The sequence below is a fragment of the Coregonus lavaretus genome, assembly GCF_964263955.1.
Source record: "Coregonus lavaretus genome assembly, chromosome: 30".
NCBI classification, from domain to species: domain Eukaryota; kingdom Metazoa; phylum Chordata; class Actinopteri; order Salmoniformes; family Salmonidae; genus Coregonus; species Coregonus lavaretus.
This window is the reverse complement of record NC_140017.1, coordinates 4,772,991-4,917,169: the sequence shown is the minus strand read 5'-3', so window position 1 is coordinate 4,917,169 and position 144,179 is coordinate 4,772,991. Positions and strand designations below refer to the sequence as shown.

At 43.2% G+C, this 144,179-nt stretch overlaps 3 protein-coding genes and 2 pseudogenes across 5 annotated transcripts in view; 4 read left to right on the top strand and 1 right to left on the bottom strand.

The window, feature by feature from the left end:
* LOC311105907 (dedicator of cytokinesis protein 10-like) overlaps positions 1-16,163 on the top strand; it is a 98,688-nt gene extending 82,525 nt beyond the window's left edge. The window contains 6 exon segments of the mRNA XM_084148136.1: positions 4,226-4,372; positions 8,295-8,505; positions 10,593-10,783; positions 13,836-13,936; positions 14,246-14,384; positions 15,109-16,163. Of these exon segments, the coding sequence (XP_084004262.1) occupies positions 4,226-4,372; positions 8,295-8,505; positions 10,593-10,783; positions 13,836-13,936; positions 14,246-14,384; positions 15,109-15,156 (837 nt within the window). The 3' untranslated portion in view covers positions 15,157-16,163.
* Positions 16,164-68,016: 51,853 nt separating this feature from the next.
* On the top strand, positions 68,017-69,000 carry LOC311105722 (uncharacterized protein; the record flags this gene model as incomplete). Its single annotated transcript, XM_084147932.1, has 3 exons — positions 68,017-68,344; positions 68,512-68,770; positions 68,886-69,000. 3 exons carry the CDS (start codon positions 68,017-68,019, stop codon positions 68,998-69,000), a joined length of 702 nt encoding a protein of 233 aa, XP_084004058.1.
* Positions 69,001-71,519: 2,519 nt separating this feature from the next.
* LOC311105721 (guanylate cyclase soluble subunit beta-2-like) lies at positions 71,520-82,023 on the bottom strand (annotated as a pseudogene). The gene is made up of 16 exons: positions 81,907-82,023; positions 81,554-81,627; positions 79,498-79,592; positions 78,899-79,059; positions 78,534-78,633; positions 78,152-78,381; positions 77,739-77,838; positions 77,476-77,579; positions 75,255-75,471; positions 74,716-75,036; positions 73,813-73,961; positions 73,484-73,630; positions 72,969-73,123; positions 72,451-72,659; positions 71,973-72,104; positions 71,520-71,713 (listed from the first exon to the last, which is right to left on the bottom strand). The product of its transcript is annotated as a guanylate cyclase soluble subunit beta-2-like (transcript).
* A 5,970-nt stretch (positions 82,024-87,993) lies between these two features.
* Positions 87,994-113,068, top strand: LOC311106099 (cullin-3-like). Its single transcript, XM_084148409.1, has 16 exons — positions 87,994-88,257; positions 92,270-92,467; positions 103,762-103,875; positions 104,556-104,716; positions 106,219-106,333; positions 106,616-106,844; positions 107,220-107,365; positions 107,675-107,851; positions 108,847-109,017; positions 109,563-109,670; positions 110,087-110,211; positions 110,364-110,460; positions 110,769-110,903; positions 111,206-111,392; positions 111,758-111,903; positions 112,037-113,068. The coding sequence occupies exons 1-16, from the start codon at positions 88,195-88,197 to the stop codon at positions 112,166-112,168; spliced, it is 2,304 nt and encodes a 767-aa protein (XP_084004535.1). The 5' UTR covers positions 87,994-88,194; the 3' UTR covers positions 112,169-113,068.
* Positions 113,069-114,018: 950 nt separating this feature from the next.
* Positions 114,019-127,770, top strand: LOC311105720 (annotated as a pseudogene). The gene is made up of 5 exons: positions 114,019-114,050; positions 114,152-114,256; positions 124,209-124,240; positions 124,451-125,244; positions 126,925-127,770. The product of its transcript is annotated as an uncharacterized misc_RNA (transcript).
* Positions 127,771-144,179: the final 16,409 nt, after the last annotated feature.

The window sequence follows — 144,179 nt, the reverse complement described above, 5'->3', positions numbered from 1 at the left end:
CATCCCCTCTGCTCGCAGCCTCCTTCTCCAAACCGAGGGTCCGAGTGGAGGGACCTTGGACTTGGGTTGAATATACAGTACCAGTAAAATGTTTGGACACACCTACTCATTCCAGGGTTTTTCTTTATTTTTACTATTTTCTACATTGTAGAATAATAGTGAAGACATCAAAACTATGAAATAACACATATGGAATCATGTAGTAACCAAAAAAGTAGCCACCTTTTGCCTTGATGACAGCTTTGCACACTCTTGGCATTCTCTTAACCAGCTTCATGAGTTAGTCCCCTGGAATGCATTTCAATTAACAGGTGTGCCAGTGTTAAAATTTAATTTGTGGAATTTCTTTCCTTCTTAATGCGTTTGAGCCAATCAGTTGTGTTGTGACAAGGTAGGGGTGGTATACAGAAGATAGCCCTATTTCGTAAAAGACCAAGTCCATATTATGGCAAGACCAGCTCAAATAAGCAAAGAGAAACGACAGTCCATCATTACTTTAAGTCATGAAGGTCAGTCAATCCGGAAAATGTCAAGAACTTTGAAAGTTTCTTCAAGTGCAGTCGCCAAAACCATCAAGCGCTATGAGGAAACTGGCTCTCATGAGGGCCGCCACAGGAAAGGAAGACCCAGAGTTACCTCTGCTGCAGAGGATAAGTTCATTAGAGTTAACTGCACCTCAGATTGCAGCACAAATAAATGCTTCACAGAGTTCAAGTAACAGACACATCTCAACATCAGCTGTTCATTGGAGACTGTGTGAAACCACCATGGCTACCACAGCATTCTGCAGCGATACGCCATCCCATCTGGTTTGGGCTTAGTGGGACTATCAATTGTTTTTCAACAGGACAATGACCCAACACACCTCCAGGCTGTGTAAGGGCTATTTGACCAAAGAGAGTGATGGAGTGCTACATCAGATGACCTGGCCTCCACAATCACCCGACCTCAACCCAATTGAGATGGTTTGGGATGAGTTGAACTGCAGAGTGAAGGAAAAGCAGCCAACAAGTGCTCAGCATATGTGGGAACTCCTTCAAGACTGTTGGAAAAGCATTCCAGGTGAAGCTGGTTGAGAGAATGCCAAGAATGTGCAAAGTTGTCATCAAGGCAAAGGGTAGCTACTTTGAAGAATCTCAAATCTCAAATATATTTAGATTTGTTTAACACTTTTTTGGTTACTACATGATTCCATATGTGTTATTTCATAGTTTTGATGTCTTCACTATTATTCTACAATGTAGAATATAGTACAAAATAAAGAACAACCCTTTGAATTAGTAGGTGTGTCCAAACTTTTAGTTTTTTAAGGAGAGAGGCCAGCAAAGCACAGGTGCGTGCACATTGCACAAGAGACAGTGGCTAGTTAGAAGCTTATTATGCATAAACCATCATTCATTACCTGAAAGAGGTAGGCTAGGACATATACAGCTCTGGAAAAAAGTAAGAGACCACTGCAAAATTATCAGTTTCTCTGGTTTTACTATTTATAGGTATGTGTTTGGGTAAAAATAACATTTTTGTTTTATTCTATAAACTACTGACAACATTTCTCCCAAATTCCCCCCCAAATATTGTCATTTAGAGCATTTATTTGCAGAAAATGACAACTGGTCAAAATAACGAAAAAGATGCAGTGTTGTCAGACCTCGAATAATGCAAAGAAAATAAGTTCATGTTCATTTTTAAACAACACAATACTAATGTTTTAATTTAGGAAGAGTTCAGAAATCAATATTTGGTGGAATAACCCTGATTTTCAATCACAGCTTTCATGCGTCTTGGCATGCTCTCCACCAGTCTTTCACATTGATGTTGGGTGACTTTATGCCACTACTGGCGCAAAAATTCAAGCAGCTCGGCTTTGTTTGATGGCTTGTGACCATCCATCTTCCTCTTGATCAAATTCCAGAAGTTTTCAATGGGGTTCAGGTCTGGAGATTGGGCTGACCATGACAGGGTCTTGATCTGGTGGTCCTCCATCCACACCTTGATTGACCTGGCTGTGTGGCATGGCGCATTGTCTTGCTGGAAAAACCAATCCTCAGAGTTGGGGAACAATGTCAGAGCAAAAGGAAGCAAGTTTTCTTCCAGGACAACCTTGTACGTGGCTTGATTCATGCGTCCTTCACACAGACAAATCTGCCCGATTCCAGCCTTGCTGAAGCACCCCCAGATCATCACCGATCCTCCACCAAATTTCATAGTGGGTGCGAGACACTGTGGCTTGTAGCCTCTCCAGGTCTCCGTCTAACCATTAGACGACCAAGTGTTGGGCAAAGCTGAAAATTGGACTCATCAGAGAAGATGACCTTACTCCAGTCCTCTACGGTCCAATCCGTATGGTCTTTTGCAAACCTCAGCCTGGCTCTTCTTTGCTTCTCATTGATAAAGGGCTTTTTTCTAGCTTTGCACGACTTCAGCCCTGCCCCTAGGAGCCTGTTTCGAACCGTCCTCGCCGTGCACTTCACCCCAGCTGCCGTTTGCCATTATTTTTGTAGGTCACTTGATGTCATCCTACGGTTGTTGAGTGACATTCGAATGAGTTGGCAGTCATCCCGGTCAGTAGAGAGTCGTTTTCGCCCTCTGCCGGTCTGTAGCTTTGTTGTCCCCAATGTCTGCTGCTTGACCTTGTTCTTATGAACTGCCGTCTTTGAAATTTTAAGGATGGAAGCAACCTGACGCTCACTGTATCCCTCTGCCAGTAAAGCCAGAATTGAACCCTTCTTTTCCTCACTCAAAACTTTATTTTTCAACTCTTTTTGCATGGTCAATAGTTATTTTTTTATTAATATTACTTTTGAAGTACTATTAGCACTGTTTTTGCCATCCAGCTGGTCCTATTGCAAGAGGATAGTGATGACCATGAATAAGATTTGGTTCAGGTGATCACCTAATCAGTACCTAATTCAGTAGAATGAGGTGTGCCTGTGTTGGAATTCAACAGACACTGGAATGGAATGGCTGTCATACATGTAGAGATGCGGTTTGACATTTGCGGTGGTCTCTTAATTTTTTCCACAGCTGTATATATATATATCTTGAACAGGATTATCTATTTTGCATGTAATTTGAATTGAATTGATGAGAGAGAGAGGAAGACTGCTCGCACATGCTCTGATTTAAAGCAACGATATTCGAGTGATAGGCTGTTTAAAAACTCTGCTGCTGCAATAAAGAAATATATATATTTACAAAATAAATGTAAGGTGAGTCCTGCAGCCAGATGGAGATGGGTAAATTAGACGTGCATTCGGTCCTCATGTTACTGTACCATAGGCTACGCTGCAGCAAATGCAGGCCTACCTGTCACAAGAAAAAAAAGTTACCATGATGAGATGGTAGTTCTACATGCATTGTGAACTGCGCTCCATACTGAGATGGGCTGTCTGTCCCCACCCTGAGCGTTGATGATTGATCATGCAGACAGCAGAGAGAAGGCCGTAGAGAAGCCATATTTAGACATTGCATATCATTGAACAGTTCCATTTCACGTCATGCTGTTGATATAAATAATTTATTGTCATTTATCGTTTTTTCGCTGTTATTTATCTTGGGAGAAGGGAGTGGTTTTGGGCGGTAAATCTCAGTAACCGGGTTCCCACCATTCAACCCTACCTTGGACCTTTTCCTCTTATACGGTTAAGAAAGAGACAAGGACATAAGTTGCAAGGAATCGAAGAAAGACGAATTGACAGAGCCTAGGAGTTGATTCCAAAGGAAAGAGCACACTGTCTGAAAATAACCCTCATTGCCCTTTGACCCCACAGTGCTTTGAGAAAGACCTCTGACATCTGAATGGCCTCTGTTTCATCCAGAACATAACATTGCAATTTTGTCAGTGCCTTTTATGATTACGAATGTGTTCTAACAAGCTGACGTAACACTAAGAAACACATGGTTAGACTGATAGGGAAGCGCAGTAAACCACTAGGGGGTGATGTGAGCCTAGATATTCCAGTTAAGGATTATTAATATTCAGCTAAGGGATGGAACAGAAATCAAAGGGCCACAGTTGTAAACTATACAGGCACATATACATACTCTTCAAAGTATTGAAGCAGGGATTGCATATTACATTTTGGTCATATAACAGAAGCTCTTAATCAGAGTGACTTACAGTCAGAAACACAGACAAACACGGACGCACACACACACACACACACACACACACACACACACATACACACACAGGTGGTTGGGTAACATGGTGTTTCTGTAACAGGGTTTCTTTGAGGAGGAGGAGAGTAAAGAGTTCATCTATAAGGAGCCCAAGCTGACAGGATTGTCCGAGATCTCCCAGAGGCTCCTCAAACTCTACTCGGACAAGTTTGGGGCCGACAACGTCAAGATGATCCAGGACTCCAACAAGGTCAGTCTACTACCTCACCCCAGATTCCAAACAGTGTCACATTTATATTTTTCATATACAGTATTATTCAAAGTGTATCAGCCTCTTTAGTACTTGTCTCTGTGTCTTTCATAGAAAGATTGCTGTCAAAATGTTGTAAATGAATTAATGTAGTACTACGTTTGGACAGCAGTCTCTCTCCATGGAAAGGCAGCCAGTGCAGAAGTGATTCATTTAGACCATGGGTCTCTATGAGTAGCTCGCAGCCCACATATGAGTAGCTCGCCAAACAATTCTGAAAGTACATGCAATTTTCACGTGTTCCATCGCAAACTGTCATCAACAGATCTCACAAGTATCAGACACCGCAAGCTCCCAGCTACTACGTAATCAACGCAACTTGACATTATCCCACCCCTGGTTAGCCACTATTGGCTTAAAAAGCCAAACCTAACACAATATCTGCCAATGAATTTCCAGCAATATTGCCCCAGTCTGTGTGGTGCACGTGTTTGTCTATCACTCCGTGTGTAGCCAGTTGATGTGATAACTGTCTCAATTAAATGTTAACTGCAAAGTAGGTTTACCTGGCAGTAGTATATCATTTGTATCTATTATTTATATTATTTTATTTGTTTTTTGCTAACTTTGCTATGAAATTAGCATCAGCAGCATAGCTAGACTGGCACATTAGACTGCTCATTCCTCATTCACTAGATGCACAATTAAAGGGCCAGATGCGCAATTAATGGAGCGTTACGCTCCGAAATCTACATTTGTTCGTTTTCTTCCAGACATATACACATCAGCAACCACAGCTAGTAAAGTCACTGCAACCCTAAACAAAGAGTTGCACTCAGTTTTAGAAAAGGTGGCCAGTAATAAACTGGTCCTGAACATCTCTAAAACTAATAGCATTGTATTTGGTACAAAGTTCTAGACCTCAGCTGAATCTGGTAATGAATGGTGTGGCTGTTGAGCAAGTTGAGGAGACTAAATTACTTGGTGTTACCTTAGATTGTAAACTGTCATGGCCAAAACATATAATGTAGATTCAATGGTTGTAAAGATGGGGAGATGTCTGTCCGTAATAAAGAGATGCTCTGCATTTCTGACACCACACTCCACAAAGCAAGTCCTGCAGGCTCTAGTTTAGTCTTATCTTGATTATTGTCCAGTCATATGATTAAGAGATTCCGAGTGTTTAAAGGTCACATGTACAGGGGTTGCAGGTGTGATTGCAAGTGAACAGCAAACCTGTTTTCAAAAAACGAATAAAGCAACACCTCACGGCACAACGCCTCTCCCTCATGTGACCTACTTTTTGTGTGTACAGATGTAGGATCTTAATTTGAGCCAGTTTGCTACAGCAGGAAAATAATCCTGCAGCAACAGAAAATGTCAATTATTATGTATTTTATAATTAATACAAATAATGTGTAGGGGTTGATCAATTTTTTGTTAGGGCAAATCAAGTCTGAAATGTTAAAGTGGAAATTACAAACTTTAGAAGCATTTTAAACCTCACATACACTATAAATTAGCATTTCTAGCGGCGCAGGAAAATTCCTGCAACAACAGGATGATCAAATTAAGATATTGCATTTGTACGTACTGACATGTATGTGTAACAGATAGATGCATACTGTACATACACACACGCACACTACATGTTAATGTTTTAAATGTATGTAAATTCTAAAGTATTTTGTCTGTAATGTATTTTTCGTTATGTGTCGGACCCCAGTAAGACTAGCTGTCTCCATTGGCGTCGGCTAATGGAGATCCTAATCAAATCTAAATATACACTCCATTGTTCACCATATTTCAGTGCATTCGGAAAGTATTCAGACCCCTCCACATTTTGTTACATTACAGCCTTATTCTAAAATTGATTCAATCGTTTTTTTCCCCCTCATCAATCTACACACAATACCCCATAATGACAAAGCAAAAACAGGTTTTTAGAATAAAAATTTACAGTGGGGAGAACAAGTATTTGATACACTGCCGATTTTGCAGGTTTTCCTACTTACAAAGCATGTAGAGGTCTGTAATTTTTATCATAGGTACACTTCAACTGTGAGAGACGGAATCTAAAACAAAAATCCAGAAAATCACATTGTATGATTTTTAAGTAATTAAATTTCATTTTATTGCATGACATAAGGATTTGATCACCTACCAACCAGTAAGAATTCCGGCTCTCACAGACCTGTTAGTTTTTCTTTAAGAAGCCCTCCTGTTCTCCACTCATTACCTGTATTAACTGCACCTGTTTGAACTCGTTACCTGTATAAAAGACACCTGTCAACACACTCAATCAAACAGACTCCAACCTCTCCACAATGGCCAAGACCAGAGAGCTGTGTAAGGACATCAGGGATAAAATTGTAGACCTGCACAAGGCTGGGATGGCTACAGGACAATAGGCAAGCAGCTTGGTGAGAAGGCAACAACTGTTGGCGCAATTATTAGAAAATGGAAGAAGTTCAAGATGACGGTCAATCACCCTCGGTCTGGGGCTCCATGCAAGATCTCACCTCGTGGGGCATCAATGATCATGAGGAAGGTGAGGGATCAGCCCAGAACTACACGGCAGGACCTGGTCAATGACCTGAAGAGAGCTGGGACCACAGTCTCAAAGAAAACCATTAGTAACACACTACGCCGTCATGGATTAAAATCCTGCAGCGCACGCAAGGTCCCCCTGCTCAAGCCAGCGCATGTCCAGGCCCGTCTGAAGTTTGCCAATGACCATCTGGATGATCCAGAGGAGGAATGGGAGAAGGTCATGTGGTCTGATGAGACAAAAACTGAGCTTTTTGGTCTAAACTCCACTCGCCGTGTTTGGAGGAAGAAGAAGGATAAGTACAACCCCAAGAACACCATCTCAACCGTGAAGCATGGAGGTGGAAACATCATTCTTTGGGGATGCTTTTCTGCAAAGGGGATAGGACGACTGCACCGTATTGAGGGGAGGATGGATGGGGCCATGTATCGTGAGATCTTGGCCAACAACCTCCTTCCCTCAGTAAGAGCATTGAAGATGGGTCGTGGCTGGTTCTTCCAGCATGACAACGACCCGAAACACACAGCCAGGGCAACTAAGGAGTGGCTGCGTAAGAAGCATCTCAAGGTCCTGGAGTGGCCTAGCCAGTCTCCAGACCTGAAGCCAATAGAAAATCTTTGGAGGGAGCTGAAAGTCCGTATTGCCCAGCGACAGCCCCGAAACCTGAAGGATCTGGAGAAGGTCTGTATGGAGGAGTTGGCCAAAATCCCTGCTGCAGTGTGTGCAAACCTGATCAAGACCTACAGGAAACGTACGATCTCTGTAATTGCAAACAAAGGTTTCTGTACCAAATATTAAGTTCTGTTTTTCTGATGTATCAAATACTTATGTCATGCAATAAAATGCAAATTAATTACTTAAAAATCATACAATGTGATTTTCTGGATTTTTGTTTTAGATTCCGTCTCTCACAGTTGAAGTGTACCTATGATAAAAATCATACAGACCTCTACATGCTTTGTAAGTAGGAAAACCTGCAAAATCGGCAGTGTATCAAATACTTGTTCTCTCCACTGTACATAAGTATTCAAACCCTTTACTCAGTACTTTATTGCGATTACAGCCAGTAGCCAGTAGCCTTGCATGCCAGGCTTCAAGGTTGAGCAAGAATACAACTGACTGACTACACAAGACTGACTATGAGACTGACTCAGCGAGACTGAAGAGACCAGCACAAACCTCAGTAGACCAGGGTCTTAGACACCAAATGGTGGAAAACGGACCAAAACGGGGAGAGGCTACCTGAATTTGTCCAATAAGTATCTCTCGTTTTTGTTTGCGAAACATTTTCCATTCCGGTTTTCTACAGTGTGTACTAATGAATACGACCCAGACTGTGAACTGATTGTGCTGTTTGATATAACCTACCAGGTAAATCCTAAAGACCTGGACCCCAAGTACGCCTACATCCAGGTGACCTACGTAGTGCCCTACTTCGACGACAAGGAGCAGCAGGAGAAGAAGACGGACTTCGAGCGACATCACAACATCAATCGCTTCGTGTTCGAGACGCCTTTCACTCTGTCGGGGAAGAAACATGGCGACGTGGAGGAGCAGTGCAAGAGACGCACCATACTAACCAGTGAGTTATTTAAAATATCATTTTTGCTAATATTTTTATCCAAAGAACTGTCAAAATGTACTGTTACATACATTGCATGGCCAAAAGTATGTGAACATCTCATTCCAAAAGCATGGGCGTTAATATGGAGTTGGTCCCCCTTTGCTGCTATAACAGCCTCCACTCTTCTGGGAAGGCTTTCCACTAGATGTTGGAACATTGCTGCGGGGACTTGCTTCCATTCAGCCACAAGAGCATTAGTGAGGTCGGGCACTGATGTTGGGCGATTAGGCCTGGCTCGCAGTCGGCGTTCCAATTCATCCCAAAGGTGTTCGATGGGGTTGAGGTCAGGGCTCTGTGCAGGCCAGTCAAGTTCTTCCACACAGATCTCAACAAACCATTTCTGTATGGACCTCGCTTTGTGGATTGGGGCATTGTCGTGCTGAAACAGGAAAGGGCCTTCCCCAAACTGTTGCCAAAACGAAAGGAAGCACAGAATCGTCTAGAATATTGTTGTATGCTGTAGCGTTAAGATTTCCCTTCACTGGAACTAAGGGGCCTAGCCCGAACCATGAAAAACAGCCCCAGACCATTATTCCTCCTCCACCAAACTTTACAGTTGGCACTATGCATTGGGGCAGGTGGTGTTCTCCTGTCATCCGCCAAACCCAGATTAGTCCGTCGGACTGCCACATGGTGAAGCATGATTCATTAGAGAACGCGTTTCCACTGCTCCAATGGCGGCGATCTTTACACCACTCCAGCCGACGCATGGCATTGTGCTTGGTGATCTTAGGCTTGTGTGCGGCTGCTCGACCATGGAAACCCATTTCATGAAGCTCCCGACGAACAGTTATTGTGCTGACATTGCTTCCAGAGGCAGTTTGGAACTCAGTAGTGAGTGTTGCAACCGAGGACAGGCGATTTTTACATGCTAAGCGCTTCAGCACTCGGGGGTCCCGTTCTGTGAGCATGTGTGGCCTACCACTTTGCGGCTGAGCCGTTGTTGCTCCTAGACGTTTTCCACTTCACAATAACAGCACTTACAGTTGACCGGGGCAGCTCTAGCAGGGCAGAAATTTGACGAACTGTAAGGTGGCATCCTATGACGGTGCCACGTTGAAAGTCACTGAGCTCTTCAGTACGGGCCATTCTACTGCCAATGTTTGTCTGTGGAGATTGCATGGCTGTGTGCTCGATTTTATACACCTGTCAGCAACGGGTGTGGCTGAAATAGCCACTGAGCCACCGATAGATTTTGTATGTTTATGGTAATGACTAAAATTGTTCCACCCCGATACTGTATGACTGTGTAAACTATGTTAGAGCTATAAGGTAGTAATAAACCCACTAACAGAGGAGGGGGTTAGAAACTGCTGAGACAAACATTCCAGGAGGAAGGAGACCTAGAAACTGGTTAATCATTCTATACTGTGGAAATGTACAGGCCGCCTAAAGGTGGGCGGAGCAAAGTTCCTTTGTGTGAAGGCATATATAAAGACTGTGTGTGTTTTTGGCGGCAGAGCTCTCTCTGAAATAAAAATGGCTGATCCCTTGCAGACTGGAGAATTTGTTTAATTCATTATTAAACCAGAGCCTTACACCCTCTGGGAATTATTCAAAGCTTTAGTAACTATTAGAGATATAAATTCTCGTGACAGCCACTAGCTTGTATGTTAGTATACTATACTAACTAGGAAGTGCCTGAATAACCAGTAAATACTGAGCCGTAACTGTCTGAATCACTAGTATACTGACCAGTGCTGTAATCAGTGACCTATTCTGACCAGTAAAGTTATGGTGTAGGTTCAATGGTTTTCCCTTCAAAATGAAAGAAAGATCGGACAGCAATTCCCAAACAAACCCAACAGTTCTGGTTTAATACAATAAAATATATCCCATCTAGCAAACACTATCCAAAGCGAGTTATTACAGTAGTGCGTGCATACATGTTTTCATATGGGTAGCCCCAGCGGGCATCAAACCCACAGTCCTGACTTTATGCTCCCTACTCATGCTCTACCAACTGAGCCACCCAGGACCACACGTTTTAACCAATTGGTTCCTCATACCCTGTGCCTACTCCCCCTTTCTGTCCCCCCACCCAGCCAACTCCACCTTCCCCTACCTGAAAAAGCGTATCCAGGTGGTGGAGCAACAGAGCACGGAGATGAACCCCATCGAGGTGGCCATCGACGAGATGTCCTGCAAGGTGTCCGAGCTCAACCAGCTGTGTGCCATGGCAGAGGTGGACATGATCCGGCTGCAGCTCAAACTGCAGGGTAGCGTCAGCGTCAAGGTAAGGGGTAGGGTTGGAGGAGGAGAAAGATGGAGAGAGACACACAGAAGGGAGTTGAGTTGAGAAGACAAAGCTGAGCTGACACACACACAGTCACACACCCTGGCGTAGGATGCACCCCCCCAGCCCCCCTGAGGGGCCCCTAATCAAAAAAGATTGGCAGCTATGAAACTGCTATGGCAAAATGTGTAGAAGTGTAGGATGTTATCTGTTTTCCTAAATACAAATGTTTGCTCGGGGGGGGGGGGCCTAGCGAACAGTGCTTAATTTGTTAATCGGGAGGTGCCAAACTAAAAGTGTGTGTGAGAGGGTGGTGTCCTGGGGGGCTCTGAGGTACCAGAACGCACCTTTATAATAAAGCATTGCATGCATATCATCGCATTTGCTTAGTGGCATAGAGCAGTAGAGTAGAGGTGCTTGCAGAAGTTGCACACATGGGGAAATATTTTTGTAGCCTAGGGTCTGGGAAAATCTTTGCCTTTTATAAAAGCATTTCATGCAAGTCTACGTCATTTTACATGACATAATATTGTTTAATACCGCACATATGATTGAAATGGCAGGCTACTTTGACACTGACAAACTAAGAATCTAAGATCAATAAAAACGACCTTGTCTTGAATCCATCAACAGCCTAGGCCTACAGTAGGTGTGTGGAGACACACATATTGTACAATATGAGGAAGAAATTATAGCCCTAAAAATGGTTTCCAGTTGGCCGATGCGCTCATGCCAAAAGCCTATCTCTCTCTTCTTTTAGGCCTACTTTGTAAAACAATGCTGTTCGCTCAAAATGCCTGTTTGGAAGTTGATAGAATATTTTGGTAGCCTCTACAGACAGATTAGAGTCTTCTCTTTTCAACAGGAGCCATTTGCTTTCCAACCTGTGTTTTCCCACAATTGTATTTGAAATATTGCGAAAGGCCTGTTCACTGACAGATTTGCCGCACATTCCGGACTGTAGGCTATGCGTTGTAATTGGGCTACACACAATCCAGAGTTAGGCAATACAAATGTGGGTGTGGCTAGATTATAGGCCTACTCCTGGTGTAGTATTCTGAATTATTTAATTTATTTCAAAACAGACAGCAGTAATTATAGAACTTTGGCAAATGTATTTCAATTTATCAGGGGTGCTGCAGTACCCTTTCCACGGCTATGATTCTATAAGGATGATGATGATGAATTGCAACGCTGGAGAGATGAGAGTTGCAGGCTCATGTCTATCAGAGCAGAGAGAGGGAGAGAGATCATAGAAAGTTAATCTTATTCTAGTTCTGTGATAGATAGACAGACAGACAGGCAGGCAGGCAGGCAGGCAGGCAGGCAGGCAGGCAGGCAGGCAGACAGACAGACAGACAGACAGACAGGCAGACGGACAGACAGACAGACAGACAGACAGACAGACGGATAGATAGGCTACAGGCATGCTTCTCTCTCTCACCACAGCAAGAGCCACACGTTGGTCTCTAGGCTACAATGTTGCGCAAACCATAAACCCGGCTCCCCGACCCAAATCAATTATTACAATATCAGGCATGGGCTGAAAATCTAAGTTTTCATGTTTTTTTAGGGGGCATTAGAATTACAGAGGCAACTCGAATGAACTCTGATCGCTTTTATTCTGGAAAATAGGTTCTGAAATGAAACAGTCAAAAACGGAGAGATTCCGGATCCAGTTCCAGCAGGATCTGGCTCAAATTAAGCACTGCTCGCAAAACTGCACTATGCCACTGGTCACACACTGACATGAACGCACACACACGTGGTATATTATTACCAAACAGTCTATGCCGAGACCCATGCTCTCCAGAATCCCGCCTCTTCTCAGGATTTTCCCAGCCCTAATCCCCTGTAAACACAATGTGTGAATACAGCTCGGCTCAGAGTGACAGCATGAAGCAGGCTAATCTTAATACGCTGTTGCAGTAACAGAGAGATATGGGATTATCTGTCATGGTGAAGCAGCACAAGCTACTTACTGTCTGTCATCGAATGTTTCCTCTATGTAGCCCTCTATCATTAGCATTATCCTCTTGTAGCTTTAGCATTAGCCTCTAATAATATTAATAATTTATTCAACTTTTATAGCACTATTCATTACATAAAGAATCTCAAAGCGCTTTAAAGCAACACAAAAAAGACAAGCAATTTAGAAAACAACAACAACATCATTCATGAGAGGGAAGGTCATGAGAGGGTCGGAAAATTCATGGCTTGAGTGGTCATCGGAGGGAGGTGGTCAAAGGGGGAGAGCAAGCAAAGATGGTCTCTGGAGCATGTCCAGGGGCAGGCAGGCAGCACGGTGTCATCAAGGTGTCTTGCCATCCTTGCCGTCTGTGTGGCTTCTCCATAGTAGGACTCGGATTAAGTTTGAGCTCAGCCACTGCAGTTCATGGACTCGGTAGGACTCCGTAGTTGGTGTAGCTAGCTATCTAGTCCTTCACTACTACCAAAATGAAGCACCCACTTGGGTGTAGCTAATATGTCAGTTACGTGGCGCCTGAAAGCACACCACATTTCAATAATAATTCAAGAGTAGCCTTGTAACTTAGTCCTCCTTAGGATCCTCATCAATGCATACCTCAGCCGTCTTGCTTTCGGTCTTCTCTCCATCCTCAACCTCCGGACACATGGCTGGCCTTCGAATCAAAACAATTGCCAGCTAGCTAGCTGACATTAGCTAGCTAAGAAAACAAACAAATTACTTGCCAGCTTCAGTTTTAAAAGTCTGTGGTGGATTCTGATTATGTTAATTGGGTATATTAATTGTTCATTTTTTTGCAGGTAAATGTATTAATTATATACAAATATTTACTAAATGTACTGGAGCTCTCTGCCTAAGTGACCTCATGGCGCCATGGCAACCACGGAATTAGCCTTAGCCTCTAGCAACACTATTAGCATCAGCGTCTTGCATCTTTAGCATTAGCCTCTTGCATCACTAGCATTAGCCTCTTGCATTATTAGCATTACCCTCAGTACTCATTTCTTCATACTGCGTTGTCTGTTGAAAATGGTACAGGTGAATAACCATGAACTTACCTTACAGGTGAATGCTGGGCCCATGGCCTATGCCCGGGCCTTCCTGGAAGAGAAAAATGCCAAGAAGTACCCTGACAACCAAGTCAAATTGCTCAAGGAGATTTTCAGGTATTCTTCACAACACTTCTCATGACTTGGATCAAAGAAAATACCTTTATGCACCACTTAGCAGATACATTTATCCAAAAAGTATGTGTTTAGTATGTGTATGTGACCCCTGTGGGAATTGGATCCACAACCTTGGCGTTGCTAGAACCACACTCTTACCAACTGCGCCACACATAGAGCAAAAGGATTGGGGTAAATTCAGATCAAGATAACTAGAACCCAGAGTTTTTCCAGATCAGATCACATGGTCAGGACAGGGAAAACTCTTGGCCCTTATAGTGCCCTAACACTCTCTGTCTGGCCCTGCAGGAAGTTTGCGGAGGCGTGCGGCCAGGCGCTGGACGTCAACGAGCGGCTGATCAAGGAGGACCAGCTGGAGTACCAGGAGGAGATGAGGGCCCACTACAGGGACATGCTCACCGAGCTCTCCACCGTCATGAACGAGCAGGTCTGAACACCGCCCCGAAACATAGAAACTGCTGTTTCTTTAGAGAACTGAGGCTGTATGCATCAAATGTCTCAGAACAGGAGTGCTGATCTAGGATCAGCTCCCCCCACCCCGTCCATGTCATCTTATTAATTGTGATGTTAAAGGAAAAACTGTCCCTATATCAGCACCCCTATTGTGAGAAGCTTGATACATATGGCCAATGGGCTGTTCAACCATAAGGCTAGCTACTTACAGTACTAACCTTCACACTCTTCTTAACAATGTTTTTGTTCACTTTCGTGTGGTACATTTCTTTTTCACATCATCACTCTTAATCCGTCATTACTTGCTCTGATATCATTGTTTCATTATTTATTTTTACGGATGAGATTTTGCTGGACTAACCAGAGTTTTGTCTCTTGGTCTCATCTCTTTGTGTTGTTCTCTTTCATTGGATCTCAGCTGCATAGACACATCCCCTCATTCAGTTTCTGTTCCTCTCTCTCGAACATCTCCCTCACTATCGTTTCTAAGACTGGTATGTCACAGAACCCCCCACACTTTACCATGTATCCGGCCCTGTCATTATGGAGCAAGTGGCACTGTGCTGTGCATTATACTAACCTCTCAGCATATATATTTGTGTGTGTGTGCGTTCGTGCGTGTGTGATCGCGTAATACATTCATCAAATGTATGATTTGAAACATCAATTTACTATCTATGTCTCTCCTCTATGCCAAGATCCCTCACGCAAGACCACCAGGAACAGAACGACACAGCGCCTTCTGAGCAGCCAATAGGCATGCTGGAATCTGTCAGTGCCCAGGAAGACATGTTTCCCCAAAATGGCTCCTGGTGACAGACGTCGTTCTTCCTCCTGCCAGGAATTATACAGGAAGGAGCGGGGGACTGGAACTGTGACTTTATGGGAACTAGAAAAAAGGGAAGTGGATGTGGAAGTCCAGAAGTCTGTAGACTTGTTCTTGGTAGTCTGGAGTTGTGGTAGTCTGGCGTCCCAGTAACCTGCAGTCCTGGTGATGATGATGATGTCCAGTAGACCAGGCTGCTGTACCATTACTTTGTTTTGTTTTTAAGGCTCAATCCATGTTTTCACTCCCCTGCCAACCGTCTCATCTCCTTACTCTGTACACACACACACACACACACACAGACAACACACACCTTCTCTCCCCAGCCCTGTCCCTTTAGAAAATGGTGACCTTAATGAGCTCGAGGTGCGTTCAACAGAGCAAACGTTTGGTTGTAATTCTGGTCACAACAATGTTGATCATAATTTGTCCATATTCCTTTGGTTATCTTTATGCTGCAAATGTTTGCCACCTGTGTGGTTAGCAATTCCAAAAGGTATTGTAAAATGACAGTTCAAGGAATTCTATAAAGGAAATTAGGGTCACGTTCAGTAGCCAAACATTGTTGAATGTTGCAGATAGAAATACCATGAATACAGCCAACATGATTCCTTCTTCTATAAGGCAGAGAGACATGTTTGTTCCACATCATTTCTTTCTGTCAGAATGTTCCACAACGTTGTGTCCTGCTGAACAGATTGACATGTAGCCTAATTATTGTTTGATTGAACACACCTCTAGTTCCTGTTTGAATGTAGAGCAACTCCGCATAGCTACTTTGTATCCTAACATTCTGGAATTCCCAGCTCACAGATTTTCAAATGGAAAGTTTGTTTTATAACATTTTTATGATTGATAATGTTGTTATTATTATTTGCTGTACTGTTTTAAATTGTAAATAAGAATTAATATTTAAAAAATATATGATTTTTTGTTTGGCTAAATAAAAAAAAGAATGAACAAACTAAAGTTTTATGTATAACATTTAAATAAAATGTGTTAACGTCCATAAACCACAGGGTAAGTGCACATTTCTCTCTAGAAGTATTTTTCTTTACATACCGGTACATACATTTACAGTTACATTTTAGTCATTTAGCAGACGCTCTTATCCAGAGCGACTTACAGTTAGTGAATACATATTTTTTTATACTGCCCCCCCGTGGGAATCGAACCCACAACCCTGGCGTTGCAAACGCCATGCTCTATCAACTGAGCTACATCCCTACCGGCCATTCCCTCCCCTACCCTGGACGACGCTGGGCCAATTGTGCGCCGCCCATGAGTCTCCCGGTCGCGGCCGGCTGCGACAGAGCCTGGATTCGAACCAGGATCTCTAGTGGCACAGCTAGCACTGCGATGCAGTGCCTTAGACCACTGCGCCACTCAGGAGACTATACATACATACATACATAGGGACTACATACTGTACATACATAGGGACTGTTCCTTATTCCCCTTGTGTAATAACAGTTGAACTCCAATACAATGCAATTACTGAAGTTACTATGTAAATGTGAGAATACAATGTTACTAGAGTAATTACAGTGTTAATTCACGGGTATAAGACCAATTTAATGTAATAAGTCTGGCTACACACCGATTGCCAAACCTCCTGTAAATTTAGAAATCATGTCACTAAACTGAACAAAAAGAAGAATAAACTGTAATATGAAACAAAGATAAATGATATAAAGAATTATAGTAAAAAGCTTAAATGACATTTTGGCCAAAAAGGCAAACTTGGCTCCATCATTCATTGAATAAGATGGCTAATTCATCACAAAACCAAACTGATATTGCCAACTACTTTAATGATTTTTTCATTGGCAAGATTAGCAAATTTAGGCATGACATACGAACAACAAATTCTGAACCTACACATCCATACATAACTGACCAAATTATGAAATACACGCATTATAATTTAGAATTCCGGAAAGTGAGTGTGAAAGAGGAGAAAAAATGATTGTTGTCTGTCAACAATGACAAGCCACCTGGGTCTGACAACTTGGATGGAAAATTACTGAGGAATATAGCGGACGATATTGCCACTCCTATTTGCCATCTCTTCAATCTAAGCCTACAGGAAAGTGTGTGACTTTAGGTCTGGAGGGAAGCAAAAGTAATTCCGCTACCCAAGAATAGCAAAGCACCCTTTACTGGCTCAAACAGCCAACCAATCAGCCTGTTACCAACCCTTTAGTAAACTTTTTTGACCAGATACAATGCTATTTCACAGTAAACTAATTAACAACAGATTTTCAGCACGCTTATAGGGAAGGGCATTTAACATGTATGGCACTTACACAAATGACTGATGATTGGCTGAGAGAAATTGACAATAAAAAGATTGTGGGAGCTGATTTGTTAGACTTCAGTGCGGCTTTTGACATTATCGATCATAATCTGCTGCTGGAAAAACGTATGTGTTATGGCTTTACATCCCCTGCTGTATTGTGGATCGAGAGTTACATGTCTAACAGAAAACAGAGGGTGTTCTTTAATGGAAGCCTCTCCAACATAATCCAGGTAGACAGGCATTCCCCAGGGAAGCTGTCGAGGCCCCTTACTTTTTTCAATCTTTACTAATGACCTGCCACTGACTCAGAGTAAAGCCTGTGTGTCTATGTACATCAGCTACCACAGCAAGTGAAATCACTGCAACACTTAACAAAAAGCTGCAGTCGGTTTCAGAATGGGTGGCAAGAAATAAGTTAGTCCTACATATTTTTTACAAACTAAAAGCATTGTATTTGGGACAAATCATTCACTAAACCCTAAACCTCAACTAAATATTGTAATGAATAATGTGGAAATTTAGCAAGTTGAGGAGACTAATCTACTTGGAGTAACCTTGATGCAACAGTAGCTAAGATGGGGAGAGGTCTGTCCATAATATAGCGCAGCTCTGTCTTCTTAACAACGCTATCAACAAGGCAGGTCCTACAGGACCTAGTTTTGTCGCACCTGGACTTCTGTCCAGTCGTGTGGTCAGGTGCCACAAAGAGGCACGGGAAAATTACAATTGGCCCAGAACAGGGCAGGACGGCTGGTCCTTAAATGTACACGGAGAGCTAACATTAATAATATGCATGTCAATCTCTCCTGGCTCAAAGTAGAGGAGAGATTGACTTCATCACTACTTGTTTTTGTGAGAAGTATTGACATGTTGAATGCACCGAGCTGTCTTTTTAAACTCATAGCACACAGCTCAGACACCCATGCATACCCCACAAGACATGCTACCAGAAATCTGTTCAAAGTCCCCAAGTCCAGAACAGACTATGGGAGGCACACAGTACTACATAGAACTATATTCGACATCAAGTAACTCATGCAAGCAGTAAAATCTTATAAAAAAAAACAGATAAAAATACACCTTATGGAACAGCAGGGACCGTGAAGAGACACACACACACAGGCACAGACACATTCATACACGCACAAATGATAACATACAGTGAGGGAAAAAAGTATTTGATCTCCTGCTGATTTTGTACGTTTGCCCACTGACAAAGAAATTATCAGTCTATAATTTTAATGGTAGGTTTATTTGAACAGTGAGAGACAGAATAACAACAAAAAAATCCAGAAAAACGCATGTCAAAAATGTTATAAATTGATTTGCATTTTAATGAGGGAAATAAGTATTTGACCCCCTCTCAATCAGAAAGATTTCTGGCTCCCAGGTGTCTTTTATACAAGTAACGAACTGAGATTAGGAGCACACTCTTAAAGGGAGTGCTCCTAATCTCAGTTTGTTACCTGTATAAAAGACACCTGTCCACAGAAGCAATCAATCAATCAGATTCCAAACTCTCCACCATGGCCAAGACCAAAGAGCTCTCCAAGGATGTCAGGGACAAGATTGTAGACCTACACAAGGCTGGAATGGGCAAGACCATCGCCAAGCAGCTTGGTGAGAAGGTGACAACAGTTGGTGCGATTATTCGCAAATGGAAGAAACACAAAAGAACTGTCAATCTCCCTCGGCCTGGGGCTCCATGCAAGATCTCACCTTTGTTGTTATTCTGTCTCTCACTGTTCAAATAAACCTACCATTAAAATTATAGACTGATCATGTCTTTGTCAGTGGGCAAACTTACAAAATCAGCAGGGGATCAAATACTTTTTTCCCTCACTGTACGCACTATATACACACGTACACATTGATTTTGTGTTGTAGATATGTGGTAGTAGAATAGTGACCTAAGGGCACACACTTAATGTGTTGTGAAATCTGTTGTGAAAAGTATTGTAATGTTTTTAAAATTGTATATAACTGCCTTAATTTTGCTGGACCTCAGGATAAGTAGCTGCTGCCTTAGCAAAAGTATTAAAGTACCACAATTACAGTAAAGCTAAACCTAAACAAAGCCAAGCAAGAAGAAACAGAAAGTCGTGATGTACCCAATGAATTTACAAGCCCACCTCCCCTCCCTCCCTCACACCCTCCCTCCTTCTCTCATTCGTTCTCTCCTTCACCACCTCCTCCTTTCTGATCTCTACTCAGAATGGGGTTCTTCAGTCGTCCAACTGTCATTTGCATTCACCTCATCATCGAAGGCAACACATTCTGTCCTGTTGTTCTGTGAGAATGAGAGGAGGACTTAGCCAGCGGCGCTCTCCCAGCTGTGCCGCTGCCTGCTCCGCTCCTCGGTTGCATCCAGTATGGCAGCCTATTCCATATAAAGTGCACTAATTTTGACCAAGGCTCTGGTCAAAAGTAGTGCACTATAATAGGGTGCCATTTGAGACACTGCCCTCATTTCCTTTTCGTTGAGTGTGTGAGGAGACAGGGCCGCGCCGTCATTATACAGTAGATAATTGCAGAGGCCTTCACCTGTATCAATGGAGGGATGCGTGTGAAGTGGGGAGCGTGTGATCAGAAAACCTCCTTTTATGCTAGAGCCTTGGAGAAATGAGACAACAATGAGGTTTCTCTCTCTCTGCTCTCTCTTTCTCTAGCTCCCTCTCCCTCTCTCTCTTATCCGCACGGCTGCTGCAGAAACAACACTACAAATCTATTCTGCTCTCTGAACAGAACTGGTCAGGAATAAGTGGGTCGGGATTTGACTGAACAATTCACACATGTAGCTGAACTTTGATGACACTTAGCAGTGTTGAAAATTGCCTCCAGAAAACATTAGCTATCCATGGCCTTTCTCCAATACCCCCTTCTTCACAGGTCTGAGTGCTGGAGAAGAGGGACTGTATTGTATTGCATCGTGATGCAGAGGAAGAGGCGCTGTTAGCTAGCTGGATGTCAGACTGACCTGGAGGAATGGTTGTGCTGCAGAGTTCTCACTGACCTTTCATTGAGAGAAGAAGAGAGGACACTGTGAATTCAGGTGTGAGTGTGCATGTGCGTGTACTAGTGTGTATGTGCGTGTGTGTGCTCATCCTGGTCTAAGCAGTGCCAGAGCATCCTGACACACACATACAGAAACACAGTAATAGCTTTCTTTATAGTTTGTTCTCTGAAAGTAAGCTTATTGAGTTGATTTACCATTTTACCACTCACTTCCAGTGGTTCTGGTCTGGATGTGTTGTAAATGAAGACATGTCTGACTCTGTCTCTCTGGATGTGTCCCAAAAGGAACAACCACTCTTTTGCTTCCTGATGGTTAGGGGAAAGTGGGGTAAGTTGAGCCAAAGGGGTAAGTTGAGCCACCCTTGTTTCTAGGAAGCCATACACAAAATGTATAATTTGATCAAATATTTAGGAAGAGGTGATCATTTCATGGTCTGTGAAGGAAAAAAACACATGGAAAAAGTGGTAAGCAAGTTACAGATGTAGGATCTTAATTTGATCACCCTGTTGCAGGATAACTTTTCTGCAATGCAGGAAATGTAAAACTTGTAGTTTTACATTTATAATTTCCACTTTGAACTTGATTTTGCCTTATGAACAATACACTGAACAAAAATATAAACGCAACATATAAACTGTTGGTCCCATGTTTCATGAGCTGAAATAAAAGATCCCTGAAATTTTCCATACACACAAAAAGCTTATTTCGCTAAAATGTTGTGCAAAAATGTGTTTACATCCCTGTTAGTGAGCATTTCTCATTTGCCAAGATAATCCATCCACCTGACAGGTGTGGCATATCAAGAAGCTGATTAAACAGCATGACCATTATACAGGTTCATTTTGTGCTGGGGACAATAAAAGGCCACTCTAAAATGTGCAGTTTTGTCACACAACACAATGCTACAGATTTTGAGGGAGCATGCAATTGGCATGCTGACTGCAGGAATGTTCATCAGAGTGGTTGCCAGAGAATTGAATGTTCATTTCTCTACAATTAGCCGCCTCCAATGTCGTTTTAGAGAATTTGGCAGGAGGTCCAACCAGCCTCACAACCGCAGACCACGTTAACCACGCCAGCTCACCTTCAATGGCCACTGGCATGTTGGAGAAGTGTGCTCTTCACGGATAAATCCTGGTTTCAACTTTACCGGGGAGATGGCGTCGTGTGGGAGAGCAGTTTGCTGATGTCAACGTTGTGAACAGAGTGCCCCATGGTGGTGGTGGGGTTATGGTATGGGCAGTGCCCTGTCTGGAACTGCGAGGAGTATCAATCAATCAAATGTATTTATAAAGCCCTTTTTACATTAGCAGATGTCACAAAGTGTTATACAGAAACCCAGCCTAAAACCCCAAACAGCAAGCACGGTGGCTAGGAAAAACTCCCTAGAAAGGCAGAAACCTAGGAAGAAACCTAGAGAGGCACCAGGCTCTGAGGGGTGGCCAGTCCCCTTCTGGCTGTGCCGGGTGGAGATTATAACAGTACATGGCCATTAAGGCCAGATTTTTCTCCAAGACGTTCAAACATTCATAGGTGACCAGCAGGGTCAAATAATAACCACAGTGGTTGTAGAGGTTGCAACAGGTCAGTACATCAGGAGTAAATGTCATTTAGAGGTTGAAATAGCAGGTGCGGTAAAGAGAGAGTTGAAAACAGCAGGTCTGGGACAAGGTAGCACATCCGGTGAACAGGTCAGGGTTCCATAGCCGCAGGCAGAAGAGTTGAAACTGGAGCAGCATCACGACCAGGTGGAATGGGGACAGCAAGGAGTCATCAGGCCAGGTAGTCCTGAGGCATGGTCCTAGGGCTCAGGTTCTCCGGGAGGGGAGGGAGAGAGAGAGAATTAGAGGGAGCATACTTAAATTCACACAGGACACCGGATAAGACAGGAGAATAACACCAGACCTGACTGACCCTAGCCCCCCCGGCACATAGATTATTGCAGCATAGATACTGGAGGCTGAGACAGGGGGCGTCGGGAGACACTCGGGCTTGAGGATGTGGGGGTATCGTCGGACGGGGCCAACCAGGCAGGATATAACCCCACCCACTTTGCCAAAGCACAGCCCCCACACCACCAGAGGGATATCAACAGACCACCAACCTAGTACCCTGAGACAAGACTGAGTATAGCCCACAAAGATCTCCTCCACATGCTCGAGCCCGAGGGGGCGACAAACCGGACAGGAAGATCACGTCAGTGACTCAACCCACTCAAGTGACGCACCCCTCCTAGGCACGGCATGGAAGGCACCAGTAAGCCAGTGACTCAGCCCCCGTAATAGGGTCAGAGGCAGAGAATCCCAATGGAGAGATGGGAACCGGCCAGGCAAAGACAGCAAGGGTGGTTCGTCGCTCCAGTGCCTTTCCGTTCACCTTCGCACCCCTAGGCCAGACTACACTCAATCGTAGGACCTACTGAAGAGATGAGTCTTCAGTAAATACTTTTTTAATTTATTTTTTATTGTATTTTTATTTTTTAGGGGGTAAATCAGCTTTAATATTGCAGATAGATTGTAACTTCCATCAATGTAATTGTCTGCATCACTTCCAAGAGAGAATGCCAAGAGTGTGCAAAGCTGTCATCAAGGCAAAGGGTGGCTATTTGAAGAATCACAAATATAAAATATATTTTGATTTGTTTAACACTTTTTTGGTTACTACATGATTCCATATGTGTTATTTCATAGTTTTGATGTCTTCACTATTATTCTACAATGTAAAAAATAGTACAAATAAAGAAAAACCCTTGAATGAATAGGTGTGTCCAAACTTTTGACTGGGAGTGTATATACACATATATAATTTTTTTAATATATTTCCCTTTATTACTTTCCAACCCTACCACCCCTCCCCTAATTGGAGTAAACTAGTGAACAACAACGCTTAGGCCTCTACTTCCAGCTTATACATACTATATACATTTTATGGACACAGTCAATTTTACAATAATTTTATTTTGTTAGTTTTTACTCCTGAACTTCCTCTACCGTCAACCTCTCCGATCATTTTAATGATGTCCATCCGGTTTGCTTCTATATGCCACATCTTTCCAACTGTGCTCTTTCACAAGAGCTCTCAACCTATAACCTATATACTTATTCTGGACACAGTATACTTTACATTAGTCATCCTGTTGTTATTAGTTGTTGTTTAAGTTGTTATTAGTCCCATCCTTCAGCTCCATTCAACACCTCCCAACACCATCCATATTGGATTTCTATTTGCCATATATTCTTCAACTGTACTTTGATGTTTCACAAAAGTTCTGAACCCTTCTATTCTCAATGTTTCTACAGATTGTAATTTGAAAAAAAAATTTTTTTGCTAAAAGTATTATTATATTATTGATCGATTGACTATGACTTTTCAGATCACCCAGTAGTGCTATCTGCAGGGTTAGCTCCAGGTAAATATTGCAATCCTTCAGCCATTCCAGGACCTGTGACCAAAAACAAGCTACAAATGGACAGTACCAAAACAAATGACATAATGATTCTGTCTTTTCCCAGCAAAATCTGCAGAGCTGGGAAGATTGTATCCCCCATATAAATAACATACTATTGGTAGCAAGAATTTTGTATAATAATTTAAATTGAAAAATTCTAAGTTTTGACTCCGGCGTCGTATTGCGTATCAGTTCACAAACAATTTGCCATGGAATCGGTACGTCAAAAATCTCTTCCCAACTATTTTGCAATCTATATGGGACTGCTGTCAATATTTTGGTCCTTAAATGAAACTGGTATACTTTTTTATTTATCACAATTTTCTTTAACCAATTATGGTCTTTAATGCAGGGCCGACAGACAAGTTCCTTACTTTTTCTCCCTTCCACTTTCCTCTTCCATTTTTGCGGTAATGCTGCAATTATTTGGTTGTAATTTTGGGTAGAGCAGACATTTCCATATGTTTTTGTTAGCTGCATGTGCGACATAACTCCACCAGTCCTACCTATGATATCATTTACGAAGATTATACCTTTTATAAGCTTTTCTTCAAAAAATAATGTTTTTTTTATCAATTAGTATGTTTGAGTTTAACCACAATATTTGTTGCACTATTTGTTCTGTAGTTTCTGGAGGATTAAATTGAAATTGCAACCAACTTTCTATGGCTTGTTTTAGAAATAGTGATATTTGGGAGATTATTTCCTTTTCAAATAACTGAAAGTGAGAGGTTGTAATCTGAGTAAAGGTAAAAAGGCCATTCTTGAACATGGGTTGAGACAATCTTACTAATTTGCTAGAGAACCAGTTCGGATTGAAGTACAACTTGCTACATTTGCACACACTGTATATATATTTTCTGTTGTATTATTTTTTTTTTTTGACTTTATGTTTTTTTACCCCATATGTAACTCTGTGTTGTTGTTTTTATCGCACTGCTTTGCTTTATCTTGGCCAGGTGGCAGTTGTAAATGAGAACTTGTTCTCAACTGGCTTACCTGGTTAAATAAAGGTGAAATAAAATAAAAATAAAAATAACTTTTGTATGACTGAAGCTTTTAGTGATAGGTCTAATGCTTTAATATTTAATCATTTCTGTCCTCCGAATTCATATTCATTATATAAATAGGCCCGTTTAATTTTGTCTGGCTTGCCGTTCCAAATAAAATGGAATATTTTTTTCTCATATAATTTATAGAAAATCCCTACAATTAGCTTCAGTTAGAGGAGATGGAGGCTCTAGTACTTTGCTTCCTCCTTCAAAATATAATTTGGTGAATCATGGGTGACTCCGTCATTTGTAACCAGTTTCAGTAAATTCTTTTTGGTAGCATTTCTATGTTGAAGATTAAAAAGTAATCTGGTGCATTTTTCCCGATATTCCATCCAGTTTGCTTTATTTTTATAATATATTACTTTCTTGAATAAGTTTCTCCATTTATTTTAGTTTTTCCTCTAATTTATTCTGAGCATCTATGTTACAGTTTTTATTGCTATCTATCTGTTCTGTTAGACCTTCTATTTCCTTTCTTAGTATGGACTCTTTTGACCTAAATTGCTTTTGATTTCGAGATGAGTACTGAATTGCATGGCCTCTAAAGGCACATTTAAAAGTGTCCCATACAATAAGGGGATTTGCTGTAACTATGTTATGTCAGAAAAATTCAGTTATGAATTCCTCTGTCCTAGTTAAAAACAAGTTATCATCCAATAGGCTTTGATTACATTTCCAATATCCTCGCCCACGTTGAAATTCAGTAAGAGTAATGTATATATGCCAATTATATGATGGTCTGACCGCATTCTGTCCCCTATCAACACTTTTTAAACTTTTGGTGCCAACGAGAATGACATAAGAAAGAAGTCAAGACGACTAGCTTGATTGAGTCTCCACCATGTATATCTCACTAGGTCAGGATATTTAAGCCTCCATATATCTGCTAGTTCTAATGTATCCATGACATTCATGATTTCCTTAAGAGCATGAGGGTGATAGTTTGTAGTGTGATTTCCTTTACGGTCCATTGAGCTATTTAAAACAGTCTTGTATTTCTTGCAGGGTTGATAATTTATTATATATATTGTCAAAGAAGCGTGGATCATCATTATTTGGTCCGTAAAGGTTAATGAGCCAGATCTGTTTATGGTGCAATAACATATTTAAAATAATCCATCTACCTTGCGTATCTGTTTGGACAATTTGCACATTCGGATCAAAATTACTGTTAATTAATATCATCACCCCTTTTGAGTTTATTTGCCCATGGGAGAAGTACATTTGCCCCCCATCCCCCCCCCCCCCCCCCATCCCCCCATCCCCCCCACAGTCCTTTTCCCACACATCTTAATCTAGAATTGTTGAATGAGTTTCCTGTAAACAATGGATATTATATTCCTTCTCTTTGAGCCATGTAAATATTGTTCTTCTTTTGTTATTATCTGCTGAGCCATTACAATTATAACTGGCTATACTTATTTCACCACTTACCATAATGAGATACAAGTTTCAAATCTATTTATCATAATATATGTTTGTAAATTTACCAATTAAAAAGTACCATAGTGATTGAGTGTCCATACAGCTGTACCATGATATTTGCATTGCTACTAAGTAACCCTCCAATTGTTCTCCACTATTCCCAATCCTTCGAAAACAGAAGCAGGTCAACCGCCAAAAGCATTTCCATAGCTCTCACCTCAATTTGCTTTATATATATATACAGTACATATAGCTATTAAAAATATATATCTATTCAAATATCTTGCATATCTTAATTTCCATCATTATCAATTAATATGCGGAATAATGTCAGCAGTTCATGCGAAGGATTGTTACCTATAACCCGGATTGCCATTGCATTACATTTTTGTCAAGCAATTATTATTTTAGCAAACAATTGTTGTAGTTCATTCTGTATTCTCCCTAACATCCTTACCCCCTTGCAACAGATGTGGGATACATACACACACACACACACACACACACACATACACACACGCACACACTCAACCCCTTTCCTCCACAATCAACCATAAGCTCAGATGCTCAACGGTTGTTACATCCCAGAGCCCAACTCAAGAAAGGACCTGATTTACGAATGCATATACAGTTACAGCTGTTTGAGAAAGCATGCAAGATTGAGCAAAAATTTACAAAATTTTGAAATTTGATTAACCTATGTCAAGTCCTAGGTGATGGAGATCAGATCCACCCTCTTCCCCGAAACACAAACTCTCTGGTCCCCCGTTGTAACCATTTTCCTAAGCATCTCCGTGCAGTCAGACGTTTAATTATTTTGTGCCACCAGGGCCACAATAATATGCCCCCCTCCCCATGGGTTACTGCAGCCAGTGTTGCCAGCACTGCCACTACCTGGGTGGGGGTACCCCACCGGAATCCCCACCGGCTAGGTACAAGGTCGTCAAGGTTCTCATTAGCAGCTTTGAGAATTTCCTTGTATATTATGCTCTCCCATCGGGGGGCTCTGGCTTTGTAGGACCAACCCTGCCAGGCAGGCTCAGAATCTTGAGGGGGCAGTGCTGCTCTAGTAGGTCTCTGACCGCATTTATCTTTCTGTTTGGGCTGCATATAGGCAACTTTCAGCAGGGCCATAAAACAGATGGGGACTTCTCTTTGGTGTATGGGTCGCTCAAGTGGGTGTCTAGGATATAGAGTTGTTGACCCCTGGGCCAGACTACACTCAATCATAGGACCTACTGAAGAGATGAGTCTTCAGTAAAGACTTAAAGGTCGAGACCGAGTCTGCGTCTCTCACATGGGATAGGCAGACCATTCCATAAAAATTGAGCTCTATAGGACAAAGCCCTGCCTCCAGCTGTTTGCTTTGAAATTCTAGGGACAATAGGAGGCCTGCATCTTGTGACCATAGCGTATGTGTAGGTATGTACGGCAGGACCAAATCGGAGAGATAGGTAGGAGCAAGCCCATGTAATGCTTTGTAGGTTAGCAGTAAAACCTTGAAATGAGCCCTAGCCTTAACAGCATAACCTACTGTTGTTACCATGACAAAGACCAAAGCCGGCGGGAGTACCGTTGAGGACATTGGTGTCTCTCTGTCACAGGTGAAGGATATTTTAAACGAACAAGAAGAGTTCTACAAGCAGTTGTTACAACAACAAGAAAATAGCTTCAAGTTTTTTGTCCAAATACTGGTGGAGTCAACTAATAAAATGATGGACGACCTGACCAGAGAGGTCCAGGACCTAAAGAACAGTTAGCAGTTCTCCCAGGTTCAGCTCGATGAGTTTAAACAGGAGAACGGCAAGATGACAGCAATCTGTAAGTCATTAAAAGAGGACATCAGTTCTGTATGTGAATCCATGATAACAATGACGGAGAAATCAGATTATCACGAGGGACAATCAAGGTGGAAAAAACATGGTTGTGGACAGAATTGCAGAATCTCCACATGAGACTTGGACAGAATCTGAGGACAAAGTGAGGGAAATGATCTCGGAGAAACTGAAGATGGACCACAGGAAGATTGAGGTGGAGCGTGCCCACAGGACTGGAAAACCCAACACCGGCCCAGGTGACATGCCCAATCTGATAGTGGTCAAGTTCCTGAGGTTCAAGGACAAGGTAGCTGTTCTGGAAAGAGCCAAGAACTTGAGAGGAACGTATATCTTCCTCAACGAGGACTATCCTGAAGCTGTGCGCCAGAAGAGGAAAGAACTTATCCCAGCCATGAAAGCTAACAGAGTGTGTGGGGATTGCTTACATCAGCTAGGACAGGCTCATTGTCCACCTTCCCTCCCAAAAGCCTGGAAGGGATGAGAGAGCCTATGGGTTCGTAGCTTCAACCCCACATTACACACACACACACATACACACTTACACACACCCACTGATTAATGGAATGCTGAATGTATCATTTTTTCTCTTGCTTTGTTTTCTCTTTTCCATATTATGTCTATCTCTGAAAAGCTACCCAGGAAAGGGCTGAAAATAGTCCATATTAATATATGTAGCCTTAGAAATAAGGTTAATGAAATCAATAACTTGCTAACATCAGATAACATTCATATATTAGCCATTTCTGAGACTCACTTAGATAACTCATTTGATGATACAGCAGTAGCAATACAAGGATATAACATCTATAGAAGAGACAGGAATGCTTATGGGGGAGGTGCTGCTGTATGCTTATGGGGGAGTGCATTCAGAAAGTATTCAGACACCTTGACTTTTCCACATTTTGTTACGTTACAGCCTTATTCTAAAATTGATTAAATTGTTTTTTTCCCCCTCATCAATATACACACAATACCCCATAATGACAAAGCAAAAACATGTTTTTAGAAATGTGTGCAAAAAAATCAGAAAATAAACTGAAATGTCATATTTACATACAGTACCAGTCAAAGGTTTGGACACACCTACTCATTCAAGGGTTTTTCTTTATTTTTACTATTTTCAACATTATAGAATAATAGCAAAGACATCAAAACTATGAAATAACACACATGGAATCATGTAGTAACCAAAAAAGTGTTAAACAAATCAAAATATATTTTAGATTCTTCAAAGTATCCACCCTTTTCCTTGATGACAGCTTTGCACACTCTTGGCATTCTCTCAACCAGCTTCATGAGGAATGCTTTTCCAACAGTCTTGAAAGAGTTCCCACATACGCTGAGCACTTGTTGGCTGCTTTTCCTTCACTCTGCGGTCCAACTCGTCCCAAACCATCTCAATTGGGTTGAGGTCGGGTGATTGTGGAGGCCAGGTCATCTGATGCAGCACTCCATCACTCTCCTTCTTGGTAAACTAGCCTTTACACCACCTGGAGGTATGTTGGGTCATTGTCCTGTTGAAAAACAAATGACTAAGCCCAAACCAGATGGGATGGCGTATCGCTGCAGAATGCTGTGGTAGCCATGCTGGTTAAGTGTGCCTTGAATTCTAAATAAATCACTGAAATAAAGAACCCCCACACAATCACACCTCCTCCTCCATGCTTCACGGTGGGAACCACACATGCGGAGATCATTCGTTCATCTACTCTGAGTCTCACAAAGACACAGTGCTTAGAACCAAAAATCTCAAATTTGGACTCTAAAGTCCATTGCTCATGTTTCTTGGCTCAAGCAAGTCTCTTCTTCTTATTGGTGTCCTTTAATTGTGGTTTCTTTGCAGCAATTTGACCATGAAGGCCTGATTCACGCAGTCTCCTCCGAACAGTTGATGTTGAGATGTGTCTGTTACTTGAACTCTGTGAAGCATTTATAACTCTGTGAAGTATTTATTTGGGCTGCAATCTGAGGTGCAGTTAACTCTAATGACCTTATCCTCTGCAGCAGAGGTAACTCTGGGTCTTCCTTTCCTGTGGCGGTCCTCATGAGAGCCAGTTTCATCATAGGGCTTGATAGTTTTTGCGACCGCACTTGAAGAAACTTTAAAAGTTCTTGAAATGTTCAGTTTTGACTGACCTTCTGTCACGACTTCCGCCGAGGCAGCCTCCCCTCCTTGTTCGGGCAGGTTTCGGCGTTCGTCGTCAACGGCTTACTAGCTGCTGCCGATCCATTTATCATCACTCCACTTGTCTTGTCTAATTAATCACACACACCTGGTGTGAAATTTTCCGGATTGACTGACTTTCATGTCTTAAATAATGATGGACTGTCGTTTCTCTTTGCTTATTTGAGCTGTTCTTGCCATAATATGGACTTGGTCTTTTACCAAATAGGGCTATCTTCTGTATACCGCCCGTACCTTGTCACAACACAACTGATTGGCTCAAACGCATTAAGAAGGAAAGAAATTCCACAAAATAACTTTTAAGAAGGCACACCTGTTAATTGAAATGCATTCCAGGTGACTACCTGATGAAACTGGTTGAGAGAATGCCAAGAGTGTGCAAAGCTGTCATCAAGGCAAAGGGTGGCTACTTTGAAGAATCTCAAATCTCAAATATATTTTGATTTGTTTAACACTTTTTTGGTTACTACATGATTCCATATGTGTTATTTAATAGTTTTGATGCCTTCACTATTATTCTACAATGTAGAAAATAGTGCAAATAAAGAAAAACCGTGGAATGAGTAGGTGTGTCCAAACTTTTGACTGGTACTGTAAGTATTCAGACCCTTTACTCAGTACTTTGTTGAAGCACCTTTGGCAGCAATTACAGCCTTAAGTCTTCTTGGGTATTATGCTACAAGCTTGGCACACCTGTACTTGGGGGTTTCTCCCGTTCTTCTCTGCAGAACCTCTCAAGCTCTGTCAGGTTGGATGGGGAGCATTGCAGCACAGCTATTTTCAGGTCTCTCCAAAGATGTTCGATCGGGTTCAAGTCCAGGCTCTGGCTCAAGGACATTCAGAGACTTGTCCTGAAGCCACTCCTGTCTTGTCTTGGCTGTGTGCTTATGGTCGTTGTACTGTTGGAAGGTGAACCTTCGCCCCAGTCTGAGGTCCTGAGCGCTCTGGGGTAGGTTTTCATCAAGGATCTCTCAGTACTTTGCTCCTTTAACCTTTCCCTCAATCCTGACTAGTCTCCCAGTCCCTGCAACTGAAAAACATTCCCACAGCATGATGCTGCCACCACAATGCTTCACCATAGGGATGGTGCCAGATTTCCTTCAGACGTGATGCTTTGCGTTGAGGCCAAAGAGTTCATTCTTGGTTTCACCAGACCAGAGAATCTTGTTTCTCATAGTCTGAGAGTCCTTTAGGTGCCTTTTGGCAAACTCCTAGCGGGCTGTCATGTGCCTTTTACTGAGGAGTGGCTTCTGTCTGGCCACTCTACCTTAAAGGCATGATTGGTGGAGTGCTGCAGAGATGGTTGTCCTTCTGGAAGGTTCTCCCATTTCCACAGAGGAACTCTGGACCATCGGTTTCTTGGTCACCTCCCTGACCAAGACCCTTCTCCCCCGATTGCTCAGTTTGGCCTGGCGGCCAGCTCTAAGAAGAGTCTTGGTGGTTTCAAACTTCTTCCATTTAAGAATGATGGAGGCCACTGTGTTCTTGTGGAACTTCTATGCTGCAGAAACGTTTTGGTACCCTTCCCCAGATCTGTGCCTCGGCACAATCCTGTCTCGGAGCTCTACAGACAATTCCTTCAACCTCATGGCTTGGTTTTTGCTCTGACATGCACTCTCAACTGTGGGACCTTATATAGACAGGTGTGTGCCTTTCCAAATCATGTCCAATCAATTGAATTTAACACAGGTGGACTCCAATCAAGTTGTAGAAACATCTCAAGGATGATCAATGGAAACAGGAAGCACCTGAACTCAATTTCAAGTCTCATAGCAAAGGTTCTGAATACTGATGTAAATAAGGTATTTCTGTTTTTATTTTGTATAAATGTGCCAACATTTCTAAAAACCTGTTTTTGCTTTGTCATTATGTGGTATTGTGTGTAGATTGATAAAAACAAATAATATTTAATCCATTTTAGAATAAGGCTGTAACGTAACAAAATGTGGAAAAAGTCAAGGGGTCTTGTCACATTCGTTGAGTACAGGATTGGACCAAGGTGCAGCATGGTATGCGTACATGTTCGTTTCTTGAATAAACACCGAACAAAACAACAAAAGCAACGTAACGTGAAGTTCTAAAGGCTAACATCAAACAAGCCAAACACACAGAAACAAGATCCCACAACATAGGTAGGCAACATGGCTGCCTAAGTATGATCCCCAATCAGAGACAACGATCGACAGCTGCCTCTGATTGGCAACCACACCCGGCCAACATAGAAATACACATTCTAGAACCTATCAACATTCACACCCTGACCAAACTAACAACAAACAACAGGCATTAAAGGTCAGGGCGTGACAGTACCCCCCCCCCCCCCCCCCCCCCCCCCCCCAAAGGTGCGTACTCCGGCCGCACCAACCTGACTCATTAGGGGAAGGTCCGGGTGGGCATTCAGCCTCGGTTCCGGCTCCGGGCGTGACGTCCTCTCCCTTTCTGCCTCCCCGTTGCTCCCCTGGTCCGGTCTGGACCTCGGCGCGATGCTTCCCCTCTCAGTCCTCCCACGATGCACCAAGCCCTGTCTGGACCCTGGTGTGGGAGGCCCCGACCCTGGAGAGGGGCTGACGTCTGGGCCTGGACCGGTAATCCCCCCGCGATGCACCAAGCCCTGTCTGGACCCTGGTGTGGGAGGCCCCGACCCTGGAGAGGGGTTGACGTCTGGTTCTGGAGTGGAGCCACTGACCGGAGCTGACCTGGACCCCGGTGGAGCGGACTGCTCTGGCTCCGGACTGGAGCAGCTGACCGGAGCTGGACTAGGCACCGGTGGAGCGGACTACTCTGGCACTGGAGTGGAGCAGCTGACTGGAGCTGGACTTGGCACCGGTGGAGCGGACTGCTCTGGCACCAGCCGTACCGGGCTGGGGACACGCACCACTGGTCTGGTGCGAGGAACAGGCACGGGCCGCACCGGGCTGGGAACACGCACCACTGGTCTGGTGCGATGAGCAGGCACGGGCCGTGCCGGGCTGGGAACACGCACCACTGGTCTGGTGCGAGGAGCAGGCACGGGCCGTGCCGGACTGGAGACACGCACCACTGGTTCGGTGCGGGGAGCAGGCACGGGCTGTACCGGACTGGAGACACGCACCACTGGTTTGGTGCGAGGAGCAGGTACGGGCCGTGCTGGACTGGAGACATGCACCACTGATTTGGTGCGAGGAGCAGGCACGGGCCGTACCGGACTGGAAACACGCACCACTGGTTTGGTGCGAGGAGCAGGAACGGGCCGTACCGGACTGAAGACACGCACCACTGGTTTGGTGCGAGGAGCAGGCACGGGCCGTGCCGGACTGGGAACACGCACCACTGGTCTGGTGCGAGGAGCAGGCACGGGGCGTACCGGGCTGGCGACACGCACCACTGGTTTGGTGCGAGGAGCAGGTACTGGCCGTACCGGACTGGCGACACGCACCACTGGTTTGATGCGGGGAGCAGGTACGGGGCGTACAGAGCTGGCGACACGCACCACTGGTTTGGTGCGAGGAGCAGGTACGGGGCGTACCGGGCTGGCGACACGCACCACTGGTTTGGTGTGAGGAGCAGGTACGGGCCGTACCGGGCTGGGGAGGCGCACTGGTGACACAGTGCGTAAAACCGGAGCAGGACACACTGGACCGTGGAGGCGCACTGGAGGTCTGGAGTGTAAAGCTGGCACAACCTGTCCTGGCTGGATGCCCACTTTCGCACGGCACGTGCGGGGCACTGGCACAGGACGCACTGGGCTGTGAAGGTGCACTGGCGACACAGTGCGTATCTCCGCATAACTTGGTTCCTCAATGAACACACGCTCCTTACAGCGAGTGCGGGTAGTTGGCTCTGGTCTGCCCCCTGGCTCCGCCAACCACCCTGTGTGCCCCCCCAAAAACATTTATTGTGGCTGTCTCTCGGGCTTTCTTCGTCGTTGGCACCGTTGGCGTTGCCGTTGATCCTCTCCTACCTGGGCTTCTACCTTCGCCCAGGGTCCTTTACCAGCAAATATCTCCTCCCAAGACCAAAGTGTCTTCCCCACCTGTGTCCAGGGTATTTGCTCCTCCTGGGCACACTGCTTGGTCCGTTGGTGGTGGGATCTTCTGTCACGTTCGTTGAGTACAGGATTGGACCAAGGTGCAGCGTGGTATGCGTACATGTTCGTTTATTGAATAAACACCGAACAAAACAACAAAAGCAATGTAACGTGAAGTTCTAAAGGCTAACATCAAACAAGCCAAACACACAGAAACAAGATCCCACAACATAGGTAGGCAACATGGCTGCCTAAGTATGATCCCCAATAGACAACGATCGACAGCTGCCTCTGATTGGGAACCACACCCGGCCAACATAGAAATACACATTCTAGAACCTATCAACATTCACACCCTGACCAAACTAACAAGAAACAACAGACATTAAAGGTCAGGGCGTGACAGGTCTGAATACTTTCCGAATGCAGTGTATTCAGAGCCATATCCATGTAATGCTTAGAGAAGATCTTATGTCAAGTGTTATTGAAGTGTTGTGGTTGCAGGTTCACCTGGCACATCTAAAGCCTTTTCTTTTGGGGTGTTGCTATAGGCCACCGAGTGCTAACAGTCAGTATCTAAATAATATGTGTGAAATGCTTGATAGTGTATGTGATGTAAACAGAGAGGTCTACTTTCTTGGGGACCTGAATATTGACTGGTTTTCATCAAGCTGTCCGCTCAAGAGGAAGCTTCTCACTGTAACCAGAGCCTGTAATCTAGTTCAGGTTATTAATCAACCTACCAGGGTGTTTACAAACACTAAAGGAACAAGATCATTCACATGTATTGATCAAGTTTTTACTAATACCATAGAACTTTGTTCTAAAGCTTTATCTCGTAAAACTGACTATCCTACCGATCCTTGACTTCGGCGATGTCATTTACAAAATAGCCTCCAACACTCTACTCAGCAAATTGGATGTCTATCACAGTACCATCCGTTTTGTCACCAAAGCCCCATATACTACCCACCACTGTGACCTGTACGCTCTTGTTGGCTGGTCCTCACTACATATTCGTCGCCAAACCCACTGGCTCCAGGCCATCTATAAATCACTGCTAGGCAAATCCCCACCTTATTTTAGCTCATTGGTCACCATAGCAACACCCACCCGTAGTATGCGCTCCAGCAGGTATATCTCACTGGTCATCCCCAAAGCCAACACCTCCTTTGGCCGCCATTCCTTCCAGTTCTCTGCTGCCAATGACTGGAACGAATTGCAAAAATCTCTGAAGCTGGAGACTCTTGTCTCCCTCACTAACTTTAAGCATCAGTTGTCAGAGCACCTTACCGATCAATGCACCTGTACACAGCCCATCTGAAATTAGCCCACCCAACTACCTCATCCCCATATTGTTATTTATTTTGCTCATTTGCACCCCAGTATCTCTATTTGCACATCATCTCTTGCACATCTATCATTCCAGTGTTAATACTAATTGTAATTATTTTGCACTATAGCCTATTTATTGCCTTACCTCCATAACTTGCTACATTTGCACACACTGTATATATATTTTCTGTTGTATTTTTGACTTTATGTTTTGTTTTACCCCATATGTAACTCTGTGTTGTTGTTTTTATCGCACTGCTTTGCTTTATCTTGGCCAGGTCGCAGTTGTAAATGAGAACTTGTTCTCAACTGGCTTACCTGGTTAAATAAAGGTGAAACAATTTTTTATATATATATATATATATATATATATATATATATATATATATCTGTACCCATTGGATGCAGTGGCGATATTTTGTAAAGTTAGTGTGGGAGAGGTGGATGAATAATGACAAACCTCCTGGCATTGACAACAGATTACAGAGGATGGTAGCTGACTCTATAGCCGCTCCTATCTGTCATATCTTTAATCTGAGCCTGGAGGAAAGGCTTTGTCCTCAGGCCTGGAAGAGGGCCAAAGTAATTCCGCTACCCAAGAGTCGTAAGGCTGCCTTTACTGGTTCTAGCCAATACCTCACATATACTGTAATGGCGTAAGACGTCATCAGAGTACGCTGCTGAACACTGTATGCTGGAAACACTTGGTTTGCTATTTAAACTAAAACATAACCAATCTATGTTAAACATAAATACCAAACGTGTTTTTGCATGGATTTCGCATCGCGGTTAGCTTTTACCAGCTAGGACCACTATCTTTTGTTCCGGAATCTCGCTTAACTGACAGTTTAAAGTCTGCTTGAAAGAGCCGCTAACCTAGCTAAGCTGCTAGCCATCAAGAGACAGGTTGAAGCCATCTTAACAAGCTAACGAAGTTGGTACCTGATGAGTTTGGCAATGGAGCCTTCTTTGTCTGGAGAACTAAATGAACGGTTCCAGCGCTGTAGGAGCTGTATCTATTACGCTTTGCTTCGGGATGCAGCAATTGTTTACTTGCCGAGGATTGTAGGCTTGAGGTGGCTTCCTTGATCATGCAGGTCGCCAGCCTACGTAAGAAACTAGGGAAAACGCAGAGTGGGATGTTTACATTTTCTACGCCGGTGGCTGGACGGCGTTCGCGCTTGTTGGATACATCGCTGCCTTGTGGTTTGTCGTTATCCGACTGGCCGGTGTTGCCCGGAGCTCCACCATCTGATAGCGCCGTCGAAGGAGCACAGCATGAGGAGAAAGGCAATCAACGATGGTCGCATGTCACGAGCTGTGGAATCCGAAGACAGCGTCCTCCCGCAAAGCAGTCTACACTCCCAACGAGAGGCCCGGAGCGGATACAAACAACAAATAGTTTCGCCGTATTGGAGACTGATCTTCCTGCACCTTCGTCGCTGGCGGTGTCTGCGGCCGCAGTGCCTACTAATACGATTTCGAAGTCGACGTCGGCAACCTTCCGTCCCTGCTCTGGATCGAGCGGGGCTTCTCCATCTGTTGGAGGCCTGCATCCTGTGAAGCGTGGGAGTGGGCGAATTTCCTCGTCCTTCTCGCAGCCGTGATTTTGGGCAGCTCCATGGTAAGAAATGTGACCGTTCCTGGTGCAAAAACAATGTCCTATCCCGGAGCTCGAGTAAATTACATTACTAAGCTGCTCCCGTGGTCAAAAGTTTTGAGAATGACACAAGTATTGGTCTTCACAAAATTTGTTGCTTCAGTGTTTTTAGATATTTTTGTCAGATGTTACTATGGTATACTGAAGTATAATTACAAGCATTCCATAAGTGTCAAAGGCTTTTATTGACAATTACTTTAAGTTTATGCAAAGAGTCAATATTTGCAGTGTTGACCCTTCTTTTTCAAGACCTCTGCAATCCGCCCTGGTATGCTGTCAATTAACTTCTGGGCCACAGAGTTTGTCAGAATGTGTGGGTTTTTGTTTGTCCACCCGCCTCTTGAGGATTGACCACAAGTTCTCAATGGGATTAAGGTCTGGGAGTTTCCTGGCCATGGACCCATAATGTCAATGTTTTGTTCCCCGAGCCACTTAGTTATCCTTTTTGCCTTATGACAAGGTGCTCCATCATGCTGGAAAAAGGCATTGTTCGTCACCAAACTATTCTGGATGGCTGGGAGAAGTTGCTCTCGGAGGATGTGTTGGTGCCATTCTTTATTCATGGCTGTGTTCTTAGGCAAAATTGTGAGTGAGCCCACTCCCTTGGCTGAGAAGCAAACCCACACATGAATGGTCTCAGGATGCTTTACTGTTGGCATGACACAGGACTGATGGTAGCGCTCACCTTGTCTTCTCCGGACAAGCTTTTTTCCGGATGCCCCAAACAATCGGAAAGGGAATTCATCAGAGAAAATGACTTTACCCCAGTCCTCAGCAGTCCAATCCCTGTACCTTTTGCAGAATATCAGTCTGTCCCTGATGTTTTTCCAGGAGAGAAGTGGCTTCCTCGCTGCCCTTCTTGACACCAGGCTATCCTCCAAAAGTCTTCGACCCACTCACACTTGCCTGCTGCCATTCCTGAGCAAGCTCTGCACTGGTGATGCCCCGATCCCGCAGCTGAATCAACTTTAGGAGACGGTCCTGGAGCTTGCTGGACTTTCTTGGGCGCCTTGAAGCGTTCTTCACAACAATTGCACCTCTCTCCTTGAAGTTCTTGATGATCCGATAAATGGTTGATTTAGGTGCAATCTTACTAGCAGCATTATCCTTGCCTGTGAATCCCTTTTTGTGCAAAGCAATGATGATGGCACGTGTTTTCTTGCAGGTAACCATGGTTAACAGAGGAGGAACAATGATTTCAAGCACCACCCTCCTTTTAAAGCTTCCAGTCTGTTATTCTAACTCAATCAGTATGACAGAGTGATCTCCAGCCTTGTCCTCGTCAACACTCTCACCTGTGTTAACGAGAGAATCACTGACATGACGTCAGCTGGTCCTTTTGTGGCAGGACTGAAATGCAGCGGAACTGTTTTTGGGGGATTAAGTTCATTTTCATGTTAAAGAGGGACTTTGCAATTAATTGCAATTCATCTGATCACTCTTCATAACATTCTGGAGTATATGCAAATTGCCATCATAAAAACTGACGCAGCAGACTGTGAAAATGTATATTTGTGTAATTCTCAAAACTTTTGACCACGACTGTACTATGTCAGGACATGGAAATCGATTATATCGTAGTCCATGTGGGTTTTAATGACATTATGAAGGGCAGCTCTGAACAGTTTAAACTGGATTTTAAAGCGCTGATTGACTCTCTGCTAGACACTAACAAAAAACCCATCATATCTGGCCATGTGCCCTCTGAATCGTGGCATTGAACGCTTTAGCAGGATTCTTGCTCTTCACAACTGGCTACGTGATTATTGCAGCTCAATGGGTGTAACTTTTGTTGACAATTTCGATACCTTTTGGAAACAAAACACGTTTTATAAGGAGGATGGGATCCACCCAAATCATTTGGGTTCTTGGATCCTTTCACACCATTATAAGGCTGCATTGAGACAATGACTTAGCAATGACCCAAGCCAAGCTCAGGTAATCCCTACCATTGTGACGCAGAGTTGTCAAAATGCTTCAGCAAATGTACATTACATCAGGCGCGTCGGTAGTCACAATATAAGTAACCTAATTTATGTCCCTCTAACTGCCCTGAATGCCACCGCTGATCCTACAGCTATTGTGCCTAAGAACCAGATTTATACTGTTAGCACTGAGCCGGTGTAGCCGAGGAGGCAGTCCACTGTGTGCAGCTCACCGTATTGGTAATATTTAATTCAGTATATTTGTAGGTGGCTGTGACATGTACTGAGTTTACGAAGAGGCAGGATGCAGACGCAGGAATTAACAAGGTCAAGGTTTACTTAACAATGAGCAACAGAAATAACAAAGATAGAGTAAACGACATGAAGCTAAACAATCACACACAACATCATACAGAACAGTCCAGGGCTAAATAGGGGTGGTGATGAGATGAGGTGCAGGTGCGCTGGAGGTGATTAGGTTGCGTTGAGTTTCCCTTCCGGTGTTGCCGAGGTGGTGCGCTCAGACCGGTGGCTCAGTAGACCGGTGAATCAGAGCGCCGGAGGGGAGCAACGGGAGGAGACATGACAGTACCCAAACGACAGGAGCAACGATGAGAGACGATGGCAGGATAGGACCCCCCAGATCCTTCCTCTCTCCGGTATGGTGCATCCTGGAGAGTGCGTCGGCCTTCACATTCTGGGATCCTGGGTGGTAGGACAGAATGAATTGGAAGCAAGTGAGAAATTGGGCCCACCTGGCTTGACGAGAGTTCATCCGTTTCACTGCACGTATGTGCTCCAAATTCTGGTCATCAGTAAGAATCCGGAATGGATGGACTGCGCCCTCCAGCCAGTGTCTCCATTCCTCCAGAGCGAGGACCACCGCCAACAGCTCCCTGTCTCCAACTCCATAGTTCCTCTCTGCGGGGGTAAGCGTTTTAGAGAAAAAGGCACAGGGATACATTTTCTCTGGCTTACAGTGCCGCTGGGAGAAGACTGCACCCACGTCCTCCTCCGATGCCTCCACCTCCAGGATGAAAGGACGAGATGGATCTGGGTGTTTTTGGATGGGCGCTGTGGTGAACCTCTCCTTCAGCCTCTTGAAGGCAGCGTCAGCCTCAGGGTTCCAGGCCAGCTTCTGAGGCTCACCCTTAAGGAGAGAGGTGAGCGGGGCGTCTATGGAGCTGAAGGACCTGATGAAACGCCGGTAGAAATTAGCGAAGCCCAGGAAGCTCTGTAGGCCCCTTGATGGTGGTGGGAACTGGCCATGACCTGACGACGTCCGTCTTCACTCCTTCCATGAACACCCCCTGAGGACTGATCCGGTATCCCAGGAAGGAGATGGCCTGTTGGTGGAATTCACATTTCTCCCCCTTCACCAACAGGCTGTGTTCCCGGAGGCAGAGTAGGACAGCTCGGACGTCCCTGATGTGCTCCTCGAACGTAGCCGAGTAGATCAGGAAATGGAAGGAATAACCAGTCACCGTTATGGGAACTAAAAACAATGGTTTTGTGATAGGAGCTGACGTAACACTCACGGAGCGGCGACGGGAGTCATACCGCCTAGATAGGGAGCCGCCTGGAGATCTGTGGTCCGTGGTGGTGTAGGGGGCGCTGCCCACCTCCATGGGTGAGGACTCGGAAGCAGGGCGGCTTCCATAGCTCAGATGGGGTGAGCGTCGAGGCTCCGGGAGGTGTTGGGAACACTGTCTCTCTCTGAACATGTCGTCAAGGTGGATGGACGTGGTGATGAGGGTGTCAAGGTCCATCTCGTCGTCCCGACATGCGAGTTCCGTCTTGATGTCCTCCTGTAAGCCTCTCCTGAAGGCTGTGCGCAGAGCACGCTCATTCCAGCCTGAAGACGCCGCCACCGTGCGAAAGCTCAGAGCTTACTCGGACGCGGGCCCCTCTCTCTGTTGTAGATGGAGGAGACGCTCACCCTCGTCCTTTCCCTCCGTGGGATGATCAAACACCGCCCTGAACCTAGCGTGGAAGGTGGGGTAGGGAAGCGTAACTTCATCCTCTCCTTCCCTGACTGCTGTGGCCCAATCCAGCACCTTTCCTTTAAGAAGCGCTATCCTGGCTTCGTCAGATGGATATGCCCCAGGCTGAATCGCTAGATAAAGGGAAACCTGTAGCAGGAAGCCGCTACATTTAGTAGTTTTACCGTCATAGCGCTCCGGTAGGGCGAGGGTTCCCGCAGGAGTGGGTGATAGCACGGGAACAGGTGGATTGGTGGCACTCGCCGCTCCCTGAGGTGGAACCGGAGCGCTGGGCAGATTATGCAGAGTTTGGAGTACTTCCTGCATGGCGGCGTTCAACTGGGCAAGCTGCTGCTGTTGTTGGTCGAGGCACTGGGAAACTCCTGCTGCATCCATTTTCGTTAGGTGTGTGATTCTGTGACGCATACTGAGTATATGAAGAGGCAGGACGCAGACGCAGGAATTAACAAGGTTAAGGTTTACTTAACAATGAGCAAGAGAAATAACAAAGAGTAAACGATACGAAGCTTAACAATCACACACAACATCATCCAGAACAGTCCAGGGCTAAATAGGGGTGGTGATGAGATGATGAAGTGCAGGTGCGCTGGAAGTGATTAGGGTGCGTTGGGTTTCCCTTCCAGTGTTGCCGAGGTGGTGCGCTCAGACTGGTGGCTCAGTAGAGCAGCGAATCAGAGCAGCGGAGGGGAGAAACGGGAGGAGACGGGACAGTAGCTTAACTTACCCTGTCCCGCGGCTCAACTTACCCCATTTTTTGGACAAGCTATGTTTTCAAAACTGTAATGTTTACATGAATTCACATTATTTCCAGGAATACACAATCTATGTAGATATCTTTGTTAGAAAGAATACTATATTTCCCTTGACGGAGTGACATTGAATGTAAAAAATGGCTCTCCTTACCCCACTCTCCCCTGCTGATTGGCTGACAAGTGGGCATGTACAGTGGGGAAAAAAAGTATTTAGTCAGCCACCAATTGTGCAAGTTCTCCCACTTAAAAAGATGAGAGAGGCCTGTAATTTTCATCATAGGTACACGTCAACTATGACAGACAAATGGAAGACATACAAGACCACTGATAATCTCCCTCGATCTGGGGCTCCACGCAAGATGTCACCCCGTGGGGTCAAAATGATCACAAGAACGGTGAGCAAAAATCCCAGAACCACACGGGGGGACCTAGTGAATGACCTGCAGAGAGCTGGGACCAAAGTAACAAAGCCTACCATCAGTAACACACTACGCTGCCAGGGACTCAAATCCTGCAGTGCCAGACGTGTCCCCCTGCTTAAGCCAGTACATGTCCAGGCCCGTCTGAAGTTTGCTAGAGTGCATTTGGATGATCCAGAAGAGGATTGGGAGAATGTCATATGGTCAGATGAAACCAAAATAGAACTTTTTGGTAAAAACTCAACTCATCGTGTTTGGAGGACAAAGAATGCTGATTTGCATTCAAAGAACACCATACCTACTGTGAAGCATGGGGGTGGAAACATCATGCTTTGGGGCTGTTTTTCTGCAAAGGGACCAGGACGACTGATCCGTGTAAAGGAAAGAATGAATGGGGCCATGTATCGTGAGATTTTGAGTGAAAACGTCCTTCCATCAGCAAGGGCATTGAAGATGAAACATGGCTGGGTCTTTCAGCATGACAATGATCCCAAACACACCGCCCGGGCAACGAAGGAGTGGCTTCGTAAGAAGCATTTCAAGGTCCTGGAGTGGCCTAGCCAGTCTCCAGATCTCAACCCCATAGAAAATCTTTGGAGGGAGTTGAAAGTCTGTGTTGCCCAGCGACAGCCCCAAAACATCACTGCTCTAGAGGAGATCTGCATGGAGGAATGGGCCAAAATAGCAGCAACAGTGTGTGAAAACCTTGTGAAGACTTACAGAAAACGTTTGACCTGTGTCATTGCCAACAAAGGGTATATAACAAAGTATTGAGAAACTTTTGTTATTGACCAAATACTTATTTTCCACCATAATTTGCAAATAAATTCATTAAAAATCCTACAATGTGATTTTCTGGATTTCTTTTTCTCATTTTGTCTGTCATAGTTGACGTGTACCTATGATGAAAATTACAGGCCTCTCTCATCTTTTTAAGTGGGAGAACTTGCACAATTGGTGGCTGACTAAATACTTTTTTTCCCCACTGTAACTCTGTGTTGTTGATGTTTTTATTGCACTGCTTTGCTTTATCTTGGCCAGGTCGCAGTTGTAAATGAGAACTTGTTCTCAACTGGCTTACCTTGTTAAATAAAGGTGAAATAAAAATAAATAAAAAAATAAGAAAGTCAGTGTACTTGTATACAGTGAGAGAAAACAGTATTTGATCCACTGCTGATTTTGTACTTTTGCCCACTGACAAAGAAATGATCTGTCTATAATGTTAATGGTAGGTTTATTTGAACATGTCAAAAATGTTATAAATTGATTTCCATTTTAATGAGGGAAATAAGTATTTGACCCCCTCTCAATCAGAAAGATTTCTGGCTCCCAGGTGTCTTTTACACAGGTAACGAGCTGAGATTAGGAGCACACTCTTAAAGGGAGTGCTCCTAATCTCAGCTTGTTACCTGTATAAAAGACACCTGTCCACAGAAGCAATCAATCAATCAGATTCCAAACTCTCCACCATGGCCAAGACCAAAGAGCTCTCCAAGGATGTCAGGGACAAGATTGTAGACCTACACAAGGCTGGAATGGGCTACAAGACCATCGCCAAGCAGCTTGGTGAGAAGGTGACAACAGTTGGTGCGATTAGAAAAGGTATCGAGTTTACCATTCATTTTATAAATCAATCTTTCGTATGAAGTTGTTTCTGCCAAGGCTACATACCATTCCTTATATGAGGGAGGGTCCTTCTCCCTCCAGTGTCTCAATATGACTATTTTGGCTGTGGTTAGAGCAACTTTTAGCCAATTTAAACATGGGCTTCTCAGTCTATCAATATCCTTAGTGATATTCAGTAATAACATTGCAGGATTTGCAAGTATTGTGGTATCCAGAATATCCCCAATCTTTTCCATTACCTTCTGCCAAAAGGTATGCAAGCTTGGACAGTTACAGAACATGTCCTTGACTGACATCTCCAGCATAGTTTGGATTCTATCAAACCCATTCTGTTCAACCTCGGAGGAGTCCAATAAATCCTATTGAACACTTTCAATTGAATCAGCTTGGACCGGGCATCTCTCATAGGGAGGAGCATCTGTTGTACTATTATATTCCATTCCTCCTCTCCAAATGTTACCTCCAAGTCTTTTACCCATACGGCCTTTAGGCCCTTACAAATGCACCTATAAGGTGGATATACAGTATATTAGCCCTGCGGTATGTGGTAATTTGCATAGGATTTCTATCTTAACACTTATATCGGAATGTACTGGGAATTTGTTGTTGTTTTGTCCTACCTTAAGCATAACTAAGCTGGAGATACCTCCAAAAGTCTTGTTTCTGTAAATTATACTTGGACCTTAGTTCTTCAAAAGAGGTAAAAGTGTTTCCTTGATACAGACAACCAATGTTCTTTATTCCCTTTCTATACCAATCTTTCCAGAAAACCATGTGTCCCCCGATTTTCAATTTAGGGTTGTTCCATAATGAAGCAGAGCTTGACAAGAAAGATGAAGATCTCTCTCTCTTATGAATCTGGCTCCATATATTTTTAGTATGGGACATTATTGGATTCTGCTGTCCCAATTTTTGTTGACTCAAATAATCTGATGCTCCGAATGGGGCATTAAGTTCCTCTTCCATGTCCATCCAAATTGGCCTATTTGAGTTTTCAATAAAGAGAGAGCCTATTTGGGCAGCTACAAAGGCTTCTTGATATAATTGCATGTTAGGGAGCTTTAATCTTCCCTTCTCAGTCTTTGCCTGTAATCTCGCTAGTTTCATCTTGGCCCTTTTACCGGCCCAAATAAACTCAGTAATAATTTTGTCTATGGATTTAAAAGTATAGACAGGTATGGATAGTGGTAACATGCTGATGATGTAATTCAGTTTAGGAGCTATGACCATCTTTATAACCTATATCCTACCCCAGAATGAGATTTGTAGCTTATCCCAGCTCTTAAACTGGAGTTGAATTTTGTTCAATATGTAAGGGTTGGTGTGAGGTGTGACCCAGGTGTGGTGCAGGATTACATTTTACATTTACGTCATTTAGCAGACGCTCTTAGAGAGATGGTGAAACAAGGATCTTTACTGGTGGTCCCGAAGCCAAAATACAAAATAACGGACTTATCACTATAAAAGAAAGGCGGAGCAAATAAGTCTCCAAAAACCGGCTGACAGCCAAAATACGAAATACTACCTACGACTGAAACAAATAACGAAACAGGGAGAACACTTCTCAAGTACCTGTACATAGGTCTCCGATCAGACACTGAGTAGTACTGCTGGACATAGAGAAACTAACAGAGAAAACTGAGCAAGTGGGAAGTGAGGGCATAAATACACAGGTGAACAGGTAGACACAGGTGACACCAATAGGATACTGAATAGTCCAGACTGTGAGTGAGGAGGTGCCTAAGGTTGTCGGAGGATGACATCTAGTGGGTCGCTCCGGAACTGTGACCCCCTCCTGTAACACAATAGTGGGTCAAGGTTTTCAGAAATCATGTTCTCTAGACCAGGATTTCAAGCGATCCCCAGGTACCTCAAGTTTTTAGGGACCCATTGTTATTTCTCAGACAATGTTTTGAAAGGGGCATTACTTCAGATTTGGTCCAGTTTACTTTATAGCCCGATATCTCTGAGAATGCATTTACAAGGTCCAGTAAAGGCGGTATGAAGAGTTGGGGGTCTGACATTAATAGTAATATGTCGTCTGCATAAAGCAGTCGTTTATTCTCCCTACCTCCCATAGTAACCCCTTTGATTGACTGATGCAGCCTAAAGGCTTCGGCTAATGGTTCTAATGCTAGAATAAATAGAAGGGGCGAGGGACAGTCACCTTGTCTCGTGCCTCGTCCTACTGAAAATGGAGATGATCGTAGTACGTTAGTGACTACTATGGATTTGCGGTATTGTACATACGTTTAATAATATTCTGAAAGCACTGTCCAAATCCAAATGTATTTATTGTATAATGCAGGTAGTCCCAGCCCACCCTATCAAAGGCTTTCTCTGCATCTAGGGAAAAGGCTGCCACTGAAGTATCCAAATCTTTTGCCTTCCAGATGACATGCAATAGGCGTCTAAGATTTTCAGATGATGTTCTGCCTTTTACAAATCCCACCTGGTCTGGATTTATGATTTTCTTAATGATTTGATTTACCCTCATAGCCAGAAGTTTTGTAAACAACTTTCAATCACAAGTTATCAAATAAATTGAACGGTAGCTCCCATACTCATAGGGATCCTTTCCCTTTTTGAGGATTAGGGTGATTACTGCATCACTCATAGAAGGTGGGAGCTCACCTGTGTCAATCAATGTGTTATATGTTTTCAATATTTCTGGGCTAAGCTGCTCCGCAAACCTTTTATTGAAATCACTGGCTATCCCATCCAACCCTGGAGTTTTACCACTGGGTGCTTGTCTTATAGTTTCAGTAAATTCCTCCAAAGTAATAGGGTGGTCGAGCCAATTCTTGTCTTCCTCTGTTAGTTTAGGAAGGTTCAACTTCTGAAAGAATGTCTCTGCTTTCTGCATATCTAAAGGACCGTCTGAAGTATAAAGTTCCTGATAGAAGTCTCTAAATATATTGTTTATTTCTTTATGATTGGTAATCAGCTTGCCTGTCTTATTTCTGATTCCACATACTTGCCGATCTGTTTCTCTAGATTTCAATTGACTGGCCAACAGTTCCTGCCTTTTCACCTGATTCGTACCATCTCTGCTTCAGCCTGTACAGTGAATATTCAGCTTTTTTACTGAATAAAGTATTCCGCTCGTATTTGGTTTTTGTCAGATTTACCAGAGAAATGTTGTTAGGATTGGACCAATAATCCCTCTCCAGCGTTTTGAGCTCTGTTTCAAGTTTCTCAATTTTCTGTTTATCTAGTTTCTTAAAAGTAGCTGATCGTTGTATCATTACTCCGCGTATATAAGCTTTAAAAGAATCCCAGACATGTTTTGCACTATTGTTGTTTGTTTCAAAGAATATCGTATTTCCAAACGCCTGAAGGTACCACGTTCATCTGTACAAACAATAGTACGCAAGTACAAACACCATGGGACCACGCAGCCATAATACCGCTCACGAAGGAGACGCATTCTGTCTCTTAGAGATGAGCGTACATTAGTGCGAAAAGTGCAAATCAATCCCTGAACAACAGCAAAGGACCTTGTGAAGATGCTGGAGGAAACAGGTACAAAAGTATCTATATCCACAGTAAAACGAGTCCTATATTGACATAACCTGAAAGGCTGCTCAGCAAGGAAGAAGCCACTGCTCCAAAACCGCCATAAAAAAGCCAGACTACGGTTTGCAACTGCACATGGGGACAAAGATCGTACTTTTTGGAGAAATGTCCTCTGGTCTGATGAAACAAAAATAGAACTGTTTGGCCATAATGACCATCATTATGATTGGAGGAAAAAGGGTGTACTTGCAAGCCGAAGAACAACATCTCAACCGTGAAGCACGGGGGTGGTAGCATCATGCTGTGGGGGTGCTTTACTGCAGGAGGGACTGGTGCACTTCACAAAATAGATGGCATCATGAGGAAGGAAAATTATGTGGATATATTGAAGCAACATCTCAACACTTCATTCAGGAAGTTAAAGCTTGTTTGCAAATGGGTCTTCCAAATGGACAATGACCCCAAGCACACTTCCAAAGTTGTTGGAAAATGGCTTAAGGACAACAAAGTCAAGGTATTGGAGTGGCCATCACAAAGCGCTGACCTCAGTCCTATAGAAAATGTGTGGGCAGAACTGAAAAAGCGTGTGCTAGCAAGGAGGCCTACAAACCTGACTCAGTTACACCAGCTCTGTCATGAGGAATGGGCCAAAATTCACCCAACTTATTGTGGGAAGCTTGTGGAAGGCTACCCGAAACGTTTGACCCAAGTTAAACAATTTAAAGGCAATGCTACCAAATACTAATTGAGTGTATGTAAACTTCTGACCCACTGGGGAATGTGATGAAAGAAATAAAGCTGAAATAAATCATTCTCTCTACTATTATTCTGACATTTCACATTCTTAAAATAAAGTGGTGATCCTAACTGACCTAATAATTTTTACTAGGATTAAATGTCAGGAATTGTGAAAGACTGAGTTTAAATGTATTTGACTAAGGTGTATGTAAACTTCCGACTTCAACTGTAGATCAACCAAAAACATTGAACATAAAGACAGGCTGAACATTATTCTCGCAAAGAGAAGAGATTACCTTTCTCATGTAGACTGATACATGAACTGTCTAATTCCAAAAGACAGGGATGTAAGGTGAAGTCAAACACAAAAGGGAGACTGGTTTAGGCACAAACAAGCCTGTTATGGCCTATATTGACCAACTATTGCTGTTATTGGAGTGAAAACTTAAAATAATATATATGTTTATCCCCACTATAACCATAATACAGAATTATATGCTTGGACTATATTCCTGCTTAATCTAGTACTATAATGATGTCAACTGTAAACCAGAAAATAAATTATATGCAGCATTTGTAGCATAAACACTCAATGAGACTGTTACTCACAATATGGGAGGTTCTATCACCTTAAAGAAAAATGGTTGTCCATCCGTGATGAACCACTGCCACCATGCAGATCTTCCATAGCCTTCAATTTGTTTGGCCTCATTGACGTCCATGACACACTTCTTTGCCTCCTTTGGGTCTGTGAAACGACGTAGTAACCCAGAACACGGCGGGATATTGCAACGAGTATTTCAGTCCCCGTTTCATGCACATATGCCTCACCTCCGTGAACGCATTTCTCTTGTCCTGAACCTCCTTGGAAAAGTCAGGGAAAAACTCCACCTTTGACTCTTTCCAGTGAAAAGTCATGAGCTCTTTAGCTCTGAGCCGGACCTTCTCCCTGTAGGTGTATCGTAAGAATTTCACCAGGATAGGCCGGGGGTTGCGTGGGGCTGGTCCTGGGCGCAGTGTCGTCGGTGTCCGATGTGTTTTCTCAATGGTCATGTTGTTAACATCCTCCGGTGTGTTTTCAAATAGGTTGCGTAAAATGTTTTCACACAATCTCCTGTATTTATGTGGATTTCGGAAAACCCTCTGATCCAAAGTGTGTTTCTCCGACTGTAATTCTCCTGGTATTGAAGTCGTTCTTCGAGTTTCTTGATCACAGTCTCCATTTTTTCAACAGTGTTGTTTAGACGGGTGTTCTTGTCCTCCATTCATCCTCTCTTCTGCGTTTGTAACTTGGTTGTCACGAGTGTCCACTTTTGTTTTCAGTGCCACTGTAAGTTTTATTTCTTCCACATCTTCGCTCACTTTCGCAATTTTCTCTTCGAGATTTTTGTTCATTTTGCGAATCTCATTTAGAACTGGGTCATCAGGCTGTTATTCTCCGCCATTTTCCTTGCTAGCAGCAGCTGCAGGTAGAGACGACATTTTCGTGGTTTTCGTCAAAAGTGTCTGTTTTGGTGTGTTTCTAAGTAATTTTTTCATGTAACCGATATTTTGGACAATTAGTTAACAAAATGTGTAACTAGGCGTTGAATAATTAGTTAAAATATAGTTGGAGCTACACAGCCTCTTTAGTTAGCTGCTGCTCCTCACCACATCGTCGCCGGAAGTCTCAGTACCAGGACACTTTAGCCAAAGACCTGGTTGCCTCTGCCAGGAGACTGAAACTTGGCCGCAGGTGGATCTTCCAGCAAGACAATAAGCCCAAAATCCACAAAGAAATTGTTAATTGACCACAAATCAACTGAGCCATTCTACAGAGATCCCGACGGCCCACTCCATTGCTCGCTCTCTCCTTCTTTCTCCTGTACTGTCTTTCCTCACTCCACACCTAATGACATTGTTAAAGGGCTTAAAAAATGTGTGTTTAAAGCTTGAATTAACTCGTATTGTTAAATATAACTACAAAGATGAAAAAGGGTGTAGATTAAGTGTGTGTGTGTGTGTCTGTGTGTGTGTGTGTAATATTAACTCAGGCCAGGATTTAATCTGATCATGTTCTGTCATCGTGCTTTGCCGATGCACTATTTAAAGGTAATTTCCAATTGAGCTGACATATGCAGTGTTTACTTTGAATGCGGTCTCCGCAAACGCAGGAGCACTGTCTTTAAAAGATGCATTGTCGACAGAGCACCATCGGATTGAATCCTGGCCTCAGTGTTCCTTGCCAGACACATTTGTTTTATCATCCCTCAAGTTTTCATTCACATTAAAGCTCAGCTCTCTGTTTCACACTGGAGCCGACACGTTGGGTGGACAGACAGCAATATGCCTATTTCCTTTGATTCTCTCTCTCTCTCTTTCTTTCTCTCTACGTATGTGGGTTTGATACTGTGTCACTCTCATCTGTGTGTGTGTCTGTCTGTCTGTCTTTTTTGTCTGCCTGCCTGTCTGTCTGTCCACCTGTCTTTCTGTCCTTCCGTCTATTTGTCTGTCTCTGTCAATGTTTGCCAGGCTCAAAGGGAAGATAAGGATCATCCTTAGGGATGTCACCACTGGATCAGTGTGCCAGGCACTTAAAAAATGTATCCGCCAGACTAATACTTCAGCAACAATATGAAGATGAGTCCTCAATTATTCAGTGGTCATCTCTATTTGTTGTCCGGGCTCATTTCCGGAGCAATGCTTTAACCCAAGATAGGGCGAACTGGAGTCATGAAACGAACTATGTCTGAAGACATGTAATGTGAAAGTCTGAATGTGATACACCTAGCCATTATAGTAATTTGACTCTCAAATTATAAACAGTTCATTTTCGATTATCTATGATACATTTAGTCTTAAAGTAACAGAGTCCAGTCCTAGACTGTGTCCCAAAGGGCACCATATTCCCTATATAGTCCACAACTTTTTAAAGTATATAGGGAATAGGGTGCCATTTGGGACACAGACCTAATATTTTCATCTCACTGGAAGTATAATTACTGCCCATGGAGAGGCGAGGAGCAGAGTGCCTCTTTACTTATTAATGGTAAGCCTCGTGCTCGAGCAGCACACATGAAAACAGGGTTAAGTGTCCCCGTGGCTTAGCGATATGGGCCCTGAGTGGGGTGGATGGAGGGAGAGAGAGGCTGAAGATGAGTCAGAGGGGTGTCACAAAATCCTTCCCTCCCTTCCTCCCCTCCTTGTCTCCTGTGTCCATAGATCTGAGTGGCAGTCAGTCAGTCTGTGTAAAAGTGATTGGGTTTCTCTCCCACACAGACAGGCTCATGTATGATTCACACACTGGCCTGGACTCTGCAGGAACAGGCAGGGGGGTTGGATTGCTCTGAGCCAGCAGAATCCAAGAACTGGGTTGAGTCCCAAATTGCACCCTATTCCCTATATAGTGCTTTACCTTTGATCAGAGCCCTAAAGTAGCAGAGAATAGGGTGCCATTTGGGACGCAGTTGTGGCTGGAGCCACACAACACTTCATCAGCCAGCTTGTAAACTAACTAACGATCATATTAATGAAAATCATTATACTGCTATGTATGGCTGGTTTAGTAGTACTTTGTCTGATACAGTATGTTGTTTTGCACAATTTCAGTACTGCATGATTTTGGTGTTATATGGTTTGTTACCATTGTTAAACCTCAATGTTTCTTGTAACGATCAATAGATAAATCAAATGAGCAGTTACCATGCTCATGATTACTCACTGGTTGTTTGAGCTACTGACCACATGACCCACATTACAATACCTGACCACACAACTTCTATCACTGCGCGGGGAAACCGTGATTCAGAGACTATGCATATTAGTGTAATTACCTGTAATTTTCTCCTTTGTGTGTTTTGCAGTGTGCTTTATTTGATGTTTATCACTAGGATTTGTTTTCTTGTTTTTATCAAAAGCCCAGTTTCATTTTTTATGTATTTTGGCGTATGCTGTCTGTAATCATTGGGCTGACCCCTGACCCCTGGCTTTATATAGTTGGGACATGCATATTCAAAGGCCAGGGCCATAGAACTGGACTATCAGTACAACATAATAGAACATCATAAGAACATAATAGCAACGCCCCCCCAGCCCATACAAGGACCCTAATTACACCCACCTGACAACAGCCTCTGATTAGATGATTGGATGGATCTAGCTACTCACTTTCATTGCTCGGTTTGTTTTGACCAAACATGGCCAGTCAATTTATTTATCATATAGGCCAATTGCCATTATCTTGATTGTACAATAAAGCTGAAGTAAATAAGAGAAGAATGGTGAGAGCTTGTGAACATTTTGGACCAACGGCAGACTTGATAGAGACAAGTTGCCAGGCAGCGAGCTACCATTCATATTCACTCAATATCCAACCTTTGCATTTGCCACTCAGGTGATGAACAGCTCTTTTGCTAGCTTGGTCCCAGATCTGTTTCTTGTCTTGTCTACTCCATTGCTGTCATTGTCTAGCCAAACTTATACTGAACAAAAATATTAACGCAACATGCAACAATTTCAAAGGTGATGGCGGCGGATGAATGGCACGACAATGGTCCTCAGGATGTCATCACGGTATCTCTGTGTATTAAAATTGCCATTGATAAAATGCAATTGTGTTCTTTGTCCGTAGCTTATGCCTGCCCATGGGGCACTCTCTTCACAACGTTGACATCAGCAAACTGCTCACCCACAAGACACCATACACGTGGTCTGCGGTTGTGAGGCCGGTTGGACATACTGCCAAATTCTCTAAAACAACATTGGAGGCGGCTTATGGTAGAGAAATTAACATTCAATTATTTGGCAAAAGCTCTGGTGGACATTCCTGCAGTCAGCATGCCAATTGCACGCTCCTTCAAAACTTGATACATCTGTGGCATTGTGTTGCGTGACAAAACTGCACATTTTAGAGTGGCCTTTTATTGTCCCCAACTTAAGGTGCACCTGTGTAATGATCATGCTGTTTAATCAGTTTCTTGATATGCCACACCTGTCAGGTGGTTGGATTATCTTGGCAAAGGATAAATGCTCCCTAACAGGGATGTAAACACATTTGTGCACAACATTTGAGAGGAATAAGCTTTTTGTGCATATGGAACATTTCTGGGATCTTTTATTTCATCTCATGAAACATGGGACCAACACTTTACATGTTGCGTTTATATTTTAGTTCAGTGTGGTTTATCAAACATTGTCAAGCCAAACAAGGAGTTTGCAAAGCATAGAAAGACTGGCACTCAAGCTATGCTTTTGCCTCTTTTTAGTGGTAATATCTGTTTACAGTAAATAATGACTAAGAAAGAATTTGAAGTGACAAATGGTGATGGCTTGGCCATCCGTCGTCACGACAACAACAAAACCTAGGGTAGAGTTAATTACTGGTGTTGTGGTAAGGGAAAATTGAGCAAAGAAAAGAGATCAGGATTGTATCCCAAATGGTACCCTATTCCCTTTACAGTGCACTACTTTTGACTTGGGCCCATAGGGCTCTGCAGTCAGTGCATGCAACAATATCAGAAATAGGCCTACATCTACACTACCAGTCAAAAGTTTGGACACACCTACTCATTCAAGGGTTTTTCTTTATTTTTTACAATTTTCTACATTGTGATAAAAAAAAAAAAGAATTAAGTTCTAATTTACAACTGCGACCTGGCCAAGATAAAGCAAAGCAGTGCAATAAAAACAACAACACAGAGTTACATATGGGGTAAAACAAAACATAAAGTCAAAAATACAACAGAAAATATATATAGAGTGTGTGCAAATGTAGCAAGTTATGGAGGTAAGGCAATAAATAGGCCATAGTGCAAAATAATTACAATTAGTATTAACACTGGAATGAATAGATGTCCAAGAGATGATGTGCAAATAGAGATACTGGGGTGCAAATGAGCAAAATAAATAACAATATGGCGATGAGGTAGTTGGGTGGGCTAATTTCAGATGGGCTGTGTACAGGTGCAGTGATCGGTAAGGTGCTCTGACAACTGATGCTTAAAGTTAGTGAGGGCGATAAGAGTCTCTAGCTTCAGAGATTTTTGCAGTTCGTTCCAGTCATTGGCAGCAGAGAACTGGAAGGAATGGCGGCCAAAGGAGGTGTTGGCTTTGGGGATGACCAGTGAGATATACCTGCTGGAGCGCATACTACGGGTGGGTGTTGCTATGGTGACCAATGAGCTAAGATAAGGCAGGGATTTGCCTAGCAGTGATTTATAGATGACATTGTAGTAACCAAAAAAGTGTTAAACAAATCAAAATATATTTTATATTTGAGATTCTTCAAATAGCCACCCTTTGCCTTGATGACAGCTTTGCACACTCTTGGCATTCTCTCAACCAGATTCATCAGGTAGTCACCTGGAATGCATTTCAATTAACAGGTGGGCCTTCTTAAAAGTTATTTTGTGGAATTTCTTTCCTTCTTAATGTGTTTGAGCCAATCAGTTGTGTTGTGACAAGGTAGGGGTGGTATACAGAAGATAGCCCTATTTGGTTAAAGACCAAGTCCATATTATGGCAAGAACAGCTCAAATAAGCAAAGAGAAACGACAGTCCATCATTACTTTAAGACATGAAGGTGTGATGCGTGTGATAGAAGGAGTCAGGCACAGGAGAGTAATACGCATCCAAAGAGTTTATTCCATCGATAAACAGTTGCGCAAGCATGTGACAACAACACTCAGGCACAGGGGAAATATCTACCCTGGCAACAACAAGGTAAGGGTAGCTCAACCGAGCACACACAGCTCACAACAAACAATCACCCACACAGACAAGGAAGCAGAGGGAACACTTATATAATGACTAATTGGGGATAAGGACCAGGTGTGTGTGATTAATTAGACAAGACAAGTGGAGTGATGATAAATGGATCGGCAGCAGCTAGTAAGCCAGTGAAGACGAACGCCGAAACCTGCCCGAACAAGGAGGGGAGGCAGCCTCGGCGGAAGTCGTGACAGAAGGTCAGTCAAAACAGAACATTTCAAGAACTTTTAAAGTTTCTTCAAGTGCAGTCGCAAAAAACATCAAGCGCTATAATGAAACTGGCTCTCATGAGGACCGCCATAGGAATGGAAGACCCAGAGTTACCTCTGCTGCAGAGGATAAGTTGATTAGAGTAACCAGCCCAAATAAATACTTCACAGAGTTCAAGTCACAGACACATCTCAACATCAACTATTCAGAGGGGACTGTGTGAATCAGGCCTTCATGGCCAGGTGAAGCTGGTTGAGAGAATGCCAAGAGTGTGCATAGCTGTCATCAAGGCAAAGGGTGGCTTTTTGAAGAATCTCAAATATAAAATATATTTTGATTTGTTTAACACTTTTTTGGTTACTACCTGATTCCATATGTGTTATTTCATAGTTTTGATGTCTTCACTATTATTCTACAATGTAGAAAATAGTAAAAAATAAAGAACAACCCTTGAATGAGTAGGTGTGTCCAAACTTTTGACTGGTACTGTATATTCAAAAAAGTGCACACACAAACAAACACACACATACACATTTCTATGTCAATATGTCGCTTTTGTTCTGCTTTTACCACATTGTTTGTTCAGCATTTAGCTGACCAGTAACGGCTGGCAACGGCCGGCCCCCCTACCAAGATAGGCCTGCCCGGTTTTCTGATTGGCTGAGGTGGCAAAATTCACATTCAAAGTCAAACGTGCATCATCAAAGAGAGTGAGACCCGCTCTGACTCTCTGTCAGTCACTCCGAACAGAAAAACAGAAAGGTAAATGTGTGAAATGAACTGACTCATTTGCTAAAAGTTCTTGTTCTACTGGTCCGAGTGCTGTGTCTGTGAGAAATGACAGATCAGCTGCTGTGGTGCAGTCGAGGCAGGAAGAAAACAGAGAAAGACACACTCACTCACACTGACACATCATGCTGATGCCAGTCGAGACTAATATTTTGGCTGTGTATTGTAATTAGGGAAGGGGGATCATTTAGACACTAGGCTACTTGCAATATGGCCTAACAAGTCGTTAGATTTAAGCAATAAGGCCCGAGGAGGTGTGGTATATGGCCAATATACCATGGCTAAGGGCTGTTCTTATGCACGACTCAACGCGGAGTGCCTGGACACAGCCCTTAGCCATGGTATATTGGACATATACCACAAACCCCCGAGGTGCCTTATTGCTATTATAAACTGGTTACCAACGTAATTAGAGCAGTAAAAATAAATGTTTTGTCATACCCATGGTATAAGGTCTGATATACCACGTGTCAGCCAATCAGCATTCAGGGCTCGAACCAGCCAGTTTATAATAGCTTTTATAACACATAGGTAAGGCAATAGCCCTCTACTAGACATTTATACAGTGCTTTTCACTAAACACAAGTCATCATGTATTACAATAAAGGTCCATTCGGGGACTGTCTGTGTATTTTAATTGTTTTAACAATGTTTATTAGCTTCTGAATCTCAGTCTCTTCAGCCCAGCGAGTGGGTATATGAGATGTAGTAACAAGTGACTCGGACTACATTGCATCGCCACTGAAGGCTGGAAAGTCCCGCCTATCTCCCGCTTATCTCATTCGTCAAAAGGCCCATCACTTCTTGGCAGAAAGATACGACTACGCCCTGTCAAACGAAGCACAACGCTGGAAATCTATCTGTACCCACATAAACTAGTCCCGGCATCATTCTATGACAAACACAGAAGTTTGCATATTGAATTCAATAGAAGAAAACAGAGAGCGAGGGAGAGAGAGAGACTGCCATTTCCTTAATGTAGCCATTGGCTGTATTATACAGCCAAAACTGTAAGGAACTGGCAGTCTCTCTCTCTCCTTCTCTCTCTGTTTTCTTCTATTGAATTATGTGTAGCCTAATATTTAAACACTTAGCTAAGTGGGCAGGGGGAAACACTTGACAAGCACTCATTTTAAATATGTAGTTAGGCTGTTATAAGGAATTATAAAAGCCAATAGTCATCTATAAGGCATTTATTCTGTGATTTTCTTCTCTGTATAATATATGTGTTTATTCATTCACAAGTAGGATGGGTAACGCTTTATTTTAGGTGTCTGTAATAAACCATTTACTAATCATTAGTAAAGTATTTTTGCAGTCCCTAATCCAAAGTGAGTGCTATTTATACTTTATAAATGTTTTGCTTTACCAGTGTAATTTATCACAAAAAAAAGGGCATGCCATTGGTAGACATTCCTGCAGATATGTGGGCTGGTGTGGCTGAAATGCCAAGGCTGAATTTTTGTCCCAGTCCGCCACTGATTGCCTTTGTAATATTCTCTCTGACTGAACATTTGAGTGAACAGCAGTTCATGCCTGTAAAATTGTCACGTTCGTTGAAGGACGGGTCAGACCAAGGCGCAGCGTGATATACGTACATGTTTATTAAACTAAATAAACACACGACAAAACAATAAACGTCCAAGGTAGACCACACAACATACCTTACATGGAACAAGATCCCACAACCCACTAGTGCCAATAGGCTGCCTAAGTATGATCCCCAATCAGAGACAACGAGCTACAGCTGCCTCTGATTGGGAACCACACCGGCCAACATAGAAATACACATAATAGATCGAAACAGAAAACACCACAAAGAATATACACACCCTGACTCAACATATACGAGTCCCCTGAGTCAGGGCGTGACAAAAATACTACCGTAAAATGAATGATTGAGGCTTTATATGCAAATACAATATATTTGTTTTTGCTTTAGGTTGGTTGTTATTAGTTACATTTATAGTTGTGACCAGTGGCACCTGTCTCAATGGCAGAGCACAACAAGTCCCCGTGAGAAGCAACACTTAAAGGCTACTTTAGAAGGAAAGGACCTCAAGAAATAAAATAATCAACAATAACTAAAATTGCCTTGCCAATGTTTATTAAATCCCAAATCCATCCTCTCTTCTTTAGACCTGTCTAATTCAGGACAGAAATTCCTTAAGAGCTTTCTGTTTGTCCGCAGACTTATTCTGCTCCCATTTCACACTCATCTCCAAATCCTGAATTTTTCTTATCAAGTGCTCGTGCTCAGCTTTCCTCTCTTCTTCCATCCTTTCCTTGATACGCTCAAACCTTTTTGACTTTTTTTCAGCCGTTGGAGAAGCATCAGAAGCAGCCTGCTCTGTCCTCACCATTGTCTTGACTAGAGGGGCGTCTCTAAACCACACATTCTTAGAGACCTATCAAGACCGACACAGTTCAGTAGCTGCTTTCTGTCCTTGGGTGCAGATACGTTACAATTATATCTTAAAAACATTTATTACATTCTCTCATTGAAGTGACAATCAAATTACATTAGGCCTACGCTGTCCTGGTGTTTGTCAATATAGTTTACCACCAAACTATTTTACAATGCACGTTGTAGTAGTTATTACCTTTACTTTGAACATAGTCATACTTTCACTTATTCAGACTTGGTGTCCATCACTATGCCCTGCATAGATGCTTCCTGTGCTGCTTGCTGGAAAAACAAAGTTGTAGGGTATATTACTGGCTTCCCTCTCACAAATTCCCCTAGTCATTCAACATTTGTACAAATTCCAATCACATTTCTTAAAGCTGTTTTAACCCTTGACTTATTCCATATTTTGTTGTTTTACAGTCTGATTTCCAAATGGATTAATAAAGATGCTCACCCATCTACACACAATACCCCATAATGACAAAGTGAAAACATGTTTTTAGATATTTTAGCACATTTTTTGAAAATGAAATACAGAAATATCTAATTCATATAAGTATTCACAACCCTGAGTCAATACATGTTAGAATCACCTTTGGCAGCAATTACAGCTGTGAGTCTTTCTGGGTAAGTCTCTAAGAGCTTTGCACACCTGGATTGTACATTATTATTTTTTTAATTCTTCAAGCTCTGTCAAGTTGGTTGTTGATCATTGCTAGACAGCCATTTTCGAGTCTTGCCATAGATCTTCAAGCCAATTTAAGTCCAAACTGTATTTGTATTTTTATTTTTTATTTAACCTTTATTTAACTAGGCAAGTCAGTTAAGAACAAATTCTTATTTACAATGACAGCCTAACAAAAGTCCTCCTGTTGCAAGTTGTCAAACAATAGCATGGTATTTTTTCGCTGTAATACCTACTGTAAATTGGACACTGCAGTTAGATTAACAATAATTTAAGCTTTCTGCCCAGATAATACATGTATATGTCCGTGAAAATGTGCTTTTGTTTACAACGTCATTGTAGTCACATTATCAGTTTTGAGCAACAGCTGTCCCGATTTCGGGACACCCATCCAGTAGAGGTTAAGGGCAGAGAAAGCTTGTTGGACACTAAGAAAGCTTTGTTGTAGAGCGTTTCACACAAAATCTGGGGAGGGGCCAGCTGAGTATAAGACTGTATCATCTGCATATAAATGGATGAGAGAGCTTCCTACTGCCTGAGCTATGTTGTTGATGTAAATTGAGTAGAGCGTGGGGCCTAGGATCGAGCATTTGGGTACTCCGTTGGTGACAGGCAGTGGCTGAGACAGCAGATGTTCTGACTTTATACACTGCACTCTTTGAGAGAGGTAGTTAGCAAACCAGGCCAAAGACCCCTCAGAGACACCAATACTCCTTAGCCAGCCCACAAGAATGGAATGGTCTACCGTATCAAAAGCTTTGGCCAAGTCAATAAAAATAGCAGCACAACATTGCTTAGAATCAAGGACAATGGTGACATCATTTATGACCTTTAAGGTTGCAGTGACACATCCATAACCTGAGCGGAAACCAGATTGCATACCAGAGAGAATACTATAGACATCAAGAAAGCCAGTCAGTTGATTATTGACAAGTTTTTCCAACACTTTTGTTAAACAGGGCAAAATAGAAATTGGCCTATAACAGTTAGGATCAGCTTGATCTCTCCCTTTAAATAAAGGATGCACCGTGGCTGCCTTCCAAGCAATGGGAACCTCCCCAGAGAGGAGAGACAGGTTAAAAAGTTCAGAGATAGGCTTGGCGATGATAGTGGCTAAAACCTTAAAGAAGAAAGGATCTAGACCATCTGACCCAGATGTTTTTTGGGGGTCAAGTTGAAGGAGCTCCATTAGCACCTCAGACTCAGTGACTGCCTGCAGGGAGAAACTTTGTAGCGGGGCAGGGGAAAAAGAGGGAGGAGCATCGGAGCTAGTCGCATTAGAAGTGGTGGGAGATGAGGAAAGGTTGGATGGGCAATGAAGCATGGCTTGAGTCAGAATTCAAATAGGAATCCTGACTTAATGAAGTGGTGATGTGATTAAAGAGCTCAGCCATGTGCTCCTTGTCAGTAACAACCACATCATCAACATTAAGGGATATGGGCAGCTGTGAGGAGGAGGGTTTATTCTCCAGGTATTTAACCGTTTTCCAGAACTTCTTGGGGTTAGACCCACAGAGAGAGAACCTTTAAGTAACTAACTTTGGCCTTCCGGATAGCCAGAGTGCACTTATTTCTCATTTGCCTGAACGAGAGCCAGTCAGCCTGAGTATGCGTGTGCCGAGCCTTTTGCCAAATTGAATTCTTGAGGTGGAGTAACTCTGCCAGATCACGGTCGAACCAGGGGCTGAACCTGTTTTTAATTCTCATTTTCTTTATGGGGCCGTGTTTGTTAACAATACCACTGAACATATTAAAAAAGAAGGTCCAAGCGTCTTCGACAGAGGAGATCAAGCTGATTCTATACCAATTTACAGAGGCCAGGACATGAAGGAAGGCTTGCTCAAGTTTTTTAGCAAGCATCTATGACAAATCAGGACAGGTCGTTTCACTGAGCAGCCATTACAAACACAGGCTGTAAAACAGTGATCACTAAGGTCATTACAGAAAACACCAGACTGATACCTATCAGGATTATTTGTGAGGATAAAATCAAGGAGAGTAGCCTTTTCTGGGTGTTTCTGGGATTGGTAATAAGGGACTCCCATTGCTTTAGGACTTGGTCAGGTGGTTTAAGCATGTCCCAGTGTAGGTCACCTAGCAGGACAAATTCAGACTTAGTGTAAGGGGCCAGGAGAGAGCTTAGGACAAGTAGGGTACTGTCACGATCGTTGAGAGACGGGTCAGACCAAGGTGCAGCGTGAAAAGCATGCATGTTTATTCAACTCAATAAACATAAACAAAACAAGAAACAACGTAATGTGAAGTTCTCAGGCTAAACACATACAAGCCTAACACGGAACCCTTACACTAAGTCTGAATTTGTCCTGCTAGGTGACCTACTCTGGGACATGCTTAAACCACCTGACCAAGTCCTAAAGCAATGGGAGTCCCTTATTACCAATCCCAGAAACACAACTAAGGTAGGCAAACAGGCTACTTAAGTATGATCCCCAATCAGAGACAACGAGCGACAGCTGCCTCTGATTGGGAATCACACCCGGCCAAACCTAGAATTACACATCTAGATCCTAAACATAGAAATTCTAACATAGATCCTCACGCCCTGACCAAACCAACTAAAGACAACCGGCCTCTCAATGCCAGGGCGTGACAGGTACAAGACTGTGCTGATGGTGGACGATAACACCCAGCAACAGTCAACAAAGAGCTATTTGAAAGTTTAATGCTTAATACCAGCAAATCAAATTGTTTGGGGACAGACTTGGTGGAGACAACCGAGCATGAGGCAAATAGCATAAAGCACAATAAACAAATATAATGACTTGGGGCTAGCCATTGTAAGTTCAACTAGGCCACGAACATTCAATGTCGTCTTGGTAAGCAACTCCAGTGTAGATTTGGCCTTGTGTTTTAGGGTATTGTCCTGCTGAAAGGTGAATTTGTCTCTCAGTGTCTGTTGTGTTGGAAAGCAGACTGAACCAGGTTTTCCTCTAGGATTTTTCCTGTGCTTAGCTCCATTCCATTTATTTTTATCCTAAAAAAAACTCTGTAGTCCTTGCCGATGACAAGCATACCCATAACATGATGCAGCCACCACCATGTTTGGAATATTTGTATTCTGTATAGGCTTCCTTCTTTTCACTCTGTCAGTTAGGTTAGTATTGTGAAGTAACTACACTGTTGTTGATCCATCCTCAGTTTTCTCCTATCACAGCCATTCAACTGTTAAGAAGGACACCTGCACCTTTGTAGTGACTGGGTGTATTGATACACCATCCAAAGTGTAATTAATAACTTCACCATGCTCAAAGGGATATTCAAAGTCTGCTTTTTTAATTTTTTACCCATCTACCAATAGGTGCCCTTCTTTGTGAGGGATTGGAAAACCTCACTGATCTTTGTGGTTGATTCTGTGTTTGAAATTCACTGCTCGACTGAGGGACCTTACAGATAATTGTATGTGTGTGGAACAGAGATGAGGTAGTCATTCAAAAATCATGTTAAACACTATTATTGCACACAGAGTGAGTCCATGCCACTTATTGTGTGACTTGTTAAGCACGTTTTTACTCCTGAACTTATTTAGGCTTGCCATAACAAAGGGGTTGAATACTGATTGACTTATGACATTTCAGCTTTTCATTTTTTATTAATTTGTAAACATTTCTAAAAACATAATTCCACTTTGACATCATCGGGTATTGTGTGTAGGCCAGTGACACAAAATCTCAATTTAACACAACAAAATGTGGAAAAAGTCAAGGGGTGTGAATACAGTCAATACAGGTCTAAGATTGAATCATACTACACTGGCTCTGACGCTCGTCGGATGTGGCAGGGCTTGAAAACTATTACAGACTACAAAGGGAAGCACAGCCGCGAGCTGCCCAGTGACACAAGCCTACCAGACGAGCTAAACCACTTCTATGCTCGCTTCGAGGCAAGCAACACTGAAGCATGCATGAGAGCACCAGCTGTTCCGGACGACTATGTGATCACGCTCTCCGTAGCCGATGTGAGTAAGACTTTTAAGCAGGTCAACATTCACAAGGCCGCAGGGCCAGACGGATTACCAGGACGTGTACTCCGAGCATGTGCTGACCAACTGGCAAGTGTCTTCACTGACATTTTCAACATGTCCCTGACTGAGTCTGTAATACCAACATGTTTCAAGCAGACCACCATAGTCCCCGTGCCCAAGAACTCTAAGATAACCTGCCTAAATGACTACCGACCCGTAGCACTGACGTCTGTAGCCATGAAGTGCTTTGAAAGACTGGTCATGGCTCACATCAACAGCATAATCCCAGAAACCCTAGACCCACTCCAATTTGCATACCGCCCCAACAGATCCACAGATGATGCAATCTCTATCGCACTCCACACTGCCCTTTCCCACCTGGACAAGAGGAACACCTACGTGAGAATGCTATTCATTGACTACAGCTCAGCATTCAACACCATTGTGCCCTCTAAGCTCATCACTAAGCTAAGGATCCTGGGACTAAACACCTCCCTCTGCAACTGGATCCTGGACTTCCTGACGGGCCGCCCCCAGGTGGTAAGGGTAGGTAACAACACATCTGCCACACTGATCCTCAACACGGGGGCCCCTCAGGGGTGCGTGCTCAGTCCCCTCCTGTACTCTCTGTTCACCCATGACTGCATGGCCAGGCACGACTCCAACACCATCATTAAGTTTGCCGACGACACAACAGTGGTAGGCCTGATCACCGACAACGATGAGACAGCCTATAGGGAGGAGGTCAGAGATCTGGCCGTGTGGTGCCAGGACAACAACCTCTCCCTCAACGTGACCAAGACAAAGGAGATGATTGTGGACTACAGGAAAAAAAAGAGGACTGAACACGCCCCCATTCTCATCGACGGGGCTGTAGTGGAACAGGTTGAGAGCTTCAAGTTCCTTGGTGTCCACATCACCAACGAACTATCATGGTCCAAACACACCAAGACAGTCGTGAAGAGGGCACGACAAAGCCTATTCCCCCTCAGGAGACTAAAAAGATTTGGCATGGGTCCTCAGATCCTCAAAAAATTCTACAGCTGCACCATCGAGAGCATCCTGACTGGTTGCATCACCGCCTGGTATGGCAACTGCTTGGCCTCTGACCGCAAGGCACTACAGAGGGTAGTGCGTACGGCCCAGTACATCACTGGGGCAAAGCTCCCTGCCATCCAGGACCTCTATACCAGGCGGTGTCAGAGGAAGGCCCTCAAAATTGTCAAAGACTCCAGCCACCCTAGTCATAGACTGTTCTCTCTGCTACCGCACGGCAAGCGGTACCGGAGTGCCAAGTCTAGGTCCAAAAGACTTCTCAACAGCTTCTACCCCCAAGCCATAAGACTCCTGAACAGCTAATCATGGCTACCCAGACTATTTGCACTGCCCCCCCACCCCATCCTTTTTACGCTGCTGCTACTCTGTTAAGTATTTATGCATAGTCACTTTAACTCTACCCACATGTACATATTACCTCAACTACCTCAACTAGCCGGTGCCCCCGCACATTGACTCTGCAACGGTACCCCCCTGTATATATAGCCTCCCTACTGTCACTTTATTTTACTGTATATATAGCCTCCCTACTGTCACTTTATTTTACTTCTGCTCTTTTTTTCTCAACACTTTTTTGTTGTTGTTGTTTTATTCTTACTTTTTTTGTTTAAAATAAATGCACTGTTGGTTAAGGGCTGTAAGTAAGCATTTCACTGCAATGTCTGCACCTGTTGTATTCGGCGCATGTGACCAATAAAATTTGATTTGATTTGATTTGATTTGAATACTTTCTAAAGGCACCCTATCTTATAGGCATAGGCCAATATGTGATAGTTTAGCTCATTACAGCTTTGTCATTTAACTCAGCATTGTTTAGGCTATCCTACCTTTCCTTCCTTCCTCCGAGATGTTTTGCTGCATGGCTGAAAAACAATCTAAATTGATATTTTCAATTAAATATGGTTATGCTGAAAGATTTTATTAAAGTTTGATTAAATAGATGATGCGCTTGCTGCGTTTTACTCCGGATTGCACAATAATTGCATTAGAGCGTTTGTGTGTCCCACTGGGTATCGGTTTGATTATTTGATTTGTTATCAATTAAAATGAATTCAATATGCATTTTTGGTTGCAAGTCCAATAGCCTAAGTTAAAATAACATGGAGACTGCTTCAACCAGCTTGTGTCCATGATGTAGCCAAAATTCTAGAATATCTGATACCATAGTGGTAGTAAGATTAGAAACCCCCAATATTGACCTGTCGATCTGTTTCAAAGAAAAATGTAACCTACAACAAAAAACAATCCTCTCACCAGTGGCGTGTATTCATGGATGCCAAGGGAAGCCAGGCTTCCCCCAAAGATATTCCAAGAAACAAACAATAAATACATAATTTTCCTTCAATTCTCAAGAGGCTGAATGTATTTTACTGGAGAAAGCATTTGAGCGAGCAAAACAGCGCCCTTCTATCTGTACATGTAGGCCATCTATCTGATGCTGTCTGGTCCAAACGAGTATGACATTGTTGCCGCCAGTAGCATTGAATGGAATGCAAGGGAAGCCAGTAAGCATTTGGCCTCCCTTGATAAAGAAAAAGTATTTAAAAAATTGCCAATCAGCATTGAGCTAAACTGAGCGAGCTCAACTGTGAATGGTCCTGGTGCACCAAAAAAAAGTGTCATGGGAAGCCAGCTTGGATTTTGGCGTCACTCCTATCAAAAAGCATTGAGAGCATACATCATTGACAGAAACAACTTGAATTGTTGCATCTCGTTGTGTTGTTGTTGTCCTCCGGTGGCTAGCTAGCTAGCTAAAGTTGGCCCTTTCCTAAATTAGCCATGGATGGAGATAGGGATTTGGACTTGTGGTTTTACTTAATTCTCCGTACTGGTCAATGATTATAATGGCGATTCTGATCCAACCATTAATTCATACATTGTTGTGCCCTTGGCATGAGAGGATGGAAGTTCAGTATGTAGCTAGTAGAATGCTAATGTCTGTTACATGCAATATGCTTTGTGGACTAAACCGGACAGAGGTTGCTATCAGGTTTTGTGATAAAACAAAGGTGTGGTTGAATTTATTCTGCCGCTGTGTCTTCTTATTGTCTCGGCCTTAGGCCTATATATCACTGTCGCAAGGCATATGAATTAACAGGTTATAGAGCAAAAAACGCAATTATCACACCACATAGGTTATAATATGGCTTTTTTTTCTGGCTTCCCCAGTGAATTTATCCACGCACTGCTACTGCCGCTCACCTGTTAATGGCTGGGACCATGCAATTAAAGATCAGTGCACTTTTCTCACATTGGATGAGAAAATAGCAAATATGCTGAACAAAACATATAGACGCAACATGCAACAATGTCAACAATTGTACTGAGTTACAGTTCATATAAGGAAATCAGTCAATTGAAATAAATAAATTAGACCCTAATTTATAGATTTCACATGACTGGGCCTGGGAGGGCATAGACCCACCCACTTGGAGCCAGGCCCACCCACAGGGTAGCCAGGCCCAGCCAATCGGAATGAGTTTTTCCCCACAAAATGGCTTTATTACAGACATGTAGAGTTTAAAAAGTACTAGCACTCAAAACCATGAAGAGGAATAACCCAAGGAGGCCGAGATGAAAAAATAATATAATTAATTTAATCCATGCTCAAAAGAATACAAAAAGTGAAAGTGCAAGGTGCTGATAAAAACCAAAATAAACAGAGCATACGTTTCGGCCTTATGCCTTCATCAGTGATGTACCAACAAATTAAGAAGTCACGTAGCAGATAGTTAATTAGAGACTGGCGAATAGGGAGTCAATGCATATTAACAAGGAATATATAAAAGAGTTTTAAAAAATGACAATTCATATGTCATATATAATTGGGAAGAGACAACAGTCTGGGCTACTTTTTAGACTATTAATGAATGTGAGTGATAACCATGTATTTTTTGTTTCATATTTATTATCACAATGGGACGCAACCAACCTGTGACAACCAATCTGACCTGTTGTGAGCGATGTCACATGAGCATGTGTCTACATTGCTGTGCACGTGCTGCAGTGTGTAAACGTGTAATGTTTCGTCTGGTCCTGGTGGCTGCAGTCTCTCTGGTAAAAGATAACTTAACCTGATGTCATTCGACCTAAACCCATCAAAACCTATAGTAGCTTAATAGAACCTTCTCGTCCATTTATAACACATTTGTATTGATGCGTTTCATACAATAAATGAGAGCAACTATAACGTGTCTGCAGTTTGTTTTGCCACCCTAGATTAATCTTTGCTATTTGTTGACAGATCTAATGAATATTTTAGGTGTTGTGGGTCCTGGATGGTGGGAAATGCTGGATCATTTGCCCCAGGGTACAATTGTAATCTGCCTCATTATCAGATTCACACAATGGCCTAGCCTACGTTTAATTCAAGACAACTTTATTACATGTTATTATAGCCTACCTGCTTTGCTGAAATGTTCGGACCAAGGATTTCACCTCCTTGTCAATTGTTCATTCCGCAGCATGCTTTTCCTGAAATACGACACCGCGCGCCAATTAATAAAACATTGCTTGTGTCCAAATGCCTGATCACCCGAGCCCTTTCAGCTGTATAAGTGGTGAAAGGCGACATAATCTTCTTTGGAAAAGATCTAGATTGAGATTGAGAGACGCAGACAGAGACCTGCAGAGAGCTAGACCAGGCAGCATGTTAAAACCGCAGCAAAGCGAGCTCCTCTTGCACGAGTCGCGGTTGTATGGGAAGCCGTGGTTCTGGCAGCGGAATTCCAGCACCATGGAGAGCAGCCGGAGCCTCGCGCAGGTGATCATGGAGATGCGCAACGAAATCAAGAAGCTCGAGACGGAGAACAGTGTGCTACGGGGGGAATTCGGTCAGCCGACGATTGGGACTGAGCCAGGGGAACCGAATCCGTATTCACCGGCAGGCCAGCCCAGGACCGGGGCTGACGACAACCCATCCCACATGAACCTGAGACGGAATGCGTCCGCGCCCGCACTCGAGCAGCAGTACAAGGGTAAAGTCGCACTATTAGGCTATTATGTTGTAACTGCATTTTTCGTTTTTAACAGCAAGATAAAGCAAACAATTTTAACGTATCAACATTGTTTGAAATTAGGCTATTTAAAGCTAGGCCTAGTTTGAACAAAATAATCTGATCAACTTTGTTTATTGATTTCACAGAGAACATTGTAATGACCGTCCGGAGATACTCAATCGCCTCCAACATGCCAAGTGTGATCAGGAAGAGTGAGAGCGAAGATAGGGTGTCGAAGGATGGAGAGGTTGCGAAGGGAAGCAACTCAAGTTGGGGTCGACTTCATGAGGAAGTCCACGGAAGGGCCCCATCCATCTTCGGGAATTCCACGCGAGACGAGATCAGCACCACTGCAAAGACGTTAACCAATAGGTTCTTGCTCCAAGAATATGTGCACAAAAACAGGTGAGTGGCCCAGTGGGCCTTCTCATCCAACCTCACCAGAACTTTTAGATAACCTAATTTAAAACTAAATGTAGAATATCGCTTAGGTTGCTATTAATTCCATATTATTTTGCAGGACCAAGGTAAAGACGGTCACATTTCTTCTGCCCGTGGATAACATCTACACCAACCGACCAGTTCTGGCCAACCATCTGACAGATCTGGATGCGATTGCGGAGACAGATTCGTGAGGTGAAGATGGATGGCGACAGATGGACTCTTTGGCGGGACAATATCTATTCTATAGCCCATCAATCTGTGAAGAGCAGGGAGTTAGGCCTACATAAATAGGCCTATCACACAAACAGTATCTAGGTCAGTATGTCAGCTACATTGTTTTTTAGGTCAGCCAGAAGATTGATTTTATCGAACCTGACCCGAACTCCACACACGGGGACTCCGGTTACAGGTGTTGTTTCCATCCGGCCGAGGTGATCCAACGCCCGGTCATCAGTGATAAGCCGCCAGCCCTCCCTCTGTTGCAACACCAACACAACACTCCCTCCACGGATCAGATGTCCAGCCCTGTAGCCCATCATGTCAATCGGAACCTTGAGAACGCTGCAGGTGACGATCGTTTTAGTGACAGTGTGGTCTCTTTTTTTTCAAAGCAATGGGCATGCAGCCTCTTGGTGAATTTCAGGGTAATCACTTATTCACCTGTTTTTCTTAATGCACACCATGTACTATAGGGTGGCTTTGAGAAAAAATAAATTGGCCTATCAATATTTTGTATTGGGTCAAGACAGAGAGAAAACAAATTAATTAGAACAAGGGTGTTCCTTATTACAGATGTTATTTTATTCTCTCAAATTAATATTGTCCCTTCTTTTCCTTGGCATTCATGTACAGTAAATTAAGTAAATTAATTGCAAGTTCATTTTATCTGATTTGGTTCTGCTGAAATGAACAGTAGGCCTATATCATACAATATATCATTTGTAAATAGTCAATAAGCTACTTACTTATTTTGTCTAACTTGATATATCATTTTGTCTTGATTAAGTATTTCAGTCTTATTATAAATGTTATGTTAAGGTTTGTGCATTTTTTTTCTAGATATAATATTTACACACATTATTGACTTTTTCATAATATTAAATGTTATCTTATTGCTTGGGTATTTTAATATTTTAGGCTTAAACAGTCTTCAACCATTCAAAAAAACATTAATAGGAGGCTACATTAATTTTTTTACGCATTCAAACTCCATAGACAATATAATATTGGCAGTGGACTGTCAAATACTTCATCAGGAAATACAAATTATATGTATGTAAATGGACAACCTTAGTATGTCCATTACTCATATATATTCTATATATATATATATATATTTATATATATATATATATATATATATATATATATATATATATATATAAATATAAATATATATATATATATGTGTGTATATATAAATCTATATACATATATAGGCCTACGCATATGTTTACGTCAGACCTGTGTTCGAATACATATATAAGTATTTGTTATTTAAATACTTATTTTCTGTGTATTTTAGTATTTTTTTTTTATATGGCCAAATCAGCTACTTCTATTTAAAGTATTTGAAAGTATTTTCAAATAACGTCCCATAAATAGCCTAAACTATTTTCAAATACAAATTTCCAAATGCATTATTTTAAAAACCCCTAGGACAAAACAGACTTGGGTTCAAATAATTGGAGTATTTCAATATCTGTGTATTTGAATATTTTTAAAATACATGCCAATACTTTCCAATTGTATTTCCAGATTCATTCCAATATTCAACTACTTGTGTTTTGAAATAAACAATATCCAAATACTTACTTTGAAATGTCTTTGAAAGTAATTGAAATACCCTAAATATTATTTGAACACAGGTCTGGTATACATTCACCCTGCAGTCTGGTAGCTCTGGTCCCATCGCACAACGACAATGAGTTACCTACGCACACTAATGCCCTGGACCAGAGGTACCAGTCTGGTTACAGTTGACTTCTACATATCACATAGATGGCAGTGCTCCGTGGGAGAGATCACATAAAATGCTAACATTATCAAGATGACCATAGACACTGTAATTTCTATGTTTATAAAACACTGTAGGCTCACGGAGTATAGGCTCATAAGCAGAGAGAGTCCACTTTAATTTATTTTCCTATATTCCAGCGGTTGTGGTCCAATTGAATGGGTGGGTCACTTAAGCTCAGTTTATACCTGGTGCTAACATGCGTCCTTTGCCTGATCTTGTCCACATTCGAATTGTGCCCACCTTTTTAGACAGGTGTAGACGATTAGAAGATGTATTGTGATCTAATTGTGATCTGATGTTCCTGACAATCTCCGGAGGTAGTTAGGGATGCATTGTGTCTGGATATCTTAGTGTAGGCGGATCTGGACAGTAAAACATATTAAATCATCACTATCCCGCCCTCTAAAATCATTGACAGTTGGCACCATTGATTTATCAATGTGTCTTAAAATGAACCAAAAAAATATTATTTTGAAATAATATCTGTCAAATAATTTGCATACCAGGAGGGACCAGGAAATCTGGTCACAAGGATAAGAGACACATTTTAATATGTGTCTCTTATCATGTGTAGATGCAACGGCGAAAATGTGGGCACAATCAGAATGAGGACAAGATCAGGATAAAGTATGTGTTAGCACCAGGTATAAACGGGGCTACAGTGACTGGTCTGGATAGTATTTCAACAGTTCAGAGGACCACACAGAAACTGGTCCGGATGTGTTTGTTCCTGTGAGTGGAAGGAGGAGCCTCAGCCTCTATGGGACTGGGACTCTGGGACAAGGTTGCTCCGGTCAGCTGGTGGTCTGGGTTGGGGACACCTCCCTCCACTGACTTGGTGTCACTGTGAAGACTGCCGTAGCTCTCTGAGTCCCGAGGTTTTCCTGTGAAACACACACACCTCCCGAGAATCAATACTGCAGGCTGAGTGGGAGGTAATGGAGGTAACGAATAGGAGAAATCTAAAAGAAATGGAGGAGCAGTCTTTTACCTATGACTTAAAGATCATCTTAGAATAAGATGAAGAATATAAGATATTAAGAATATAATACTTAAATAAAATGTACATATTCAAGAATATCATTAAATAAAAAGAAAGAAAGAAAGAAAGAATGATGGAATAAAAGAAATAGGAGGAGGCACCTGTGAGGCCCTTGGCTCTGGCTTGTGGCTGGGGGTCAGTGAGCTGAACTGAGGGCGGCGGGTCGGTCAGGCTGTCTCCATACTCCATGGGCACTGCGGGGTTCCTGTCCTCACTCTGCACCCTCTGGATGGCTGTGGGATTAGATTCCAACAAAGAGGTCTAGCGTTAGAGTGAGGCATTAATAATCGACCACAGCCAAGTGAGGGGAAACTAGAATGGGGTTAGTGTTTGTCTCTGTGGTGATTATGGCTAAATGCGCCATAAATATCGGGGAACAGAAAACCTGGTGAGATAATACACACTAGGCTGAGCTACCTCAAAGTCAAATAATTAGACACACAAATAAGATGCAACAAGGTGAGACACACGTCTAAGAAAGTTCCTCAGGTGTACTGTATATTTATAAAGGTGTGTATTTTTAAAGAGAGTAGTTGAGAGGCAGACAGACAGACAGACAGACAGGAGAACCTTGTTTACCCGGTCTATACAGGGCTGCCTCTGTGCTGCAGTCCCGTGCCGACTGGACAGACGCACGGCCCGAGTCGGCCTCCTTAACTGAGCGGCCCATGATCTGGTGCTCCGTGGCGTTCAGGTTCCCTTTCAGGAAGTAGGTGGACATCCTGCCCTTCCCCTTCACATCGATCTCCCCTCGCTCTTGGAGCATGAAGCCCTTGTCTTTCAGAATCCTGGAGGAGGAAGACATATGAAAACAAAGCCTGCATCCCAAATGGCACCGTTTTCCTTATATAGTGCACTACTTTTGACCAGAGCCCTATGGGCTCAACCAACCAAGCACTCAATTAATAAATCAATCCATCAACCAACCAACTAACCAACCAACCAACCAACCAATCAACCAATCATCAAGCACTTTTTGACAACAGTTGATATAAAAAGGGCTTTATAAATAAAATTGCTTGCTTGCATTCTTGATCGATTGCTTGATTGATTTGATTTCCTGCAGTTCAGTCATGTGACATGAGCTGAGGTCTTACAGGTAAACACTGGGGCTGAGGTGGATCTTGTTGGGGAGGCCGTGGCTCTCCATGCGAGACGCCGTGTTTACTGTGTCTCCAAACAGGCAGTACCGAGGCATCTTCTCCCCCACCACACCAGCTAGAACCGGCCCGCTGTGTACACCCACCCGGATCTACAGCAGAGAGGTATTGGTTGTTTTTTAAATATATTTTGTGGGATATTTTTACTTTATTGAGACAGAAATAGGTGGAAATGAGCATTGAGTAGTGGAAGGATTCATATCCACGCTGGGGGTTGACATTTATGTGCTGCTAACGGCTGAGTTACCCACTAGACCAGCCTCAGACACAGAGAGAGGTATTGTATTGTGATTATAAACTAGCAGGAGAACTGAGAAAGATCAGCTCAAAAAGAAAGACAAGGGCGGGGAAATACAACCCTTTGGATTTGGATCAATGGAACAATGCTGTTACAAAAATATAGGGAAGAATCAATTCAGCATTCAAATACACCAGCGATCTGTGGGTCTCACCTGGATAGGCCCCCCTGTGATGGGGTTGATAACCTCCCTAGCTGCTATGATCATGCCCAGGGAAAAGTTGGCCACCCTCTCAGCATGGCTGGACACTGGGATGGGCACGCCACCTACCACCATGTAGGCATCACCTATGGTCTCCACCTGATGCAGACACAACCACAGGCAGATTGATATTGGTGAGATAAGTACTGGAATAGCTATTCCAGGCTGCCTGGTCCAGATGAATGAATAGATGGATATGTAGAATAATGTTTAAATTATGAATGATAAATATGTTATATTTATTATGTTTAGCCTATCTGACAAATGTAATATTTTGTTACCTTGTAAACTGTGTGTACTGTGGTGAGCCGGTCAAACTTGAGGTACATGGAGTTGAGCATGTTGACGATCTGGATGGGCTCACACTCCGAGCAGATGTTGGTGAAGGTGACCACGTCACTGAAGAGGATGGTGCACTCCTTGAACTCTCCTTTAGAGCAAACAGAACCACAACCACCACCGACCATATGGCCATTTCCATAAATATAGCACTGTTTGAGTCCTTTTGCAATGTCGAGAACAATAGTGAAAACAAGTTATTCTGCTTAATACTTATCCACTATGTAGCTGGCCTGTTGATTCATATCAACTAATTTTGTGTGTGTGTGTGCACGCATGTGTGTGTGCTGTTCATGCACAAGAATTGTGTGCGTGTGCGTCGTGCGTGCGTGTTCGTCTTTCTGGCTCTCTGTGTCCGTCTGTCTGTGTCTATCTGTTTGTTTGTCTGTCTGTCTGTGTTCTGTGCTTCAAAGACAGATGTGTCTGGGAGCCGCTGGCTCTGTTGTGGTGCTGTCTAAATCTGTAGTTCATGCCTTCATTAAATATGTAATACACTGCAGCAAGGCAGGGAAATATCCTTCAAAAATCCCAATTCCATTCTGTACATCTCTACTGTCTGTTGTGTGTCAGAGCAAGGGAGGCATAGGCTACTGTATACTGGTATTGGCAGACAAGTTTTTGGCCCCACTAGGGCATTTCACACACCACCAATCCTCTCACCAATTCTTTCCTTTCCACTCCTCTTTATTCCTCTAATCTTCTCCCCTCTTCTCCTCACCTCCCCTCCCCTTCTCTCCCCTACTCTCATCTCCTCTCCCCACCTCTCCTTTCCTCAACTCGCCTCTCCGCACCTTTCCTCTCTTCTATTCTACTCTCGCCACCTCTCCTCTCCCTGTGTCATTCACCTGCTTCCACTCTCTTCCCCTCCTTCAGCTGGTTGGCCACGTGTTTGGGCAGCATGGCGTACAGCAGGTTCTCCGTCTTGGTCCTCTCCTCCTCCAGATGCTGGGACAGGTGTCGGAGCTCCTCCTTCTTCCTCTCCAGCTGGTTGGAGAGCTCCATCTCAGCCAGCCGCTGCTGGTTGAGCAGGATGAGGTCCCGCGTGACGTCGTGAGGGGCGATGTCAGAGATGTGCATGCGCCGCTCCTCCAGCTCGTGGAGGCTCCGCAGCAAAGGGGAGGCCTGATACAGCATGCACTGCAGAGACTCCATCCACAACATCTGGCCTGGGAACAGGGGAGTAAGGGGTACGGGGGGGGGGGGGGGGGGTGTTTCTGTCAAATGGTTATAGTGGGATAGGTTGCATAAGTGGCATGACACAACAACAAATAACCATTCATGTATTTCTTCCTTCCTTTATTCATCATGCATTCATCCGTTCACCCATCCATTCTTTCATTACTTCAACCGTTCATTCATTCATTCATCTGTACATTCATTCCACCTCTGAGCTCCAGCATGGGTCTATCCCTCCAGGCTTCGGGCATCATGTCGCGTCGCGTCTGCAGGACAAAGTGGCTGTTGATGAACTTCCTGATGCTGGAGATGGTGAAGGTGACCTCGGGGTGGACGATACTGAAGTACTGGTCCAGGTGAATGCTCGTGGTCTGAAGCCCGGGGACGATCTTCTGGATGTTCACCCCCGCCTGTCTCACCATCAGCTGCAGGGGTTGGACCAGGGAGCAGAGATTCAGGTTGCGTCCCAAATGGCACCCTATTCCTTATATACTGTAGTGCACTACTTTTAACGAGGGTCAATAGGGCTCTGGTCAAAAGTAGTGCACTTCAGCAGCCTCACTCCATGTATGAAGATTACAATTCACCATATCTACACAAAGGGCCAGTTTCTGGACACAGATTAAGCCTAGTCCTGGACTAAGAAGCACTTCTAATTTAGATTCTCCATTGAGAATGCTTTTTAGTCCATGACTAGGCCTAATCTGTGTCCGGGAAACCATCCCAGTGCTTATCTGTCATTACTAAAGCACACTGTAAAAAGTGGGACGGCGCTGTTGTTCATCGGAAGTGCTTTTTTTGATTGGTATGATCCATAATTACACTTTGGTTCCTTCAACCTATTCTATTCAATATGTATGAATCAAATAAAGAATTTGACAGATCGATGTGATTTTTTTTATTGAATGAAAGCTTCTAAATTGCTTTCAACATCACATGTGCATTTGCATTGCATAGCGGTGGGTGCAATGTAGCAGTGGCAGCCTATCAGAAGAGTTGGAGGCATGGCCTACTTTTCAGTTTGTTATTTTTGGCCACCTGTGAGAGTGAATGTCATTCCAGGTAATGTGTTCTGTTTTTTTATGATTATATGTTCACTGCCAGCACTGAATCTTAAAGGGAAATGTAAAAAAATGTCAACTTCATATTCATCATCTCCAGCACCACCCCAACATCAACATGTGTGAAAATGGCGCATTTCTATGTTTGGTAGTAAAAAAGATAGAAGAAGGTAAGTGTTTCCAATGACATCATCAACCAATTAGTAGACAATTAATAGGCAATTAGTAGGCAATGCCTACTCATGATTGGTTAAAATCGCATGATGCACACTGATGATGTCATTGGAAACACTTATCTTCCTCTATCTTTTTTTACTACAAAACATACAAATGTGCCATTTTCACATATGTTGGGGTGGTGCTGGAGATGATGAATATGAAGTTGAACAATTTTGACATTTCTCTTTAAATGATATCTCTGTAAGTACTGTGATTCTAAAGAGCCTGGAAATGTTTCAATTGATGAGATGGTCACCATTTGGTTACAATATTGGTAACCAGTTCATGTGAAATTCTAATGTAAAGAAAGTGTTTGGAGTCATTATTTCATTTTCAGGACCAACTTAATATCTTGATTAACTGGAAACTGATGTAATTGCTTGTAACCCAATTGAAGAAATGTGGATAGGTAACTCCAAAGTGAAAAATCAACTTGGTACATAATAAAAAATTGGGTTGTAGCCATATATATTAGTTTGTATTTCTGTTATTTAATCTGCTTAACACTTAGGGGAAAAGTTTGTTAAGTGTTGAAATAAATAAATTGCAACTTGAAATAAGGGTTTGTTAATAATGCAGTATAACAGTTGGCATTGAATGATATATTTGGTTTCAACAAGTGTCGTTTTTTTCAATTGAGAAACCTGTCACACCAGCCTTCGCTTTGGCTCCCCTTCCTGTCCAGCTCAGGCGTTCGGCGTCGCCGGCCTTCTAGCTACTGCCGAACCTGCTGCTGGCAAACGCCCTTCACTCATCAACCCCGGACTTGTCTCGTCATCATTACACACACCTGGTTCCAATCCCCACTCTATCACTGTATATATATGCTCCCTCTGTCATTTGTCTTTGTCGGTCATTGTATACAGTATGTTGCTTGTTTTCCTGAGAGGAATCTCGCCTACTATTTCCTGAGTACTTTATATTTTGCACTGTGGGTTTCGTCCCGCTTTAAGCTATGGTGCTTTAATAAATTCAGTAGTTCTAAACCTGCAACTGCCTCCTGCCTACTCTTCTCTACGCTTGTGACAAAACCTAACAAATGTACTTGTAACCAGTTGACTTTTTTTTTTTAGGTTGATCCAAATAGTATTTATTTTTTTACAGTGCACTCAATACCAAGAGGGAATCTGGGAGATAATATTTTTGTACCTCCTCATCGAACACTATATGGAAGGGAAAGGCATTGCAAAATGTCTTCAGGTCGATGCAAAGGTTCTTCGGGTAGACTGGCTCAAATCCTCTCAAGAGTTTGCCTATAAGTGAAGTAAACATCTATTAGTGATACCAAGACAAGGATATCAAGATTAGAGATATCAAGACAAGGAAGATGGAATTGACTGGCTTTATCGATATCTGAGGCAGAATGAGCCAATCCATTAGAAAAGGAATGATAAGAGATGTTTGGGCTTTACCCTTCCCAAGTTGGACCAACCCCCTCACAGTCTCCCAGTGGTTCCTACACATGGAAAATCCCTGAGATTGATGTTTCCTCTGCAATGATTTCTGTATGTCCTGATGGATGGGGCGAGGGACACATTGGAGGAAATTCATGTTATGGTTAAATTGCATAAAAAGGTTCACCTTCAAACCATATGGAGAATTGGCTGTGTTGTGTTGGGTTATTGAGATAGTTTTGGGACAATTATTTGGAGATCATCAGAGATGGCATCTGCTTGTTTCTGTAGCCTATGTATGTGTCCCCACAAATAGCACCCTATTACCTATGGGCCCTGGTCAAAAGTGGTTTACTATCAAGGGAATAGGGTGCCATTTGTGACGCACCCAATGATTTGAGGGTCATCTGCTGTACTGACACGGATTTTACCTCCTTGTTTGGGTTCCAGTGCATTGCATTGCGCCTGGGGCCTCTGGGCAAACATGGCGGCGTCTGTGACAGCTTGTTACTGCAAACAGCATTCGAAAATGTCGGTTTCTGAGTGACGAGGAAGACTACATGCTCCTTCTTTCCTGTCCTTTCTACTTCCTCTATTTGGTTGACGATTTCCATCGTTATCTCGCTGTTGAAGAAGTCTTTTGCTACAGCTTCAATGATACCTGTGGAAATGGGGAAACAGTCGTTTCACTTTTATGCACAAAGGCCCTACTTTTACGCACGCTAACATCTCACTATATTGAGTGTATTAAGTTGTTAACAAATTTGTTCTTAACGTCAATAATTGTATCTATCAGCATTCAGGAATAATTACCGGGGACAATTTGGCATAGGCCTCGGCGGTCGGAGTAATAGTGAAGAAACATTGTACCGTCACCGTTCCTCTCCGCTCGAAATGACGGCGCATTCATCTCCTGCAAGCATATTTCCAAATCATTTGACACAATTTTTTTCTGTCCAAAATATGACATGTATCCATTGTCAACTATTTATAGATCGATTATCACATCTAGACCTATATCAATAGAGTAGGCTACGGATTTGTTATATAATATAGGCCTTATCAGTGCTGTTGTCAGAAGAAGACTAGGCCTACTAACCAGGGCACCGTGCCAGCGTTCTTAACCCAATCCTTTGAACCCCCCACACACACACACCCCACACACACACACATTATACCTTGTAAGAAAGGGCGAGGTAGCTGTGCAGTGCATCCAGATTCTTGATAAACTCGAATAGGTTCCCTCCTAGAGTCCGTAACATGTGGTCGTATCCAGATCGTTTACAAAAGTCAAAGAAGTATTCCCCAAATTGTCTCAACACCACCTCTGGTTTAACATCTTCGAAAATAAAAGAAAGTAGTCCTAATGAATACATAGGCTAATACCAACATGTACGCCTTTACGTAAAAAATCACACTAAACACATTTTGATCTATCTTGTAATATTTATACATTTAATTTGTATCATCATCTTGGTCATGTATTTTGCCTCTCAGCAACAGAGTTTCAATTCCATTTAAACTCAAGCCATGCAGTGCAAGAAATTCACTATTCTAAAATGATTCCTAACTTTTCGTAGCTATTTCTCAATCCATGATCTGAATTATAATTCCTAATCTGGAAGTAACCGTGATTGGCATGGAATTGTACCCTATTATAATACATCTCAGCATTGCTATTAGCTCCGGTGCAGATTGTTAGTGCGCGACCTGGTCCAGAGCTACATTGATATATGATGTCGCAGGTTATTTATCAAAGAATGGTAAATTAGCCTACCCAGTAGCTTGCAGGCCGCAGCCACCAGTTGCATGGTGATGTCGTCTTTGTACACTTCATATGTCAAGAAGGTATCTTGAACCCCGGCCTCATCTCTGCATATAATTATGATGATGATGATGATGATGATGATGAGCTAATTTCAGCAGGTTACACATCCCATTGATGACCAATAAACAGAAAGCAGTGAATGAATCCATCAATTAGCTAGCCTATACAGTGGGGGAAAAAAGTATTTAGTCAGCCACCAATTGTGCAAGTTCTCCCACTTAAAAAGATGAGAGAGGCCTGTAATTTTCATCATAGGTACACGTCAACTATGACAGACAAAATGAGGAAAAAATCCAGAAAATCACATTGTAGGATTTTTAATGAATTTATTTGCAAATTATGGTGGAAAATAAGTATTTGGTCAATAACAAAAGTTTCTCAATACTTTGTTATATACCCTTTGTTGGCAATGACACAGGTCAAACGTTTTCTGTAAGTCTTCACAAGGTTTTCACACACTGTTGCTGGTATTTTGGCCCATTCCTCCATGCAGATCTCCTCTAGAGCAGTGATGTTTTGGGGCTGTCGCTGGGCAACACGGACTTTCAACTCCCTCCAAAGATTTTCTATGGGGTTGAGATCTGGAGACTGGCTAGGCCACTCCAGGACCTTGAAATGCTTCTTACGAAGCCACTCCTTCGTTGCCCGGGCGGTGTGTTTGGGATCATTGTCATGCTGAAAGACCCAGCCACGTTTCATCTTCAATGCCCTTGCTGATGGAAGGAGGTTTTCACTCAAAATCTCACGATACATGGCCCCATTCATTCTTTCCTTTACACGGATCAGTCGTCATGGTCCCTTTGCAGAAAAACAGCCCCAAAGCATGATGTTTCCACCCCCATGCTTCACAGTAGGTATGGTGTTCTTTGGATGCAACTCAGCATTCTTTGTCCTCCAAACACGACGAGTTGAGTTTTTACCAAAAAGTTCTATTTTGGTTTCATCTGACCATATGACATTCTCCCAATCCTCTTCTGGATCATCCAAATGCACTCTAGCAAACTTCAGACAGGCCTGGACATGTACTGGCTTAAGCAGGGGGACACGTCTGGCACTGCAGGATTTGAGTCCCTGCTGGCGTAGTGTGTTACTGATGGTAGGCTTTGTTACTTTGGTCCCAGCTCTCTGCAGGTCATTCACTAGGTCCCCCCATGTGGTTCTGGGATTTTTGTGATCATTTTGCGTGGAGCCCCAGATCGAGGGAGATTATCAGTGGTCTTGTATGTCTTCCATTTCCTAATAATTGCTCCCACAGTTGATTTCTTCAAACCAAGCTGCTTACCTATTGCAGATGCAGTCTTCCCAGCCTGGTGCAGGTCTACAATTTTGTTTCTGGTGTCCTTTGACACCTCTTTGGTCTTGGCCATAGTGGAGTTTGGAGTGTGACTGTTTGAGGTTGTGGACAGGTGTCTTTTATACTGATAACAAGTTCAAACAGGTGCCATTAATACAGGTAACGAGTGGAGGACAGAGGAGCCTCTTAAAGAAGAAGTTACAGGTCTGTGAGAGCCAGAAATGTTGCTTGTTTGTAGGTGACCAAATACCAGCAACAGTGTGTGAAAACCTTGTGAAGACTTACAGAAAACGTTTGACCTGTGTCATTGCCAACAAAGGGTATATAACAAAGTATTGAGAAACTTTTGTTATTGACCAAATACTTATTTTCCACCATAATTTACAAATAAATTCATTAAAAATCCTACAATGTGATTTTCTGGATTTTTTTTTCTCATTTTGTCTGTCATAGTTGACGTGTACCTATGATGAAAATTACAGGCCTCTCTCATCTTTTTAAGTGGGAGAACTTGCACAATTGGTGGCTGACTAAATACTTTTTTCCCCCACTGTAGGTCCACGCTGCGAGAGCGGCCGAGCTCAACGCTAGCCTTTAACGCCACCTTCTGGAATTACGCAACATATTATTACAATTATTCAATTATCAAGAGACATCCATGTAGTCTAATATGATGTTAGTGAGTCCGCTGTTAATTAATAACATTGTTACCTGAGCTTCATCCATGTCTCCTCGCCAAACTTGTCAACAACCAGCGACTTCAAACAGGTGTTGATAAATCCATACTGCAGAGAGAGCATTGTAAACTCAGCAGCATTTCTGTTTTGATGCCATTCATTGAAGATAGGCTATATTTATATATGTAAGAGTGACATAGCCTATTGAATCGTCAATGTAGCCTAATAAGCCTAATGAGTAGGCCTACTGCTGGAAACACATTGAATCATAATTTCGATTAATTCAGTCCAGTAGCCTATATAACATATGCTTGCCTATACTGTAACATATCCGTTTAGACTATCTATCACTATGAGTTAATTTATGGGTCGACAAACACAACTTACCATCTCTTTTGGTTTGGATTCTGCCGACACTTTGTTAACAAACCTTTATTCCAAATTTATCCTTGCACGAACACGACCCCAAGTTGAAACACATCTCTGGAGACATCGGGACCACATACTCTAACGCACAACATTATCTCCGTCGACAGCCTGCCTGAATATATTTCATTAAAGTGATATGCCTAGGCCTATATCCTGTATATACACAAAAGCTTCAGCTCCTTATTCCATCACTTCTGCCGCTGCGCATCGAATAGTGACTGAAGAAATCCGTTCACCAATCTCCAGCTGTTGGCGATGTGAGCGTTGGTGCGCGGTGCGGTCCCGAGGAGTGTTAAAGGCGCTGTTCTGGCGATAGATGTGCTGATCTCAACTCCGTACACGCAGGGGCATCTAGGTGCAGAAGGTCTAATTCACATTAGGCTACCAATGTGACGTCCAACAAATGGTTTAGATTACATATTTGAAATAAAACGACTCATTTATTTATTTGACAGGGACAATTTAGGCCTACATTATGAATGAACATTTCTGTAAATGTGCTGGATTTAGCCAGCTGCCTAGTTTTAATCTGTAGTCCCTAGGCAGATAGATAAAAACATTTAGCATCACAAACTTTTCACACACACACACACACACAAAAAGCAAGAATAATTATAATAACAAATAATATATATTTTTTTAAAGACAATAAATGCAAACAATCAAATATACTGAACAAAAATATAAACACAACATGCATCAATTTCAAAGACGTTACTGAGTTACAGTTCATATAAGGAAATCAGTCAATTTAAATAAATTCATTAGGCCCTAATCTGTGGATTTCACATGACCGTGAATACACATATGCATTGTTCACATATACCTTAAAAAAAGGTAGGGGCATGGATCAGAAAACCATTCAGTATCTGGTGGGACCACCATTTGCCTCATGCAGAGCGACACATCTCCTTTGCATAGAGTTGATCAGGCTGTTGATTGTGGCCTGTGGAATGTTGTCCCAGTCCTCTTCAATGGCTGTGCGAAGTTGCTAGATATTGGAGGGAACTGGAACAGACTGTCGTACTCGTCGATCCAGAGCATCCCAAACATGCTCAATGGGTGACATGTCTGGTGAGTATGCAGGCCATGGAAGAACTGGGACATTTTCAGCTTCCAGGAATTGTGTACAGATCCTTGAGACATGGGGCCGTGCATTATCATGCTGAAACATGAGGTGATGGCGGCGGATGAATGGCATGACAATGGGCCTCAGGATCTCCTCACGGTATCTCTGTGCTTTCAAATTGCCATCGATAAAATGCAATTGTATTCGTTGTCCATAGCTTATTCCTGCCCATACCATTACCCTACCGCCACCATGGGGCACTCTGTTCACAACGTTGACATCAGCAAACAGCTCGCCCACACAATGCCATACAAGCTGTCTGCCATCTGCCCGGTACAGTTGAAAACGGGATGAATCCATGAAGAGCACACTTCTCCAACGTGCCAGTGTTCATCGAAGGTGAGCATTTGCCCACTTTAGTTGGTTATGATGCCGAACTGCAGTCAGGTCAAGACCCTGGTGAGGACGATGAGCACGCAGATGAGCTTCCCTGAGATGGTTTCTGACAGTTTGTGCAGAAATTCTTTGGTTGTGCAAACCCGTAGTTTCATCAGCTGTCAGGGTAGCTGGTCTCAGACGATCCTGCAGGTGTAGAAGCCGGATGTCCTGGGCTGGCGTGGTTACACGTGGTCTGCGGTTCTGAGGCCGTTTGGATGTACTGCCAAATTCTCTAAAACGACTTTGGAGGCAGCTTATGGAAGAGAAATTAACATTCAATTATCTGGCAACAGCTCTGGTTAACATTCTTGCAGTCAGCATGCCAATTGTATGTTCCCTCAAAACTTGAGACATCTGTTGCATTTTGTTGTGTGACAAAACGGCACATTTTAGAGTGGCATTTTATTGTCCCCAGCACAAGGTACACCTGTGTAATGATCATGCTGTTTAATAAGCTTCTTGATATGCCACACCTGTCAGGTGTATGGATTATCTTGGCAAAGGAGAAATGCTCACTAACAGTGTAGTACAAACAGCAACAAAAAAAGTTCATAAGTGACTTTTAATGAAAAGTTAAAAAGGCATATCTTCACGTCGATGTTGTTGTCAGAAAATCATGTTGGTGGACAGAGGGCCCCGGTATCATGGTTGAGTGTGATTTCAATATAATGCACAATATCAATAGGCTATCATTAGATTAATCTACATGATCCCACCTCATTACCCCCTTCCCACCACCGCCAACACACACACACACATACGCATGCACACACACACACACACACACACACACACACACACACACACACACACACACACACACACACACACACACAGAACAACAAAATAATGATATTCTTAAAGGCCCAGTGAAGTATATATTATACTGTATATATTTCCACACTATGAGGTTGGAATAAATCTGTGAAACAGTTCAATTATGATAATGCCTTTTTAGTGTAAGAGCTGTTTGAAAAGACCACCTGAAATTTCAGCCTGTTTTGGTGGGATGGAACTTTGGCCTGCCTGGTGACATCGCCAAGCGGTAAATTCGTTAATAGACCAATAAGAAAGAGATTTCCAAACCTCTCTACCAGTTTTCAGTTTTCCCCTCCCCACTCAGACCACTCCCAGATAGTCCTAGCTAGCAAAATTCTTGATGAGAAATTGCTCTTTGCTAAGAAGCTATTTTTGTTTCTTTTTGGCCCTTTTAAATCAAAACAATCACAGTAAGGTACTCAATTGGGTAGCAATTTATAGTAACTCCACGTAATAAAACATTTATAATGGACTAGTAAATATTTTATTCATCATTACTAATCATTACTCCATTCAGATTTTTAATATAGGTCCTTATAAACTATTTACTAATCATTAGTTAAGTATTTTTGCGTGGCCTCATCTAAAGTGTGGGCTATTTATGCTTTATAAATACTTTATAAATGTTTTGAGTGACCAGTATATTTTTTAACCAAAGGATGGACATGCCATTGGTAGACATTCCAGCAGTAGGCCTGCCTACCTGATGCTCCTTAAGGTCTCAAAATAGCTTAGAAATTATCAATGTTAAAAGAATAAGTACACAACACAGGGTGTTAAAGGAAATATACTGAACAAAAGTGGCCTTTTATTGTCCCCAGCACAAGGTGGACCTGTGCAATGATCATGCTGTTTAATCAGATTCTTGATATGCCACATCTGTCAGGTGGATGGATTATCTTGGCAAATGAGAAATGCTCACTAAAAGGGATGTACACAAATTTGTGCACAACATTTGAGAGGAATAAGCTTTTTATGAGTATGGAAAATGACTGGGATCTTTTGTTTCAGCTCATGAAACATGTACCAACACTTTACATGTTATGTTTATATTTTTGTTCAGTATATATGGAACATTTTATTCACAAAAACTGTTGTGAAACAACTGTTGCAAGGACTTAACGAAGTGTTGTACTGTGAATGTTGTCAACCTCACAAACATGAACTAATCATAAAACAGGGAGATGGCCAGACCGCCCGTTTTTCTACATTTACATTTTAGTCATTTAGCAGACGCTCTTTTCCAGAGCAACTTACAGTTAGTGAGTGCATACATTTTCATACTGGCCCCCCGTGGGAAACGAACCCACAACCCTGGCGTTGAAAGCGCCATGCTCTACCAACTGAGCTACAGGGGACTATATAGTGGATTTTTATAAAAATTGTACATGTATGATTTAAACGTAGAATTGTTACATGTATGATGTTTAAATGCTTCCAGTGCTTCAGACTATTTTCACACGTCTTTGTTTGGCGGCACCTTTACTGGGCCTTCAGGTAGTAACTCTTTAAATGTAATAGGATAGTTCAGTGAAATAATGTATTGAGATATTTGATTCCTTACCATACGTTGGCTGAATGTTTCCTTTTATTAAATCAATTTTTTTTGCAGTATTACTTAGTTACTTGTTACATACAGGATGCATGTTTTGGAATATATTTTATTCTGTACAGACTTCCTTCTTTCCACTCTGTCATTTAGGTTAGTATTGTCGAGTAACTACAATGTTGTTGATCCATCTTCAGTTTCTCATATCACCTCCATTAAACTCTGTAACTGTTTTAAAATCACCATTGGCCTCGTGGTGAAACCCCTGAGCAGTTTCCTTCCTCTGCGGCAACTGAGTTAGGAAGGACACTTGCATCTTTGTAGTGACTGGGTTTATTGATACACCATCCAAAGCCTAATTAATAACTTCACCATGCTCAAAGTTTTTTATTTTATTTATTTTTTTACACATCTACCAATCGGTGCCTTTCTTTGCGAGGCATTAAAAAACCTCCCTGGTCTTTGTGGTTGAATCTGTGCTTGAAATTCATTGCTTGATTGTGGGACCTTACAGATAATTGTATGTGTGGGGTACAGAGATGGGGTAGTCATTAAAAAATAATGTTAACCACTATTATCGAACACAGAATGAGTCCATGCAACTTATTATGTGATCTGTTAAGCACATTTTTACTCATGAACTTATTTAGGCTTGCCATGACAAAGGTGTTGAATACTTATTGACTCAAGACATTTCAGCTTCTCATTTTTTATTTATGTCTACAAACAAAATTCCACTTTGACATGTGTAGATCAGTGACACCAAATCTCTATTTAATCCATTTTAAATTCAGGCTGTAACACAACAAAATGTGGAAAAAGTAAAGGGGTGTGAATACTTTCTGAAGGCACTTTAGGTTAAGCCTCTCACTAAATAGTAGAATGCAGATCATTCAGTCGACGTTCCTTCCTGTCCTAGACTATGGCGACATCATCTACATGAATGCAGCTGCCACTTCATTAAAGCTGTTAGATACAGTTTACCATAGTGCACTTCGTTCTATCAGGGATGACAGGTTTTGCACTCATCACTGCTTGCTCTATCAGAAAGTAGGATGGCCCTCTTTTACCTAATGTATGTCGAAACACTGCATTTTATTCATTTATAAAGCCCTTTTGCAAAAACTCCCACATTACCTGACATCTTTACTTACCCATATAAGTACAAGTTACCATACCCGATCACAGGGATGGCTAACTGGAAATTCCCTGTTGCTACAGAATTAGGAAAACAGTTTTTAGTTTCTTCAGAGTTCCCTACAAATGGATGTATGGGTGCCTTTCGGGCAGATCAGTGTTGATTGAGGACCTTTTTGCTAAGGAATGTGATTGTTTTCATGTGTGTTTTCTTGTCTTTTTTGTATTCTCTTTGTATTTTTATTTTCTGGTGTATTTTCTATGTGTAATTTGTTGTGTAATTGTAAGATGCAGGGCTCCATTGCAGAAGACACCTTGGTCTCAATGGGAAAATTAAACAGCTGAACAAAGTTAAACTGTATTTTTCACCCATGTGGGCATATATGACATCACAAAGGTAGACTACATTATATTTACATCCTAATAATGGCTGACTGTAGTTAAAATCTCATGTAAGGTGATCAAAAGTTGAAGAACTAAGCTTGCCATCTTTATATTTGGATAGAACTCTGGCGTGGTATAGCCTGCATTTAACTAATGATATATTGAGAGGGTGGTGGTACATGGCTGCTCCATGAAGGCCAAGTGATGTCCAATGCAGACATGCAAGTGCAGAGACCCAGCCCAAATAATTCCTAGGAAGCCGGGATGGAGTGGGTGGTATGCTATAGAAACATTTAAGCATTTGGATTTGTCATGTGTATGATTACAGTGTGCATGAAATAGCCTACCTAATCATTTTACCTATTTGATAGGCCTATCATATAAATCCATTCTGTAGCCCAGCATTTTAGAAATGGACGAAAGGCAGTCCCAATTTTAGACACAAAACTAGCTTTATAACAAACAAAAAAGTAGGCATGACTAAGTCGCTTTGGATAAAAGCGTCTGCTAAATGGCATATATTATATTATTATTAAGTGTTTGGCAAAGCCCTATGGAATTTATTGACCAAAACATTTTATTCATGAGGAAATTACCCCTTCCCAGCCCAATACCCTTAGTCTCGCGTGAGTTGCATCGTGTGAGCTCTGCACAGTGAGAACTGTAGCTAGGTAGTCCGCCATTGCTGTGTGTGGAGATCTACATTAGAGAGGAACATTGCCGTTTGGTGTCAACAACCAACTACGGACCAGCGAGGAAGGTCGAGTGGAAGCTGTTCCACAAGTATACTTCCCTGTACCTAAGCAGATAATATTTTCATGTAAATACAGAACACACAGACGAGGTAACCATGTCCAATCTCAGCAAAGGCGGCACCAAAAAGGACACCAAGATGAGGATACGAGCCTTTCCTGTAAGTACACACGGCTGATAGGACCTGTCCCTGCCAGCACAGCAGCAGGGGTGACTGGACCACCGATGTTCGAGTAACTAACTAGCTAGCTGGGGAGTGCAGTTTCCAAGGCCGGTCTTTCAGTAAACAAAGTAGATAGCTAGCTACCCCCTACTAGAGGTTATGGATAGAGGCTCATACTGCTAGCTAGCTACCGTTAGCTACAGTAGCTAGTAACGTTACTGTTGTTGTCAGACAATTATTAATTAACATTAGCTAGCGAACTACCAACATATTTACCCGAAGAAAAGCATGGTTTCGTTAACTAAATATTTGGCGTCGTAGCGTTGTTTGTGGCCTCATTACTTGTTGTATTTAGTTCAATTCATAAACTGGTGTGTTGGAGAGTATTGTTTTTGGGTGACGTTATTTTGCATGACATGGTTCTTTAGTTACATGCCAATAAAACATTGATACCCCAACTAAATTTAACTGTTAGATAGTTAGCTAACTTTAGCTAACATTTTGCATCGACTGTAATAACGAGTTACTGTAGTTACTTTGTCATTCAAGATTGAAGTAGCTAACGTTAGCCTAAGTTTAATTGGGAAACAGTTTGCTGAAAGCTAGAGCTAATGGGACGAAAGCTAATGGGAGGAAGCTATTGGATGACATCAGTACTCAGAAGATCAGTATTCAGTTCTGATGGATGTGCCTCCACTGAATCCTCAATGATCCCCTACAGAAGCTCTCGAAAACCCTTCTCTCCATAGGGTTTTCAGCGGTTAGCTTCGACTTCCTCTACAAAACAGTGTAATCATGGCCAGAAAAAGGTTAAGATATATGACAGTTCGTTTATTATGGTAAGTTACTAGGTTTCATAAAAATGACTTATGAGGAATAGGCCTATTAGTTGCAGAGGGGTTCACTTCATCCTGATCCCCGTCACTCACTCAGGAATGTGTGGTTTGAGGTTTAGGCCACACAGACCAATAAGAAATCCAAATACCAACCTTGCATAATTGTGCCCGGGTTGAGTAGGGTCATGGATTGTCCTGCTATGTTACCTCCCGGATCCCTGTGAACCCTGTCCAATCACACTGTAAAGTCCATGGAGAATAAAAGCACCTCCTCCCAGCTACCCACTGCACTGAGGCTAGGAAACACTGTCACCACCGATAAATCTAAGAGAATCGAGTTTTCAATAAGCATTTTGCTACGGCTGGCCATGCTTTCCACCTGGCTACCCCTACCCTGGCCACCAGCTCTGCACCCTCCGCTGCAACTTGCCCATGCCCCCCCGCTTCTCCTTCACCCAAATTCAGACAGCTGATGTCCTGAAAGAGCTGCAAAATCTGGACCCCTACAAATCAGCTGGGCTAGACAATCTGGACCCTTTCTTTCTAAAATTAGCTGCCGAAATTGTCGCAACCCCTATTACTAGCCTGTTCAACCTCTATTTCGTATCGTCTTAGATCCCTAGAGATTGGAAAGCTGCCGCGGTCATCCCTATCTTCAAAGGGGGTGACACTCTAGATCCAAACTGTTACAGACCTATATCCATCCTTCCCTGCCTTTGGAAAATATTTGAAGGCCAAGTTAACAAACAGATCACCGACCACTTCGAATCCCACCGTACCTTCTCCGATATGCAATCTGGTTTCCGAGCTGGTCATGGGTGCACCTCAGCCACGAACAAGGTCCTAAACGAGATAATAACCGCGATTGATAAAAGACAGTACTGTGCAGCCGTCTTCATCGACCTGGCCAAGGCTTTTGACTCTGTCAATCACCCTATTCTTATTGGCAGACTAAATAGCCTTGGTTTCTCAAATGACTGCCTCACCTGGTTCACCAACTACTTTTCAGATAGAGTTCATGTGTCAAATCGGAAGGCCTGTTGTCTGGACCTCTGACAGTCTCTATGGGGGTGCCACAGGGTTCAATTTTCGGGCCGACTCTATTCTCTGTGTATATCAATGATGTCGCTCTTGCTGCTGGTGACTCTCAGATCCACCTCTACGCAGATGACACCATTTTGTATACATCTGGCCCTTCATTGGACACTGTGTTAACAAACCTCCAAACGAGCTTCAATGCCATACAACACTCATTCCGTGGCCTCCAACTGATCTTAAACGCTAGTAAAACTAAATGCATGCTCTTCAATCGAACGCTGCTTGCGCCCGCCCGACTAGAATCACTACTCTCGGCGGGTCTGACTTAGAATATGTGGACAACTACAAATACCTAGGTGTTTGGTTAGACCGTAAACTCTCCTTCCAGACTCACATTAAGCATCTCCAATCCAAAGTTACATCTAGAATCAGCTTCCTGTTTCGCAACAAAGCCTCCTTCACTCATGCTACTAAACATGCCCTCGTAAAACTGACTATCCTACCGATCCTTGACTTCAGCGATGTCATTTACAAAATAGCTTCCATCACTCAACTCAGAAAATTGGATGTAATCTATCACAGTGCCATCCGTTTTGTCACCAAAGCCCCATATACTACCCACCATTGTGACCTGTACGCTCTCGTTGGCTGACCCTCACTACATATTAGTCGCCAAACCCACTGGCTCCAGGTCATCTATAAATCACTTCTATTCAAATCCCCGTCTTATCTTAGCTCATTGGTCACCATAGCAACACCCACCCCTAGTATGCGTTCCAGCAGGTATATCTCACTGGTCATCCCCAAAGCCAACACCTCCTTTGGCCGCCATTCCTTCCAGTTTTCTGCTGCAAATGACTGAAACGAACTACAAAAATCTCTGAAGCTGGAGACACTTATCTCCCTCATTAACTTTAAGCATCAGTTGTCAGAGCAGCTTACCGATCACTGTACCTGTACACAGCCCATCTGTAATTAGCCCACCCAACTACCTCATCCCCATATTGTTATTTATTTTGCTAATTTGCACATCATCTTCTGCACATCTATCACTCTAGTGTTAATACTAAATTGTAATTATTTTGCACTATGGCCTATTTATTGCCTTACCTCCATAATTTACTACATTCGCACACACTGTATATATATTTTCTGTTTGTATTTTTGACTTTATGTTTTGTTTACCTCATATGTAACTCTGTATTGTTGTTTTTATCACACTGCTTTGCTTTATCTTGGCCAGGTTGCAGTTCGAAATGAGAACTTGTTCTCAACTGGCTTACCTGGTTAAAAAAGGTGAAATCAATAAGTAAATAAACACTGATACTTCCTGTTAAATATGCTCGTGTTTGTCGGTGTGTGGGGATGGTGCCATATCCAGACACCTTGTAGGCAGCTTTCGGCCAAGCCTCACTTTGGAGAGGTTTAACAGGCCATGGTTGAATGTGGCAGCCAAAGGGGACAAGGGATTTATATCAAGCTGTGAATATGGCCGTGTTTATCAGAGTGTGATAGTTGGCTACAGTGTCATTACTGTCTGTCCAGTTAAAAGGAGAATTTGGGGGAAAGGCAAATGTTACGAGGCACAGTTAGAGGTGGCCGTGAGCAATATGATATGGAAAATATAAAACTCTTTCATTCATGCTATGGACTGGCTTGAACCTTATTGGGAATACTATCATGATATTGCAGTCTTAGTTCATCACAAGGAACACAAATAGGGACACACCTACTCAGTTTCCCTTACAGTGATTTGTTTTTATATACTTTTACATATAGGATCGAAAGTAGGAATATAAATCGTGAATTTTGAGGAGGAGTATTCTTTTGTCAATGTTACACTCAAACTGTTAGATGTTGCATCATAATATAGGCTACTCTTTAAATAAGTAGGGGTTTTTGGGTTGCAGAAGTGCAGCAACTGTAGACTTGTCTCTCTCGCCGATTGCTGACCTAAAGAAGTTGGCCACCCTAGCAGGAGACTGTGATAAAAATGGAGGCTATGCACACAATGTCTATCAAGCTGCTTTGCTCCAGTTCTCCCTCAAACGAGGGAGCCAAAGATCTCCGAAACATTGGCCTGTCAGTCTATTTGTCTGCTCTCCTCTCACTCTTACTTCCTTTGTCCACTGCAGATGACGATGGACGAGAAGTATGTCAACAACATCTGGGACCTTCTGAAGAATGCCATCCAGGAGATCCAGAGGAAGAACAACAGCGGGCTGAGCTTCGAGGAGCTCTACAGGAACGCCTACACCATGGTGCTGCACAAACACGGCGAGAAGCTCTACACGGGCCTCCGGGAGGTGGTCACCGAGCACCTCATCAACAAAGTAAGGCCAATGTGCGCAGGGTGGTATTAACGTCCCTTTGCTGGATTTGTGCGGGTATGTGGCAGTAATCACCCTTCACTGGCAGGTCTTTAGTGTATTTTCCATCAGTACACTTACAGGATCTCTGCAGTGGGAGAATAGTCACTGAGCTTGACCACAAGATGTTACTCAGCTTGACCACAATATCCTTTTAATTGTTGAAAAGCAAGGAAACAAACCTTGTGATAGTCTGTCACACGAATCCAGGTGATATTAAATTACAGGCCGGTTTGCCTGTTCAGTGTTGGGCCTGTTTGGTATGCTGACAGCGTGATGAAGTGAAGTGCTCATATTAAACCTATTACTGTGGAAAAGCTCAGGGAATCTGTCTGACTATGGCTGGATACGGCGGACTTGCAAAAGAAAGCAAACTATCTGGAAAACATGAGTTGCTCCCATTCATTCATTATATTTAGTGGTTGGAAATGAAATGAGAAAAGTTTAAGGAATGGGTCTATCAGAAGGCCCAGCTCCACTATGGCCCATAGGCATCTGACTGGAGATTTGAAAGCCCTCTTTCAGTAATTGCACACACACACAGTCCTGATCTATGACAAGCTCAGCTGATTGAAAAAGTATCCTGTTTCGGAGAGAGAAGCAGGATGTGTTTTTGGTTTTGCTCTGTGTTTTGTCCAATCATGTAGGTACTAGGAAGCCAATCAATCTGCCTTTTGGTACTTCAATCAGTGATTGTGATAGCCTTTGACCTTGGGAAAGAGTTTGTGTGATTAGTTAGAAATCTGTCTGAGGATAGTTTGTGTATCACATGATCCCTATAACAGTCATGTTTAAACCGCACACCATGTAGGCCAACACATCCCACTGAATGAGTAGCAGCAGGAAGCAGCAGCAGATTATCTTGATGCCGTGACAGGTTTCTATGGCGTCTGCAAACTATTTGGAAACAATGACATTACTGGGCCAATTAAATATCTATGCAGGGCTGTGGCAGTCATGAAATTTAGTCAGCCGGGTGATTGTCATTTAAATAACTGCCGGTCTCACGGTAATTGACCATTTAATTAACATAAACACGTTTAGCATCTCCAGGCTTCCACTCATAGCCTAAAAGCCACTGATGCAGACCTTTTGGAACATCTACATTTAAAAAAGTATAATAAATCCATTTAATATAGCTAACACATCACAATAAATATATTTAGGCAGGTATAAAGAAACGTTATAATATGAAGAAAATGTAGCCTATTCCAGAAGAACAGAATAGCATATTTTGAGTCGTCCTTATGGTAGGCCCTGATCTGGCTATGCTAAATGGCAGTGGGCTACACTAGTTCATTTAGCAGGCAAGATTTGCTTATAATTCCTGTGGCATTATTTTATAGTAAGAACAATACAATAGAAAATAACTGAATAAAATAGGATATTCTTCCCCCAAACAATTTTCGAGGGAGTTCGCACATGCAGCTATTCTGTGTTGAGCGGTTAACAAAGAAGCAGGTCCTCCTATATGCTTAATTTACAGTTATTTATTCAACTTTAGTTGTGATACAAACGTAAAGGCTATATGTTTTGATTTCTAATACATTCTAAGGCTGCATGATGCGACGAATGATGATTTGAAAAGGTTGCATGAAAGAGAAGCACTCTGCTCTTTTTCTTGCGCAGGCTACACACACTTCATCAGCCTCTCATTCACAATTTGACAAGCACTTGATAATATACTCAGTCATTATTCTCCATTTAATATGGTTTCTACATATAGCCTACTAATATATGTGTAGAATTATTTTTTATTTAGAATATCCCACAAATCATAAAAATCACCCATAGCCTTTTTTGATTCATATTTGGAAAGTTGAGAAGTAAATATAGTAGGCCTAGCCTATAGAAAGCTGATGGGATACTCCTCTTTTTAACAGATTGCATAGCCTAGCCTATTGCATAGCCTATAGAAATGTTGTGCAACAGGAGCACTTATTTCATTCATCAACCAGCTATGAGAAGCTAGCTCTCCCTGCGCAACAGGTGATCCTATTCTGCTCAAACTCTGGATCCCAGGGCTCTCATGAAGTGTTTGATTTGCATTGATGTCAGAGTGATTAGAGGGACAATAGACCGCTGAGTACCGGCCATTAGCGACTGGCCGTTAGCAAGTTTGGCAACTAATGACCATCAGAGGCATCAGATGACTGTGGTCATGACTCCTGTCTGCCAGTGTGGCTGTAATACGGTCACCATAACAGCCCTATGTAGGGCGGCATGCCTACCTTTTCAGATTACCAATCATTGCTCTGGATGTCAATATTTCAGCAGTGGCCTTAAAAAACACCACCCAATTGGCATCTCAGAATTAAAACAAATTCTCTCCCATTGACATTCTGTTCCTGTCCCCCACATTTGCAATCAGAGTAATAGGGAAATTCCATTTGAATTCAGTCACTTTTTGACAGCATCCATTTTGATTTAAACAAAACTTTCCATACATGTTTTCCCATGGAAGAAGTGGTCATAAAGTGACTTTTTCGACCTGAATGCCAAAACATTCAGGAGATAAAGGTGCTCAAAGTTGACCCATTTTGCATACTCCACCATACAATGAGACATCCATGTCTATATCACTGGAAAAGATACTGTTGAATTTGATATAATTTAAAAGCTTACAAACAGTGATGTCAAACTATGTGATTATATATTAAAAAACTTAAATAAAAATGTACCTTACAAATAAATAAAAACTTACCTTTTTATCAATTATCAAAAAAATCCATAAACTCAGATTTTTTCGTATTTGTAGCTTAGACCCTATTTCATATCATCTGAGGTGTTGGTGTTGTGCCCACCATAGGTTGAGACACAACATGCTCTTAAATACAGGGTGGGTGTCATTTCAATCATCGAAGTAGAATTCATAGAATTCCTTTCAGACAACTGCAATTTAGCTGGTACACCATTAGCCTTGGGCGATATACCATATACCGGGGTATTTTGAAATACAGACGGTATGATTTTCAATTACATTTACGTCATTTAGCAGACGCTCTTATCCAGAGCGACTTACAAATTGGTGCATTCACCCTATAGCTAGTGGGATAACCACTTTACAATTATTATTTTTTAGGGGGGGGGGGGGGGGGGGGTAGAAGGATTACTTTATCCTATCCCAGGTATTCCTTAAAGAGGTGGGGTTTCAAATGTCTCCGGAAGGTGGTGAGTGACTCCGCTGTCCTGGCGTCGTGAGGGAGCTTGTTCCACCATTGGGGTGCCAGAGCAGCGAACAGTTTTGACTGGGCTGAGCGGGAACTATGCTTCCGCAGAGGAAGGGAGGCCAGAGGTGGATGAACGCAATGCCCTCGTTTGGGTGTAGGGACTGATCAGAGCCTGAAGGTACAGAGGTGCCGTTCCCCTCACAGCTCCATAGGCAAGCACCATGGTCTTGTAACAGATGCGAGCTTCAACTGGAAGCCAGTGGAGTGTGCGGAGGAGCGGGGTGACGTGAGAGAACTTGGGAAGGTTGAACACCAGACGGGCTGCGGCATTCTGGATGAGTTGTAGGGGTTTAATGGCACAGGCAGGGAGCCCAGCCAACAGCGAGTTGCAGTAATCCAGACGGGAGATGACAAGTGCCTGGATTAGGACCTGTGCCGCTTCCTGTGTAAGGCAGGGTCGTACTCTCCGAATGTTGTAGAGCATGAACCTGCAGGATCGGGTCACCGCCTTGATGTTAGCGGAGAACGACAGGGTGTTGTCCAGGGTCACGCCAAGGCTCTTCGCACTCTGGGAGGAGGACACAACGGAGTTGTCAACCGTGATGGCGAGATCATGGAACGGGCAGTCCTTCCCCGGGAGGAAGAGCAGCTCCGTCTTGCCAAGGTTCAGCTTGAGGTGGTGATCCGTCATCCATACTGATATGTCTGCCAGACATGCAGAGATGCGATTCACCACCTGGTTATCAGAAGGGGGAAAGGAGAAGATTAGTTGTGTATCGTCAGCGTAGCAATGATAGGAGAGACCATGTGAGGATATGACAGAGCCAAGTGACTTGGTGTATAGGGAGAATAGGAGAGGGCCTAGAACTGAGCCCTGGGGGACACCAGTGGTGAGAGCACGTGGTGCGGAGACAGCTTCTCGCCACGCCACTTGGTAGGAGCGACCGGTCAGGTAGGACGCAATCCAGGAGTGAGCCGCGCCGGAGATGCCCAGCTCGGAGAGGGTGGAGAGGAGGATCTGATGGTTCACAGTATCAAAGGCAGCAGACAGGTCTAGAAGGACAAGAGCAGAGGAGAGAGAATTAGCTTTAGCAGTGCGGAGAGCCTCCGTGACACAGAGAAGAGCCGTCTCAGTTGAATGACCAGTCCTGAAACCTGACTGGTTTGGATCAAGAAGGTCATTCTGAGAGAGATGGCAAGAGAGTTGGCTAAAGACGGCACGCTCAATAGTTTTGGAAAGAAAAGAAAGAAGGGATACTGGTCTGTAGTTGTTGACATCAGTGGGATCGAGTGTTGGTTTTTTGAGAAGGGGTGCAACTCTCGCTCTCTTGAAGACGGAAGGGACATAGCCAGCAGTCAAGGATGAGTTGATCAGCGAGGTGAGGTAGGGGAGAAGGTCACCGGAGATGGTCTGGAGAAGAGAGGAGGGGATGGGGTCAAGCGGGCAGGTTGTTGGGCGGCCTGCAGTCACAAGTCGCAAGATTTTATCTGGAGAGAGAGGGGAGAAAGAAGTCAAAGCATAGGGTAGGGCAGTGTGAGCAGGACCAGCAGTGTCATTAGACTTAACAAACGAGGATCGGATGTCGTCAACCTTCTTTTCAAAGTGGTTGACGAAGTCATCCACAGAGAGGGAGGAGGGGGGGGGAGGAGGAGGATTCAGCAGGGAGGAGAATGTGGCAAAGAGCTTCCTAGGGTTAGAGGCAGATGCTTGGAATTTAGAGTGGTAGAAAGTGGCCTTAGCAGCAGAAACAGATGAAGAAAATGTAGAGAGGAGGGAGTGAAAAGATGCCAGGTCGGCAGGGAGTTTAGTTTTCTTCCATTTCCGCTGCGCTGCCCGGAGCTCTGTTCTGTGAGCTCGCAATGAGTCATCAAGCCACGGAGCTGGAGGGGAGGACCGAGCCGGCCGGGAGGATAGGGGACACAGAGAGTCAAAGGATGCAGAAAGGGAGGAGAGGAGGGTTGAGGAGACAGAATCAGGAGATTGGAGGGAGAAGGATTGAGCAGAGGGAAGAGATGATAGGATGGAAGAGGAGAGAGTAGTGGGAGAGAGAGAGCGAAGGTTGCGGCGGCGCATTACCATCTGTGTAGGGGCAGAGTGAGTAGTATTGGAGGAGAGCGAGAGAGAAAAGGATACAAAGTAGTGGTCGGAGACATGGAGGGGAGTTGCAGTGAGATTAGTAGAAGAGCAGCATCTAGTAAAGATGAGGTCAAGCGTATTGCCTGCCTTGTGAGTAGGGGGGGGACGGTGAGAGGGTGAGGTCAAAAGAGGAGAGGAGTGGAAAGAAGGAGGCAGAGAGAAATGAGTCAAATGTAGACGTAGGGAGGTTGAAATCCCCCAAAACTGTGAGGGGTGAGCCATCTTCAGGAAAGGAACTTATCAAGGCGTCAAGCTCATTGATGAACTCTCCAAGGGAACCTGAAAGGTTGATAGATGACAAGGATATTAAGCTTAAATGGGCTAGTGACTGTGACAGCATGGAATTCAAATGAGGAGATAGACAGATGGGTTAGGGGAAAAATTGAGAATGTCCACTTGGGAGAGATGAGGATTCCTGTGCCACCACCCCTCTGACCAGATGCTCTCGGGGTATGCGAGAACACATGGACAGACGAGGAGAGAGCAGTAGGAGTAGCAGTGTTTTTCAGTGGTAATCCATGTTTCCGTCAGCGCCAGGAAGTCGAGGGACTGGAGGGTAGCATAGGCTGGGATGAAGTCAGCCTTGTTGGCAGCAGAACGGCAGTTCCAGAGGCTGCCTGAGACCTGGAACTCCAGGTGTGTGGTGCGTGCAGGGACCACCAGGTTAGAGAGGCAGCAGCCACGCGGTGTGAGGCGTTTGTGTAGCCTGTGCGGAGAGGAGAGAACAGGGATAGGCAGAGGCATAGTTGACAGGCTGTAGCAAATGGCTACAATAATGCAGAGGAGATCGGAATTAAATGAACTAAACATCTGGGAAAGGAGAGAGCGGGCCTCCCTCACCACAACTCCCAAATATAACTCTCCCAACTTCCACCTCAGAAACTATAATTGTTTCACTGAAACACCCGAATAAAACTCTCCCAACTTCCACTTTAGAAATTGTTGTAAACTACAGCGGTTCAATGTTTCAAGGAATAGACTCAACTTACTTTATTCAGCTAGCTAACTATGACGCCATAGCTAACTAGCATGCTAGCATCCAATAACACACGGTTTAGCACCAATACTTGGTTACAACAAACTACCAATAGTGTGTTAACGCACTAAACAGATAATTCGTGTCCGTGTCTAGTTCCTTTCATAACGCAGCAATAATTAAGAGTTGGCTAGCTAGCACAAATATATTGTATTTAGCTGCTACAGTACTGCTAGCTAGTAGTGTTGGCTAGCTAGCAATGGCTGCTGTGTTGACTTTGTTTGGGGGAAAAAAACGGCGTCGCTGCGAACGAATGTAGCTGGCTAAAATTATATTGTATTTAGTTGCTATAGTACTGCTAGCTGGTAGCGTTGGCTAGCTAGCAATGGCTGCGGTGATGACTTTGTTTGAAAAACGGCGTCGCTGCGAACGAATGGAGCTGGCTAAAATGATATTGTATTTAGTTGCTACAGTACTGCTACAGTACTGCTAGCTGGTAGCTGGTAGTGTTGGCTAGCTAGCAATGGCTGCGGTGTTGACTTTTCAATTGGTACATACAGTGGGGAAAAAAGTATTTAGTCAGCCACCAATTGTGCAAGTTCTCCCACTTAAAAAGATGAGAGAGGCCTGTAATTTTCATCATAGGTACACGTCAACTATGACAGACAAAATGAGAAAAAAAATCCAGAAAATCACATTGTAGGATTTTTAATGAATTTATTTGCAAATTATGGTGGAAAATAAGTATTTGGTCAATAACAAACGTTTCTCAATACTTTGTTATATACCCTTTGTTGGCAATGACACAGGTCAAACGTTTTCTGTAAGTTTTCACAAGGTTTTCACACACTGTTGCTGGTATTTTGGACCATTCCTCCATGCAGATCTCCTCTAGAGCAGTGATGTTTTGGGGCTGTCGCTGGGCAACACAGACATTCAACTCCCTCCAAAGATTTTCTATGGGGTTGAGATCTGGAGACTGGCTAGACCACTCCAGGACCTTGAAATGCTTCTTACGAAGCCACTCCTTCGTTGCCCGGGCGGCGTGTTTGGGATCATTGTCATGCTGAATGACCCAGCCACGTTTCATCTTCAATGCCCTTGCTGATGGAAGGAGGTTTTCACTCAAAATCTCATGATACATGGCCCCATTCATTCTTTCCTTTACACGGATCAGTCGTCCTGGTCCCTTTGCAGAAAAACAGCCCCAAAGCATGATGTTTCCACCCCCATGCTTCACAGTAGGTATGGTGTTCTTTGGATGCAACTCAGCATTCTTTGTCCTCCAAACACGACGAGTTGAGTTTTTACCAAAAAGTTATATTTTGGTTTCATCTGACCATATGACATTCTCCCGATCCTCTTCTGGATCCTCCAAATGCACTCTAGCAAACTTCAGATGGGCCTGGACATGTACTGGCTTAAGCAGGGGGACACGTCTGGCACTGCAGGATTTGAGTCCCTGGCGGCGTAGTGTGTTACTGATGGTAGGCTTTGTTACTTTGGTCCCAGCTCTCTGCAGGTCATTCACTAAGTCCCCCTGTGTGGTTCTGGGATTTTTGCTCACTGTTCTTGTGATCATTTTGACCCCACGGGGTGAGATCTTGCGTGGAGCCCCAGATCGAGGGAGATTATCAGTGGTCTTGTATGTCTTCCATTTCCTAATAATTGCTCCCACAGTTGATTTCTTCAAACCAAGCTGCTTACCTATTGCAGATTCAGTCTTCCCAGCCTGGTGCAGGTCTACAATTTTGTTTCTGGTGTCCTTTGACAGCTCTTTGGTCTTGGCCATAGTGGAGTTTGGAGTGTGACTGTTTGAGGTGTCTTTTATACTGATAACAAGTTCAAACAGGTGCCATTAATACAGGTAACGAGTGGAGGACAGAGGAGCCTCTTAAAGAAGAAGTTACAGGTCTGTGAGAGCCAGAAATCTTGCTTGTTTGTAGGTGACCAAATACTTATTTTCCACCACAATTTGCAAATAAATTCATAAAAAATCCTACAATGTGATTTTCTGGAAAAAAAATTCTCAATTTGTCTGTCATAGTTGACGTGTACCTATGATGAAAATTACAGGCCTCTCTCATCTTTTTAAGTGGGAGAACTTGCACAATTGGTGGCTGACTAAATACTTTTTTCCCCCACTGTATGCATAGCTGTGGGAAGTAGGGGTGCTGAAAAATTAGAAATGTAGCGCACTGGGCCTTTACTAGTATTAGCGGACCGATATAGCATCTCAGCTTTGGCAAAAATGGTAGTAGTGCATCATGCAGTATTCAATAGTTGGAATTGTAAGAGTTGTTGCCCTGTCCCTTTCTCTGCAATTGTCATTCTAATGGAATCCAGAAATAACAAAACCCTGTCCCCAAACATTTACATCAAAAGGTGCAAAGTTATGGGCAAAGACACAAAACATCCACATTAAATTAAATATTTTTCTTGATCAAATAACAATGAAAAACAACCACTTTTTGTGCAGTATTAATGTACCATCTTTACAAACCACTATGTAAATGTACATTACTGTATTGTACATAGGCTGGTCATCTAGGTTTGCGCAATACAGTAATTGAGTACATTGAGACAGTGGTTTGTGATGTGGCTCAGTTGGTCGAGCATGGCACTTGCAATGCTAGGGTTGTGGGTTCGATTCCCACGGGGGGCCAGTATAAAAAAAAGTATGAAAATGTATGCACTCACTACTGTAAGTTGCTCTGGATAAGAGCATTTACATTTTACATTTTAGTCATTTAGCAGACGCTCTTATCCAGAGCGACTTACAGGAGCAATTAGGGTTAAGTGCCTTGCTCAAGGGCACATCGACAGATTTTTCACCTAGTCGGCTCGGGGATTAGAACCAGCGACCTTTCGGTTACTGGCACAACGCTCTTAACCACTAAGCTACCTGCCGCCCCAAGAGCATCTACTAAAATGGAAAAGGAATGAAATGGCCATTTCAGTTTTCAGATAGAAATAAGTTGCATTGGGCCTCCCGAGTGGCGCAGCGGTCTAAGGCACAGCAGTGCTTGAGACGTCACTACAGATCCGGGTTCGATCCTGGGCGGTGACCGGGAGACCCATGAGGCGACGCACAATTGGCCCAGCGTTGTCCAGGTTAGGGGAGGGTTTGGCCGGCTGGGATGTCCTTGTCCCATCACGCTCTAGCGACTCCTGTGGCGGGCAGGGCGCATGCACGCTGACACGGTCGCCAGTTGTACGGTGTTTCCTCCGACACATTGGTGCGACTGGCTTCCGGGTTAAGCAAGCAGTGTGTCAAGAAGCAGTGCAGCTTGGCAGGGTCGTGTTTCGGAGGTCACATGGCTCTCGACCTTCGCCTTTCCCGAGTCCGTACAGGAGTTGCAGCGATGGGACAAGACTGTAACTACCAATTGGATATCACGAAATTGGGGAGAAAAGGGGTAAAAAAAATTATGTTCAAAAATAATAAGTTGCATTTGCTAAGTATTTAAAGGAACTGGAAAACATATCAAGCAAGTATTTTTATATTCCACAAGTATTATCCAATTAACTGTTTGTACAGATAATTATCAGATCAAATGCTGGTAAACGCTCAAATACATTTAGTTTACATTTTTTCACAAGTAGTGCACTGGGCCTTTACTAGGCCTTGATTTAACGGACCCATATAGATTAGATGTCTTCAGCGCGGGCAATTTTCTCTCAAAGTCTTCCATTTGGGTGATGGTATTTTAGGTTAATACACATACAGTGCATTGGGAAATATTCAGACCCCTTGACTTTTTCCACATTTTGTTACGTTACAGACTTATTCTAAAGTGGATTAAAAAAAAAATTCCCCTCATCAATCTACACACAATACCCCATAATGACAAAGCAAAAACTGTTTTTTAGAAATTTGTGCAAAATAAAATAAATAAATGGATATCGCATTTAACCTCCGTTCATCTTTGCCTCGATCCTGGCTAGTCTCCCAGTCCCTGCCGCTGAAAAACATCCCCACAGCATGATGCTGCCACCACCATTCTTCACCGTAGGGATGGTGCCAGGTTTCCTCAAGACGTGACGCTTGGCATTCAGGCCGAAGGTTCTCCCATCTCCACAGAGGAACTCAGTTTGGCCCGGGCGGCCAGCTCTAGGTAGAGTCTTGGTGGTTCCAAACTTCTTCCATTTAAGAATGATCGAGGCCACTGTGTTCTTGGGGACCTTCAATGATGCTGCAGAGATTTTTTGGTACCCTTCCCCATATCTGTGCCTCAACACAATCCTGTCTCGGAGCTCTACTGACAATCCTTCGACCTCATGGCTTGGTTTTTGCTCTGACATGCACTGTCAACTGTGGGACCTTAAATAGACAGGTGTGTGCCTTTCCAAATCATGTCCAATCAATTGAATTTACCACATGGACTCCAATCAAGTTGTAGAAACATGTCAAGGATGATCAATGGAAACAGGATGCACCTGAGCTCAATTTCGAGTCTCATTGCAAAGGGTCTGAATACTTATGTAAATAATGTATTTCTGTTTTCGCTTTGTCACTATGGGGTATTGTGTGTAGATTGCTGAGGATTTTTTTGTATTTAATCCATTTTAGAATAAGGCTGTAACGTAACAAAATGTGGAAAAAGTCAAGCGATCTGAATACTTTCCGAAGGCACTGTAAGTACAACAGATTCATCAGTGAGTGTTTATAGTGAGCTGAGGGGTTTACTTTCCATTGAGATTGTGTGTGTCAGTATGCTGGGCACTGTTTCACTAAATGGATGATGACGTTTCTCTGCCTGAAATTGATGGGCACAGTGTCCTTTAGAGTCCCATACAGAGAGAGATGGACTCACTCAGAGAGAGGAGCTCGTGGAGGGAGAGACTCACAGACAGAGAGAGTGTGTCATGCAGAGAAAGCGAGATGGTCTCAGTGTGCCGAGTTATCAGTGTGGTGTTGGTATAGTATCAAACGAATGCCTCTCTGTCTGACTGTGCTGCTGCTTCCCCACAGGTACGGGAAGATGTCCTCAACTCACTAAACAACAACTTCCTCCAAACACTGAACCAAGCCTGGAACGACCACCAGACGGCCATGGTCATGATCAGAGACATCCTCATGTACATGGTGAGTGCCACCACCAGCTACCAGAGCCATGTATTTAGAGAGTTATGCCAACTTATAGAATTTAGAATGTTTTAATTCTAGACATACAGTTACATAGCATTATTTTCATATTCCCCATGTAATGTTAATGGGGTGCTAACATGGCTGCCATAGTATTGTAGAGTCATGTAAATGCACCATTATGCAGAAACCTCAATGTCCCAACTCTCTAAATACATGGGTCTGCCAGCTACAGACGTAAACCAGGGATGTGTTACTCCAATATAATATTTTAGTATTTTGTTCATTCGTCCACTGTTGTTCCAGTCAGCAGATACGTTTTCAAGATGCAGCACAAATCTAAAAGTGATGCTACATCATGTGTTTTGCATCATCATCACACTTTTAGAAAACGTAACTGCTGACATGCACAATTTGTGCTAATCGGACATGCACACTTCTTAGTTATTAGGATTTGACTGTATTTCTCAATACAGTGTCGTCTCGTAACCCTCCCTTGGACTGGTAATGCATTGCTTCCTGGCTGCAGGTCTCAAACGCGCTCCGGGGTGAGGTACAGATCTGAGATCAGCTTCCCATCCCCCAATCCTAACCATAACCATTAGTGGGGGAAATGCAAAACTTGCGCAAAATCAGCCTTGAATGACAAAGCTTCCCCCTCTCGTCCTCTTGTTTCCCAGGACCGGGTGTACGTGCAGCAGAACAGCGTGGAGAACGTCTACAACCTGGGCCTGATCATCTTCAGAGACCAGGTGGTGCGCTACGGCTGCATCCGAGACCACCTCCGACAGACCCTCCTGGACATGATCGCACGGGAGAGGAAGGGCGAGGTGGTGGACAGGTATAATGATATGACCCCCTCTATACGCAGGCCCCGTTCGACTTCTTTAATAGTGCACAAATTCCTAGCTTCGTTGAAGGAATCACTGAAATGACTGGACAAGTGGAGTCACTGGAAATGACTGGAAGCCATGCGGTGGAACGCTAGCATTCATCTGTCCAGCCATGTCAAAGCATTGACTGTTTCAAGGGAGGGAGGATGCACTTTGAAGGAATTCGAACAGAGCCACAGTTTCTGAGCTGAAGGAGTGTTTCTCCCGATTTTAAAGAAAACCACAACCCTAATCCATGATTATTTCATTGTTCTCTTTGTTGCATTTAAAAAGTATTTGATCTAGTCTTTGAGCAGACCCAGACCTAAATAGCATCATATACACTGAGCATACAAAACATTAGGAACACCTTTCTAATATTGAGTTGCACTCCCTTTTTCCCTCAGAACAGCCTCAATTCGTCAGGGCATGGACTCTACAAGGTGTTGAAAGCGTTCCACAGGGATCCTGGCCTATGTTGACCCCAATGCTTCCCACAGTTGTCAAGTTGGCTGGATGTCCTTTGGGTGGTGGACCATTCTTGATACACACAGGAAACTGTTGAGCGTGAAAAACCCAGCAGCGTTGCAGTTCTTGATACCCCGTTCAAAAGGCACTTAAATATTTTGTCTTGCCCATTAACCCTCTGAATGGAACACCTACACAATCCATGTCTCAATTGTCTCAAAGCTTAAAAATCCTTCTTTAACCTGTCTCCTCCCCTACATCTACCGTAATTTTCGGACTATAAGCCGCGCCTTTTTTCCCATTTTTCGACCCTGCGGCTTATATAACGGTGCGGCTAATCTATGGATTTTTACAGCTAACGGCCACTAGAAGACCTCCTAAATCTATGGATTTTACAGGTTACAGTCCACCAACTTGAACTCTATGGGCTCTATGACCGGTCCGCGCCCCCCACCTTTAAGCGGCGGGCTCCAGCAGGAATAGCTGGAGGCCGGAAAAGAGTGAGACAGGTAGCGCGCAAAAGTAAAAGTGGAACCGAGAGTGGTACGAGAGACAGAACGAGAGCAAGACAGACAGACATTACGAGAGCGAGACAGTTTGTCTCTTTCCCGACAATCCCCTCTGTGCACGAACCCTTACATATGGTAATTAAACATTAAAACACCTGCAGCTTATATATGTACACATCATTCAATATCATTCATTTTAGCTGCTGCGGCTTATACTCCGGTGTGCCTTATAGTGCGGAAAATACGGTACACTTATTTTGAAGTGGATTTAACAGGTGACATCAATAAAGGATAATAGCTTTCACCTGGTCAGTCTATGTCATGGACAGAGCAGGTGTTCCTAATGTTTTGTACACTCAGTGCACTACTTTTGACCAAGCCCCATAATAGAATGCAATTTGAGACCCAACTGTACTTGACACATGGACTGAATTAGAATTAATCTGTAGAGGTGTTTTTTAATCTGACCCTGTTTGTGTCTCTCTCTTTCTCAGGGGGGCAATCAGAAATGCCTGTCAGATGTTAATGATCTTAGGCCTCGAAGGGAGGTCGGTTTACGAAGAGGACTTTGAGGCCCCGTTTTTAGAAATGTCTGCAGAGTTTTTCCAGGTTTGTAAGAATCCCCCCCCATCTATTCATACATTTCATTCGCATCAATGCTATATGTGTCATGCACGTTGACTTGCATTGATATATGTTGTTCGCCTACTATTATCATGTTGTATATATCCCATGGGGGGCCAGTATGAAAAATGTATGCACTCACTAATTGTAAGTCGCTCTGGATAAGAGCGTCTGCTAAATGACTAAAATGTCAAAAAAATATACATAATGTGTATGCCCTCTCAATCACCCAAAGTGCTCCTAACCCCGTGTTTGTTTGCCCTCCAGATGGAAAGTCAGAAGTTTTTGGCGGAGAACAGCGCAAGCGTGTACATAAAGAAAGTGGAGGCGCGGATAAATGAGGAGATCGAGCGCGTGCTGCACTGCCTGGACAAGACAACGGAGGAGCCCATCGTCAAGGTGGTGGAGCGGGAGCTCATCTCCAAGCACATGAAGACCATCGTGGAAATGGAGAACTCGGGCCTCGTCCACATGCTCAAGAACGGAAAGACAGAGGGTCAGTTTGCCACACTACTACTACTATTGAAATACCTTTGACAGGGCCGATAGGGCTCTGGTGAAAATTAGTGCACTATATAGGGCATAGGGTGCCATTTGGGATACAGACCTTTTGTCTTTCTTTTTTCATGAAAGGGATATTTCACCCTGACGTTAAAGTTTGTCATACATTTGCATACCTCTTAAGAAGTATTTTGTAGAGCAGAATAATGTACATTGTGTGAATGTGTGTTGTTATCGTGTGCATACTTGGCACCACCCGTGCCATTGTTTTGATATCAATGTCAGCATATTCAATATTTCTTGTGATAGATATTGGCGGGTGGTCTTTGGATACTAACGTGTTTGTACTGATGTGTGTGCGTGAACACAGACCTGGCGTGTATGTATAAGCTCTTTAGCAGAGTGCCAAACGGACTGAAGACCATGTGTGAGTGCATGAGCTCCTACCTCCGCGAGCAGGGCAAGGCGCTGGTGTCAGAGGAGGGCGAGGTCAAAAACCCTGTGGATTACATCCAGGTAATTTACACAGGAAGTGACATCGTTGACATGGGGCAGGGGGTCCACTAAAAATTGATCTCTGACTACATTCCCATTCTCCCGAATTGTGCATTTCCACACTCTCTGGTCATGGATTTAACAATAGTGGAAACTCCAGCAAATGCTTACACCGATCCAATGCTGTTAAATCTACTACAGGGATGCAATTTCTGTTGTTATACTCCATATTGACTCTAGATGGCAGCGTACACAAGAGCATGGAGTAAGTGCCACTGCTTTCCAATAATGTCACGTTTTCTTCCTTCCTCTGGTTTTTGTTGTCTGCAGGGTCTGTTGGATCTGAAGTCGCGTTTCGACCGCTTCCTCCTAGAGTCGTTCAACAACGACCGGCTCTTCAAGCAGACCATCGCAGGGGACTTTGAATACTTCCTCAACCTCAACTCGCGCTCCCCCGAGTACCTCTCCCTGTTCATCGACGACAAGCTGAAGAAAGGCGTAAAAGGAGTGAGTGGTTTTCTGATGTAATGGGGAGGAACGTCCTCCCCTCATTCACTACATAGTGCCCTACTTTTGACCAGGGCTCAGCACCCTATGGGCCCTGGTAAAAGTAATGCACAATATAGGAAATAGGTGCCATTTGATTGTGACAAACATTTGGTTGTGTTTCAGATGATTTTGTGCCCAATAGAAATGAATGGTAAATAATGTATTGAGTCACTTTTATTGTAAAAAATAATATATGTTTCTAGACACTTCTACATTAATTTGGATGCTACCATGATTATGGATAATCCTGAATGAGTCGTGAACTATCATACCCCCAAGACATGCTAACAGGGGAGGTTAGCATTTTTAGGATGGGTGTGATATTCTCACTCATTATTATTCATGATTCATTCAGGATTATCCGTAATCATGGCAGCAACCACATTAATGTAGAAGTGTCTAGAAACATATTCTATTCTTATTTACAATAAAAGTGACTCCAAAATGACAATACATTATTTACCATTCATTTCTATTGGGCACAAAATAATCTGAAACAACCAAAACAAACAGCAAATGCATCCAACCAATTTGTAGAGTCCAAGCTTGATGTAGTCATTGCATGCTATGAATATGGGACCAAATACTATACTTTTTACTACTTTAATACACATAAGTGATTTTGTCCCAATACTTTTGGTCCCCTAAAATGGGGGGTGACTATGTTCAAAAAGTGCTGTAATTTCTGAACGGTTCACCCGATATGGATGACAATACCCTCAAATTAAAGCTGACAGACTGCACTTTAACCTCCGTCATTGTATCATTTCAAATCCAAAGTGCTGGAGTACAGAGCCAAAACAACTACAAAATTGTCACTGTCCCAATACTTTTGGAGCTCACTGTATAAGGAGTTCAATATATTTGATTAAATCAGTGTTTGAAATGTAATCATTTAAAGTGTGTATGTGTGCTCGTGTAACGCTCGCTGTCCTCTCGTTCTGTGTGCGTAGTTGACGGAGCAGGAGGTGGAGTCGATCCTGGACAAGGCCATGGTGCTCTTCAGGTTCATGCAGGAGAAGGATGTGTTTGAGAGGTACTACAAACAGCACCTGGCCAGGAGGCTGCTCACCAACAAGAGCGTCTCGGACGACTCGGAGAAGAACATGATCTCTAAGCTCAAGGTGAGGCGACTGAGGAGGAGGAAGTGCAGTAGCTGCATATCTTAAGATCTTCCATCCATTAACACATTCATCAACTGTTTGTTTCAGATGTATTGTAGAACCTTCAATACCTAATAAGTGCGACCTTAAGATTTTCAATATAAGTACATACCAGACCTGTGTTCAAATACTATTTCAAATCTTTAAAATACTTTGAGCGTTTGCGTTAGCCTGCTTGGGGTGCCATGTGGGCGGGGTTTGCACTTTTGGTTCGTTTCGATTGGTTCAATTGCAACAGGCAACCTCAAGCTAGCAAAGCTAAAGTATTTGAAATTATTTTAAATTGTATTTTGATCCCAGGTCTGGTACTTTACACATGACAATGCATTTTTAACTTGACCTTCACAGAAACTGTATGTTGAACTACAGCTCAGCGGAGTTGGAGAGTCAGTGTGACAGAAACGGATAGAGCGAGTGAAGTGTTGTTGACTAGATCTGTATCATCCCGTATCTCTCTCTCTCTCTCTTTCTCTTCCTCTCGCTCTTCCTCTGGTTCCCCTGGCCAGACGGAGTGTGGTTGCCAGTTCACTTCCAAACTGGAAGGCATGTTCCGAGACATGAGCATCTCAAACACAACCATGGACGAGTTCCGCCAACACCTACAGTCAACGGCGGTGAGACACAGAGACACACACTCCCAGAACCAGTCCAGTGTTGGTTCTGGGGAACCAGCTTGTAGTCCTAAATTTTTTTTGAAATAAGTTACCTCTGGTTCGTTCAGCCATTCCTATGGGGAAATAATAGGGTTTTGGGACAAAAAGTATAAGATCTCCTAAGCCTGTGTTTACCACATACCTTATTTTCGGCGTTTATCAAAAAAACGTACAAAAACTCCATTCATTTTCCCATAGGCTTTGTCCAACGACCCATGGCGGGGTTAGTACCTACAAAAAGACGCCATTACTATTGCTCTTTATTTAACCTAGCATTAGCTCTGTCAAAGCGAAGAGCACATCTTGTGGAGCTTTTGATGGTCATTCTGACCATTGGGAACCTCAGTGAAAGACGTAGATCTAACTTCCATCCCCAGGTGTCGTTGGGCGGAGTCGATCTCACAGTGAGGGTGTTGACGACAGGTTACTGGCCAACGCAGTCCGCCACGCCCAAATGTAATATCCCCCCTTCTCCTCGACATGCATTTGAAGTCTTTAGAAGGTTTGTCTTTGTTCTTCACTGTATCTCATTTACTTTGCATAGCAGAGGCCATATATTCTCTGCTGCAGGTTGTGGAAGCGGGGCGCTGTCCATTGTCTGTGTTTATCTTTAACGCTGTAGTGTGTGACTGTCCTCTGGTTCTGCTGCCATAGATTTTATCTGGCCAAGCACAGCGGCAGGCAGCTCACGTTGCAGCATCACATGGGCTCTGCAGACCTCAACGCCACCTTCTACGGCCCAATCAAAAAGGTATGCAGGGGACAGTCTTTGCCTGACTGGCTGACAGACAGACAGATTGATGCACACACACACCACTAATGTCAACATCAGGCCTTGATAACAGCAGGTGTATCAAGGCTGCACTTGCCTTTGAATATGGGATGAACAGGGATGTGTGGGGGGCGGGGTTAAACTAACATTTCACACATGTATGTGTTTAAATAAGCATGACCTAGTCAGTGATTGAACAGAGGCTACATTGATGATTACTCCTGTGTGACTGAGTTACCTGAAGGCGGCCGGCCGGTGGTGACTTCTCTCTTCTTCTCTCTCCCCAGGAGGACGGGTCGGAGGTGGGGGTGGGCGGCGCCCAAGTAACAGGCTCCAACACCAGGAAGCACATACTGCAGGTGTCCACCTTCCAGATGACAATACTCATGCTCTTCAACAACCGGGAGAAGTCCATGTTTGAGGTACAGCCGCTAATTGAATGCGTAGCACATCACTGAATAAAGTAAAGTTTGTAAGGGGGGATGTATTTGGGCAATGTGATGTCTTTATTATATGTGCAGGATGTTGATATTTGTGGTCTGGCAATGTCTTTCCCTGAGGGGATGAGTAAAGTTATATTGAACTGAAAAAGTTAGACACTCTTGTTTCTCTATAAAACAATGTATTCTTTGGTTTCAGTATAGTGCAGTCATGGATCAAAGGATCCCTCTGCCTCATCTCCATGTCTCCTCTTTGTCCCCATCTCTCGCTCTCTGCTGTGTAGGAGATCCAGCAGGAGACAGACATCCCGGAGAGGGAGCTGGTGCGAGCGCTTCAGTCGCTGGCCTGCGGGAAGCCCACCCAGCGCGTCCTCACCAAGGAGCCCAAGTCCAAGGAGATCGAAAACGGCCACGTGTTCACCGTCAACGATCAGTTCACCTCCAAGCTGCACCGCGTCAAGATCCAGACAGGTAGACAAACCCACTTAGCCATACAGGCCGGTCTTGTGGAACACAGATTCAAAGAGCTAGGGCATGCATAACTGAAATGGCACAAAAACAACCAGGATTTATTTTGTTTCAACATTGCATTCTGAAGTGTGCCGTTGAACTGTATGTATACCAACCTTCTAGGGTCATTCTACCCACAGAACTATAATGAGATTCTAGTTCTATGATTCTACCTCTCAAATAGTTGTAGTGAAAACCCCACTGATCTCCACTCATCTGGATAGCCCAGCCAGCTTTACCTGTGTAGCGTGAATGATATAGTCCTGTGCATGTAGCTGTCATATGTGGTTCCCGGCTGAAACTTGTTTCCTTGTGTTGGTCACTAGTCGCCGCTAAGCAAGGAGAGACGGACCCGGAGAGGAAGGAGACGCGGCAGAAAGTGGACGACGATAGGAAGCACGAGATTGAGGCGGCCATCGTCCGCATCATGAAGTCTAGAAAGAAGATGCAGCATAACGTACTGGTAGCAGAGGTCAGTGGAATAGAGTGTATGAACATTGAGGTGTTTCGGGGTACTTCTGGCTGTACCTCTGAGTATTTCATTAACGTCAGTAATTAGATGTGAGATCCGGTTCTGATTGTGTCTGTTTGTACCGTCTCTCCAGGTCACCCAGCAGCTGCGATCGCGATTCCTCCCCAGTCCTGTAGTCATCAAGAAGCGCATTGAAGGACTCATTGAGCGGGAATATTTGGCGCGGACACCGGAGGATCGCAAAGTGTACACTTATGTAGCATAAAGGCGTGAATTCAATGAAACCTGACACAAAAAGAAACAATACTTTTTTGGGGGGGTCTTGTGTTATGCGTATGAACTTGGAAATGTGTCTGATACTGGGAAACACTGGGAAGCTTACTTTTCTTCCATTGAAAAAAAAAATGTATTTAAAAAGACAAGGTTTTTTAAATATATTTTAGATTTCTTCTGCTGAGAAGAGCTAAATGGAGGGATTGGATCTAGCTTTGTTACAGTTTCATGTTCCTAATGTGGCCTTGGGGAGAATTAGGGGGACAGAGTGGGAATGCGTCAAATGTTCTGCATTCAAACCCAATAAACAAAGGAAAAGAACTAGCATAAACAAAATAATACAAAATATATACCAAGCAAATGTGGGTTGGCTACACGAAGACATTTGACATTTCTCCCATTTTAAATGTTGATGTAAATGTGTTATGTTTGTGTTTTTTCATGGCACCATGCTGGTTGTACAGGTTGTCAGATACTATTGGCATTTTTTCCCCCCTCTAGGGCTTTAATCAAAGAGAAGAGGACATGGATGTTGTTGCTGGGTTGCAGAGAACAGGAGCAGTTGCTTGATAGCATGCTTTATCTTATGGAGTGGTAGAAGAAGTCACATATGCTCTATACAAGGTGTATGTTTTGTTTTTGTCAATGGGGCCTATTGTAAAATTGGATCGTCAGGCCAGAAAATATTACTCTCCTTGGAATTGTAGGTTCTTCCCAATGCAGACCAAAGGTGAAGTTTCTTTTTTTCTTTACTGCATTTCAATTGGAACCAATTTAGCACCATGTTTTAATGTGTATAAATTGTAAATAATTGTACTCACTAAAGTGGACTGTACAGGGCCTAGTTTTCATCATATTAAATGTAGAAAAAGAAATTGTACATCAAAGGGAATTTTGCCTCCATGTTTCACAATGCTGTGCCTTGTGTATTCCTCTCTGAGAGCAGAGAGAAAGCCACAGTAAATTGTCTTTACTGTGAAATATCTGCTCCTTGACCATAATTAAAGCCTAATTCATAGAGGGAACCACAGTAAAACTGTTACGCAGCCAAGATAAGGAACTCAATAACTATTTGTATTGCTTTCAAACAGTGGTAGCCAACTTTGAGTCACTGCATTTGCTTTAGAACTGCAATGTTTCTTGCTGAATCACCTTCTCAAGTGAATGTTATTTCTCAGTGTGCAATGAAGTTGGTTGAGGCTACAGTAGGCCACCTTCCATGGGTTCAATGGATGAATGTGCATCTCACAAGTACTACAGACAGCTGCTATGACAATTTAATGTTGATTATTAGAAAATATTTATTAATGAGACATTTGTGGCCAACAGAAGATGCCAATTATATTCTCCAATGTTCCAGAATGTCTACCACCTAACTAGAACCATTCTATTTCTAATGTCTACAAATAAATCACATGCTCCAACACATCAAGAATGTGGCAATGTAACCAGGGCTAAAAGGGGTCATAGGTGCCAAGGTTGTTAATACTCTTTAACAGAAATGTGACAGATGATGGCCTCATTTTCTCAGGATTCAAGTCTTACTTACATTACGGAAGTGGTATTACCTCCTTTGCCCCGCAAAGTCTAGTTAACCCGTCTGGACTATCCTTTGTCTGCTCATACGTGACGGTGCGACGGCTGCCATCTGGCGCTATTCTGCATATTATTTTCCTCATTTAGTAGACTAAACCCTTTCTCCCATTTTTCATCTCTCCTGGTCAACTCTACACGTCGTTATTCATGTGTTCGTGAGTAGACACGACTTTTTTACAGCCTCCCTAAATCTGACATTCTACTCCCTGTATAAAATAGCTATGTCTAAAGGTACCAGTACAGCTGATGACGTCAGTGTCCCGGCTAGAACGATGCTCGTGAGAAAAAAAAAACAGACTTCGCTAACGGGCTGACTGAACGGTGCCCATTCTTGTCATCAGAAGTTAGGGCCACTGCAAAAATGTGCTTTTCTCCATAGGACTCGATTAAAGTCCGGTGGCATTATCGGACAATGCTACGAAGATCGATTCTATTCAACGGAACGGTTGATTAAAAACGTGGATTCGGGAGCTGAGACTGCCGAGTAAGTTTCTTAAGCTAGTTAGCTAGCTAGCATCTGTTTGTGGTATCCAAGGACTGGCAAGATGTGAATCATGACCATTTTCCCTTTGTGCAGTATAAGTTCCACAGCTAAATCTACTTCAGTGTTTTCTATCAACGTTACAGAAGTTGTGACTAGCTAACGTTAGTCATTTAAAACAATCACATAAAACTTGGGAATCACTAGCTAGCTAGCTACAGTAGCTAAAGTTAGCTTGCCGAACATTTTTGCATGCAACAGCCAAAACAGGCAATTGTAAATGGTCAACCTCTTTCTGGTCTAAATTAGCTAGGTTGCTACAGTTACAATTATGCGTAATCTTATTAGGTGAACTTAAAAGTAAGATGGCAAACTAGCATAACTTAATGTGGTTTACTAACCTTAGCTAGCAAAAAAATTAAATGTTGGCTTGATTGTTGCTGGTTAGTTACAAGTTAGGCTTTTCTAATCCCACCACATAGCCGTTGTCATAGTAACGAAAAATGCATGTTTTCACCGCAAGATGGCACTGCTAGGCTAGGAACGCAGTGAGAAGGAACTGCCAGATGCGTCATAATAGCCCGGAAGTAAAGCCGCGCTGGGAGCCACATTTGAAATTGAATACATTGAGCAGGGTGGAAAAAGTCGCATTAATACACGATGTAAATGTATTTTCGGGAGGGCTGTGTTTACCATTCATGTAATACATTAAATATATACATCAGACGGTATTGGGGAGCTAGTTCATAGTTTTCACGGGTATATTATTTTCCCATTTCAATTTTATAGCAACCCTATGCTTGGCGTGATTTATAGGAAGAACAGACCATTCGATATGCCCTTAAATATTTTGATATGAAACCTGGAATTAAAATGTAAGAGGTACAGTGCTTCTATAGTGAAACAAATCTGCGGTTTGCTAGCGATATTGTTAGGCTACAGTGTATCGTTTTTTCTTCTTCAGAGGGCACTGGTGAGCAACAACATAATTTCACTTCAGAAACATCCACGAGTTCTTCAAGTCAATAATCTGAATGATGATGGTGAAGGGTGATTGAATTCACATTATAAACTGGGTGGTTCGAGCACTGAATGCTAATTGGCTGACAGCTGTGGTATATCAGACCGTATACCACGGGTGTGACAAAGTATTTATTTTTACTGCTCTAATTACGTTGGTAACCAGTTTATAATAGCAATAAGGCACCTCGGGGGTTTGTGGTAAATGGCCAATATACCACGGCTAAGGGCTGTATCCAGGCACTCCGCGTTGCGTCATGAATAAGAACAGCCATTAGCCGTGGTATATTGGCCATATACAGTGAGGGGAAAAAAGTATTTGATCCCCTGCTGATTTTGTACGTTTGCCCACTGACAAAGACATGATCAGTCTATAATTGTAATGGTAGGTTTATTTGAACAGTGAGAGACAGAATAACAACAAAAAAATCCAGAAAAACGCATGTCAAAAATGTTATAAATTGATTTGCATTTTAATGAGGGAAATAAGTATTTGACCCCCTCTCAATCAGAAAGATTTCTGGCTCCCAGGTGTCTTTTATACAGGTAACGAGCTGAGATTAGGAGCACACTCTTAAAGGGAGTGCTCCTAATCTCAGTTTGTTACCTGTATAAAAGACACCTGTCCACAGAAGCAATCAATCAGATTCCAAACTCTCCACCATGGCCAAGACAAAAGAGCTCTCCAAGGATGTCAGGGACAAGCTTGTAGACCTACACAAGGCTGGAATGGGCTACAAGACCATCGCATAGCAGCTTGGTGAGAAGGTGACAACAGTTGGTGCAATTATTCGTAAATGGAAGAAACACAAAATAACTGTCAATCTCCCTCGGCCTGGGGCTCCATGCAAGATCTCACCTCGTGGAGTTGCAATTATCATGAGAACGGTGAGGAAACAGCCCACAACTACCCGGGAAGATCTTGTCAATGATCTCAAGGCAGCTGGGACCATAGTCACCAAGAAAACAATTGGTAACACACTACGCCGTGAAGGACTGAAATCCTGCAGCGTCCGCAAGGTCCCCCTGCTCAAGAAAGCACATATACAGGCCAGTCTGAAGTTTGCCAATGAACATCTGAATGATTCAGAGGAGAACTGGGTGAAAGTGTTGTGGTCAGATGAGACCAAAATCGAGCTCTTTGGCATCAACTCAACTCGCCGTGTTTGGAGGAGGAGGAATGCTGCCTATGACCCCAAGAACACCATCCCCACCGTCAAACATGGAGGTGGAAACATTATGCTTTGGGGGTCTTTTCTGCTAAGGGGACAGGACCACTTCACCGCATCAAAGGGACGATGGACGGGGCCATGTACCGTCAAATCTTGGGTGAGAACCTCCTTCCCTCAGCCAGGGCATTGAAAATGGGTCGTGGATGGGTATTCCAGCATGACAATGACCCAAAACACACGGCCAAGGCAACAAAGGAGTGGCTCAAGAAGAAGCACATTAAGGTCCTGGAGTGGCCTAGCCAGTCTCCAGACCTTAATCCCATTGAAAATCTGTGGAGGGAGCTGAAGGTTCGAGTTGCCAAACGTCAGGCTCAACTTTAATTACTTGGAGAAGATCTGCAAAGAGGAGTGGGACAAAATCCCTCCTGAGATGTGTGCAAACCTGGTGGCCAACTACAAGAAACATCTGACCTCTGTGATTGCCAACAAGGGTTTTGCCACCAAGTACTAAGTCATGTTTTGTAGAGGGGTCAAATACTTATTTCCCTCATTAAAATGCAAATCAATTTATGACATTTTTGACATGCGTTTTTCTGGATTTTTTTGTTGTTATTCTGTCTCTCACTGTTCAAATAAACCTACCATTAAAATTATAGACTGATCATGTCTTTGTCAGTGGGCAAACGTACAAAATCAGCAGGGGATCTAATACTTGTTTCCCTCACTGTACCACACCTCCTCATGCTTTATTGCTTAAATATACAACAGGGTTTGGCAACTAGGCTTGGCCTCCAGCCAATTTGTTCCTGAGCTTGTCAGCGGCCAGAATATAATTAGCCTATTAGCAAATAGGTTACTAGCTGCCCAATTCATAGCCCTACACTACACATTTAACATGGTTATTAGGCTAATCAATTCAATGACAATAGCATAATCATTTCGATCTGATTAGTAGTAAAATCACCAATGTATATTAATAGTATGGATGTTAACCATTAATCGGTTAGCTGCTGAAAATACATTTGACCGGTCATGCTTATCGGTCTATAGGCTAATTTGCATAATTCTGTGGAATTAAATTGGCGCATGTATATTTTCGTTAGTTGTCATGCATCTTTTTTGTTATTTTATAAAGACTTCTTCATTAACCAGCATTTCTCTGCTGTTCTATTTGTAATATTTTTGGTTTTATCACTAATAGAATAACTAATAACTGGACAGGAGAGAAGAGCTCCGTTGGGAAACTTTACTAATCCAAAGTATGGTAGTACAACATAGGGGCATGTTCGAGGCAGCACGTTTTGTCAACGTATCAAAATTAAGAGGTCACAGGATTAACCAATCATGTAAGTGATAATCGTATCTAGGCAGATTACCATGTTAATAGACCAATCTATTACTTGTTCCCCTTACATTTTTACACCGTAACATCTCACATATACATTTTTAGCATAACCACAATTGGAAACTAAGCCCCATTCATTTGAACAGAGATCAATAAATGTCAGCAGGTTACATTTTGATTTTTTCAGTCTTTGAACTCTGTCTCTTAACTGAACAGTCTTGTTTTTGTTACTTACAGGTCAAGTATTTTAGGAACATTACAGATCCTGGCTGTTTTGTGGCACTCCTTGAGCTTGCTGGAGTTGGTAAGTTTCCAGTGTTGGCTAGGCAACTTGACTTGGGCTTAGGTTGCTGTCTGGGAACGTTGGTGATCTGTCAGGACTGGAGCTGTCTGTGGGATATCGGGGGATGTCCTCTGGGGTTGACAGCTCTCTGTCCTCAGGTAAGTAGTCCCATTTGGCACCTCTCCATGGCAACATGTGAACAGTGTGTTTTCTCTGTCTGTCCTGAATGAGGTAAGTCACAGGTCCCAGTCTCTGGATTACTGTCGCCTGAACTGTCTTCCTCCTGGAAAACTTGAAGGTTTAGTTCACCATGGTCATGGTGTTTCTTTTGTTTGGCTTGTTTTTCTTCCACTGTTTTAGCTAAGTCAGGTCGGAGTAGGTTGAACCGTGTTCGGATCTGGCGCTTCAGGAAGAGCTCGGCAGGGGTTCAACCTGTGACTGTGTGGGGGGTACTGCGGTACAGGAGCTGAAAGTTGGCTAAGCGATGCTTGAGAGAGACAGTAGATAGATCCTCCAATACGTTTTTCATCAGTGCTCGCTTGAATATCTAGACTGACCTTTCTGCTGCACCATTTGAGGTAGGATGGTAGGCAGGAACAAGGGTCTGCTTGATTCCGTTATTTTTTAGGAATTGTTTGAAATCGGAAGAGACCAGCTGGGGTCCATTATCAGAGACAATTTCTTCGCACAATCTATAGGCTGCGAACAGGCTACGTAGCTTTTCGATGAGGTTTGTTGATGTCATTGAAGACGAGAAAAACTTCCAACCACTTTGAATGGCTGTCGACGATCACAAAAAAGTACTGCTTTTTATTTTCAGCAAAGTCTATGTGAATTCTCTGCCACACCCTCTCGGGGCATCTCCAAACATGGTGCGACAGCTGGCATCTTCTGTACTGCTTGGCAGATTTGTCAACTCTGCACTTTCTTCTCTATGTCACTGTCGAACCCTGGCCACCAGATGTAGCTACGGGCTAAGGCCTTCATCCAACAGATGCCAGGATGTTTGTGGTGAAAGTCCTCCAACAGTCTCTGTCTGTGTGCTGGGGGTAGATCACTCGCAAACCCCCAGAGTACACAGCCTTGATCTTCAGACAACTCGTGTCTTCACATGAAGTATGGTTTCAGTGCTTCATTCAGCTTGGCCACCCATTTACAGTGTAACTCCACACTTTGCTGAGTAGCGGATCTTTTCTTGTACTTTGCTCAATGTCTTTTGCACACACTGGCAGCTCATCCACTTGTGAGAAGTAAAACATGCTTCCCTCCTCAGCTGTGATGTCTTTCTCTTCTCTTGGTAGTCTTGACAACACCGTCTGCAAGCTGCCACCAACCTCCTGTGGCACGGGCTATGTGTCCAACGTTAGAACAGACATGGCATTTCTCTTATTTTTTTTCTGCAATCACGAGCAGAATGTTTTCCTCCGCACCTGTAGCATGGTTGCTGACCAACATTATCTTGCCTTGTCATTTTTTAAATACTGTTTCTCTCCATTGTCATTGCTGCACGGTGCATTGTCCTTTTCCTCTCCTGGGAAATGTTTTATCATTTTTATTCACTGCATTTACTGATTGAGCCTCTTGCTTTCCCTGAAAACTCCCTGGTGTTCTTGGAAGCTAACTCCATTGATAATGCCATCTCACATGCCTTTCTGAATGTTAGATTATTCTCTGCTAGCATCTTGTGCTGCATAGCTTCAGAGCACAGTCCACTTCCAAACTGATTTCTCAGTGCCGCAGCAAAGCCACAGCATAATCTGGTTAAATTTTTTAGAACGAAACCGCTCCGCAATCACCAGCGGTTTTGGTTTGTAGTGAGCTAGCAACACTAGTTTCAGTTCGTCATACTGCAACATACTTGGTGTATCAGGTGTGATCATACTCTTTAATATTTCACACATTTCCGCACCGATCACAGAAAGAAACACACAGACCTTCTTGTTGTCTTTAATGTAATTTGCTAACATTTATTGCTCCAAACGCTCAACATAATTTTCTAAATCCTCCCGCTATTCTCTGTACTCGTCCTACTTGCATAGTAGCCATTTTTCCATCGCTACTGTTATCTCGGCTAATATCCTCAGCAGTAGCTAGCTCACGTGCCTCGGTCCGTGAAATATCCGTTTCTTCTGTATTTTCTTCCTGCCAGGTGCACGGCTGCTCCATTTACAATCCACACGTTTGTTCTTTTGAATCCACCGTCGCCATTTTTGTAGTCTTTTTGGTTTTATCACCTATAGAATAACTAATAATAACTGGACAGGAGTGAGGAACTCCGTTGGGAAATGTACTAATCCAAAACATGGTAGTACAACACAGACATGTTCGAGGCAGTACGTTCTATCAACGTATCAAAATTAAGAGGTCACAGGATTAACCAATCAGGTAAGTGATAATCGTATCTAGGCAGATTACCATGTTAATAGACCAATCTATTACACTATTGGTTTTCATATCAACTTTCTTTCATGGTCCAGAAGCCAAAGGCACATTCCGAATCATATTAGCAACCCATCATAGTTGTTGCTATTACATTCCCCCTCTTTCTAAATTTCTAATGGAGATTTTAATCTCTGTCACAACTGCTCGCAATAGTATCAGAGGAAGAGGCAAAGCGAGAGGTTTCACTCTCGCCAAAATCAGTCCAAAATAAGACCAATATGTTTCTATGGGTTTATTTTGGGCCTAAGCTTGTCGCCTGCCTTCCCACCTTGGGCCGACTCCCATTGTTAGTGCGGAAACATAAGCATCTCGTCATTATATACAGATCTCTAATAGCATTTTCTGTTGGTCATGTCATTTGACTGTTTTGATTTTTTTTACTGTTTGTTGACGGGTTAATGAGGGTTAGTTAGTCGGCAGCAAAATTGACCGAAATGTGCATCCCTAATTAATAGGCCTACCTACTCTATTAAAATATATTCATCTTACCGTATTTCTCCAATGCCAAACCAGTGTGTCTTGTTTGCAACAAAACTTGCCTTTTACAAATAATTCAATCTGAGAATCATGGTACCTTTCAAAAGTAGATTTTTCACCCCAGACATGAGGCCCGAGTCCGACGCAGAAAGGAGGTAGGCCTATTTAAAGAGTGCATGGTGACCGTAATGGAGGAAATGGCTATACCGACAAATACACTGTATATGGATAACATAATTGCGTCTGTCAAACAGGTATAAGCCTACCTCTTATTTCTTAGTGCTTCAACAAAGTCCTCTGTTAGTAAATTAGCCTACTTAACTTTTATCACCGGCGCTGTCCATATTGATTTTAGAAATAGTGATCCACACGGGAGTGGTGGCTGCATTTCAGCTCATCTTTTTTCAAATGTATTCAATTATATTCCATTCTCTTGTTTTTATCATGGACATATTCCCACTAATATTGTAATGAAGCTTTCACGTGTGTTATGCACTTTTTTATCAAACTGTTGGCGCTTGCTTCTATTTATGCCAAATCATTTGACTGCTGTAGGTTGAGATTCTTGTTTTAGAATGTTATTCTTTTACAATTTTCTGTAGTGACTAGAGAAGACCATATACCCATCACATTATGTTAATGAGGTCCCCGTGTGTGTGTAACTTAAATGTGTATTTGGGTCTGGATTGGGAATGTGTGAAACGTATAAATGAGAGAACGAAGCCAATCAATCTTATCGTATAAGTTCTTTCAGTTTATAAGCTATCGCTCGTCATGCCATGAGGGAGAAAATAACACCAGCAGTAAATGTTGATTCATTGATTGAATGAAACTATATCAATGTATTTGAGTCATGACTCATTGAATCATGTCTTGTAAGAATGGCGCCTGAGGAGATGGCTGCCGTTTTACGGGCTCCTAACCAATTGTGCTATTTTGTGTGTTTTTTCACGTTGTTTGTAAATTATTTTCTACATAATGTTTCTGCCACCATCTCTTATGACCGAAAAGAGCTTCTGGTATCAGAACAGCGATTACTCACCTCGAACTGGATGAAGATTTTTTCTTTAACGAGTCAAAGGATTTACTGCGGATACCGGACCAGGTCCAAATACCCTTCATTTGCATTAAGAAGAGACACCGGTACAGGGGATGCAGGTCTGGGTGCCTTGTGAGAATTCGTTGGCGAGTGGGTAACCCGCCTCTACCATCCGTCCTATTGGCCAACGTGCAATCATTGGAGAATAAACTGGATGAGCTCCGTTCGAGACTAACCTACCAACGGGACATTAAAAACTGTAACATCTTATGTTTCAACGAGTCGTGGCTGAACGACTACATTGATAATATACAGTTGGCTGGGTTTTCCGTGCATCGGCAAGACAGAACTGCTACCTCCGGTAAGACAAGGGGTGGTGGTCTGTGTCTATTTGTCAATAACAGCTGGTGGGTGAAATCTAATATTAAGGAAGTCTCAAGGTTTTGCTCGCCTGAGGTAGAGTATCTCATGATAAGATGTAGGCTACACTATTTACCAAGAGCAAAATATTTTTCGTAGCTGTCTGTTTTCCACCACAAACCAATGCTGGCACTAAGACCACACTTAATGAGCTGTATAAGGCAATAAACAAACAAGAAAATGCTCACCCAGAGGCGGCGCTCCATTTTCTACCAGCATGTCACATGTGCAACCAGAGGAAAAAAAACTCTAGACCATCTTTACTCCACACACAGAGACGCGTACAAAGCTCTCCCTCGCCCTCTATTTGGCAAATCTGACATAATTCTATCCTCCTGATTCCTGCTTACAAGGGAACACTAAAGCAGGAAGTACCAGTGACTTTCTCAATACGGACGTGGTGAGATGACGCAGATGCTAAGCTACAGAACTCTTTTGCTAGCACAGACTGGAATATGTCGGACTACCAGGATGTGCACTCAGAGCATGCGCTGACCAATTGGCAAGTGTCTTCACTGACATTTTCAACCTGTCCCTGACTGAGTCTGTAATACATATATGTTTCAAGCAGACCACCATAGTCCCTGTTCCCAAGAACACCAAGGTAACCTGTCTAAATGACTACCGACCGATAGCACTCACGTCTGTAGCCATGAAGTGCTTTGAAAGGCTGGTCATGGCTCACATCAACACCATCATCCCAGAAACCCTAGACCTTCTCCAATTCGCATACCGCCCCAACACCTAAGTGAGAATGCTGTTCATTGACTACAGCTCAGCGTTCAACACCATAGTGCCCTCAAAGCTCATCACTAAGCTAAGGACCCTGGGACTAAACACCTCCCTCTGCAGCTGGATCCTGGACTTCCTGACGGGCCTCCACAGGCGGTAAGGGTAGGCAACAAGACATCTGCCACACTGATCCTCAACACAGGGGCCACTCGGGTGCGTGCTTAGTCCCCTCCTGTACTCCCTGTTCACCCACGACTGCATGGCCAAGCACGACTCCAACACCATCATTAAGTTTGCTGACGACACAACAGTGGTAGGCCTGATCACCTACAACGATCAGACCGCCTATAGGGAGAAGGTCAGAGACCTGGATGTGTGGTGCCAGGACAACAACCTCTCCCTCAATGTGATAAAGACAAAGGAGATGATCGTGGAATGACAACGCCTATTCCCCCTCAGGAGACTGAAAAGATTTGGCATGGGTCCTCAGATCCTCAAAAAGTTCTACAGCTACACCATCGAGAGCATCCTGCCTGGTTGCATCACCGCCTGGTATGGCAACTGCTCGGCCTCCGACCTCAAGGCGCTACAGAGGGTAGTTCATACGGTCCAGTAAATCACTGGGGCCAAGCTTTCTGCCTTCCAGGACCTCTATACCAGGCGGTGTCAGAGGAAGGCCCTAAAAATTGCCAAAGACTCCAGCCACCCTAGTCATAGACTGTTCTCTCTGCTACTGCACGGCAAGTGGTACCGGGTCCAAAAGGCTTCTTAACAGCTTCTACCCCCAAGCCATAAGACTGCTGAACCGCTAATCAAATGGCTACCCGGACTATTTGTATTGCCCCACATTTGATTACAAGCATGAGGGGTAGCTGGCTGCTAGATCATTTACTACTGAACAGATTATGGTACAGAGGTATAGTTTTAGTGTGTGCTATAACAATAATGGCTTATTGATTTGTTTTTCCATGATGTGTTTTTGGAAATGCCTTATTATAATTGTCTGCCACTCACTTCTTTTCTAGATCTGATTACAGTAAGATGACATCATCAAGCAGTAAGTATTATACCATTTGTATCACTGATGATGGTTTCTTTTGCACATGCATGTTGTTGGTGTCTCTTCTGATATGGACAATATTCTGTTCAAACTGACTGTCTTATTCTGTAATGTCAGTGGAAGGGTTTTTCTTCAGTTTCATTGTGATTCTTATGTCTTCTTGGTTCATACCTCCCTAACCCTGATCCTCTGTGGCTGTGTTGTCAGATGAGCTTCTGGCCAGTCGGGTCCAGGAGCCCCTGATGATGAGCATGCACCTGCTGGCCAACCCTGGGGACTCGCTCCTGCTGCAGCACACCCTGGACCGCCTCCTCCGCTGGGTGTGCCCCAGCCTGCGCCTCTTCCACGTCTCTGAGCGGGCCTGCCCCCTCCGCGACTACGCCCGCTCCCGCCTGTGCCCCGTGTCCGGGTACCCCTCCCTGGCTGTGACCGTCTTCCTCCATGAGGCCTACGGCGAGGAGCGCATCCTCCGGGTGCTGGACTTCCTGCAGCGCCCACCCTGGCAGTACCACCACACGGAGAGCTGCGGCGGGAGGACCGGGGGCGTCCACATCACCTCCTCCACCTCCCCGGCGAACGCCCTGCTCCGTCCCTACCTCCTGCCCAGCCGAGACTTCTACAGCCTGGGCACGGGGATGCCCGTGTGGGGGGTGCGCCCGGTGCACTGCGGCGGGGAGATGCTGCGGGTGACGCTCTACAGCGGCTACGATAACTTTGACGACGCGGTGCGGCTCTACGAGACGGTGCTGCAGAGGCAGGCGGAGGAGCAGAAGCCGGGGTTCTGTTGGTTCACGCTCTACACGGAGCCGGGGCTGTGTCTACAGCTGGCTCTCAAACAGCTCTCCCCAGGGGTCAGGGTGGAGGCCTGCAACTCAGCCGTGCTGCAGTTCAGGGTGGAGGAGATGGGTCAGCTCGTGCCACTGCTGCCGAATCCGTGCACGCCCATCAGTGCCACGCGCTGGCAGACCGAAGACCTGGACGGGAACAAGATACTCTTCCAGGTATTTTAATTGACATGACACTATTTCCTATATTGCACTAGGGTACTTTTATTCAGACTCCTATGTGGCTCTGTGGTCAGAGGTAGTGCAAGTAATATATATAGAGGAAATGAGCTACCGTGTATTTTATGATTTACCTTTTGTCTTACCTTCGCCACACTGTGTCTTCTCGCTCCATTCTGTCCCTACATTTAAACGATGAGACGTGCCAAGCCCAGTTGTTTCTTGAGATGGACATATGTTTGGGTTTAGAGTTGGGGTAAATGTTTAGCTGCTATGTGAAACCTCTGTGGTTTCTGCCCCCTGAGGAGCTATTGGAAGCAATCCTCTATGGCTGTGAAAACACCAGAGGCGGCTGGTGGGAGGAGCTGAGGACAGGCTCATTGTAATGGCTGGAATGGAATCAATGGAATGGTATCAAACAAATGGAAACAATGTGTTTGACTCCGTTCCATTGATTCCATTCCAGCCATTACAATGAGCCCGTCCTCCTATAGCTCCTCCCACCCAACTCCTCTGGAAAACACGTAGCTCTGGATGAAGTTACTCTATGATTATCTTTTGGCTACAGTAAGACTGCTGTTCTGCATTCAGGCTGATTGTCTTGTAAAACATCAGGTTCAAGAGTGGGCCAGTAGTAGAAGAATGTAAATACAGTGTGCGTGTGCAGCACAGAGATACAGTGAGCTCCAGCACTTTGGATTTGAAATGATACAATGACCACGAGGTTAAAGTGCAAACTGTCAGCTTTAATTTGAGGGTATTTTCATCCATATCGGGTGAACCGTTTAGAAATGACAGCACTTTTTGTACATAGTGCCCACATTTTAGGAGACCAAACGTATTGGGACAAATTCACTGATGTGTATTAAAGTAGTCAAAAGTGTAGTATTTGGTCCCATATTCATATATCAAGCTTGTGACTACAAAACGTGTCACTGTCCCAATACATTTGGAGCTCACGGTAGATCACTGCACTGCTTTCCCCTACTCAGATATAAATGCACAGAAAGATGGCCTCCAGGCATCCTCGGGTTTTATACAGTATCAAACACTCTCATTTACCTTTCCTTCACGAGATGTTGGCCAGTAAATGGAAAACACTCCAAGCCAAAGCTGTGTTTAGGAAGGCAAAGCATCAAATGGTTAACATTGAAACATGCTTTCCCCATTGCAACACTGTATAAATGCATAGTAACTTTGAGAGGCATTAATCGTCCGAATGGGCTGGATACAAGCTAAGATTTTGGTTGTCAATCTTAAAGCTGCAATATGTAATTTTATGGCCGACCCGACCAAATTCACATAGAAATAGGAGTTATAGATCTGTCATTCCCATTGAAAGCAAATCTAAGAAGCAGTTCTATGTGCTTCCCGTGCTTAAGTTTAGTTTTTGTGTCTTTTACTTTTGTTTTTGTTCACCAGCTGAAAATACAATATTTTGGTTATGGAAATTATATTTAATTGCTTGTTGTTTTGTCACAGAAACTGAAATTAGGCGAACTATTAGAATTTTTGCAACCAGGAAATGGCAGAATGATTTCTGCACAGTGCATCTTTAATTGGAACTTAGGTTTGTTGTTTTTCCTGTCTCTGTGGGCTCCATGATTGTTGAACCCTCCATTCCTTTCACCTCAAGTCTTCCAGAGAAAGTTAAGACTGTCAGTCTCTGTCCCCCAGGTGAAAGCCCCAGAGCAGCCTCAGCGACCCCTGACCTGTGCCTTCCCTCTGACATGCCCCAGCGTCTCGCCCAGAGGGCTACTGAGGAGCGTCGTGTCCGCCTCGCCCCCAGCAGCCCACGCCCTGCAGCCCTGCGGCCAGATGACTCCAGTGACCCGGCCGGGGAACAGGGCGCGCACCGACCCAGGCCTGGATAGGCCTGTCTTACCCGGGGGTCTGCGGTGTGGGGGAGGGGGGGAGAGCATGGGCTCAGACAGCTGCTACAGCACCCCTCCAGGCAGCTCCTGCTACTCGTCGCAGCGCAGCAGCCCCGCCACGCTATCCGTCAACCACCCCCACGACTCTTCCCCTCTCTCATGCTCCGCCTCCCCGGCGCGGCCCTCCCTGTCCATCTCCCACCTGCTGCTGGAGGAGGAGGAAGAGCCGGAGACCAATGTGGACACGGGCGTCCCCGTGACGACGACCCCGTGCTCGGACACAGACTTCACCATGGCGACCAGCTCGAGGGACACAGGCGTCTCGGTGAAACCGCGTTCCGAGAGACCAGCCGCTGTGGGGGCCTCTGCCCTGGAGAGCCTGGCGAGAGAGCTGAGTGCCTGTCTACCGGATGCTCACACACCTCCACCCCACCACAGGACTTGGGTTGTGAGCAGCCCTACCAAAGCTGCCAGCCCCGGGTGCAAGGTAGGGTCACAAGCCTGGGACAGCAGTGTTATCAGCTGGGCATCGCCGGGTCAGAGCCACTCCAGAGGGCCTGTGGGGCCACGGACTCCTGCTAAGCCAGCAGCAAAGGCTCTGTTGTCACCCACACACAATACAGACCCAATAGATGAGTTCTTCATCTGACTCCTTTCTGCAGTGTGGCAGGCAGGCAGTTGTAGGACATTTTGTCACCATCTAACATAATGTAACTTGATGTTCCCTCCCTCCAGAGAGAGAGACGGGGAAGCTCATTGAAACCACGGAGACACAAGGGACCTAACTTCCTGGTGCTAAGACTGTCATGCCAGTCTAGGTCTGCGTCCAAAATGTCACCCTATTCCCTATGTAGTGCTGGTGGGCTCTAGTCAGAAGTAGTGCGCAATATAGGGAATAGGGTGCCCTTTTGGACGCAAACTAGCTAGGCTAGGATAGGGTTGAAGCCTATAGTAAATGAAACTGTTACGCCCAGGGATTTCAGATACACAATTATTGTATTAACTAACTAAGCTACTATGCATTTTATTACCAGTGGAAGTAGAAATGGATACAAATATGTGCCACGAGTGGGTAGATAAATGTGTGTGTGTGGTTGGTAAGTTGTTGTGGTTGTCTGTGCACTGTGGAAGCTTATCTGTGTGGTATCAGAGTGATAGCGTATCTCTAGCTGACCTAAATCCTTACCCCAAGAAAGCACTGTCTATTGGGTCTGACTCCTGGGTCAGAGGTTAGTATTGGACAGTATCATTATCCTATTTTTCTAGGATTAACACAAATGGTATTTCAACAATGACTGTTGTATCTTCTAATACTATACTAAACCATAGGTTGTGTTGAGGAGACCTTGCCAAACCACTGTGTTGAAAGGACACTACACATTTTGATAAGACATAAATACTATGGGAGCTGATAATTCATATATTTTCAGGAAACCTTTTCGTAAAGCTGTTTGTTTCAAGGACTGTGGTTAGGCTACATATTTTTGTAATCTGTGTATTCAAAGATGGATTGAAGACGAGAATACAACGGACTAGAGAGCTAAGAGATACTGCTTGTCTGAGATGATACTGTATAAATGTATGAAGTGTTGGCTGACATTACCATGGGGCCTTGTAAGGCTGTCTATAACCTAGCGCTAGACAATGTTTACCAAACTGATCGTCTAGAGGCCGGTTTCTTAGACAGATTGGCCTAAACCTGGACTAAAAAGCGCTTTCAATGGAGAATCTCCATTGGGTGCCTTTTAGTCCAGGACTAAGCTTAATCTGTGTCTGGGGAAACCATCCCTTAATAATTTAATGAGTTTATAAAGAGGTGAGTTGTGAAATAGGACGGTTGTTGTTTAATCATGTTGTTTTTTTATATTATGAACCTGCATTATGCATCACTAAATTATTTTTGACTATTCTGACTAATTTGGGAATATACTGTCATTTGTTTCAGATTGTTCTTAAGACATTATGATGATATGTTGGTGAATGTAACTCCAATACCTTTGTACTGATTCATTGGGTACCATCTATTGAGCCCTGTTTATACCTGGTGCTAACATCTGTACGGATCTCGTCCACATTCTGATTGTGCCCACATTTTTAGACAGGCGTAGACTATTAAAATAACTGATTGTGATCAGATCTTATATAGATCTTCCTGACCACCTCCGGAGGTAGTCGGGACAAATTGATTGGTTGGATAAAAGCTCAGTGGGCAGAGTTTTTGGTAATGAGGATGTTAGTGCTGGTCCGGGTGGGCGGAGTTTGCACTGGGTGAAAAGTGATTGCATTTGTTTTGAAACCGGCCTGTCCCACCAGTCATGATGAGCCGGGTGCCCCATTCAAAGCCGATGGTGAAGTTGGCTCAAAACAAAGTGATGTAAGCCTGTGTCAAGCACGTGGAGTAATGACTTGGCTGGATTCAATCTGTATCGCAGAAGTATTGCGGAATATCCGGAATATAGCTCAATTAAAATTAAAGGCGATATTCCCACGTTCGCGGAGACTGCATTCACGGTAAACGCTGCATATGTTGGCTCAATCGGAAACTACCTTTACATTTTAACACGGATCTTCCGCGATACATATTTAATCCACCCCTTAGGAGTATTTACATGCAAAAGTGTTGTTCGCTCTTGATAAATCCCAATGCAATTTTATAATCTAGGCTACTGATATAGGAAATGACTAACTCACTGACCTTTAAAAAAAAAAAAAGATATATATTGTTATGGTGCCCTCTCCCTTACTAGCACAGAAGGTCACAGGTTATAATCTTGCCGATGCCTTTTCTCAAAAATATGTATATTTATTGGGGAACTAAACTAGGAATATTCTTGGTTTAGTATCAGCAACACTGACGGCTAAGTATACATTTGGATTAGGTCAGTTTCAGGAGACAAAATGTCTTATACAGTACTCTACATTTTATAAGTCTGCAATGAAATAATTTAACCACTGGAAGGCAGCAGTGTTCCAACTAAGTTATATCTGTATCTCGCACGCGGTTTTATAAAAATAAATAATTTTTACTATCTCAAAAAAGTTAATTACACATTCAGTTGGTTTTGTTGAATATCTGAAATGTACAAGTGTAATACCAAAGCATAAACATTCTTAAGAAATCTTTAAGAAGACAAAGCTTAAGCGTACAGTGCATTCAGTGTTCAGACCCCCTGACTTTCCACATATTATTCTAAAATGTATACAATTATTTTTTCCCCCTCATCAATCTACACACAATACCCCATAATGACAAAGCGAAAACAGGTTTTTAGAAATGTTTGCAAATGTGTTAAATAAAAGACAGAAATACCTTATTTACATAAGTATTCAGACCCTTCGCTATGACTCAATTGAGCTCAGGTGCATCCTGTTTCCATTGATCATCCTTGAGATATTTCTACAACTCGATTGGAGTCCACCTGAGGTAAATTCAATTGATTGGACATGATTTGGAAAGGCACGCACCTGTCTATATAAGGTCCCACAGTTGACATTGCATGTCAGAGCAAAAACCAAGCCATGAGGTCGAAGGAATTGTCCGTAGAGTTCCGAGACAGGATTGTGTCGAGGCACAGATCTGGGGAAGGGTACCAAACATTTTCTGCAGCATTGAAGGTCCCCAAGAACACAGTGGGCTCCATCATTCTTAAATGGAAGTAGTTTGGAACCACCAAGACTCTTCCTACAGCTGGCCGCCCAGCCAAACTGAGCAATCGGGGGGAGAAGGACCTTGGTCAGGGAGGTGACCAAGAACCCGATGGTCACTATGACAGAGCTCTAGAGTTCCTCTATGGAGATGGGAGAACCTTCCAGAAGGACAACCATCTCTGCAGCACTCCACCAATCAGGCCTTTATGGTAGAGTGGCCAGACGGAAGCCACTCCTCAGTAAAAGGCACATGACAGCCCATTTGGAGTTTCCCAAAAGGCCCCTAAAGGACTCTCAGACCATGAGAAACAAGATTCTCTTGTCTGCTGAAACCAAGATTTAACTATTTTGCCTGAATGCCAAGTGTCACATCTGGAGGAAATCTGGCACCATCCCTACGGTGAAGCATGGTGGTGGCAGCATCATGCTGTGGGGATGTTTTTCAGCGGCAGGGACTGGGAGGGAAAGATGAAAGGAGCAAAGTACAGAGAGATCCTTGATGAAAACCTGCTCCAGAGCGCTCAGGACCTCAGACTGGGGTAAAGATTCACCTTCCAACAGGACAACAACCCTAAGCACACAGCCAAGACAACGCAGGAGTGGCTTCGGGACAAGTCTCTGAATGTCCTTGAGTGGCCCAGCCAGAGCCTGGACTTGAACCCAGTCAAACATCTCTGGAGAGACCTGAAAATAGCTGTGCAGCGACGCTCCCCATCCAACCTGACAGAGCTTGAGAGGATCTGCAGAGAAGAATGGGAGAAACACCCCAAATACAGGTGTGCCAAGCTTGTAGCGTCATACCGAAGAAGACTCAAGGCTGTAATCGCTGCCAAAGGTGCTTCAACAAAGTACTGAGTAAAGGGTCTGAATACTTATGTGATATTTCAGTTTCTTTATTTGTTATAAATTTGCTAAAAAAATCTAAAAACCTGTTTTTGATTCGTCATTATGGGGTATTGTGTGTAGATTGTGTGTAGATTGATGAGGGGCTGTAATGTAACAAAATGTGTTAATAGTCAAGGGGTCTGAATACCTTCCGAATGCACTGTATTGTACACTCACAAGCCAGTTTAGTAGGTACACCCATCTAGTACTGGTTCGGACCCCCCTTTGCCTCCAGAAGAGCCTGAATTCTTCAGTGCATTCTACAAGGTGTCAGAAACGTTCCACAGGGATGTTGGTCCATGCTGACGCGATGGCATCAAGCAGTTGCTGCAGACTGACTGGACAGCGGTACGTTCATGCTATGAACAGCCTGTCCCAAAGATGCTCTATTGAGTTGAAGTCTGGGGACTGCGCAGGCCACTGAAGTAAACTGAACTCGCTGTCATGTTCCAGGCAATGTTTTTCCACTCCACAATTGTCCAGCGTTGGGGATCGCGTGCCCACTGGAGCCGCTTCTTCTTGTTTTTAGATGATAGGAGTGGAACCCAGTGCCATCCGTGACGAGGATCGACGAGTTGTGCGTTCCAAGATGCCGTTCTGCACACCACTGTTGTACTGCGCCATTATTTGTCTGTTTGTGGCCCACCTGTTAGCTTGCAAGATTCTTGCCATTCTCCTTCGACCTCTCTCATCAATGAGCTGTATTCACCCACAGGACTGCCGCTGACTGTTTTTTTTTGTTTGTCGCAACACTCTTGGTAAACCCTAGACACTGTTGTGCATGAAAAGCCCAGGAGGGCAGCCATTTCTGAGATACTGGATCCGGCGCGCCTGGCACCGACGATCATACTACGCTCAAAGTCACTTCGGTTACTCGTTTTGTCAATTCTAACGTTTAATCAAACAACAACCAAATGCCTCGATGCCTGTCTGCATACTTTATATAGCAAGCCACGGCCATGTGACTCAGTGTCTGAAGGAGCGATCCATTTTCGTGAACAGGGTGATGTACAGTGCCTTGCAAAAGTATTCATCCCCCTTGGCGTTTTTTTTGTTGCATTATAACCTGTAATTAAATGGATTTTTATTTGGATTTCATGTAATGGATTACACAAAATAGTCCAAATTGGTGAAGTGAAATGAAAACAATAACTTGTTTCAAAAAATTCAAAAGATAAATAATGGAAAAGTGGTGCGTGCATATGTATTCACCCCCTTTGCTATGAAGCCCCTAAATAAGATCTGGTGCAACCAATTACCTTCAGAAGTCACATAATTAGTTAAATAAAGTCCACCTGTGTGCAATCTAAGTGTCACATGATCTCAGCATATGTACACCTGTTCTGAAAGGCCCCAGAGTCTGCAACGCCACAAAGCAAGGGGCACCACCAAGCAAAGGGCACCATGAAGACCAAGGAGCTCTCCAAACAGGTCAGGGACAAAGTTGTGGAGAAGTACAGATCAGGGTTGGGTTATAAAAACATATCCGAAACTTTGAACATCCCACGGAGCACCATTAAATCCATTATTAAAAAATGGAAAGAATATGGCACCACAACAAACCTGCCAAGAGAGGGCCGCCCACCAAAACTCACGGACCAAGCAAGGAGGGCATTAATCAGAGAGGCAACAAAGAGACCAAAGATAACCCTGAAGGAGCTGCAAAGCTCACAGCGGACATTGGAGTATCTGTCCATAGGACCACTTTACGCCGTACACTCCACAGAGCTGGGCTTTACGGAAGAGTGGCCAGAAAAAAGCCATTGCTTAAAGAAAAAAGGCATGTGGGATACTCCCCAAACATATGGAAGAAGGTACTCTGGTCAGATGAGACTAAAATTGAGCTTTTTGGCCATCAAGGAAAACGCTATGTCTGGCACAAACCAAACACCTCTCATCACCCAGAGAACACCATCCCAGTTTCCCAGTCCCTGCCGATGAAAAACATCCCCACAGCATGACGCTGCCACCACCATGCTGTGGGATGTTTTTCATCGGCAGGGACTGGGAAACTGGTCAGAATTGAAGGAATGATGGATGGCGCTAAATACAGGGAAATTCTTGAGGGAAACCTGTTTCAGTCTTCCAGAGATTTGAGACTGGGACGGAGGTTCACCTTCCAGCAGCACAATGACCCTAAGCATACTGCTAAAGCAACACTCGAGTGGTTTAAGGGGAAACATTTAAATGTCTTGGAATGGCCTAGTCAAAGCCCAGACCTCAATCCAATTGAGAATCTGTGGTATGACTTAAAGATTGCTGTACACCAGCGGAACCCATCCAACTTGAAGGAGATGGAGCAGTTTTGCCTTGAAGAATGGCAAGCATATACAGTGAGGGAAAAATGTATTTGATCCCCTGCTGATTTTGTACGTTTGCCCACTGACAAAGACATGATCAGTCTATAATTTTAATGGTAGGTTTATATTTGAACAGTGAGAGACAGAATAACAACAAAAAAATCCAGAAAAACGCAGGTCAAAAATGTTATAAATTGATTTGCATTTTAATGAGGGAAATAAGTATTTGACCCCTCTGCAAAACATGACTTAGTACTTGGTGGCAAAACCCTTGTTGGCAATCACAGAGGTCAGACGTTTCTTGTAGTTGGCCACCAGGTTTGCACACATCTCAGGAGGGATTTTGTCCCACTCCTCTTTGCAGATCTTCTCCAAGTCATTAAGGTTTCGAGCCTGACGTTTGGCAACTCGAACCTTCAGCTCCCTCCACAGATTTTCTATGGGATTAATGTGCTTCTTCTTGAGCCACTCCTTTGTTGCCTTGGCCGTGTGTTTTGGGTCATTGTCATGCTGGAATACCCATCTACGACCCATTTTCAATGCCCTGGCTGAGGGAAGGAGGTTCTCACCCAAGATTTGACGGTACATGGCCCCGTCCATTGTCCCTTTGATGCGGTGAAGTTGTCCTGTCCCCTTAGCAGAAAAACACCCCCAAAGCATAATGTTTCCACCTCCATGTTTGACGGTGGGGATGGTGTTCTTGGGGTCATAGGCAGCATTCCTCCTCCTCCAAACACGGCGAGTTGAGTTGATGCCAAAGAGCTCCATTTTGGTCTCATCTGACCACAACACTTTCACCCAGTTCTCCTCTGAATCATTCAGATGTTCATTGGCAAACATCAGACAGGCCTGTATATGTGCTTTCTTGAGCAGGGAGACCTTGCGGGCGCTGCAGGATTTCAGTCCTTCACGGCGTAAGTTGTTACCAATTGTTTTCTTGGTGACTATGGTCCCAGCTGCCTTGAGATCATTGACAAGATCCTCCCGTGTAGTTCTGGGCTGATTCCCCACCATTCTCATGATCATTGCAACTCCACAAGGTGAGATCTTGCATGGAGCCCCAGGCAGAGGGAGATTGACAGTTATTTTGTGTTTCTTCCATTTGCGAATAATCACACAAACTGTTGTCACCTTCTCACCAAGCTGCTTGGCGATGGTTTTGTAGCTCATTCCAGCCATGTGAAGGTATGTGAAGGTCTACTGACATCCTTGGAGAGCTCTTTGGTCTTGGCCATGGTGGAGAGTTTGGAATCTGATTGATTGATTGCTTCTGTGGACAGGTGTCTTTTATACAGGTAACAAACTGAGATTAGGAGCACTCCCTTTAAAAGTGTGCTCCTAATCTCAGCTCGTTACCTGTATAAAATACACCTGGGAGGCAGAAATCTTTCTGATTGAGAGGGGGTCAAATACTTATTTCCCTCATTAAAATGCAAAATCAATTTATAACATTTTTGACATGCGTTTTTCTGGATTATTTTGTTGTTATTCTGTCTCTCACTGTTCAAATAAACCTACCATTAAAATTATAGACTGATCATGTCTTTGTCAGTGGGCAAACATACAAAATCAGCAGGGGATCAAATACTTTTTTCCCTCTCTGTAGAGACATACCCCAAGAGACTTGCAGCTGTAATTGCTGCAAAAGGTGGCTCTACAAACTATTGACTTTGGGGGGGGGGGGGGTGAATAGTTATGCACGCTCAAGTTTTCTGTTATTTTTTTGTCTTATATCCTGTTTGTATCACAAAAAAAAATTGTTTTGGCATCTTCAAAGTGGTAGGCATGTTGTGTAAATCAAATAATACCAACCCCCCAAAAATCAATTTTAATTCCAGGTTGTACGGCAACAACATAGGAAAAATGCCAAGGGGGGTGAATATTTTCGCAAGCCACTGATAAACTGGCTGGTTCAGATAGCCACCCTTTGCCTTGATGACAGCTTTGCACACTCTTGGCATTCTCTCAACCAGCTTCATGAGGAATGCTTTTCCAACAGTCTTGAAGGAGTTCCCACATATGCTGAGCACTTGTTGGCTGCTTTTCCTTCATTCTGAGGTCCAACTCATCCCAAACCATCTCAATTGGGTTGAGGTCGGGTGATTGTGGAGGCCAGGTCATCTGATGCAGCACTCTATCACTCTCCTTGGTCAAATAGCCCTTACACAGCCTGGAGGTGTGTTTTGGGTCATTGTCCTGTTGAAAACCAAATGATAGTCCCACTAAGCACAAACCAGATGGGATGGTGTATCGCTGCAGAATGCTGTGGTAGCCATGCTGGTTAAGTGTGCCTTGAATTCTAAATAAATCACAGACAGTGTCACCAGCAAAGCACCCCCACACCTCCTCCTCCATGCTTCACGGTGGGAACCACACACCTACTCTGCGTCTCACAAAGACAAGGCGGTTGGAACCAAAAATCTCAAATTTGGACTCATCAGACCAAAAGGACAGATTTCCACCGGTCTAATGTCCATTGCTCGTGTTTCTTGGCCCAAGCAAGTCTCTTCTTATTATTGGTGTCCTTTAGTAGTAGTGTCTTTGCAGCAATTCGACCATGAAGGCCTGATTCACGCAGTCTCCTCTGAACAGTTAATGTTTAGATGTGTCTGTTACTTGAACTCTGTGAAGCATTTATTTGGGCTGCAATCTGAGGTGCAGTTAACTCTAATGAACTTATCCTTTGCAGCAGAGGTAACTCTGGGTCTTCCTTTCCTGTGGCGGTCCTCATGAGTGCCAGTTTCATCATAGCGCTTGATGGTTTTGCGACTGCACTTGAAGAAACTTTCATGTCTTAAAGTAATGATGGACTGTCGTTTCTCTTTGCTTATTTGAGCAGTTCTTGCCATAATATCGACTTGGTCTTTTACCAAATAGGGCTATTTTCTGTATACCACCCCTACCTTGTCACAACACAACTGATTGGCTCAAACGCATAAGAAGGAAAGAAGTTCCACAAATTAACTTTTAACAAGGCACACCTGTTAATTGAAATGGATTCCAGGTGACTACCTCATGAAGCTGGTTGAGAGAATGCCAAGAGCGTGCAAAGCTGTCATCAAGGCAAAGGGTGGCTATTTGAAGAATCTGAAATATAAAATATATTTTGATTTGTTTAACACTTTTTTGGTTACTACATGATTCCATATGTGTTATTTCATAGTTTTGATGTGTTCACTATTATTCTGCAATGTAGAAAATAGTAAAAATAAAGAAAAACCCTGGAATGAGTAGGTGTGTCCAAACTTTTGACTGGTACTGTATGTAAATTAGATATTTCTGTATTTCATTTTCAATAAATGTGCAACATTTTCTAAAAACATTTTGATTCGATTTATTACGGTCTCCATTAGCCAACGCCAATGGCGACAGCTGGTCTCACTGGGATTCGACACATAACGAAAAATACATTACAGACAAAATACTTTACTATTTACATACATTTAAAAACATTAACATGTAGTGTGCGTGTATTAGTTACACATACGTTAGTACATACACACAACAAGTAGGTCACATGGGGGAGAGGCATTGTGCCGAGAGGTGTTGCTTCATTAGTTTTTTGAAACCAGGTTTGCTGTTCACTTGCGCTATGCACTCATGCCTCTGTGTAATACTGGACGTTTCCTTAAATTTGATCTGGACCTGGGGACTGTGAAAAGATCCCTGGTGGCATGTCTGGTGGGGTAAGTGTGTGTGTCAGTGCTGTGTGTAATTTGACTATGCAAACCATTTGGAATTTCCAACACATTGTTTCTTATAAAAACAAAAAGTGATGCAGTCAGTCTTTCCTCAACTCTTAGCCAAGACAAACTGGCATGCATAGTATTAATATTAGCCCTCTGATTACAATGAAGAGCAAGACGCTCGGCTCTGATCTGGGCCAGCTGCAGCTTAACTAGGTATTTCTTTGCAGCCATTGACCATATGACTGGACAATAATCAAGATAAGATAAAACTAGAGCCTGCAGGACTTGCTTTGTGGAGTGTGGTGTCAAAAAAGCAGATCATCTCTTTTTTTACAGACAGACCTGTCCCCATTTTACAACCATTGAATCTAAATGTTTTGACCATTGCAGTTTACAATCTAAGGTAACAGAGTAATTTAGTATCCTCAACTTGTTCAACAGCCACACCATTCATTACCAGATTCAGATAAGGTCTAGAACTTAGAGAATGATTTGTACCAAATACAATGCTCTTAGTTTTAGAGATGTTCAGGACCAGTTCATTACTGGCCACCCATTCCAAAACAGACTGCAACTCTTTGTTAAGGGTTAAAGTGACTTCATTAGCTGTGGTTGCTGATGCGTATATAGTTGAATCATCAGCATACATGGACACACATGCTTTGTTTAATGCCAGTGGCAGCTCATTGGTAAAAAATAGAAAAGAGTAGAGGGCCTAGAGAGCTGCCCTGCAGTACACCACACTCGACATTAAAGAAGCTTCCATTAAAGAAAACCCTCTGAGTTCTATTACAGTTGAAGTTGGAAGTTTACATACACCTTAGCCAAATACATTTAAACTCAGTTTTTCACAATTCCTGACATTTAATCCTAGTGAAAATTCCCTGTCTTAGGTCAGTTAGGATCACCACTTTATTTTAAGAATGTGAAATGTCAGAATAATAGTAGAGAGAATGATTTATTTCAGCTTTTATTTATTTAATCACATTCCCAGTGGGTCAGAAATTTACATAGTATTTGGTAGCGTTGCCTTTAAATTGTTTAACTTGGGTCAAACGTTTCGGGTAGCCTTCCACAAGCTTCCCACAATAAGTTGGGTGAATTTTGGCCCATTCCTCCTGACAGAGCTGGTTTAACTGAGTCAGGTTTGTAGGCCTCCTTGCTCGCACATGCTTTTTCAGTTCTGCCCACAAATGTTCTATAGGATTGAGGTCAGCCATTTTGCCACAACTTTGGAGGGTATGCTTGGGGTCATTGTCCATTTGGAAGGCCTATTTGCGACCAAGCTTTAACTTCCTGACTGATGTCTTGAGATGTTGCTTCAATATATCCACATCATTTTCCTTCCTCATGATGCCATCTATTTTGTGAAGTGCACCAGGCCCTCCTGCAGCAAAGCACCCCCACAGCATGATGCTGCCACCCCCGTGCTTCACAGTTGGGATGGTGTTCTTCGGCTTGCAAGAAACCCCCTTTTTCCTCCAAACATAACGATGGTCATTATGGCCAAACAGTTCTATTTTTGTTTCATCAGACCAGAGGACATTTCTCCAAAAAGTACGATCTTTGTCCCCATGTGCACTTGCAAACCGTAGTCTGGCTTTTTTATGGCAGTTTTGAAGCAGTGGCCTCTTCCTTGCTGAGCGGCCTTTCAGGTTATGTTGATATAGGACTCGTTTTACTGTGGATATAAATACTTGTGTACCTGTTTCCTCCAGCATCTTCACAAGGTCCTTTGCTGTTTATTCTGGGATTGATTTGCACTTTTCGCACCAAAGTACGTTCATCTCTAGGAGACAGAACGCGTCTCCTTCCTGAGCGGTATGACGGCTACGTGGTCCAATGGTGTTTATACTTGCATACTATTGTTTGTACAGATGAACGTGGTACCTTCAGGCATTTGGAAATTGCTCCCAAGGATGAACCAGACTTGTGGAGGTCTACAATTATTTTTCTGAGGTCTTGGCTGATTTCTTTTGATTTTCCCATGATGTCAAGCAAAGAGGCACTGAGTTTGAAGGTAGGCCTTGAAATACATCCACAGGTACACCTCCAATCAGAAGCTTCTAAAGCCATGACATCATTTTCTGGAATTCTCCAAGCTGTTTAAAGGCACAGTCTATGTAAACTTCCGACTTCAACTGTAAATAGATAGTTCTGAATCCACAATATGGCAGAGGTTGAAAAGCTATAACACATACTTTTTCTGAACAACAGGTTATGTTAAATAAAATCACAGGCTCCACTGAAATCTAACAGTACAGCTCCCACAATCTTCTTATCAATTTCTTTCAACCAATCATCTGTCATTTGTGTCAGTGCAGTACATGTTGAGTGCCCTTCTCTATAAGCATGCTGAAAATCTGTTGTTAATTTGTTTACAGAGAAATAGCATTATTTCCAACCGTTTCCTAAGAGCTGGCAGCAAGCTAATAGGTCTGCTGTTAGAACCAGTAAAGGCCGCTTTACCACTCTTGGGTAGCGGAATGACTTTGGATTCCTTCCAGGCCTGAGGACAAAGACTTTCCTCTAGGCTCAGATTAAATATATGACAGATAGCAGTGGCTATAGAGTCAGCTACCATCCTCAGTAGCTTTACATCTAAGTTGTCAATCCCAGGAGGTTTGTCATTATTGATCGATAACAATAACTTTCCCACCTCTCCCACATTAACTTTACAAAATTCTAACTTATAATTATTTTCTTTCATTATTTGTTTTTTTTATGCATGAGTACGTTGGCTCACTGTTTGTTGTTGGCATTTCCTGCCTAAGTTTGCCAACTTTGCCAATTAAGTAATAATAATAAAAAATTGGCAACATCAAATGGTTTTGTTATGAAAAAGCCATCTAATTTAAAGTACTCCAAAGTTTTTTTCCCATAATTCTTTATATAATTGGTTTTAGCTTCAGAATACAGCTTCTTCTTTTTGTTGAGTTTAGTCACATAATTTCTCAATTTGCAGTAAGCCAGACTTATTAGCCACTCCTTTTGCCCCATCTCGTTCAACCATACAGTTTTTCAATTCCTCAGAAATCCATGGAGCCTTAACAGTTCTAACAGTCAATTTCTTAACAGATGCATGTTTATCAATAATTAGAATAAGCAATGTCATACATTTATCAAGTGCAGCGTCTGGATGCTCCTTATTAATCACATCAGACCAACAAATATTTTAAACATCATCCACATAAGAGTCACAGCAAAATCTTTTGTATGATCTCTTATACACTATTTTAGGCCCAGCTTGTGGAACTTTGGCTTTCCTGTATATAGCCAATATATTATGATCACTGCATCCAATGTGTACAGAAACATGTTTTCACATTGTCATTATGGGGTATTATGTGTAGATGGCTGAGAAAAAAATATATTTTATCAATTTTGAATTCAGGCTGTAACACAACAAAATGTGGAATAAGTCAATAGGTATGAATACTTTCTGAAGGCACTGTACATCAACAGTATAACATTCTTAGTGAGATTTTAACTCTACATCCAAGTGGTTAGGAGGAGAGGGTTCAACAGAGGAGGTTTCCCAGTGCGGTGGTGGTGGTGATGAGGGAGTATTTTACTGTCTGCCTTTTTACATGACCCCCCCAGGGGTTGGCCCACAGACCTACACCCTCCCCTAACACCATACAGCCTGACTCAGCTACCAGGCTAATAGCCTTGAACTGACTCTTATCAGCCAACAGAGATCATGATAAGTGCATATTCCAATGTAAGTAATTAGATTACGACTTGAGTCTTCGGGCCAACATAAATATTCTGCTCCACTGGGCAACAGGCTCTCTGAGGAAGAAGACTACTCTATGCCCCCCTGGTCGAACTGAGAGTGAGGCTGTGAAGTACAGTGTGAGCGAGACAGAGTGGCCAAGTCTTAGCCAGTGGAGAATGTAAGGGGGACACATGAAGGGGACAAAGAGAGAAAAAACACAAGGTAGAAGAACAGTACCTTGTGGGACAGAGAACAGCATTGCGTGAAGGAGATGGAGACAATTCAAAAGAGTGACAGAGTTATTTGAGAGACAGTAGTACCGTACCGGACTGCTGTTTTGACCTCTGCGGCATTGTGTACAGTGAGGGAAAAAAGTATTTGATCCCCTGCTGATTTTGTACGTTTGCCCACTGACAAAGAAATGATCAGTCTATAATTGTAATGGTAGGTTTATTTGAACAGTGAGAGACAGAATAACAACAACAAAATCCAGAAAAACGCATGTCAAAAATGTTATAAATTTATTTGCATTTTAATGAGGGAAATAAGTATTTGACCCCCTCTCAATCAGAAAGATTTCTGGGTCCCAGGTGTCTTTTATACAGGTAACGAGCTGAGATTAGGAGCACACTCTTAAAGGGAGTGCTCCTAATCTCAGCTTGTTACCTGTATAAAAGACACCTGTTCACAGAAGCAATCAATCAATCAGATTCCAAACTCTCCACCATGGCCAAGACCAAAGAGCTCTCCAAGGATGTCAGGGACAAGATTGTAGACCTACACAAGGCTGGAATGGGCTACAAGACCATCGCCAAGCAGCTTGGTGAGAAGGTGACAACAGTTGGTGCGATTATTCGCAAATGGAAGAAACACAAAATAACTGTCAATCTCCCTCGGCCTGGGGCGCCATGCAAGATCTCACATCGTGGAGTTGCAATGATCATGAGAACGGTGAGGAATCAGCCCAGAACTACACAGGAGGATCTTGTCAATGATCTCAAGGCAGCCGGGACCATAGTCACCAAGAAAACAAATGGTAACACACTACGCCGTGAAGGACTGAAATCCTGCAGCGCCCGCAATGTCCCCCTGCTCAAGAAAGCACATATACAGGCCCGTCTGAAGTTTGCCAATGAACATCTGAATGATTCAGAGGAGAACTGGGTGAAAGTGTTGTGGTCAGATGAGACCAAAATCGAGCTCTTTGGCATCAACTCAACTCGCCGTGTTTGGAGGAGGAGGAATGCTGCCTATGACCCTAAGAACATCATCCCCACCGTCAAACATGGAAGTGGAATCATTATGCTTTGGGGGTGTTTTTCTGGTAAAGGGGACAGGACAACTTCACTGCATCAAAGGGACAATGGACGGGGCCATGTACCATCAAATCTTGGGTGAGAACCTCCTTCCCTCAGCCAGGGCATTGAAAATGGGTCGTGATGGGTATTCTAGCATGACAATGACCCAAAACACACGGCCAAGGCAACAAAGGAGTGTCTCAAGAAGAAGCACATTAAGGTCCTGGAGTGGCCTAGCCAGTCTCCAGACCTTAATCCCATAGAAAATCTGTGGAGGGAGCTGAAGGTTCGAGTTGCCAAACGTCAGCCTCGAAACCTTAATGACTTGGAGAAGATCTGCAAAGAGGAGTGGAACAAAATCCCTCCTGAGATGTGTGCAAACCTGGAGGCCAACTACAAGAAACGTCTGACCTCTGTGATTGCCAACAAGGGTTTTGCCACCAAGTACTAAGTCATGTTTTGCAGAGGGGTCAAATACTTATTTCCCTCATTAAAATGCAAATCAATTTATAACATTTTTGACATGCGTTTTTCTGGATTTTTGTTGTTGTTATTCTGTCTCTCACTGTTCAAATAAACCTACCATTAAAATTATAGACTGATCATGTCTTTGTCAGTGGGCAAACGTACAAAATCAGCAGGGGATCAAATACTTTTTTCCCTCACTGTATGTGATTGTCCTGGTGCAGGTAGCCATATTTCTCCAGGAAGCCCTGTAATAAATGTTGTCAAAAATCATTATTTTTCATGACTCCCACACTTTCTTGGTATTTAAACATTATGAAATCAGACACTAATTTGCCTCAGCCTTGTAAACTTCAACTTTTTCCTTAGGGCCTCTCTACATGTCTTTAAAAAACCATCTGGAATTATTGTTTTTGCATTTCATGTCCACCAGAGCTGCTGCCAGAGATTGAATGTTATTTTCTCTTCCATAAACTTCCAAACACTTGGCAGTACATCCAACCGGCCTCACAACCACGTGTATGGTGTGCTGATGTCAATGTTGTGAACTGAGTATCCAATGGTGGCGGTGGGGTTATGTTATGGGCAGGCATAGCTACAGACAACGAGCACAATTGGGATATTCTGGATCGACGTGTACGACAGCGTGTTCCAGTTCCCGCCAATATCCAGCAACTTCACACAGCCATTGAAGTGGGACAACATTCCACAGGTCACAATCAACAGCCTAATCAACTCTATTTAAAAAAAAAAAAAAAAAAAATTATTTATTTATTTATTTCACCTTTATTTAACCAGGTAAACCAGTTGAGAACAAGTTCTCATTTACAACTGCGACCTGGCCAAGATAAAGCAAAGCAGTGCGATAAAAAACAACAACACAGAGTTACATATGGGGTAAAACAAAACAAAGTCAAAAATACAGAAACAGAAATACATATATATACAGTGTGTGCAAATTTAGCAAGTTATGGAGGTAAGGCAATAAAATAGGCTATAGTGCAAAATAATTACAATTTAGTATTAACACTGGAATGATGTGCAAGAGATGA

What these genes read in the sequence shown, in the direction of transcription:
- LOC311106099 (XM_084148409.1), top strand. Translation starts at nt 88,195, where the DNA reads ATGTCCAATCTCAGCAAAGGCGGCACCAAAAAGGACACCAAGATGAGG. An exon ending in CCGAGCACCTCATCAACAAA is followed by an intron (nt 92,468 to 103,761) that starts GTAAGGCCAATG and finishes GCTTCCCCACAG; the next exon opens with GTACGGGAAGATGTCCTCAA. An exon ending in AACACCTACAGTCAACGGCG is followed by an intron (nt 109,671 to 110,086) that starts GTGAGACACAGA and finishes TTCCATCCCCAG; the next exon opens with GTGTCGTTGGGCGGAGTCGA.